The 134,379-nt window shown below is 35.4% G+C and overlaps 7 protein-coding genes across 7 annotated transcripts; 4 read left to right on the top strand and 3 right to left on the bottom strand.

Moving 5' to 3' along the window:
* Positions 1 to 5,101: 5,101 nt before the first annotated feature.
* LOC110461845 lies at positions 5,102 to 12,194 on the top strand. The gene is made up of 3 exons (XM_021515555.1): positions 5,102 to 5,225; positions 6,525 to 9,286; positions 10,787 to 12,194. The coding sequence occupies exons 1-2, from the start codon at positions 5,177 to 5,179 to the stop codon at positions 8,822 to 8,824; spliced, it is 2,349 nt and encodes a 782-aa protein (XP_021371230.1). The 5' UTR covers positions 5,102 to 5,176; the 3' UTR covers positions 8,825 to 9,286; positions 10,787 to 12,194.
* Positions 12,195 to 14,002: 1,808 nt separating this feature from the next.
* Positions 14,003 to 32,277, bottom strand: LOC110461690. The gene is made up of 6 exons (XM_021515298.1): positions 32,145 to 32,277; positions 30,435 to 30,557; positions 27,251 to 27,359; positions 25,339 to 25,434; positions 16,629 to 16,691; positions 14,003 to 14,806 (listed from the first exon to the last, which is right to left on the bottom strand). The coding sequence occupies exons 2-6, from the start codon at positions 30,533 to 30,535 to the stop codon at positions 14,705 to 14,707; spliced, it is 471 nt and encodes a 156-aa protein (XP_021370973.1). The 5' UTR covers positions 30,536 to 30,557; positions 32,145 to 32,277; the 3' UTR covers positions 14,003 to 14,704.
* A 194-nt stretch (positions 32,278 to 32,471) lies between these two features.
* LOC110461854 (rab5 GDP/GTP exchange factor-like) lies at positions 32,472 to 39,467 on the top strand. The gene is made up of 7 exons (XM_021515567.1): positions 32,472 to 32,596; positions 33,957 to 34,269; positions 34,764 to 34,888; positions 35,703 to 35,969; positions 36,746 to 36,973; positions 37,600 to 37,856; positions 38,279 to 39,467. Exons 2-7 carry the CDS (start codon positions 34,064 to 34,066, stop codon positions 38,846 to 38,848), a joined length of 1,653 nt encoding a protein of 550 aa, XP_021371242.1. The 5' UTR covers positions 32,472 to 32,596; positions 33,957 to 34,063; the 3' UTR covers positions 38,849 to 39,467.
* A 4,313-nt stretch (positions 39,468 to 43,780) lies between these two features.
* Positions 43,781 to 53,257, bottom strand: LOC110461859 (39S ribosomal protein L44, mitochondrial-like). The gene is made up of 10 exons (XM_021515579.1): positions 53,163 to 53,257; positions 52,317 to 52,437; positions 50,917 to 51,003; positions 50,160 to 50,278; positions 49,532 to 49,607; positions 48,793 to 48,877; positions 48,014 to 48,085; positions 45,757 to 45,905; positions 45,448 to 45,530; positions 43,781 to 44,366 (listed from the first exon to the last, which is right to left on the bottom strand). The coding sequence occupies exons 1-10, from the start codon at positions 53,242 to 53,244 to the stop codon at positions 44,191 to 44,193; spliced, it is 1,050 nt and encodes a 349-aa protein (XP_021371254.1). The 5' UTR covers positions 53,245 to 53,257; the 3' UTR covers positions 43,781 to 44,190.
* A 179-nt stretch (positions 53,258 to 53,436) lies between these two features.
* Positions 53,437 to 60,680, top strand: LOC110461865. Its single transcript, XM_021515589.1, has 3 exons — positions 53,437 to 53,538; positions 57,727 to 57,838; positions 60,039 to 60,680. Exons 1-3 carry the CDS (start codon positions 53,471 to 53,473, stop codon positions 60,201 to 60,203), a joined length of 345 nt encoding a protein of 114 aa, XP_021371264.1. The 5' UTR covers positions 53,437 to 53,470; the 3' UTR covers positions 60,204 to 60,680.
* Positions 60,681 to 63,262: 2,582 nt separating this feature from the next.
* On the top strand, positions 63,263 to 83,608 carry LOC110461873 (protein GUCD1-like). Its single transcript, XM_021515597.1, has 9 exons — positions 63,263 to 63,407; positions 66,791 to 66,914; positions 69,558 to 69,623; positions 73,402 to 73,501; positions 74,069 to 74,160; positions 76,098 to 76,197; positions 77,032 to 77,080; positions 77,613 to 77,687; positions 78,818 to 83,608. The coding sequence occupies exons 1-9, from the start codon at positions 63,386 to 63,388 to the stop codon at positions 78,904 to 78,906; spliced, it is 717 nt and encodes a 238-aa protein (XP_021371272.1). The 5' UTR covers positions 63,263 to 63,385; the 3' UTR covers positions 78,907 to 83,608.
* Positions 83,609 to 91,688: 8,080 nt separating this feature from the next.
* LOC110461701 (protein pelota-like) lies at positions 91,689 to 100,274 on the bottom strand. The gene is made up of 10 exons (XM_021515310.1): positions 100,087 to 100,274; positions 97,832 to 97,924; positions 97,364 to 97,514; positions 96,554 to 96,653; positions 95,648 to 95,811; positions 94,995 to 95,055; positions 94,254 to 94,294; positions 93,721 to 93,841; positions 92,712 to 92,832; positions 91,689 to 92,102 (listed from the first exon to the last, which is right to left on the bottom strand). The coding sequence occupies exons 1-10, from the start codon at positions 100,125 to 100,127 to the stop codon at positions 91,844 to 91,846; spliced, it is 1,152 nt and encodes a 383-aa protein (XP_021370985.1). The 5' UTR covers positions 100,128 to 100,274; the 3' UTR covers positions 91,689 to 91,843.
* Between the last annotated feature and the right edge of the window lie 34,105 nt (positions 100,275 to 134,379).

Raw genomic sequence — 134,379 nt, forward strand, 5'->3', positions numbered from 1 at the left:
ACAATATTGACATTGTTCAACTTGAATTAACGTTTATTGGCCTTTTTCCTCGTCTATGCATCGTCATAAATGAACACGGAAACAAACCCAGTACAGTCTAAATGAAATGAAAAAGTCATATATACAAGTGTTCAATGGCTTACTGAGTATTAACTGCATCCTTCTAAAATTGTAACAAGAAATATGGTATTATTGTGTATGAAAAAGACACATGTGGGACACGTGTACCTACACATTGATGCACTCAATGACGTGTTCTATTATGACGATGTAATCAGATGTTGGCATTTCTTTTTACGTCACAATTGAAAACAAGTAAAACCATTTTGCCGTCGGCAAGTGACACCATCTCAAGAACATGAATGTGTGTTACAAGCTTGCCTCGAATGTCTGGCAGGGATCTTCAAATTTGAGGAATATTTACGATAAAATAGTTTTCTTTTCGTTCCAGATATGGCCTGAATTTGTGTATACATTACCAAGTAAGTTTGCTGTAATTGCTGTTGCACTTGAATTGACTATCACCTGTTTTATAAAATTTGCGGTTAAGAGGTGGGAGAAAAAGAGTCAATTATATGCAGACAGACTGACAGGCAAACGGACATGCTTTATTTCCTCTTGTACACGTCATTTTGACGGTGTGAGATTTCCTTGTCTCACCCTAGGGTTGAGATGGGGGGATTCCCCTATTCATAACAATGGTATGGCGTCACTTCAACAATACAATGACGTCACGTCAACAACCCATCAACGTCACGTCAACCCTGAATTTAGCATGTGGCGTTAACATTACATGTTGTATTCGATACACAATAAGATGAACAGGGTAAGAAAAAAAGAATCATTTACCACCTTGTTGGTGAGATAGGGGAATCTCAACCCTCGGGGAAAGATTCTTAAGTTGCCAAACACTCGGCAAAGCCTCGTGTTTGGCATCTTAAGAATCCCCCCCTCGGGTTGAGATTCACCTATCGAGATTCTATTATTCCTATTGTGAGATTCGGATATTCTACCCTCGAGTGTAGAACTTGATGTCAGAACCTTGGCAAAGACTCAGTTCTGACCCAAATTCGACACCCTCGGGTATTATCCATGTTCCACATTCCTTCATCATTGACGCTATTAGTATTCCGTTTGCTGTCAAGGACTTAAATTAAATTGTGACTAATTACGGTGCTATTTAACACTTAATTGTGGTAATGATTGTATGACACCCAAAATTGATCATTTGTGTTTTTATTCGGTTGTGTAATGTGTATTGCTCATCGATTAACATTAGATAATGAGGTTTGGGAAATACCATATATGAAATACCATATATGAAATACAGGATGAAATGTATGTCAGTCGTGATACTATCAATAAAAAGCATACCTCGAGCATGTCATATGGACACACTGATCAGTCACTTTCTACATAAAAGCCTATCAAGTGTAAAATATAAACCAGATAATTGTTTTGAATAAAACGAATACGATTTACTTTGTCTATAGTACAGGAGAGCCAGCATAAAAACAAATATTGTTATTAAGCATATAAAAACCAGATTAACTAGCCATATTGACTTGAGAACAGCGGAACCAAAATGGCAATCCATATTGACATTAGCATATTAGAACCAGAATAATTAGCCATATTAACTTTGAGTATAGCACAAACAAAATGGCAAGACATGTTGAACGTTAGTTTATTAGAACCAGTATACTTAGCCGTGTAAACTTTGAGTAAAGAGAAAACGAAATGAGAAGCCATGTTGACATTTAGCATGTAAGAACCGGAATAACTAACTATATGGACTTTGAGTATAGCGGTACCAAAATGGCACAACATGTTGAACTTTAGCATATTAGAACCAGAGTGACTAGCCATTTTGTTCTTTGATAGTGGGATAACAATCACAATGACCAGTAACTGTGATATTGTTTTTACTAGATCAAAATGATAACGTCACACTTCAGAGTATTTCACTTTCACATTACCATCTATAACCAACCACGACTTCTTTGCCAAGAAGGAACAGTAATATAAAGGTTATACTCACATGGACGCTTGAAGGAAGGTGGGAAAGACGGCCAAGAACACCTGGGACGTGCACTGTTGAGAAGGAACCACACTTACTTGGTTCAGAGCTTGCTGTATTATTAAATAGAGAAGTCCTCTTAACGGACCCACGTAATATTACAGTCAGTCATAACAAGTAATAACAATACTGTAGACATAAGAATTTGTTAGATTTTCAGGGCAATCCGCCTTTTTTCAAGACAGGAACATGAACACTTACCTGTCACAACATATAACAAAGATAAATTGTCACTTTGAAATAATTATACGCCATAAACTGCATAAATGATAACATTTATTACTTATGAAATATGCTGCTTTTATCGCATATGCCCTCTTGTAATAGAAGGCTATTTTTTGTACAAATTCAATCCTTCGGTTACAAGCTATCAGAGGGTATATGTGATAATAGCAGCATATTTCATAAGTAATAACTGTTTTTAAATATTTTATCTTGCAGTACTTTAAAGAGTAAATATACTATATGTTGTAAACTATATGTATATAACATTTACAGTTTTTATCACTTTGATGTTTGATTTCCATTTATATGTCAGAAACTATCTCGTTAAAAATAATCATTCTTTCTAGTATCTTTCAGTGTTTAAAATATTCGTTGCTGTATATGATTTTTTGATTGATTGGTTGGTGTTTAGCACTTTGCTGACACTATAATTTACTAATTAGAACGTCACTTTGATTTGGAATATTGTATATTTATGTTTTAATATCCATTTATCAATTATTAGTTATCAGTTTTAGGGAGAATGTTAGTGTGTGTATTTATTTTAATAAAACACTTGATCATTATCAAAAATCTTATTGTTTCATTGATGTACACATCAATAACGATTACACAATAACCACACTGTGTACTTGTAACATGCGATGATTGATGCATTGAATTTGATACTTTATGCGAAGATATATATTTGATAATGTTAATGCGATGTTTTTTTATTCTTGAATTCAGTCTGTACATGTGTTCTGTAAATGTTCCTTTACGAGTATCATTAATCCTAATGACATTTACATCTCATATCATTAATTACAAACAGGTATGTAATGAATCAGCGAAAAGTTAAAATGTAATAACCCTGCGTTCACTTAATTAACGCTAAAATATGAGACATTATTTGATACATCAACGAAGACAAAATTCCACATTGTTTTCAACTGGTTTTGATTTAATAAGCTATGTTTGGAGCGCGATCAGATTGATATACTGGTATAATAAAATGTATAGGCATGATAATACTTTGCTGTTTAGAAACCCTGTCCCACTGCACTCTGCTTATTCGTATCTTCAGTAACCTCTGCTTTGGACATAACTGCAGCAAAATTTGATTAGGATACTCCGTTGTCCAAGTTGCTCAGGCGGTTAGAGCGAATCTATAACAATTCGCAAAGTGCAGGATTCGAATCCTGGTCTAGCACTAGTTTTTACATTAAGAATATTGTTATTGATTATGTTTTGTTTATTTCATCTATAGTATTTTTTCAAAAAAGTTCCGTTAGGTATGGTTTTCTTTTCAGAAACAAAATATCAAAACTGTAGTCATGCTGTAAAACGGTTTCTAATGCACACTTACAAGTGTACCGCTAGTACCAATAAGCAACTAACTTCATGCTTGATCTTAAGGAAATTAGGGCGTTTCTGAATATGAAATAGCATTTATACAACTAATGATGTATACATGTAACATTTATTGTAATATATGAATAAGATGAATGATAATTAACTAACTCTTGTAGCAAAAGCATTCATGGCGATCATTAAGAAAAACACCTGGAACTATAAAAGATGTTTTCAATAGATATGGCCAAATGAAAAGTCACAGATCTTTTAGCTAACGTTGTAATTTGAAGTACTGTTTGAGGAAGTGCTTTGTGTGTTGGATAATCACGATCATAATGATTAGATGTAGTTTTGCATCAAAAAATTACTAATACAACAAATTTCATGTGATATACAGTATGCCCACTTCAATTGACATGGATTATGATATATAAATCTATCATACAAAAGAATAACAATTCGTTACGGTTGTATATCCCATTTTAAAACAAGAAAATTGTCCTATCATGTAGTTGTTTAATACATAAATACAGTGACGTCTCATTAGTAACGGAAAACTGATTACATTTTACGTGTGTAAATGTTATTAATTAAGTTATATTAAATAATATGACCAGTTTCGAGCAGATTGAAAAAAAACACGAGTATCATGACTTCGATACAAAAAGAAAATTGCATGAACGTTAAAAACTATAAAAATAAAATAAAAATGAAGCAGTTCACAGGCAAACATATGAACATATATAGCAATAAATGAGGTATATTAAGATGTTATAAAAGGTAATTGAGACACGTTCTTACAAATAAAATGTATCGGTTGATCGCCTCATTTTTATGAGGGTGTCATTTTAATTGGTTTGATGTTAAACAATTGTACAACTGTAGTGCCATTAATGCTTATGTACATGTATGACCAGAAAGCATACCATATTATATCTTTTCATAATGTATTATAACTGTATTTACACTTCTAAAATCTTATTTGTATGAGTTCATTTATAATTTAGCAAATTGTTGAAATAAGGAATTAAACACTCATTGAAATTTTTTATTTCTTGTTGAGGTTTTTGTTTTTTTGGTTTTTTTAAAAAAATATTATCAAAATGCTTTCGATATCAGATTAAAAAAAAATACCGGCCTTTCAATGATGAATCAATGGTGTCAAATGTTGGTTAGTTTAAAACTGTCGTTCTTTCAGAATTAAATACCATTAAACACATTTCTTTGTGGGTACAAAAGATAAAGCTTGTGAAGATAATTTTTGATTATTCATGTTTGCATTTTGAATGAAATGAAGGTATCTTATTAGTCTGACAAAGGTCAGGAAAATCTGTTCGGATTTCACCTTGATTTACCTATATGAAATACCTGTGCTGGTGACAAGGTGACTCATCAACCTGCTTCATTAAGGTGCGTCGATTCATCAGCCGCACGATTGATAGCTTCAATAAAAACACTGCTCCCACCAGACCATTAACATTTCAATTTGATGTGTTCACACAGAAGCACGTATCACGGATCTGTAGAATACTCAGCATGGCAGCTGTGGTACTTTATCTCGTGTCTCTGCTTCTGTTCCAGCAAGGTGAGTCGTAATAAACCCTTTAATTCATTGATATAGGATATATACAATAGTAATTCAATCGCAGAAGATGACTTAATCTAAATCATTGTTTTATTTTAAATTTGTTTGGTATACAAAATGATAAAAATAAATTCATCATTGACTGTAAATTCTTTCACTGACAGCCTATTGATTCCTTATTTTGTTCTTACAATCGCTATTTGATTCAAATATGATATTGATTAATTGATTAATATATCACTTATAGATACTTTGTCTATTGGTATAGTCTTTAGTTAAAACAACTTGACTAATCCATTGTCAATGTCTTAAGGATTTACTACTCTGAGACTTAAGCACGTTCAAATTGTATTTTTTATCTAGTGTAACGGTTTTTTAAAATTTAACAAAGTATGATTCATTTAAAAAGCAAACATGAATCGAGAAATGTGTTAAAAAAAATAGATACCTGATATTTACATAACCTGTTATACAAGTTATAAAAATATGACCGATTTGATTGCCATGCGAATATCCCCACCAAAAATGAATATTTTTGCACTCTTTACAATGCTAAAAAGTAAACCCTTTTGACATTAAATTTATCACTGAAAGTGTCATTGTATCGCCATTTTTTAATGTAGCAAGTTAATGTTTGCTATGAAAGTTTAAAGTTCAATAATACATTATATGCAACAATGTGGAAAATTATTGATATTTCATTACCTATTTTGTTCAATTGAAGCTCTTTTGAGTTTTGCTCCGGCAAAAGATGAAAAATAACACAAAAAACTAAATGACTAAAAGAAACAAAATAAAACGGATCCCCTATTATGTTGGAGGATTTAGGAAGAGATACACAATTTCTTTTGACATATTCAATATTACGAAAGTTTAAAAGCAGAACCTTTTATAAAAATATTTGAATCTGACAAAAAAGTATTTTTCATTTAAAAAAAGGGGTAGTGTAAATATTAATAGCTTTTCCGAGATGAAAGTATGAGTTAAACAAAATATGCATTCATTCTTTGGAAGTAAATACTATTTTTTCAATCGTGCATACATTCATAGATTTCTGCTAACCCATTTGAAAGATATGTACTGCATACGATGGGAAAATCATTCTTTTTTATGAGAAGAGGGAGGATACATAAAGATACTTTGGTGGTGATATCAAAATATTATTATTATTTTGTGTTGAATGTGAAACAAATTACATTTTTAATCAAATAACACAAATAATTAGTAATGGTGAGTACTGTGTTTCACCACATTGATTTATGTTACTGTATAGATGATATAAATGTATTTCTGTTGTAGCTGTCTTATGTAATAGCATGGTACCACAGCATGACACCCGAAAATCTGGATGGAATCATGCCAATAGCATATCGAAAACGAGAGTATTGTCAGATTCCATGTTGTTTAAATCTACCAAAGAAAGCAAGAAGACATCAACGGTTCCAGTCTTTGCTGCTAATGATCTATGGAGTCTTCTGCTTGGTATGAAGGATAACTCACCTTCTGAAACAGAATCAAAATCAAAATCAAATCCAAGCGGCTTACATAGACTGCAAATTTTGACGAAATCCTCCTCATTTTTGCCCGGTTTAAGTTTTCTTAAAATTGAAAAGGAACCAGCAAAAAATTATAAAACAGTGAGAACTGAATTACAACCTAGTACATTTTCCAAGAAATCGTCGAAGCAAACAGCTATAAGGAAGCTTTCTCATGAAAGAGGAGAAATCGCTAAAACGAGCCCAACAGAAACAATGGGAACAAAAACGATTCGTATTAATGAGAATGAAATTGAGCAAGTGTTCAACAGTTTACAGGATCAAACAATTGCCCCTACCACTCTTCCTCCTTTGGAAAGGACGACAGGATATAACGCGCTCTTGCCAACAACTGTAGGTAGTTTACTGGGGTTGAATCTTCGATTGATGAACAGTATCAGTAAACAAACCGAAGCAGTGAAGGCAGAACCCAAATATGAAACGATAGATAAGATTAAAGCACAAGAGCCGGATATGCACGTAACAGATCAAGCGAACTATCATCCTAGTGAACCGGTGGAAATGAGGTCATTACCCGACGTTTCTGAACAACAAATTCAAAAACCTAACTTAGTTGTTAATATCAAACCAACATCGCAAATGAAACGTCATATAGATTCACAACATAAAGTTCAGACGAAATCCAATTCATTTCATCCGCACACAATTTCAAATAGTAGCACAGATTTTATAAAAGGAGATGTGAAAGCTTCTAAACAACCTGTTAAAGTTCATGACTTGCAAATGAATCATCCTGGCTCCTCAAATAATGGCGAGTTCATCATCAGACAGAGGACAGTTGACTTTATGGACCCGTATACCCTCGAACAACAATGGTTAAAGAAAGCTAACATGGAGTTGAAATCTAAATCAAAAGAATCATCCCTTCGTCTGAACAGTATTGAGCCTAGGACCACGCTTGATTTATTTGATATTCAGTCTGCTTACAAACACATGGATTTAAAAATAAGCACGAGTACCAGTATTCCGCTACCAATGAGTGTTAACGTCAAATCTAAAGAAGGGCAGGGCGGTCAAGGTCACGGTTGGCAAGGTTACGATGGACATGGTCATATTGGATCGCGTGTTACTTTAGAATCTCATCACAATAATAATCAACATGACCAACATCAAATATCTTTACATCCAGAAAGGAAATTTGTAGAGCGCAAGAATTTTAATATCAAACAAATACCACAATCATCAAACAATTATGTAGAACCTTTCGCGAATAAACTTGATGTTCATGCAAATCTTAAAAAGCATCCTCTGAGTGGACAGCACGCAGGAAATCGCGGACTGCCTTATAATATTATTAAAAGTGCACATAAATTTTCGCAGAGCTTGATTTCAGATAAAAATCAAGCTGGCTCTATCCTTCACTCTCGGATGCATACGTCGCCCACTGTAAGGCCACCAAAAGACTTGAGACCATATCATCAGCTATCGCCAGGTGGCATCAACTGGGACTTTTCTGAGACTCGTAGTACAGGTAAAGAACAACACAACGGTCGGCAAAGTAGACAACAGATCGATGGATCGACCACTGAAAGACCAACAACAGACTGGATGTCACCGAAACAACAGTTACCAGGGGGCAATACGTTGGAGCATTATGATAACCGTCAAACAGGTCACAGGACACAGGTCACAGGAAATCGCGGACTTCCTTATAATCTTATTAAAAGTGCACATGAATTTTCGCAGAGCTTGATTTCAGATAAAAATCAAGCTGGCTCTATCCTTCACTCTCGGATGCATACGTCGACCACTGTAAGGCCACCAAAAGATTTGAGACCATATCATCAGCTATCGCAGGTGGCATCAACTGGGACTTTTCTGAGACTCGTAGTACAGGTAAAGAACAACACAACGGTCGGCAAAGTAGACAACAGATCGATGGATCGACCACTGAAAGACCAACAACAGACTGGATGTCACCGAAACAACAGTTACCAGGGGGCAATACGTTGGAGCATTATCATAACCGTCAAACAGGTCACCAACAACAACACAATGGCCAGCACGGTGGTAAACACATGCAAGAAATGCAATGGAATGTAAAACAAATCAGTCAAAACCCACAAAACGATCAACAAAATGGAGACTATCCACATTTAGGACAACAAGATAATCCATATTCACCTTACGACTACACTCAGCAATTAGGTGAATTCACGACACAAAATAACAACAATGGTGGTGAGCAATATGGATACCAGAAACAACAATACCCGCAGAGTAACTTCAACGAGCAGTGGAATGAAGGTGAGAACCCGAACACGGCGTGGAATCAGAATCCGTCCTACGATGCAAATGCCGGTCAGTACTGGTCAGATGGTACGTACAATAATAATGGCGGGTGGGTCCAGCCTGATGTCAATTACCAGACGAATTTCGAACACACCACACAACCGACCTACGAGGGAGGTTTGTATAACACGCAAACATACCAAAAACAGCAGCCTCAGACCAATTTCCAAATGCCAGCAGGCTGGAACATTTACAGCAACGTGGAAACTCAAGGTAAAAACATGAAAATAACTTTTCTAACAAATATGTTTTACGAAACTTGGAACAGTTTTCCATCCAATGATACTTCCATATTCATGATCATGTTGTTATTTATTCAAAATAGTGGAGTTGAGCAGCAATAGTAAGCCTCTCCTTCAATAACACAACTATAGAATAAGTAAGGATTAATAGGCCAGTACATTGCTATCTTTGCTCAGGGCCCCCGTTCTTAGAGGCCAACTGTACAAAAAATACAACCAGGGCAAAGATAACGTGATTTGCTATTCCTTTCCGACATAATATGAGTTTTGGGAAAGAGGGTTTATTCAATATATGTCTTCGGAATTAGGTGGGTTTTCTCTTTCCTGTTGCATGCACATAGAAATACCAATTGTTCTTGTCAAAGTTATAGAGTGAAGTCAATGATCTCCTGTCAAATATCAAATAAATCTGACTCGTATAAGCGTATAATTAATTTAGTAATCGAATCTTTGTTCAAATATTCATGGTCATCCATGGAGTTCATGTTTCAATTATCAAACGATAATGCTCTCGGAATCAAATGTTCTGCCTCTTGGCCCAACATCAGGAACTGTGCAAATGCTTCTGGTCAGTTCTGACGTCTAGCTGGATATGGTCATTTGTGACGTCATCAACCTTCTAATGACATCGCTCATATTGAACGTCCTTAAATGCCCTTAGCTTACAACAGGACGTTAAGCGATATAAAACTTAACCAATGCTCATAGTGAGATGTACCGCAATAATGCTTAGTAAGAGAAGAGAATAGCAACAATGCTTGGTAAGACAAGTATGAACATTAAGCATCATTAGTGCAGTAAAATATCATTTTTATCAAAGTCAAGTAAATCACTATAAACAACTTGACTTATAATACGGTGTAAGAACGAACAAAAAAATCTCAACATCCCCATTGAAGTATATAACCCGAGGGTAGGTATAACCACTCACTGTTTAACCATTGTGTAATGAGGATGACAAGCTAGCTTTTGATTTTATTCTCAATGATGGATTATCCAATGAATTACTTTTTTTGTATAGCTTAAAGTACAAATTGAAGATTAACAACTATCGATCAACAAAACTTGATGTGGTAGAAAACATATTGAATACTGAGTCGATGGCCTTATAACGCCAAACTTAAGTTATACGTTAAAATCCTCTAACGTTACAATGCTGCAAATTTCGGTCAGACATCAAAATTCACATTAATTTCTTTTCATCAAATGGTAAAACAACAATATTTAAAAACGTAATAAGTGCTCTCCCAAAGACCTTATACTGTATTATATTATTACAAATATTTTTTCTAAGTATCCACTGTTGTCCATTTGTATCATACTCAGTTCCAATCCTTGCCATTATGAGCGGCTGCATTGTTATAGTTCTATTTAAAGTGACAATTTATTTTGATATTAAAACTTTTCAATGATTTTATAAAATAACGTAAAAAATGTAATTAATAATCTTATTATTTTGTTCCTTGTACAGATCAAGCAGAGCCACACGATCCATATTCATTGTCAGACTACGATGAGGATTCTGATGAAAGCAGATGATTTTAAATACCTGTGTCAGGATCTCTGAAAATAACAGGGTGGTTAAGCAGTCCCATAATGCCATCGCACCGGAAGTCTATTCTGCGCGGGTGCGTTGTTGTCAAACGTCGTTCCTCTCGTCGAGTAAGTAAACTAGAGCTTGGGCTCGACGAGAGAGTGACTCAAAGTTCACTCTGATTTCTTTCGTATTAACAAGGAACAGAAATTACAAGGAAAGAAGAAGGTTTGAAACAGCATGCATCAAAAAGCATAAAACACAGTGTAAACCAATTGCACTGACACGTGCTATTTTATTTCGTTCAATCATATGACAGGGGCATGTGCTTATTTTGCAACTGTCTATACCACAACACGTTTGTTGAAATAAAACAACGAAATTGCGCTATTCCTTCCCAGTACCAAGCTTAGTTCTTATTGAATAATGAACATCATTTTCGACGCCGAAAAGGGCGATACCTGCCAATAATGATAATTAACCGAGCTTAAGAAACAATGTCTTATTTCTTTCAAACATTGAATATCCATCCATCAAATTATGTTTGTCTCATCAAATCTTGCAATTAGCTAAAAATCTGATAATGATTTGATTTATTATTTTAATTTATGCAAAACATTTATTATGTATTGTTTTCCATTCAACAATAAAACGAAACAACATGAAATATTCATGTGCGGTTTATTTTAAATATCATAAGAATATAATGCCTCACCCAGAGAAAGAAAACCAGCTATCGATCATAACAATTGACTGAAATATGAATATTTAAACTGATATCATTAGATTGTGTCAATTACAATATAAAATGATCTTATGATATAGCGTTATATTATACAACGTTCCATGTGTTTTACTTTGACTAGTAATCATGATTGTTGTTTTAATTTATGCTATCGAGGACAATTGCGTTTTGACATTTGGATGTGTTGTTGTTGTATAGTTATTTGTGTATAAACATAATGAGGTACTTGTGGTGAGAAGTAAAAACGTACTTGTGTAGAAAAAATATATATTTCATATGTAATATAATTTATATAGCGAAATATACAGATCTTCTTATGTAGATGTATTTGTGCGTTTGTTGCCTGTTAACATTGATATTTCTTTAAAAATGAGGATATAAGAATGTTGTGCAGAGAAATATCAAGATCGTTGTGTAAAGATGCCAGTGTATTTGTGTATAGAGCTTTGTAAGGGTAGACAAAAATAGTTTGTGCGAGCGTGTATGTATGTGAGGGTATATATACGAGCGATATTTCATTACACATATCATTAAAATTCATTAAGTAAATAAACTGTAATGCTTACACTTTGTTAAAAAATAAAATTTATAAAAATTAAACAGTTATTGCGATTTTATTTAGACCTATATTGACTACTCTTGTTGAACCAGTTGGAACCGCATAGGGTGTCTTAAAGTTGATTAAATTTGTTTCATACTTGTGGTAGAATGTATACATTGTTCACAGTGATTGTGATTCTTTAATGTTAAAACCAGGAAATCAATGTTTGGTAACTGTTAACACATTATCGTTTATAATCCGGTCTCTTTACGGATGTTAATAACATTTGGGTCCTAAATTATATATGCGTCACAACTCCCATCTAAATTTATCGTTGACGCCGCCCTTTACCATCGACATGACTATCTTGGGAGGCATATTACTAAGCTGTATGATAATCCTGACTATTTCAATTTTCGGAAGGTGGACTTTCCCTTTCTTGATAGCAATAGCACTGCTGTCTCATCTGTCTTCCAAACAGTTTTGGTGTTTTCGTGTCGCAGTAAATGTGGCATTCATTGGATTGCTGGGGGTATGATGAATTTGATGATAGATGTCGAATGCTGACGGACAATATCACAGTGTGAACTGTGATATCTGTTCTTGTAATATCTCAGAGTGGAAACCAAAGACTTGTTTATGTTAGAATGATCTCACAGTACACTGCGTAACGTGCAAGGAGCGATAATCTGTTCTTAATTTGTCGCTTAAATTAATGGAAACATAAAAACAGATTTTTGGTTTAATGATTTAATGACACATTTAATGAGTATGTCATAACACATACAGACACAGCTTACACCAATCATTGCATAGTCATATACATTATAGACACAAGGCATAGCACCATTTAATTTCATTTTGTGATATATTGTTAGTGATGTATAAATATAAATATATAAATATAAATTTTTATTTTTAATCATAACCGTTTAAGATATCTGCTGAATTACTTCGATATGCCTGCCTTTTCTATATGAAACACTAACAGCATTGTAAAAATATATCGTAAAGGGTATTTTTGCAGACACTCCACAGGGACCTGGGAATTGGTTGCAGCTATATTGGAACCTTAACTGAGGTGTTTAGAGTACTTTTACACGGTATATACCATCAATTGGGGGTGTTATTGTTACCGAAAATTCATCTTAACCCCTAAAAAGTGTAAAATTACTCTGTATACCTCAATTTAGGTCCAAATATAGTTGTTACAAATTCTCAGGTCCCTGTGGTATTTTTTTCAGTTATGGAACATTTGAAAGGTACAGGAGAAAGCATGCATCGATGACCTTCACGAAATTGATATTGATAGGTAGCAGATGATGCTAGTTTACACATTCTAAGGGGAGATAATTCTAAATGTACATAAATTGCAGAAATATTGTAGAAGGTAGCACAAATCATTAAGTGATATTTACGTTACAGCATTTGAATGTATGGCGCTCACATATTCACACGTTCTCTTTTCCAGTTTTAAACATTTCAGTCATACAATGTTAAATACTTAATCATTCCCTTTTCCTGACAAAATATTTGAGACATTTACATGCAATGATACATCTTTGACTATAGCCAAATGATATTTTCCTTTTTCCCAGTCAAAATATTTGTGATATTTTCCTTTTTCACAGTCAAAATATTTGTGATATTTTCCTTTTTCACAGTCAAAATATTTGTGATATTTTCCTTTTTCACAGTCAAAATATTTGTGATATTTTCCTTTTTCACAGTCAAAATATTTGTGATATTTTCCTTTTTCACAGTCAAAATATTTGTGATATTTTCCTTTTTCACAGTCAAAATATTTGTGATATTTTCCTTTTTCACAGTCAAAATATTTGTGATATTTTCCTTTTTCACAGTCAAAATATTTGTGATATTTTCCTTGTTCCCAGTCAAAATATTTGTGATACTTTCCTTTTTCCCAGTCAAAATATTTGAGACATAATTTTGTCTGTATTCACGTACAATGTGACATCTTTAACTATAGACAAACAATACGTTCCCTATTCCCAGTCAAAATATTTGAGACATAATTTTGTCTGTGTTCACGTACAATGTGACATCTTTAACTATAGACAAACAATACGTTCCCTATTCCCAGTCAAAATATTTGAGACATATGTTGGCTTTGGAACAAACACACACTTTCTTTTCCTGTTATGACTATTTAAACAAACCTACGTACACAGTAATATCTTAACTAAGGACAATTATACATTTTCTTTTCAGTCATAACATAACACATTTACATACAATGCAGTTTCTTTGACTTTAGACAAACAATATATTCCCTTCTTCTAGTTTTATTTGACTGTGGACAAATACACATTCTCTTTTTCAGTCATGACATTTCAAATTTGAGTACAATGTAATGCATTTTGATAAAGATGAAACACGCTTCCCTATTCCCAGTCAACAAATTTGAGACACATTTACGTACAATATTTGATTATGGAAAATTATATATAAATTTCTTCTCCAGTCAGACCAGTAATTTATACCGACAATGTTATGACATCTGATTATTCCATAATATGACTGTAAACATGGTAAGATGGCGTCCCTCTTACTTGTCCTGTGATATGACGTCAGCAGACATGACCTCACGCAAAGCGTCCAGTCGGGCCCTGTTGTATTTAATGTCGTAGAATGGCATCCAGAACAAAACCTGAGCAGACGACAAAAATAACATTACTACAAATTAGTTCCAATGCAATGTCACTTTTATTAACTCATTCACCCATGAAGTTTCATAATGAACTATTCCAACCTTTGAATTGGAAGAGTTGAAATGTGTCTTTAGGGGTTAATGTGTTTTAATCATCATGGATCTGTCAGAATCACAGCAATGAGTATCGTGGTCAACTTTAAATGATTCAACGATGCATTTTATGCAAATCGACTGATTGTGACATTATGAATAGTTTTACCATTGAACGCTCACGTGGTCTTTTTGAAACTTATGACCTTGGAATACATATAAAGTATTTTAGTATAGATCAATGTCATTGAAGGCTATTAACATCTGCGTATCATTACGTACGACCTTATCATATATATATATATATACAAATGTATATATATATATTCATTTATTTATAGAATATGGATCCGGAAAATATAGGATGTTATAATGATGAAATAGCCAACACGCGGTTGGTCTATTTTTTTTAACTATATAACTACAAAAATTGATGGCCTAAAGATATACATCACCCACCTCTTTAATTTTGACAATAATGTTCCGAGCGCGTTACAGTTGATATACACCTGTACGGGTCTAATGCCCGGATGGCAGGTGATATATAAAACCTATTGCTTTGACGTATCGGTGTGTCTATCATCATAAAAGTCATCAATTATTGTTTTTTTTCTTTTATGTGAAAATGTTTTTCCATTCTTCATATCGTTAATAATGTGTTATTATAAGGAAGTATGTAACGGTGCACGAGTTCTTAAAACCAAATCGATTAATTTGTACTGATGACTTAAGTACCTACCGTATTGATCATATATATATATCATTAGCATTTTTCGTACATTAGTGTTCCATCATACGGTGGTCGTGTATATTATAAATCAGAGAGGTATCTTGAATTCAAGGGCTATGATATGATGCAGTGCATCGGTAAAACTTTCATATGGAACAACCAAACTTATCAATCTCTTGCAGTTTTATGCAGTAATTAAGTAAAACGCTAAAAATTGTATATTATAAGAATTTGCACAAGATGTGAACAATAGTATAGTAAAATCTTCTTCTGCAGACTCGGATGTACTAGAACTGAATACTATTCATTATTGGATGCTTATGACCCATTTTTAGGTGCTTTATCTAAATTGTCGATGTCATAACCCCTTGGGTCATCTATTCGCCCTTGTGGAAGAAAAAAGTTTATTATAGTTTACATAGAGAAATAACACTTTGGGGTATAATTTGTCGATTTTCAGCAGTAAATATTCAAACATGGTGAGAATAGATATGTTGAGATGGCAATTAGATGGCATGAGAAAACAATATCCAGGTTTGCCCATGAGTTGAATAGGTGGGGCCAAATTGGGGGAAATGACTCAAATTTAAAAATTCTTCTTCCTCAGACTCATACGTATTAACCATCGATGATGGATATATATAGGGACCGAACAGTTGGAAGTCAAATTTGGTCTAAACTGCTGTTGAAACAGACGGAGATGTACGTTAAACTCCTTAGTTATATGATTGATTTATCTTTTTTAATTAGAGGAGTGCTGGTGAACCTAATATTAATGATAACGAGTAACACGTGTATATTAAAAATAGTGCCACTACTCAAATGAGATAACTGTGGTCGTCAAGGTTACGGCAAGCTTACGGGACTACGACATCAACAAGCAGAGTATGCCGCCTTGTATCTTTTAAGACACAACCAATGTGTACCTCACTGCAATCCGATTCTTTTGACATTTTGCACTTGTTCAAGTCAATATGGTAAGATAGTGTGTATACTTACACAATTAAAAATGACTGCAAATGGAACTGACAATGGTAAAAAGCCACTGGAAAACGAGCGTGCCTGTTAGTTGAATAAAACAATAAATGTCTTTTTAATTTCAGTAACATTAATGCATGATTAACTATTCAATCAGATTTACAGATGAATGTCCTGAAATCACTTAAACTTTAAATTGCATTAGAAATATGACTCATCATCAATCAATCGAACCCATTAACGTCCTTAGAGAAAAGCCACTTACATTTAGGAATGATTAATAAAAGCTATTAACTATAAATCAAACGTAATGCGTTAATGATTGCCGATAATATCATGCACATATATATTCCCGAATATCTACAGCTTCAAGCAAGAAATCTACAAAAGAAACGTAGGTCCTCTTAAACAGTAGAATAGTATTATACAATGTAGACAAATGTAAACTTAAGGGTCAACATGAAGAGACAAAATAAACCACAGCGCCAACACAAAAGGAGAAAACAAAACCACAGCGCAAACACGACAGGACAAAACAAAACCACACCGCCAACATAAAAGGACAAAATAAACCACAGCGCCAACACAATAGGACAAAACAAAACCCCAGCGTCAACACAACACGAAAGGACAAATATGAACCACAACATCAAAACAACACAAAATGACAAAAGTAAACCACAGCATCAAAACAACACAAAATGACAAACGTGAACCACAGCATCAAAACAACACAAAATGACAAAAATAAACCACAGCGCCAACACAACACAAAATGACAAAAGTAAACCACAGCATCAAAACAACACATTATGACAAAAGTGAACCACAGCATCAAAACAACATATAATGACAAAAGTGAACCACAACATCAAAACAACACCAAATGACAAAAGTAAACCACAGCATCAAAACAACACATATTGACAAAAATAAACCACAGCATCAAACACAACACACAACAGCCGTCAAGATCACTGCGGTCGGAGTCAGAATTTTTGTTGTGTGTCCCAAAATCTCGTACTGTGACCTACGGAAACAGATGCTTTGGGAGGGTTTTGGCTACGTTGTGGAATAGCTTACCATCTGCTATTAGGAAGTCGAATAATCTGGCCAAGTTCAAGAGGGACATAAAAACTCACCTCTTCACGTCTGCATTTTAGAATCTTTGCAAAGACGTCATGTAAATACCACCCTTTTATTTGTTCAATTATGTGCACATTGCTTGTTAAATGTATGAAAGTGATTGCAAGCCTTTGTTGTTTGTTTTCACAATTATAACCATTACTATTATCCATATGTTGTAAAGCGCCTTAGAGTAATTTTACAAATTATATAGGGCGCTATATAAATGCTGTATATTATTATTATTATTATTAAAATGACAAAATTAAACCACAGCATCAAACACAACACAAAATGACAAAAGTGAACCTCACCATCAAAACAACACTTAATGACAAAAGTGAACCACATCATCAAAACAACACAAAATGACAAAAGTAAACCATAGCATCAAAACAACACAATATGACAAAAGTGAACCACAGCATCAAAACAACACATATTGACAAAAATAAACCACAGCATCAAAACAACACAAAATGACAAAAGTGAACCACAACATCAAAACAACACATATTGACAAAATTGAACCATATTGACAACACACAATGGCAAAATAGAAAAAACCCAGCGATAACACAAAAACACATAATTAAACCACGCCATCAAAAAACAAGGACAAAATGGGAGATCAAAGCCAATACAAACACAACAACAGGAACAGATGAGGCACTAAAACAAAACAGAATAACGCCATTATCCCAACGTCATTGGATGTGATACTAAATGCTTTGATAATGTAAAGGCTTTATTAAACGTCATCTGAAATCAAAGTCTTCAAGTGTATAAAGTCTTGGTCAGAGGCTTGGATGTTGTTAGTTTGAACAAATCATACATGATTTGCGCATCAAAAACACTTTAAAAACTATATTCAAACATATGGAATCCAGTATGAAAACGCCAGTCAAAATTAAGTATGCACTAAACAGGAAAAAAATGTATCGCATCAACGTGAAAACATTACAAAAACACAATTAAATCAATATTTAAATATGAAGAACGTACTTGAGCATACGCAACACTTTTGAAATTTCATCGCAAATACAACATGTAACCACAAATGCAAATTTTACCATAGCGTCACTACACCAGTACAATATATATCCTAGCGTCACTAAACCAGTACAATATATACTCTAGCGTCACTACACCAGTACAATATATACTCTAGCGTCCCTAAACCAGTACAATATATACCCTAGCGTCACTACCTAGCGTCACTAAACCAGTACAATATATACCCTAGCGTCACTAAACCAGTACAATATATACCATAGCGTCACATCGCAAATACAACATGTAACCACAAATGCAAATTTTACCATAGCGTCACTACACCAGTACAATATATATCCTAGCGTCACTAAACCAGTACAATATATCCTCTAGCGTCACTACACCAGTACAATATATACCCTCGCGTCACCACTCAAGTACAAAATATACCCTAGCGCCACCACTCAAGTACAATATGTACCCTAGCGTCACCTCTCAAGTACAAAATATACACTAGCGTCACCACTCAAGTACAAAATATACCCTCGCGTCACCTCTCAAGTACAATATATACCCTAGCGTCACTAAACCAGTACAATATATACTCTAGCGTCACTACACCAGTACAATATATCCCCTAGCGTCACAACTGAAGTACAAAATATACCATAGCGTAACTAAACCAGTACAATATATACCCTAGCGTCACTAGACCAGTACAAAATATACCCTAGCGTCACTACACCAGTACAATATATACCCTAGCGTCACTACACCAGTACAAAATATACCCTAGCGTCACTACACCAGTACAATATATACCCTAGCGTCACCTCTCAAATACAAAATATACCCTAGCGTCACAACTGAAGTACAAAATATACCATAGCGTCACTAAACCAGTACAATATATACCCTAGCGTCACTACACCAGTACAAAATATACCCTAGCGTCACTACACCAGTACAATATATACCCTAGCGTCACCACTCAAGTACAAAATATACCCTAACGTCACCACTCAAATACAAAATATACCCTAACGTCACTACACCAGTACGATATATACCCTAGCGTCACTAAACCAGTACAATATATCCCCTAGCGTCACTACACCAGTACAATATATACCATAGCGTCACCTCTCCAGTACAAAATATACCCTAGCGTCACCTCTCAAGTACAATATATACCCTAGCGTCACCTTTCAAGTACAAAATATACCCTAGCGTCATCACTCAAGTACAAAATATACCCTAACGTCACCACTCAAATACAAAATATACCCTAACGTCACTACACCAGTACAATATATACCCTAGCGTCACTAAACCAGTACAATATATACTCTAGCGTCTTTACACCAGTACAATATATACTCTAGCGTCACTACACCAGTACAATATATACTCTAGCGTATTTACACCAGTACAATATATACTCTAGCGTATTTACACCAGTACAATATATACTCTAGCGTCACTGCACCAGTACAATATATACTCTAGCGTCTTTACACCAGTACAATATATACTCTAGCGTCTTTACACCAGTACAATATATACTCTAGCGTATTTACACCAGTACAATATATACTCTAGCGTCACTAAACCAGTACAATATATACCATAGCGTCACCTCTCAAGTACAATATATACCCTAGCGTCACTACACCAGAACAATATATACCATAGCGTCACCTCTCAAGTACAAAATATACCCTAGCGTCACCTCTCAAGTACAATATATACCCTAGCGTCACCACTCAAGTACACTATTTACCCTAGCGTCACCTCTCAAGTACAATATATACCCTAGCGTCACTACACAAGAACAATATATACCATAGCGTCACCTCTCAAGTACAAAATATGCCCTAGCGTCACCTCTCAAGTACAATATATACCATAGCCTCACCACTCAAGTACAAAATATACCCTAGCGTCACCACTCAAGTACACTATTTACCCTAGCGTCACCTCTCAAGTACAATATATACCCTAGCGTCGCTACACCAGAACAATATATACCATAGCGTCACCTCTCAAGTACAAAATATACCCTAGTGTCACTACACCAGTACAATATATATCATAGCGTCGCTAAACCAGTGCAATATATACCCTAGCGTCACTAAACCAGTACAATATATCCCCTAGCGTCACTAAACCAGTACAATATATACCATAGCGTCACTACACCAGTACAATACATACCATAGCGTCACCTCTCAAGTACAATATATACCCTAGCGTCGCTACACCAGAACAATATATACCATAGCGTCACCTCTCAAGTACAATTTATACCATAGCGTCACCTCTCAAGTACAAAATATACCCTAGCGTCACTACACCAGTACAATATATACTATAGCGTCACCTCTCAAGTACAATATATACCATTGCGTCACTACACCAGTACAATATATACCATAGCGTCACCTATCCAGTACAATATATACCCTAGCGTCACCTCTCAAGAACAATATATACCCTAGCGTCACCTCTCAAGTACAATTTATACCATAGCGTCACCTCTCAAGTACAAAATATACCCTAGCGTCGCCTCTCAAGTACAATATATACCCTAGCGTCACCTCTCTAGTACAATATATACCCTAGCGTCACCTCTCAAGAACAAAATATACTCTAGCGTCACTTCTCAAGTACAATATATACCCTAGCGTCACCTCCCAAGTACAATATAGACCCTAGCGTCGCCTCTCAAGTACAATATATACCCTAGCGTCACCACTCAAGAACAAAATATACTCTAGCGTCACTTCTCAAGTACAATATATACCCTAGCGTCACCTCTCAAGTACAAAATATACCCTAGCGTCACTACACCAGTACAATATATATCATAGCGTCGCTAAACCAGTACAATATATACCCTAGCGTCACTAAACCAGTACAATATATCCCCTAGCGTCACTAAACCAGTACAATATATACCCTAGCGTCACCACTCAAGTACACTATATACCCTAGCGTCACCTCTCAAGTACAATATATACCCTAGCGTCACCTCTCAAGTACAAAATATACTCTAGCGTCACCTCTCAAGTACAATATATACCCTAGCGTCACTACAACAGTACAATATATATCCTAGCGTCACCTCTCAAGTACAAAATATATATCCTAGCGTCACCTCTCAAGTACAAAATATACCCTAGCGTCATCACTCAAGCACAAAATATACCCTAGCGTCACCACTCAAATACAAAATATACCCTAGCGTCACCTCTCAAGTACAATATATACCGTAGCGTCACCACTCAAGTACACTATATACCCTAGCGTCACCTCTCAACTACAAAATATACCCTAGCGTCACCTCTCAAGTATACTATATATATCCTAGCGTCACCTCTCAAGTTCAAAATATACCCTAGCGTGACCTCTCAAGTACAATATATACCATAGCTTTACCTCTCAAATACAAAATATACCCTAGCGTCACCTCTCAAGTACAATATATACCCTAGCGTCACTAAACCAGTACAATATATCCCCTAGCGTCACCTCTCAAGTACAATATATACCATAGCGTCACTACACCAGTACAAAATATACCATAGCGTCACTACACCAGTACAATATATACCATAGCGTCACATCTCAAGTACAATATTACCCTAGCGTCACCTCTCCAGTACAAAATATACCATAGCGTCCCCTCTCAAGTACAATGTTACCCTAGCGTCACCTCTCAAGTACAACATATACCCTAGCGTCACCTCTCAAGTACAACATATACCCTAGCGTCACCTCTCAAGTACAATTTATACCATAGCGTCACCTCTCAAGTACAAAATATACCCTAGCGTCACCACTCAAGTACACTATATACCGTAGCGTCACCTCTCAACTACAAAATATACCCTAGCGTCACCTCTCAAGTACAAAATATGCTCTAGCGTCACCTCTCAAGTACAAAATATACCATAGCGTCCCCTCTCCAGTACAATATTACCCTAGCGTCACCTCTCCAGTACAAAATATACCATAGCGTCCCCTCTCCAGTACAATATTACCCTAGCGTCACCTCTCCAGTACAAAATATACCCTAGCGTCACCTCTCAAGTACAACATATACCCTAGCGTCACCTCTCAAGTACAACATATACCCTAGCGTCACCTCTCAAGTACAAAATATGCTCTAGCGTCACCTCTCAAGTACAAAATATATCCTAGCGTCACCTCTCAAGTACAATATTACCCTAGCGTCCCCTCTCCAGTACAAAATATACCCTAGCGTCACCTTTCAAGTACAATATATACCATAGCGTCACCACTCAAGTACAAAATATACCCACCAGTACAATATATACCCTAGCGTCACCACTCAAGTACAAAATATACCCACCAGTACAATATATACCCTAGCGTCACCACTCAAGTACAATATATACCCTAGCGTCACCTTTCAAGTACAATATATACCCTAGCGTCACCTTTCAAGTACAATATATACCCTAGCGTCACCACTCAAGTACAATATATACCCTAGCGTCACTGAACCAGTACAATATATCCCCTAGCGTCACCTCTCAAGTACAAAATATACCATAGCGTCACCTCTCAAGTACAATGTTACCCTAGCGTCACCTCTCAAGTACAAAATATACCATAGCGTCACCTCTCCAGTACAAAATTACCCTAGCGTCACCTCTCCAGTACAAAATATACCCTAGCGTCACCTTTCAAGTACAATATATACCCTAGCGTCACCTCTCAAGTACAATATATAGCCTAGCGTCACTAAACCAGCACAATATATACCCTAGCTTCACTAAACCAGTACGATATATACCCTAGCGTCACCTCTCAAGTACAATATATACCCTAGCGTCACCTTTCAAGTACAATATATACCCTAGCGTCACCTCTCCAGTACAATATATACCCTAGCGTCACTAAACCAGTACAATATATACCTTAGCGTCACCACTCAAGTACACTATATATCCTAGCGTCACCTCTCAAGTACAATATTACCCTAGCGTCACCTCTCCAGTACAATATATACCCTAGCGTCACCTCTCAAGTACAATATATACCATAGCGTCACCTCTCCAGTACAAAATGAACTATAGCGTCAACACATAAAAGGATTTGATTAAGTCAGGTTCAAGTTTGTTCCAAAGATTGCCCAGACTAATTTCAAAGTACCTAACTGTTGTTGCCTGCATGACTGCCTCGGGAGACCGTTACAGACACCGATCAACCAAAGACATGCTGACGGTACAGGTTGATAAAGACTATGGCAAAGTGTTATGGTCACCATCATCGTCTTATTGGGAAGTATGCTAATTATTTGTATATTATAACAGCCGATGTTTAAGATGATGCTCGTTAGAGTGCCCTGTTTCGTTGTAACTACACCTGCTATCGATTTCAGGACGTGACGTGAACACATTACGTGCAGAATCTACCCATGCTTGCCGCATTTTTTTAATTTCCATGGGGGAAATTACGTGTGCTCAGAATTAAAAGCATAAACAATATGTGTATGTGTACACCCAAGGGAAAAATAATATTCTTAAATGGCATCTTTTGAGCTGTTCTTTCGAATGCTATCATCAGGGAAAAATAGGAATAGTTTAGCAAATTCGCCGGTTGAAAATGCACAATTTCAGGGTCCAAAATCGGAAGTGTCCCTCCTAAATAGGGAGGGTTGGCAAGAATATCTACCACGATGCATCATGGAAATTGCTGGGCTTGCGCTCTCTTACATGATGTTATCTGCACCCCTGGAATATGCTATAGCAAAGTCGAAGGTCCGCCGTAAGCTATATAGATGAGATAAAAATGACTAATCGCTGGTCTGGTACATGTCCTTTGATTATTACAAAGGAGCGACACCTGACTTCAAAGCTAGTCAATTTTACCGCACGCTGCCGCGCGATTCTTTTGTTGTACATCAAAGAATCAAACTAGTCTACTTGTGTGATGTTTACAGAGCCTTTGATTTCATGATGACATATTTCAGGGTTGCAGAAAACGTGAGTAAGCGTAACCCGTGGAATTTCGAGATGACCAAAACGCTTACACATGAGAAAACACTATACTAATGTAGCACATACCTGTTGAATCTTGATATAGTAATACAAGCAATTTTCAGACAATGAAATACAACGTTCTGTATTGCACATGTGCAATACGGAATGTTGTATTTACCTACTAGCCGGAACTACTTTTAATGGGAATCCCCTTGTCATGGCGAACTGACAAGTTCCCGGTATTTGCTAAAAATACCAAAGTTTATAAAATCTTTGTATCGATCTCTACCAAACACGGAAGGAATGCAACAAAGCGAGACCACACACTTATGTTTTTCTAACGAATCAGAAAGCACTCATTTATTGCGCGGACGTATATATTCACTCGGGAATATATTCGTCCGCGCAATATACTCGTGCTTTCTGATTCGTTAGAAAAACATAAGTGTGTTGTCTTGCATATATAGTACCACAAATTTATATAAGATATCCAAATAGATACGTAGTTTGTTTAATATACAAAAAAAAATAAAAAAATGTTACATTAAATTTAAGATGATACTCACGCAATCGGTTATATTTACACAATACATTACCTGTATTTTATTGCCCCTCATAGTAAATTCCATCACGTCTAACCAGTTTGCCCAGGTAAACGCAAATATTCTTACAAATCCTCTTTCCTCGTCCACCTAGAAAAGATATATAAAACAAAAATATAAATCATCGAAAGTTAAAGAAAGAGAAACGGACCGGGAGTAACATTCTTTCAAAATGTCACCCTGACAAAATGCTATCTGCTACACATCGAACCGGTTAGACAGAATTTCACTTTAGCTCATTCGATAGTGCGCAAGACTAGTAAACTAGTGATCTCGGATTCATGACTTTCACGAAAGAATGAAACCTACACCAACACTGTCATGAATCTGTTCAGGAGACGTCTTTTCAAGATGGCGGCAGTTACAGACAGCAGAAGGTAGGTGTCCATTTCAAACCTGAAAAGCTGTTGTTTCTAAACATGAGCTGAGCACGGTAAGTAGCACCGTTAACCGGGGAAAATGTAAAAATCACATTCCGCCCTTCAGTAACCATCAAATACTTCCAAATATACATTTCAACTTAGCCAAATCTTTTAAGAAAGTACGAGACCAATCCTTGACATACACAAACGTCTACGTTTGTTTTTCTCTTATTGTATAGGGTTTTAATTACCAATAGCTCATATGTTGTACACCACTCCCATAAGGGGTCTAGAATGATGAAGCAAATCATAAAAAATAACCATATAATGAGAAAGGGCAATATTTAAACGTCTCACTGGTAAAATCAACGCTTTGGCCAACTTTGTAGGGCGGAATGTGATTTTTGCACATTTCCAGGTTCATATTGTTACATGCTGTGCTCAGCTCATTTGTAATGGACAACTTCCTTCTGCTGTCTGTAACGGCCGCTATCTTGAAAAGATATCTTCTTAACAGATTCATGACAGTGACCCCAGGGGCGCATATATCTTTTTTTTCTATTTTCAGTTGAAAATTTCAAATTCTAAAAAGAAACACTCAGTCTCTTTCGTATATATGCATAATGAAGTTTGTCCTTTTTATTACAAACACAAACACATATGAACAGATTTCTAACAGTGGTTCTGCATGATACAAACTTTTTTTTTTTTTATGGAAAAAAAACGTGAGTGACAAGGAACTGTGTTGTACTTCATTCAAGGTACCGGGTACTATATGTATGGCACAAAAGACTTAGTCGTTTAACTATACCAATGTTGATCACGTGCATTGCCCTTACGTCACCGCTGTATTCTCTTATGACTTTGCCGACCCCGTATATCGCCCCTATATTGCGTTGTCCCTTTACTGTCCAATTACCTTGTTGACCCCGTATGTTGCCCGTGAATTTTCTAATGACCTGGTTGACCCCATGCGTCGCCCCTGTACTGTCAACTGACCTTGTTGACCACGTAAGTCGCCCATGTATTGTTAACTGACTTTGTTGACCACATAGGTCGCCCCGATACTGTAAACTGACCTTGTTGACCTGGTACTGTAACCACGTTAGTCGCCCCGATACTGTAAACTGACCTTGTTGACGCTGTACTGTAACCGACCTTGTTGACCCGGTATTGTTAACTGACCTTGTTGACCCCATAAGTCGCCCCGATACTGTAAACTGACCTTGTTGACCCGGTACTGTAAACTGACCTTGTTGACCCGGTACTGTAACCGACCTTGTTGACCCGGTACTGTAAACTGACTTTGTTGACCACGTAAGTCGCCCGGTAATGTTAACTGACCTTGTTGACCCGGTACTGTAAACTGACCTTGTTGACCGCGTAAGTCGCCCCGATACAGTAAACTGACCTTGCTGACCACGTAAGTCGCCCCGGTACTGTTAACTGCCCTTGTTGACCCGGTACTGTAACCGACCTTGTTGACCTGGTACTGTAAATTGACCCTGTTGACCACGTAAGTCGCCCCGATACTGTTAACTAACCTTGTTGACCACATAAGTCGCCCCGGTAATGTCACTCTCCATGAGATCAGGCACAGAATTGACGATGTCCTCGAGTAGCGAGTCTGCACCGACAGAGTCCGATCTCCATCTGAACAAAACAACACAATTTTATGACCACATGCACAGAAGTCATCAGCTCACAATACACTGTCCGTAGAAATAAGGCATGGTTCAAAATAGCTGGGAAAGTTGTTTTAATGAATTCGTATGTTAAGCAGGTGTATATGCTGAAGATAAATGAAGATATCTTTAAGTGTAATAGAGAATGAATGAATGACTTGTATTGCTTAGTCATTTATCCTCTTGAAATATAGAATTATCATTATACGGTGCTTTGTCGACGGGATAAAGCTAAAGTCGCCCTTAATTTCCCGTAAACGGCGCTTAAAAGCTAGACAGAAAAAGCGCAATTTTTTAGCTCCTTAAAAGGCACTTGTATGCATTTTCATATTTTTAAACGGTCCTCTTTTGCGGTGACAAAGCACCGGTTAGGAAAATAAAACGGCACTTTTTCACTTTGTCGCAAGAACAAAGCGCTGTTCAAAAATAAAAATAAACTTTTTATGCTTGATGATAAATTAAAGCGAAGAGCAAAAGTGGTCGTATTCATTCACAGAAGTAGGAAGGGCGATAACTCTTGCACATTTAATACAAGAAATATTTGTCTCTTTCGGAAAATTGAGAGGTTCTAAAAACAAGCTAAGTTTATGAAAGATTAGTATGCTTGATAGATGGATATATTTAGCAACCACATATATATATAGATATACAATCAAAACCACCCCGTCAGACTCAGACGTATGAAATCCGTGACGAAGTCAATGTTTTAATTATTGAAGCTACTAATGGTGACACTTCTATTGACGAGTTTAATGTTTGAATAACTCCTAATTATATATATCATTGACGTTTAACATAAGTTCACACATACTGGTTTGCGAAATCTTTACCGCTTTGGAGAGCCCGATTTGTAATCGAAAAACCTTATACATATGTTTTAGATTTCTTAGGAAGTTATAATCACTGATGAAATAAGGTTTAAAACTATTACTGACGGGAAAGAAACCAGTGCAAGTTATCGTTACTTTGAAAAAAAAATCCCGGCTTGTCTACCACCATCCCAATGCAACTGTTTTTACAAAACATACGAATATGTTATAACACTGATTATCATGCTAAACGAAACGCGTTGATATATTTATTTTCTCTATAACAATATGAAAGATATTATTCAGTTATTGCCCTTGTTCTGGATGATATACCATGTACACCTCACGGGTTAACAAATATTCATGTCAACACAGAACAAGGATAATAATTGTTTTATCATACCGAAAGGCAACCGATAAAATATACACTTCATCTTTATTTTATTAATTGTACTCTGAAATCCGCACGGGGATATCCTATGTAAAACACGTGAGTTTTTCCTGAATATAAAAGTTTCAGATCATATTCTCGGACATGTGGGTGATGGTCCATTCGCCAAAACCCCTTTCTTTTCAAATCACACGTTACCGCCATCAACAGATTAACACTTGAAGTAAAGTCGTTATTGTCAATGATGTATTCTTCAAACCATATTTGATACTGTAAATGTTCGACCGTATGAGAGGTGTCCCTTTTCGTCTTTTTGTGTATGCCAGCATAAAATTCCCACAGTCTCCGGTTCAGTGTTTTATTATCAAAGTTCTCAAACTATCTTCTACTTGTGTATCGAAGTACACTATACTTGTAATCTATATTGATGCACTTTATCATACACAGTATCAATACATTGTGTGACACATCAATCAATCAATCTAAATAAGTATCTATTAATTCATGTATATATTATACCTATAATGATATGGCACAAATTTACCAAGAGGTTGAATATTTGTACCGTGACATTGAAGTGAAAATAGGCAGGTACTGTGCGCTGGAGGCCTATGATACTTAAAAACCCATTTGAATTGAATTGAAAATATCAAAAGGAAAAAGAGGCAATATTTTAATTAATATTATAATTTACAGAAATAATTTCATACATTTCCATTGGTAACAAGAAATGCCCAGGAAACGTGAACGTATTTCTGTGTGGGAGTGTAGCCTGTTAGTCTGTTACTCACGTTTCTGTATGGGAGTGTAGTCTGTTACTTACGTTTCTGTGTGGGAGTGTAGTCTGTCACTCACGTATCTGTGTGGGAGTGTAGTCTGCTACTCACGTATCTGTATGGGAGTGTAGTCTGTTACTCACGTATCTGTGTGGGAGTGTATTCTGTTACTAACGTTTCTGTGTTGGAGTGTAATCTGTTACTTGTGTTTTTATGTGGGAGTGTAGTCTGTTACTCACGTTTCTGTGTGGGAGTGTAGTCTGTTACTCACGTATCTGTATGGGAGTGTAGTCTGTTACTCACGTTTCTTTGAGGAGGTGTATTCTGTTACTTGTGTTTTTATGTGGGAGTGTAGTCTGTTACTCACGTTTCTGTGTGGGAGTGTAGTCTGTTACTCACGTTTCTTTGAGGAGGTGTATTCTGTTACTTGTGTTTTTATGTGGGAGTGTAGTCTGTTACTCACGTTTCTGTATGGGAGTGTAGCCTGTTACTCACGTTTCTGTATGGGAGTGTAGTCTGCTACTCACGTTTATGTGTGGGAGTGTAGTCTGTTACTCACGTTTCTTTGAGGAGGTGTATTCTGTTACTTATGTTTCTGTATGGGAGTGTAGTTACTAACGTTTATGTGTGGGAGTGTAGTATGTTACTTACGTTTCTATGTGGGATTGTAGTCTGTTACTTACGTTTCCGTATGGGAGTGTAGCCTGTTACTCACGTTTCTGTATGGGAGTGTAGTCTGCTACTCACGTTTATGTGTGGGAGTGTAGTCTGTTACTTATGTTTCTGTATGGGAGTGTAGTCTGTTACTTACGCTTATGTGTGGGAGTGTAGTATGTTACTTACGTTTCTATGTGGGAGTGTAGTCTGTTACTTACGTTTCCGTATGGGAGTGTAGCCTGTTACTCACGTTTCTTTGAGGAGGTGTATTCTGTTACTTATGTTTCTGTATGGGAGTGTAGTCTGTTACTAACGTTTATGTGTGGGAGTGTAGTATGTTACTTACGTTTATGTGTGGGAGTGTAGTCTGTTACTCACGTTTCTGTATGGGAGTGTAGCCTGTTACTCACGTTTCTGTATGGGAGTGTAGCCTGTTACATCCCGGTAGCCACATGGCCGGGCGGAGGAAAGACTGGATGGGAGCCTGGATCAAGCTCGTTATACACACCATTTCGAACTTCACAGCATATCGCCTTAAATAGAAAAGATGTTGATTTCTTAATTGATAATCGTTTCTAAAGATATTAAAACAACTTCATAACATATGAAAGCAATGCAATATCTTATTGAAAGCAGTGAGTATTCATTATTTGATGAAATAACTTTGTGTTATTTAGTCAACGAAACTGCACGTTTACTGTATTTGTGATTTTGTGTATATTTATGTTATATTTGTGTTATGATTGAACCGAATGATTTTTTTATTTGAATATGCTAATAGCATTGTCAATATAATGTTATATACATAAGTCCGACGTGTTGGTAGTGTTGAAATATTAATGAATGCTATAAATTACTTTCTGACACGAACCTTGTAGTTTTGTACTGTTTCAAAAAGAGCTTGGTTTTGCACATATAGGTTGATAAAGATTAAACTATACAGTCAAACTTTAAACTTCAGTTGTATAAAACCACATTCACTTCTTTTCTATCAGCAATCTTGTGTTTAAACATGCTTGTTTATACCAGGCAAAAGATTCCCCCCCCCCCCCTTCTCCAACCAGTAACTCCAAAGATTGACAAATTCCTCCTCTCATCTGCTAAATTATTTGCCCCTATATCCTCATCCTGAATTAATTAAGATTAATTAAGATGATAACTCCGACATTGCAGATTTTACAATAATTCAAATATCATTTTTTTCGGGGAGATTTCAAATACCTTTGCTCCAACTGTTTTCAGAATTGTCAACATATCCTTTTTATACGTTACTCAAGAAAAGCTAAAAAAAGGGGGGGGGGGGCGAAAACACCTATACATCACACATTGTGGTAACTATTAACAAAACAGAATCACATGAGACTATCTATTTTCAACAACGATGTGACCTAGAAAACTGAAGATCAATAAACATAAGATCAATAAACTTCAGGTCAATAAACAAAAGTACCTATATTTAATTTAGATATTTTTTGTAAAAGAGAGAGAAAAAATATAAATCCCTTATAAAAAAATTGAATTACAGTTTTAATGACAAATAATGTCATAAAGTAAAACAATTATTTCATACAAAAAGTCTTGATGCGTTGAAATAATCGTTAAATCATGTATGTAAAAAATTGTGTATCCCTGACTTAATTAGTCCTGCTACTTTGATTAAGTATCTTTTCATCGATATAAAAGCAATTTTTTTTTTAAATAATCAATATTTTACTAAAACAATCAGAATAACCTAGAATTGGTCAATGAATGAATATTAATCAATCGATAATGTCCATTTTTAATTTATAACTATTCTACACTATGTGCACCTATCCAACTGACACACACTGTATATCATATTTAAAGGTCATTGGTTAATTTTCAGATTACGAAAGTATACGTCATTATTTCAGCTATATCAAGTGTAGAGTGCAATGATAATGACTCTCTTAGATATAAATACACGCATTGTTTAGGTTTTTAAATCTGCTAAATATTTCGAGAGGCATAGATATGGAACAGAATCAAAAGTAAAATAGATCTGACATTGCATGGTGTCCTGTAAATTGAGAATGTGTACGTTTACCTAATATATCTTATATGATATCAGACAAGAGTAATATTTCGAGTTTACCTACCACAAAAATATGTAACTAAAATTGGCTGTTCCTCTTGTTTTCAAAAACTTTCTTGTTAGCGAGATACATGCAAGAATTGTATGATTATTATTTAAACATATTGTAAACACGTGTTGAAATTGTCAACAAAGACACGCCCCCTTAAGTTCGAAAATAACGATAACAAATTTGTAAACATAAAAATATACAAACAAATGTCTTTATTTTCATGGATATCTAGCTGTTGACGATTTATTATGTTTATCGTACAAATGCTGTATTCTTGTCGAAATACGAAACTACCGCATCAGATAGCGACTGACTCCCGTCAAATTGTTATAATGACCTTGACCCTTAGAGTGTTGATTCATGTGACGAGAATACATCGCAGACTAACTCGGCTGACATCTGTCGACTGTTGCTGTAGGATCGATAATTAGTCAGCCACGAATCCTTTAAATCTCTCCGACAGTGTAAGTATTATCCACATACTCCGAAGACATTTGCATCATTCGTGTAAACTTCATTTTATTGTCGAAAAGTTGACTAGGTCGTTGCTGACTCAGACATCAGATGACAAAAAATATTCTGGAACAAACCTGCCCTGGTCAGAGACAGAGTACAAGAAATAATGTTAGCATGTTGAGAACTCTTTATTTGCGAGAAGTCCTTGTAAAACCGAAACACCAAAAATACCTTTCAAAATAGAGACAATATTAAAACTGGAACGAAAAGACGAAATGAAAAATTAATGATAGGAAATATAAAATCCCTGGCCTCAAAGTCAAATCGATGATTACAGTCAGTGATCTACCAAAACTGTAGACAGATATATGCAGACGCTTGGTGAATTACGTTAAAAAAAAGTGATATGTTTTCTACATTTCAATTGTAGTTTCAATGTCATATCATTTCATTGAACCAAATTCCAAGCGAGTTATATTAACTCATGTACAATTCACTGTAATGTGATATATCTGCCTAGCCTTTGCAACAGTTGGGATCTAAGGAGGCAGTACCCAAATCGGATCAGTACCCAAATCGATCAGTACCCAAATCGGATCACTGTTTGCAAAAACACTTATGAATAAATAAATGTGTCGACAAATCAGTTATAACAATTAATGATGTAGTCTTTGAATAGATAGCCATGCACCATTTTTTTTGTCTACAGATGATAAGTTTTTTAAGTTCAAATAGCACAAGAAAACGTAATTCAAACTCAAATGTCAGTGTTTTTATTACGTTTTTAAAAAATGGCGCGTGCGACAACTATGCATTCTGTTTTTGGACTATAGGAATACATTCACAGTATGGAAACACTTTTTGTCATATAAATTCTAAAGGTCATCATAATTTTTTTATTATGCTGACAAAAACATATTCATTTGAAGCATATAAGATACTGCAAAATTCAAGCCTTGATCCTATTTGGGTCCTGTCATTCGCAAAAACCGGAGACACTGATTGGTGACTTCAGAGCGTTCTATAAATATCTCAAGTGAGTCCCGGGTGCAAATTTCATTTGTAAGATTGATGTCATTGATGTTCTTTCTTTGATACAACCATAAATGAATATATAATTCCTCCTCAGATTTTTCATTGATTTAATAAAATGATGGTTTGGTGATCTGATATGGGTACTGTCACCTTATATTTTTAGCTTACAAAATGATTTAGTTATAGTGTCATTTTCTCTATCGGCACACCCAACAGTCACTGCATGTATCTATCTATAGGTAAACATAGTTGTGTTTTATAATTTTATGACAAAATATTGTCCAAATGATATGTTGTCTTTAAATGTTTTTTTATTTTCTGTTCTGTTTTCAGATCCACATGCATTTATATATGAGGGAAAACATTAGTGAATGTATCAACAATGCCCAGTGTGTGACTCTTCATTATTATAATTAACAACATCGCACCTGTCTAACAATATGAGTTCTTCACGCAAAACCAGCTCTAATAAGAAGATCCATATTGATAAGTCTGATCTTTTGTGTAAAAATGGCTGTGGTTTCTATGGTAACCCAGCATGGCAAGGATTTTGCTCGAAATGCTACAAGGAAGTCTACCAGACAGCGAAGCAGGCACAAGCCCAGCATGATACAATGAAACCACCCAAGGTTGAAAAGTCCAAAGGGTAAGAGAAATATTTTGGATAGACTTTCATAGATGAGAAATTCCCCTGAAGTGTAGACAATTTTAAAGTAAAACTTCGCATAGTTTATTTTTAACAAATGTATGATTTATATAAAATTAATAGCATCCAATTGAATCACTGAGTCCTTGTGTAGGCATTGGAAATATGGAAATTATTGTTTTTCAGTACATATTTTTTTCTTGATCAAAATAGTAATCTAATGACATTTATGCATCACATTGAAATGACAACCAACTATGAACTGGACATTTTGAATTCAAAGAAAATCCTTTCTATGCAATTTCAAATCAAGCTTTGAATAACATTGTTTCCAAAGTAGAGGTCACCAGAGGATGAGATGTGGGATTTCCACCTGAGGAGGAAGATTGCAATATTGTTGTTGTGAGTTAAATGCATTGTTGACATAATGTTAAGAGTTGTATCTATCTAAGGTAATTAATATAGGTGATTAGTCTTCCATCTTCACTTCTCAGGTCCGAGTTTGGTGGATTTAGTGTAATTCCTGCATCGTTTACCAAATTTGAAGAGAAGAAAACACAACACGCCAACAAGAGGTCACATACAGTGAAATCCATTTTTAAAAAGACACCATCAAAAGGTATGAAATACTCTCAACAAGCAATTTGTACAATTTACTGTAATCGTTTCTTCTGATTTAACAACAATTTATCATTGTACCATGTACTTATTTACATGCATGATAGTGATATTTGCCTTCCATTCTAATGGTGTATTGGTTTCTCTGGTCTCTTCAAGAACCCTTTTTCTGGAGGACTTGAAACTTTTAATCGTGTCAGTAGCAATTTCCTGAAGGAAAAAGAAATATCTTTATCAAAAAGATACTTTGATAACAGTGAATATCAATGATTCTTGGTTTGTGTATTTTCATACATTTATTACTCCCCAAAAGAATACAAACAATTTACACAATTTCACAAGTCCCGAAAACATCAACCTCGCTACTCCAGGGGTTATGCTTACCTTTGCTCTCTGCACCCCTAGAATATGTCATAGCAAAATTGAATGCACGCGGCTAGCTATTTGATTTGTCTCAGGTAAAAACCTGTCCAATCGCTAGGCTCATACCTGTCCTTTGAAGACTTCAGAGGAGCGACACCCAACTTCAAAGCAAGTCAATTTTACCGTTGCGCGACCAAGAGATTCTTTTTATGTGCATCAAAGGATCAAACTAATGTTCTAGTCTCATCCACAATGTGGCACACTCTGAGCCTTCAATTTTGTCATGACATATTTCAGGGGTGCAGAGAACGAAAGTGAGTGTAACCCCTGGAGTATTGAGGATGTGGAAACATGAGATTAAAAAATAATGTTCTCTTCAAAATGATATTTCATCACTGGTGAATATCAAAGATTGTTTGTTAATTTTTGTTCATTTATTACCTTTCCAACAGAATCTCAACAAGTTCCCCAACAGAGTAAATCGGGTACTCACGAGGTGAGACGGGTCTGTCTCGAGTCCCAACAAGTGGGAACCGAGTTTGCAGAATTTTTGAAGAAAATCCGAAAGAATGCTGCTGTAGATGTGTCGAAGCACATAAAGGCTGTAGTGGAGCGGGTACAGAACATGCCCGACACACCGGTGGACGAACTGGCCGAGTTTGTACAGGACTTCTATCAGACCCTGGGTGACCGTGTCAACAACAATCCAATATACAAGGGTCAGTAGTTAAAAAATAGCCACAAAATTAAATAAATCAACACATATAATAAGGAGTGTTTTAATATACAAAAAAAACAGGCAAATTTTTGCTTTAGTTTATCGACCAGTGAGAACCTGAATTATGATTTTTTTTTCTTTCTTTCTATTGTACAACAATTATAAAAAAAGTTATTTCAACTTATATTAATCACTCTTGTTGGCCCGGGTGGTAACCCACAGACAGTGTTTTAATGCGGGAATACCCGAGAAAATATGTGGTCGGGCAGGTGACCCCAAACCTTTTATGTTCCAGCGAAGAATCAAATCCCGGTCATCTTGGTGAAAGCCGAGTGTATTATCTACTGCGCCACTCGACTATCGAATTGAATATGCTTAACATCAAACCAATTACATATTATATCCAAGCACGAGTCAATTTGGTGTAAAAGCAATACACATACTGTACATGTTCTTGGTTCATAATCTTTTGCTATTTAATTAGGTAGTGCATTATTTCTGATTAACGGATCATTTCCAAAGAAATATAGACAGTAATTTTCAATTTATTGATTAAGTCGGAATTTTCTTCTTAAGTCAGAAACATCTATTTTGTACTAGATTTTATTTGCTATAATGTTTTTATCATCCATTCTGTTTTTTATAACTTATTAAGAAAAGGTTCAGTTTTTATAATACCATTGTGAAACCTACACGGATAGCATCATTTGTAACTGAATAGGTTTTTATAAACATCATAACTTGTTTGTTATTTATTTTGAAATTCAATTTTAACAGGGCATAGCAGTGAGACTATGGAGAAACTAATGGACTTTACGGAGAGGTATGTTATGGTTCGGTTGTATGCCTGTGTGTTCTCAGCGCCCGACACGGAGGATGAACAGAAGGATCTACAGATACAGGACAGAATCCGCAGTCTACACTGGATCACCGCCCAACAACTGGACACGATGATCAATGACCACGACACTGCTGTCCGACAGCTGGTGGACAAAGCTATCACAGGTAAGTTATATTCCGGCTTTTCGTATTGTAGAGTTATCTTGTGAGCAGGTATTGATTGTTACATCATTAGTTTGTGTGAGAAAATTATGTTTTCTCAAAAAATGTATGACATTACTCTCACAAACAAATGACGAAACGATCAAAACCTGCTCACAAGAGCAGATAACTCTGCAATACGAAAAGGCGGAATAGGTGGATGTCTCCCAGAACAGACACTTCTCTGAGACAGAGGTGTATAGCCCTTATGTGTCGATGTTGTTACTTTCTGTTGAAGAGCCGATCCTTGTCTTAAAATCAACTCACAATGGGCAAGATGTTTGATGCATTACGACTACTTAATAGACTGTCAGAATATCTGTGCTTGAAAAAGGTACCTGTTGAAATATACCTGCATCAAAATACCTTTCATGTCGAGTATTTTTACACATCATTATACATTATATTCAATGCATTCATCAAATTCCCACTTAACATATATATGTATGTAAATTGAGCCTGTTGGAAGTGCTGGTTGTGTTTGGTTTCGTTTAGATAATCTTCATTTGATTTTAAGTCTACTTCAACAGACTTTATAGCTACATGTCCATGATAGACAATGTTTAAAAATCTTTATTTGGTATTTATAGAGATCATCGACATGAATGCTAAGAAGTCTCCCCCGGACAAGTTGGTGTGTGTGGTGAACTGCTGTAAGAGTATATTCGAAGTGATAAAACAGTCCAAGTCAGGACCGGCTAATGCTGACGACTTCCTACCCGCTCTCATCTATGTGGTCCTGAAGGCAAACCCACCACTCCTACACTCCAACATACAGTACATCACTCGCTTTGCCAACCCCAGTCGTCTCATGAGTGGTGAGGCAGGCTACTACTTCACTAACCTGGTACGTGTACTGATCAGTCTGCTACAGTAAAACTTGTCTGTACTTTGACCTTATTGTCTTAGTAGACAGGACAATTTGCAGAATGTTTTCCCCATTTCTTGTTGAATATATTGTATTTTATAATACGACTCAAAGGCCTAATTTTTCTGAACTTGAAAAAGAAACTAAAGAAAATGCATATCCCACTTTTCAATGATATTTCTCCATGCTAAACAAGTTCAAATTCATTCACCCAATCTTAAGTAATCTGTTTTAAAAATTTACCACCACCTCCCATTTTCCGTTATCTTCCCTCACCCAGAATGCTTCATACAAAATATTTTTAAGGAATAGTCTTTTAAACAACCCCATAAAAATAAATTTGCAATGTTCAATTTTCCATTAATTACAAGCTAATAATATACCTTTTCATCTTTTACCAGTGTTGCGCTGTAGCATTTATTGAGAGCCTGGGTGCGGAATCACTAGCTTTAACTCAAGAACAGTTTGACCGGTACATGTCCGGAGAAGCTGTCCCACCACAAATTGGCAATGAGTACATGTGTGAGGGACTACGTCTGATGTACGAAAACCTGAAAACTCTGGCAGAGTTAAAACAGCGACAAGAGAAAGTCATGGCAGACACGCTTCAACTCCAGCAAGACATGCGAGAATTCAAGGAGAGTTTTAAACAGGAGATTAAAAATGTGTTGGACCGAACACCCCTTGTTATACGACCTGCCAAAACCAAGGTGGACATGGACGCTGATATCGGTGTGGAGTTACCCTCCCCTTTATTACCAGAACGAATCTCTGTGTCATCCGTTTCCACGTTACAGTGTACCAACACAGTCGAGGAGGGCTCAGACTCGGATTCAAGTGCCACAGAACCAATGGAGGCAACGGACAGTCAGACGAACAATCAGGGTTGTGACTCGGGACCAAACGCACCTGCTGAAAACAATACTCAAGCTGCGGACATATTACAACCACAATCTACATGTCCGAGCTGATTTAGTTGTGATATTGAAAGTGTGTGTAGTAGATGTATATAATTTCAAAGTTTCTTTATTACATAAACAATATTTGGTCAGAAGTATGCAAATCTCTACTTCTCAACTTAATACTCTATTGATTACGTTATCTTTAATGCGTTTTTCGAACTTTTTGATTTTTCATCAATTTTCCTAAATCAGTGAAGATTTCAGATTTGAATATTTATACAGAGAATGTGTTGTTTTTTGCTACACTTGTCTCTATTTATCTACAAATAGTGAAATGTGTACTCCTGATTTATCGTGAAAGATAATCATGAAGAAATTCTGTATGAAATTTTAATGCCTAGGATAATAGAATTCTATTAATATAATCTATTCATACATGTGAACACGTTTAATTCTACCACACTATCTTTTCTTTTCGTTATGTTGCCCTAGTTTGATGAATAATTAGATAAATACATTGTCAGGTCAATTAATTCGAATAATTTTGTTAACTGTAATGCTATACATAATATTACAATGTAAACACATGCACGTACATTACACTTGATTTGTGAGTTTTTTTTAAAATTGTTAAGTTATTTATTATCTCATTCACCCCTGACATTTCATAATGAACTACTCCAACCTTTGAATTTGAAGAGTTCAATGTGTCTTCACGGGTGAATGAGTTAATTGAAAATCTTGCTGTACAATTGTTTTTTGTTTCATGGAAAATACAATCTTATTTGTTATCATGATCTATTATAACAAGTTGGACATACCATAATTGTTTTGGATTTAGTTTTGTCCAGAGGTTCATTTTGTAACAGTTTTAATTTCAGTGTTGCATTTAAAAAGTATTTTAATTTCAAGTCAGCGCTACATTAAAATGTCCAATAATTTTATGTCGGTGTTGAATTTCAATAAGCCAATAATTTCTCGTCGGTATTGAATTTAAGCTCAAGATAACGTATGCAAGGAGAGAGCTTGCAACGGCTTGACCCGTTTCTCAATTTATTTTGTAATTTAAATGTTGAGCTTAAAAAAGAATCTGAAATATAAATTAAATTAATTAATGTACCTAATTTTCAAATACAAGTAAAGATTGAACAAAATAAAAGCCATAATAAGCACAGGGGCCGCGACACATGCATGTGGTAAAAGAAAAGGTAGATAACAGAACATACATTGTATACGATATGTTAGCCTATTCTCACATGTATATTAGATAGTGTACCTGGCCCCTGTGGTAAAAATAACCTAGAACTGAACAAATCCTGTTTTATTGTGTATATATGAATGTAGTGAACACATTTGAATTCCATTACCTCAACCAGATGGCAAAAACACCAGCAGCTTTAACAGTACAAATCTCCATGGACTATTTATGTAAAACACTATTATTTCATTTGACGATTGTTGTGAAAGAGTATTTTAATTAAATTTTCTATGTATGTCATTTGTTAGTTTGATACAATGTTGAGACTTCTAACATTCATCACATTTTAGGGATTATGTCCCTTTAATTGTTTGCTAATTTGATGGGATGGAGTGGTCGAGTTTACGCCTGCAATATTTTTAACATACAATTTCTTGTTGTAAATATAGGGAACAGAAATGTGAAGAAAAAGTGTTGATCATGAAACAAGATTACCTACATTTGTGTTACATATTAAAACTGCCTGAAATAAACATGCTGCCTCAAAACTTACTGGAGTCTTCAGCTCTAAAAGCTGTTAATAACTTAAAATTGCTGGAACAGAACATGATGCCTTAAATCTTATTTAAAACCTTTAGACCTGTTTAAATATAGCAACTATAGATGATTAATTTTAAGACCAATCTTTTACGACTAGAAGTACATGTATAACATATTACATGGCCAAACTTTGACTGAAATGATTTAAATTAATAATATTTATAAAATGCGTTAAGACTACCGATTTACTTAATTTTTCCTACTATTTCTTGGTATGTGCTTCTTTTTTTATCTGCTTAATTTTATTGTACACATTTTGATGTTTAATTTATTTTTAAGAAGTAGGTGGGAGGATGCAGAATTTTTGTAACCATATACTTGCCAACCCTCCCAATTTAGGCGGGACCCAAAAGAAAATTTTGAAAAGTTGGCATTGGCAAGAAAATGTGTTAAATAGAAGCTTCCTAAAGGTTTTTTTTTTGCTTCAATTTTGACATCATTATGGATATATCTTTTGAAGGTTTATTTCATTTTGAAACTGTCGCTGCGCAGGTAACAAAATCCATAAAGTGCTACCCTATAAGGGATTTTATTGGTGTACAAAGCCTGGTTATCATAACACAATAATTTATTATTGAACAAGGCTTTGATCTGGCCACTAGTCCATGTTATATTTGCCAGCAAGTGACTGTGTTACTGTGCAGATGTTGTTAGAGCAGCTTGTAGTGGGGTCCATGTCAACGTTTGCTGTGACGTGTTGTGACATACATTACATCACTTTATACTGTACATTACATCATTTTATACTGTACATGTACATCATTTTATACTGTACATGTACATCATTTTATACTGTACATGTACAGACAGAAGACCAGAGTACTGGGTTACTATCCTGTATAAATACTTTCTCTACCTGTAAACGGGTTTTTTTGGAGGAAATAATATCGGACCTGCAAAACTTACTATAAGTCTGGCCAATCCTAAACAAGGGCCTCAGAGAAAGTATTCAACCATCAGGTTATCCATCATTCAACAAGTGCTGCCCTCTTAATGCTAGCGCATCATTTTCATAACAATAGCATTTTGCTTAAAAAAATATCAGATTTAAAATCTTAGCAAAAATGTTCCCCACCATTTGGTATCAATTGGTTCCTAGCCAAAATTTGATTGAATCTTTGCAAAAGCTTTTGTGTGTGGAAAATAACTCTGTATATATAATGATATTTAAACATGAACTTCAAGCATTGTATCAATATTTTGATGTGTTGAAAATACAGATACAGTCCCACTTCATTACTATTAAATACAAAGTTATATATGAGTGCATGTTCAAAGTCAGTCCCAATAAACCCGAGATGACAAGTTTAGGTGTAATTTATATATTTTCCAGGAAAAACATGGAAATGCTTTTAATAAAATAAAACAAAACAAGACATTATCTACAGTTAGTTGATGTACACGATTTGATGACAAGAACATACTTTACATTGTAGTTAGTATTTCTTGGACCTTTTTAGGTCACCTGAGCTTTAGCTCAAGTGACCTATTGCTATCCGTTTTCGTCTGTCGTCGTCCGTCGTCCGTTAACATTTTACATTTCAAACTTAAAGTCAAGTTCTGCTGGGCCGATTGAACTGAAAGTTGGTAGGAATAATTGCCTCATGGTCCTGAATAAGTGTTGTTATTTTTCGGGTCGATCAGAAATCCAATATGGCCGCCACGGCCGCCATTTTGAAAACCTATTTCAAACTTAAAGTCAAGTTCTGCTGGACCGATTGAACTTAAAGTTTGTAGGAATGATCGACTCATGGTCCTGACAAAGTGTTGTTATTTTTCAGGTCAATCATAAATCCAATATGGCCGCCACGGCCACCATTTTGAAAACATATTTCAAACTTAAAGTCAAGTTCTGCTAGGCCGATTGAACTGAAACTTTGTAGGAATGATTGACTCATGGTCCTGACAAAGTGTTGTTATTTTTCAGGTCGATCAGAAATCCAATATGGCCACCACAGCTGCCATTTTGGTAAACTATTTCAAACTTAAAGTAAAGATCTACTTGGCCGATTGAACTGAAACTTTGTAGGAATGATCGAATCATGGTCCTGACAAAGTGTTGTTATTTTTCGGGTCAATCAGAAATACAATTTGGCTGCCATGGCCGCTATTTTGCTACTAAGTTCTAATAGGCCGATCTCACTTAAAATTGGTCTAGGAATGATCAGCTCATGGTCCTGACAAAGTTAAGTTAACATTATACTATTTTTTACTCAAATTGGTACATATTTCAACAACAAAAATAAATACTGTAGACTCAGGTGACCGTTTAGGCCCATGGGCCTCTTGTTTGGTTGATACAATTCAAATGAAAATACATGTACCTTATTTTTAATTATGTGTTGACAAAAATTATTTAAACAAAGTTTCCTCCAGGAGTGACTGTTGTATTATGTTTATCAAACTGTGCAAAGTTAATTTAATATAATATTTTATAAACAAATCTGAATGGATACTTCTGTTGAACTAACATCATTGCCATGTATTGGGCATTTTCAGTAGAAACACATGGAAGCCACTTTTAACAGCTTTGAGTGATAAATGTATATTGTCCAAGTATACATACATGTATAAAAGTTAGTGTATGATCACACCAAAGATTAATAAGTCAGTTGCTTAAAAGCATCTTTACAGTATCAAAATCCAGAGATATATTTAATAGTCAAACTTCAGGTACCTTTAATTATGTTGAAGTATAAGATTGACCTATTAAAACAAATGCAATATTAGATTTTACTGTATAATTTAAATATTCATGTAATAAATATTCTGACTTTTAATCATGTTGGAAATTAAGGAGAGACTGAGAATGTTCCTTTTTACGAGAAAACAGCTGAAAATATGTTATCATCCTCATCAAGAAATCCTTTTTCCAGCTGCTACTCATTTATGAATCAATGTTACGAAATAAAATCACTTCCTGAACATATATTTTATTGTTTTGAGTGAATTATGTTCAAACTTGTTTTTCAGTAAGTGATTTTGGTTTTAACCTCTCTGTGACAATCTATTTGAGTCATAGATTTAAGCTTTTATACATTATAATATTACGGTAATGATATTTTTCATAATGCAATGGAGCTATGCATAACTAATGAAAAGTGAAAGTAAGAGTTTATGTTCAAAGCTCATCTCCAAGAACGAGGGTTCTACACAATAGATGCACTACTACGAAAACAAATATAAAAGCAAGAAATTTAACATATTCGTTCATTATATATTTAATAATCAATCTCAACCATTTCAAAAAATCAACCAGTTTGCTGGCTAAATATTCCAGCACTGATAAATGCAACTTGTTTCTAAGAATGCCTTCTCTGTCAAGGGGAGGTAAACCTGTGTACTGGCATAACACATGACTGTACTACAGCAACTCCTGGCTTTAACTATGAAGTTTAAGGCAAGCTGACACCCTATTGAAAGGACATTCTCCAGAAACACCTTTCTGACACGAGGGAGAACAAGCCCTCTTTTGAAATTGTCAAATCACAAATCTTTCAGTAATATATTGTTCTTCCATTTTACGATCACATTCACACGTGTGGCTTGCAGAACCTCAGCAATATGTCAGTTTCAAAAGTGTAATCTTTGATTTATATATAATTATCTAACTTCAGGATCCAGATGATAAATTACTAAGGCTAGCGTTTTTCCTATCATAGTCTATTTGTAGTTTTTCTGCTGCCTCACGAAATTTTAATGGTGCTCTGTGGTCCTGAGTGTTCATATATTTTTTCAATGCATCTCGTGCCGCCATCTCCTCCGCTATGGATACAGTTTCCCCTGGAGCTACAAGATATAATGTGTTTGTGTATAAGTTAGGTGTGAATATATATCAAGCACAAATTACAGCAGAAATGGGCAACAGATCGTGTCAAATTTAAAGATACACTTGCAAAATTTATCAATTAAGTTGTGAAAATAATAATAACAATAATAATTTGAGGTTCTTATATACCGCTTGATCACAACCTAGTCCGTAGTTCATCTCAAAGCGGTTCACAAATTATTATCCGTGGTTATAGGGCCTTTGCAACCAGCCAATATCTTTCTCAACTCCCTGGGGAGCATACAGCCGGAGTTGCCATTTCGGCACTAACAGCTAGCATTCAACAATTCTAGCGCTGCCCAACCACAAACTCATTTACAGCTGATTAGACTGGAACAAGCAGAGTAAAGTATCTTGCTCAAAGATACAACAAGGCACCATGGTGTGACTCGAACATGCAACCCTTTGGTCACGAGCCCAGCGTTCTACCACTAGACTACCAAAATCACCCAGTAGTTTGTTTTGGTCAAGCCAGTAGAAGTAGAATGAGATATCACCATCAGAACCTCAGGTGTTTACAACTTTACCAGCCTGGGACTATACAAAAATTGTCAGCTAGTGAAAATGTTTAACATTTTACTCTAAAATTTTCGGTTGGACTGTTAGAATTTTTTAAAATCGGTCTGTGGGATTGTACTTTAAATCACAGGGACACATCCTGTATAATGTTTGATATAGACAAGTGGGTGTCACAGTACTTTAGATATACTTTGATGCCACCTTATATATATATATTATATCTTCTGTTATGTAGCATGTGGCACATCCCTGTGCTATAAATGTAAAATTATACACCCCTGGATCTGTGATTCAGAAACAAATTAATTCTTATAATAAATAGTATTACATTACATATACCAGTATTTACTATTAAAAAAATGAATATTTCTTCACAAGTAAGATTCTTTGATATACCAAACGACCAGTTGTACAATTATTTTAGGTATTGTTGTCTATTTGGCAATAGCGACAGCAGAAAAAATAATTTCAAGATAATGGCTGATTTCTAAACAGTTTGATATTAACATGAGTCCACTATACCTCGTCCTAAGAGTGTCCTGTCGCTATACAGCCCCACATGGTACACAGACATAACCGTAGATGCAGCTGACTTCCATATAAGCCTGAAACAAAAATAGTGTTATTTTAAAATACTGACTTGATTTTGAAAACTTTCATTCATCTATACCCTACAAAGGTATTGTTTGATCTTTTTAATCCTCTTTCCTGGCCTTGGATCACAAAAGAGGAAAGCTACATGTCATCATAATGATAATAATTTCTGAAAGTAGTTACGGGAAGGAAATCCTATTTAGCAGACATGGCATATACCTTTCTATACTTTTATACCTTGGTTCTGGAGGTGACAAGCCCATCTTCTTAAGTATGTTTGTCAGCACACCCATAGGGTTGATGACATCCCAGATCTCGTTGATATCCTCAGCCACAAGCTGAACAATGAAAAAATCCCTTACAAAAGCTTCAGCCCGAGCAACATCCTGAAAACAGACAGAAAATGGATATGTGTAGCATTATATAGAGACATTTACATGTCCATTGTACTGTAGAAAGTGGAATAATTTATTGAATTTTAAAGTAAATTTTAACAAAGCAATCCATAGTCCCCCACTGGTAATGATTTTTATATTTAACAAACAGGTAACAGTGTACTAATTCTTACACTCTGCACTCTGCCATCCCAAGATGTTCTTGTACACCTAATCTGGTTACTCCAGGTGAAATAGTATAGAGGATATGCCCCAGACAAACTTTTTCAAAAGTAAAGGTCAAAGGTCAAGTCATAGGTCACAGTGACCTAATTCTTGCGCTCTGCAATCCCAAGATGTCCTTGTACATCAAATTGGGTTACTCCAGGTGAAATAGTCTAGAAGATATGCCCCTGACAAACTTGGACGGACGGATTGCAAACCTTTAATCCCCTCCTGGAAACCGGTCGGGGACTAAAAACAACTCTTACTTTTAATGATAATGATAAAATAAGCTACAGTTCATTAAGTATACCTCATCCCCTTTGCCCCATCTCATTCCTCACAGAAGTGCTTTCGACATTTATTACAACACTGAAGTCTTGGTCCAGAAAAGTTCTTCATTAATTTCACCTGAGACTTCTTGTGTCCTTGACCTTCAGTGTACTGACCTGAGTGTCATGAACACATTATTAAGTCATGATGCATGCGAACTCCTATGAAGTTTCAAAATGACTTGAGTCTCGATAAGCATATGATCTTTGACCCCACGACTTTCACCTTTGGGATAGGAACCTGAGAGTGTTAAGCACCACAAACAGCACATGGTTTAGTCCTGTTACACACACCGGTCAAGTTTAAAACCAAATGTGGCCATCAGACTTACTAGCTAAGCATTTCGCATTTAACCCCCTACCTTTGGGATACAGACCTGGATGTTATAAAGGCTATTGAATTTTATGGCTTGTACATCTATAAAGTATAAAAATGTTGACCATTGACAAAGCTCTTACCAACAACCCAGGACGAGTTGCGCAATATCACCATGACCTCGCAATCGAAGTCCTGTAAGCTTGATCCACTGCCTAGAGACCTATTAAAGCAATGGCTTGAAGCACTGCTTCCTTTGATTAACTCAATCATGAACAAATCATTGGCTGAGTCAAAGGTTCCATTGTGTTTCAAGAAGGCACATGTTAGACCATTGTTGAAGAAGTCTGGCATGGACATGGAGGAGTTGAAGAACTACCGCCCAGTATCAAATCTGCCATTTCTGTTTAAGTTCTTGGAGAAGGCCAGCTGTTTAAAACCTAGGGGTAATACTTTGATAGTTCACTCAACACGGAGAAACAACTGAACACTATTGCCAAATCCTGTTACTACCAGATCAGGAACATCGGCTGTATTTGGCAGTTTATAACTGCAGATGCATGCAAGATTTTGGTGCATTTACTTGTTACCTCTCGGTTAGATTATGTACCCTGCTCTGTAGTATATCTGACAAACTTACTAGTCGTCTGCAGAGGGTCCAGAACACTGCAACACGTCTGGTTACTCATACTTGAAAGAGAGAGCACATCACACCTGTGCTATATTCATTGCACTGGTTATCTGTACGATACAGGTCGCAGTACAAACTTTTGGTGTACACATACAAGGCACTGAATGGAACAGCTCCCCAGTACCTACAAGAGCTTGTTACCCTGTATCAGCCATCATGATCACTGCGGTCGGAGTCATTGTTGTGTGTCCCAAAATCTTGTACTATTACCTATGGAAACCGGTGCTTTAAGAGGGTTTCGGCCATGTTGTGGAATAGCTTACCATCTGCTATTAGAAAGTCAAATACCCTGACCAAATTCAAGAGGGACATCAAACCTCTTTCACGTCTGCATTTTAAGCTCTTTGCAATGACGTCATGTAAATACATGTACTACCCTTTATTTATTCATTTATGAGCACATTGCGATGTAAATGTATATTATTATTATTATTATTAAATTATATCAGAAGTTATGGGCTGGACAACTGTTCAAGGCAAAGCGCTTGCATGCATATATGGCAAATAATGAGGACATGGATTTTTGTGTATAGTATGAGTAGCCTCCCTGGGCCCTTACCTGGCTTGCTGCTAGAGCTCCTATCACTGCCTTCATAGTAACACTGTAGTCCTCATCTGTAGGGGGATAGTCCTGGAATTGAAATAACAAATATACTGACGTTTGAAGTTTTTATTTCTTTTACAACAAGTATGAAGGAAGAAGATTTATCAACTTATATTAATTACTGATGTTGGTTCAGAAGAAAGCACATAGGGCAACTTATTGTGAGAAGAGTATGTAGAGAAAACCAACATCATCTGTGTGACATACTGTTATATTTATCTGCTTTAAGATGACATCGTAAATGCATGATAATGCTGATGGCTCAAAATATCGGAACAATCATTCGCTATCTATAGAATACTCTCTCTGACATTCGGCATGAGATTCATCAGTTTGGCATGAATAATAGATGCCAAGTTTGTTATGAACACCAAAAGTAATTGAAAACGTCTTTTGTCAGCTTTCAAAAACAGTTGTTTCCTTTGTCAAGCAAAAGGTTCAAAATATTTGTTTCAAGCAAAGAGTGTAAAATTTGCATTATTTAGCAAACTTAGCCTTTATTCTCTCTGACAGTTGTGTTATCAGGTTAGGTTAATGATAATGGCTCTAGTTATTAGACCCTAGGCTGGTTTACAGAGGAGCTTCATTATTCAGGAGTGTGACTTTTACTAATTTGAGATTTATGACACTAGTTTGAGATTTATGACACAACATTAGGCAGATTTTTATTTTTTTATTTTTCTAATTCAAAACATTTAAAAAAGTATTCATTTAATGAAGTTTAAAGCGCTTACCATTTTTAGGATGATGTCCTTCAGACCTAGCTGGCTGCCTACATAGGCGAACATTTCATCAGACGTGAGATAGTCGTGGACGGCACTGTAAACCAATACAATCACTTTAATACAGTAAACACTCATTGTCACAATCATGCTTCAAACACTGCCGCTAATGATTCAATAAAATGAAAAAAAAAATGAAAAAAAATGCTTTGTTAGAATTTTTGTGACATGTTAACATGCAGTAAAACCTCATTATACCGCCACCTTCTGTCCTCTGTGATTTTGGCAGTATAACGAGTTTGGCGTTATATCAGGTTTACAGTTTTAAACCCAAGTGTTCACACACCAACTGAACTTATACTTTCAAATAATAATAATTTACTTCAAAAACGTTATTTTTTTTCAAAATTGTAATTTAATATATCAAATTGTTGAGCATTCAGCTGATTACCTGGTCAGTCAGCAGTCACATGTAACAATAGAATGTACACATGTATGCAACATTCCTGTCATCGGGATATACCTGTACTCGACTCAAATTGGTGGTATTTAATGAGGTCAAAATAGTGTGATTTTAACCATTTGTTTTAGGAATATGATGGCAGATGGCGGTATGCAGGTTTGGCGTTACAACGGTATTGGCAGTTTAATGGGTGGCATTACAACGGGGTTTTACTGTATATTCAATATCTGTAATTGAAGCTGGACTGGTGAATTCAGGTTAAAGAGGAAATAAAATGAAAATAATTACCTGATGCCCTCCTCAAACATCTCTGGGTACGTTGCCCGCAGATAGGCTTTCACATAGCGGGATGCCAACTTCTCACCTGTAACACAGTAATTGTATCTGATTATTTCATGCTTAGGTGTAGCCCCAGAACTTAAATGCTTTCACTTAAATACATGTAAAAACTGTTAACCAAGATTCTGTAGTTAATTCACACTTTACATGTTTCGGCTAGCTAGCTAGCTAACAGAAGATATGACCTGGATAAAAACGATGGCACTGGATAGACAATGTAAATACTATACATTATATTTCCCCACACAAAATGTTCTGGCTAAATAAGAATCACAAAATTAAACCAACATGTGGGCCCAATTTTTCAATGCTTTTAGTTTTAATATCACCTAAACACATTCTTCCATTTTAGTTTAAATTAATAAAATTCAAAATTTAAAACTATAAAAAGATTTAATATGGTAAACAACAGTCAGGAAACACAGAACATTTCTAAATTTCAATTATTTCCTTAAAAGTAAATAAGCTTAAGATAAGCTGCTCACTTTTTATTCTTCGACAGAGAAACATCAATATAACGGACACTACTTTCTACAACTGTATCTCGCAGACAAATCATAAAAACAAACACCGTCACCTTGTTTTGCCAGCTGTTCATTGCTGTCTCTTGATACTGTATTATCATCATCATCATTCTCCTCACTGTAATCATCCAAAAGGATTTCTTTTGCCTTTTCGTCTTCTTCTTGATATGATCTGAGAGTAAACAAAAAAGTGCTTCTATCAGGTTCTGAATAACCATTGAAAACTAAATAGAGCCTTGCTAATATAAGTAATCATAAGCTGATTTTATTTTGCAAGTTCAATTGTTCACATAAAAAAAAAATAATCAAACACTAAATGCAATATAAATAAGCAACAACATGTGTGTGTACTATGGTAGAATCTATTCCGTCTTTGCGTATTGCAGAGTTATCTCCTCTTGTGAGCAGGTATTGATTGTTACGTTATTGTTTTGTGAGAGTAACGTCATCAATATTTGAGAAATCGACGTAATTTTCTCACACAAACCAATGACGTAACAATCAATACCTGCTCCCAAGAGAAGATAACTCTGCAATACGCAAAGACGGAATAAAGAGGGTGAGGAAATGTTGGGGAAATATTATAAACAAAATGATTATTCAAACATTTTTTAATCCCAAATTATATATGGGATCTGCATGGGCGTGTATTTTGCCCGATAATACATGGTTGAATATATTGATGTCCATGCATAAAAAACTCAAAGACTTTATTGATATTTACTGCTTGTCGCCATGCCTATTATTTTTACCTTTAAATTAAGTCACCGTTATTAAATTAGAAAAATTCACAATTAAATAGTACCTTACCTTAGAACCAGTGATGTTTTTAGTATTTCATCTTTAAAATCTTCACCTAATCTTTTACCAAATGCATACACCTCAGAATCGTAGTTCCTACAAAAAGAAAACTAATATAATTAGTATTCCCATATTGAATACAAATGTAATTTTAATGCGAGTAGACACAAGACAAAGTATTGCAAGGCAATCCATAATCCCCCACCAGTAATGATTTCTTTACTTTTCAATCTGTACACCTATCTCAGGGTATACATCACAGTGACATACATAAGTATAATGTCAAAGGTCAAACATATATAGGTCACAGTGATCTACTTTTGTACTTGACACTCTGCCAACCAACGATGTACTTGCACACCAAATCTAGTTCCTCCTGGTGAAATAGTATAGAATTTTGTGCCCCAGAAACTTTTTTTAAAAGGTTGTTTAATTTGAGGTCAAACCATAGTTCACAGTAACCCAATTTTTGTACTTGACACTCTGCTATCCCAAGATATACTTGCAGACCAAATCTGGTTAATCCTGGTGAAATATCAAAGAAATATACCCAGACAGACAGATGCTGAGGTCAAAGGTCAAAACCATAGGTCACAATGACCTGTAGCTACTTTTATACTCGACACTCTGCCCTCCAAAGACATTGTACTTAACTTGCATACATGTATTTGGTAAATCTAGTTACTAGTAAAAATAGTATAGAAGATTAGATACATGTATGCCCTGTAGAAACTCTTCGGATGGATGGAATTTGGGCATTTGGGTGAATATCTATAGTGAACTTGTGGGAGACCACAGAAAAGCTATTTCCCGTCGTCAATTTCACAACAAGGTAGATTTATTCTGTTAAGCTAGTTGAAAATGTTTTGATTATTGAAATTTTGAGAATCACAGAGTGAATATCTTTATTTTTAGGCCAGTTTATTTTGATTACATTCTTCAGCATTTACTATGATAGCTGCTCTAGACTTGTATCATGACCTGAGGTACTGGTCACATCAACACATCCTAATGCCATTCTCTTATTATCATTTCAAATTGTTTAACTCATAATATTGCTTCTTTTAAGATGGTTTGTTGATGTATGAACGGATCAAAATGCATTACATCCATTTGCAAAATAAACTACCACTCAACCAGAAATTTCTGCATAAGTTTGATGTAAAAAATGAAACCTCATTATAATATGTAGATTATCATAGTGGTTCTAATACATGTATAATGAAATTGGTTGTTTGGCTACAAATAATAATAATAATTTTACTTGTTTCGATAATAAAACTACCAGGTACTGAAAATGAATAATTGGGCTTTTGTTAGCTACAATAATTTCTAAATCACTTCCCTTCAGAAAGGTAGTTATATATATATGTATCAAAACCATGAAATTTAAAAAGGATCACACATACCATATTCCATATGCAGATGGATGCCTCTCGGGTTCTGGTCCTAAGGATTGTCGCTTATGGAATAACTCTGATAGGACAGGACGTCGTGATTTGTAAGTTTTTAAAGTTCTGGTACATGTATCTGCAAAATATATTTTGTGAATAATACAACGAAGTTTTTCATACCTTTCTTGTCTACCTTACTGTACTGCAAACTCTGCTTTGTCGTACTTTATTGTATCTCTGGAACAGCCTTAATATTATCATTTACATAACACCCAGCACTAGCCCTAATTTTACTTTCAAAACAAATCTATATAAGAGACGTTTTCTGTGGCCTAAACCTGTTGTATCTCGGTTTGTCGAGTCCATCTTGGAAAGTCTCCAGATTTCACAATTCAACCTCTTTACCTCATTCGGTAGCATTTGAACTCGAAAAGCATCTAGGTCATGTGTCATATCTCTAGCAGAGACATTGAAAAAATAATGACCTCCGTCACACCAGCTTTATGAATTGACAACTCAAATGTTCAAAATGTGACTTTGGTAAATGTCTGAAAATCTTTCAAATATCAACACTACTTTACTACTCAATTATTTGTGTAGGCTCCAAACATTCATTTTATAATTCTAAATCGCTATATACTTGCAACTTGACTTTAGAATTCTAATATCCATGAAACATGTTTCAGTTAACAGACTTTCATTAAGCTAACTAATCACCAGCCATTTGACAACAAAGGTCAAGACAGTCGTTCGGAAGCTGCCGATCATGTACTTCATTCATAAGTTATACACTAAGACGTCACAAATGCAAATAACTTTGAAGCACATTTTTGCCTGAAAGATGTTACGGTTAACAACTACCTTTTAGGAAAGCTGTAGGCCTATCAGTCAGGAACTTCGACTTTCTCATGAGATGTAAACGCATGCACATGCGAGTCGCCATGTTTGTATTTTTGATGAAAGGTTTAGTTTCGAAATGAATAAAATATTATGTGTTTAGGACGTTAACCTTCTCCGAATAAAGTCAAAAAGAAGCAAATTATTTTTAAATGTGAATAGGGTACTATTGGTGTTGGTTTATGAAGTGGTTGAAATATATCTTTAGCATTGCAGTTACGAAACTAAGAGCACAATCAAACTTCAAGGTCAAGGACAGCAGTGTCGGCAAGATGCGACTCACATGTGTATTAGGGTATTTCAAAAGATACAAAAGTGTTGGTGGACAGACATTTTCAGGGTAAAGTTATCATGTTTCAATACTCTTAATCAGTCCAGACAAACCCTCCTTCGTTTTCTTATTCGAATACTGTATAGGGCCTGTACGAGTACAGTATGATAATGCACTCAGTTTGCCCACGGGTGTTGTGTTTTTGTGACAGGAAAGAGCCTTCACCGGGGAACCCCAAAGTCGTCGGTTTAAATTTCCCAGGTCGATGCTAGAATGCAACCTTATCCTATGTACAATTGATATCTGCCATAATACCCCACCCCATTATTAGGAAATATGTGCTTTAAATTAACCGTTTTAAAAAATAATTTTCTAAATTGTGTTACCATCTTCTGATAATCAGGTTGGGGGAAAAACACCAACTTGCGTATAATACGCAAACTCTTGGAGTATGGATTTGTTACTAAAAATAACCCAAATCGCTTTAACAGTAACTTTTGCAAGATATTATTAATAATCGCATTAATTTACCACAAGGTAAATAATATTTTGCTAAAATATGTTCACTGAAAGTGAAAGCACGGAATTAGATTAGTTATCTAAGTCTGTGCTGAAAGCGTTGGCTACTTAGAAACTTGATATAACTTTACCGGATGTATTGCATCTATTTTTGGTACTTTCCCACATGCAAATAAAGTTTATTTTTGCATTTGTATTATGTTTATGACTGAATAAATGCGACTTGGACAACCAATTTGAAAAAGTTAAGATTAAAGTGATTTTGGCTATTTTTAGTAACAAATCCATACCCATATTGGTGTATAATAGGCGAGTTTCGTATTATACGCAAGTTAGTGGTTAAACCGTTTTCCCTGCCCATATTGGTGTATAATAGGCGAGTTTCGTATTATACGCAAGTTAGTGGTTAAACCGTTTTCCCTGACCTTATAACACCAATGTAAACCATAACTTTATCTTCGAATCTCTGGCAAGAAATTAACTGGATAACAATTTATCACATAATATGTACTGCGTTAATATCCAGTGAATATAACCCATGTCAATTTCATTTTTGCGTATAAACCCATGTAATATGACCTATCGGCCCTTTGATTGGATGTAAGTTTCAATGGTGACGTCATGCCTAGGACAAGTACATAACGTCACAGACTTATGCACTCAGGAGTCAAAATAGCGGCTTTTTACATTTCAAGGTTACAATTGACAACTGTCGTTTTACACGAATAAATGCCACAAATCTTCATTATGTGATAAAAAAGGATCTTGCACTTGTTTTCATTTCATAGGAAATTTATGAAACTTGTCCAAAAAAATCATTTTAGCTCGCAAGTCAAATTGAAAAGTTCTTAGACTCTTTTCATAAATCTCATATGAAATGGAAACTGATGTAAGATACTATATATATAACCAATTTGCCAGCAATAGCTTGAACATCACAACTCAGGATCACTGTACTGGTCTCCAAAAAACAGTTTTGAAAGTGCAAGAACAACTAACTTTTCTAATTCAATGAAGATTTTTTTTTTCAAAAAAACTAAAAGAAATATTGATAGGGTACAAAAAATGTTTGCTTTCACAATACCAGCAGCTCACCTCCATCAATTATGTTGGGACACTTAAGGATGCAGGCGGAACAAAACAAAGATGACCGTGTAATTTAAAATCAGAAATAACCATTAAAAACAATAAATTCAATATTGACAATTATTTAAAACATCAAGACATGCAAGCACACTAGATCATCCAACAAACACCAATACCAATTCTTTCAGACATTTTCCAAATATTTAAGAAAGTTTCACATCTTGCCTTAAAAGCACCACTTCATTGATGTTTTGGCTGGTTCACAACCTAGAGGCGTCAAAGATATATGCACAATTATAATATCCTTGATTTACCATTTGGAAATACAATAAAATCACTGTTCTTCTAAAGGCAATTTTTGTGACATATTTACCGCTAAGTCAGAAAAATCAATTCGGATTATCTCCCCTTAGCTTGGGTGTAGCTACTTTTTAAATGTGTTCGCCTCCAAACACCACAACAACCCATGGCCTGGTTCTAACTTCCTGTCACCACAGACTCCATTTGTTACAGGAAAGAGAGAAGTCTGCTTCCACAAGGGATTGAACCCTCTACCCCAAGTTTCCCAGTTGCCACATAATTTTACTGATTGAGATAAAGGGAAATCCTCTAGCTCAAAGCTAGCTGGCGACCATTAACATAGTCCTATGAACAATATAAATCTACCACATTTCTATTGTGGGATGATTTTTTTTTGACTCTCAACATATATTTGTTTGACTTTTATGCCTGGTACATGTCACCAAACTTAATTAGTCGACAGAGAATTATCTTTTTTCAAGGACCTGCATGATGAATTGATGAGTAATCTGCAAATGTGCCCAACATGAATCGGATGTTTAGTAGATGTGTTGATCATAGTAATTAAGCACACGTGAAATTCCCTAACACAAATCAAACAATGCAATCTGATAGCAGCTCTAGATTATGGGACAGCAGTAAATTAAGTTGGCCAGCTTTGAAATGGTGGTTTTTCTCTTTGTCAGGTCATTTTGCCTTAAATCCCCTTCAGCCCGGGTTGTTCCAGCCTCCAGGCTATGTTGTTTCAATTCACCATATTAATATTTTTAAGGATAAAACTTTTTAGATCAGTTTAGTTGTGCGTAGCTGACACAGTTTCAATCAAAGTTTTCCTAAGTATTCATTAGTCTTTTTTGTCATTAGACTCTTTAGATTCGTACATGTATGGTCGACTAGATCTGCACACCTGAAATTCTTCTGACAACACAATATTGTTAATGAGATATGAAAACAGTTATTTTTTTAATCAGTATTAATGAATCAAAAAATTATATTTACATTATTTAAGGTAAAACAAAATTGGGTGAGGTAAAACAACATCTGGTGACCTGGATTCAGGGGGAAATGACAGATTTGGTTGCAGGTGTAAAAAACATATACGGTAGTCATAAATAAGAAATATAATTTAAAAAAAATGAATACCAGAGTGTTCATGTATGTTGTCACAAATCTGAAGCTCCAATTTCGTGTTTAAACATTAACTGAACTACAGAGCTTAACATTAAAAATGAAATAACTCGAGTTAGTTTCAATATAATTTCAGGTGTGCATAAATAATTAATGCCATGAAAATACACAAAACCGTTGTTATTCTTGTGGCAGTTTGAGAGAGATTTGCTGCATAAGTACAGATAAGTAACGGTGATTTTTCTACCTCTTTTCCAAAAGGGCCTGTGCCTGTTGATTTGGGAAAATATCACCCACAAAAAGCATGATTTTAGGAAAATAAAATGATTTTACATCAATTCTGTAGAAAAAATAGCAGTGACCATTATAATGAGATGTTCAAAATTCCTTATACTTCAGTGTGGAGGCTGCCATTTAATCTATCTAAAAATCATATTTGTATTTTGTAAAAATTATCTTGTTATTTTATCAAAATACAATCCAAGGCAACATTCAGTCTCCACTGTATGTGTCAAATATTGCAATGGATTCCCAAAATGTCCTCCAGGCTCCAGTAAAAAACAACAACACTTTATTACCTTATAATGGCAAATAATTGTGTAAGCTATAAACTGTGAACAAGATTTATTCTCTGTAGAAGGAAGTTTATTAGTGTCACTTGTGTTTAACATGGTTTGGTAAGTACCTAGCTGTATTGGAGGGCTATCAAAATTAATTAAGTAATTACTTTAGAAATTTTGTCATGGTCAAAGTGGCAAGGGATAGCTAGGGTTATGATTAAGTCTCGGCACAACGGTGACTAAATAATGTCTATTTTGGTAGTTTTTCCTTGTGGTTGACACAGCTAATTTTTACATTACACTTTAGGATCATGATTTCTTTAGGATGCTCGGTAGTCTAGTGGTAGGATGCGCAAGTACGCCGGGCTCGTGACCGAAGGGTTGCGGGTTCGAGTCACAGCACAGCACTGTTGTATCTATAAACAACTCAGCTGTACATGACTACATGGTTGGGCAGTGCTAGAATTGTTGAATGCTAGCTGTGAGCACAGATAATAATTTGTGAACCGCTTTGAGACGACCTACTAATTAGGTTGTAAATTGTGATAAAGCGGTATATAAGATCCTCAAATTATTATTATTTTATTTCGCCTCTCTTGTAAACAATTGTGTAAGCTATACACTGAACAACATGCAGTTGATTATAATGTTGTCTCTATTGCAGGAAAAACAAGGTGTTACGGAGAGTCGAAAACACACACAAGGCAACAGCTGTGAAGAATCTTCTTCAGAATGCTAGAAATATAGAAATCCTTAACAAGCCATATCTTACCAAAGTAAGTTTGTGTGGAATTATGTCCACACAGGTACAAGTTTTCTATTGTTTGTACATTTGTATAGGGAAATCGGAATAAGATTCATCAGTTTGGTATGACTAATAAAGGCTACGTTAACGTTTCAATTGTTTTTAACACAAACATGAATTGAAACCTTTCTCCCAATTGCACTCTAAAAATAATACTTCAGGCTATCAGGAATGGGTAAACATATAGTATTAGAGTGCAATTGGGCGAAATGTCTATGATTTTTGACAGCTGACTTTACTGATTCGGCCCACTGTGGCTTAGTAAGTTGTTTTCAGCGGTTTAAAGTCAAGACATGCACACCGGTCATTTACACTCGTAGCTTGACAAAGGAAACAGATGTTTTCCGAAAGCTCGCCAAATAACTTTTCAATTCTTGTTTGTGTTAAAAACAAACTTAGCCTTTATACTTATATTTTGTCTATTTTCTTGATGTAAAACAGGACCCAGCTGACGCCCCTTTCTCATCTCCTCTAGGGGCTGGGGGCAGAGCACAGGCATTTGTTTCACTCAATAAAAATAGTCATGAGAAAAAAAAATCACACCCTACTCATAAAATATACAAATTTTACGAGTAGGGTGTAATTTTTTTTTCTTATGACTATTTTTATTGACAGAAACAAATGCCTGTGGGTCAAGAGTCCAGAAATTTGAAAAAATAAAATAAAAAAATCTTGTGCCAAAAAATAGTTCATTCATAAATAATTAAGTAGTCTCTGTATGTTTAACATGGTTTGGTTAGTACCTAGCTGGGAGATGGAAGGCTACCAAAATTGTGACATTTGTTCATGGTGAAATTGGCAAGGCATAGGGTTATGATATGATTAAGTCTCGAACACAACAGTGACTATCAGCATCTATTTTGGCATTTTTCCTTGTGGTTGACACAACTCTTACAGTACTCTTTAGTGACAGTGTTCAATTTGACAGATATGTTTATCCCCTTAAAAAGAATTGGGGGGGGGGGGGGGGGGGGGGGGATATATAGCTGTCACCCGATATGTCTGTCCGTCTATCTGTAGTGCTTATCCGGATAATAACTTGAGAAGGAATGATCATACTAAGTTCAAACATGGTGTGCTGGTTGCCCTACAGGAACAGGATGCAAATATAATTAAAGAACCTTATTGATTTTGTGTGTGGCTGTCAGAGGTCAAGTTCACCATGACAGCATCATTGCTGAAATATAATTCTGTTTGGTTGGAATTCAATTGTCCTAGTGGATGCAAAGAACCCTATTGATTTTGGGCGTGGTCCACCAACGGTCAAGGTCACCATTGCTAAAAATAGAATTTTGCTTTGTTGCGTTTGTCCTTATAACTTATGAATGAATTACCATACAAAGTTCAAATTTGGTGTGAGGGGTGCCCTTTTGATTAATAAGTCTATTAATTTTATGGGCAGGCCATCAGAGGTCAAGGTCAGGGTTTCTAAAAATATAATTTTAAATGATGAATTGAAAAACCAGTTTTTACCTTGATTTCACGCAGGTGAAATAATGTTTACCTTGATATCACAAAGGTGTGACAGTTCACTTCAAAGTAACATGGGTGAGACATTGTTTACAGAGGCACAGTAGTCTAGTGGTAGGACAACAGGCTTGTGACCGAAGGGTTGCAGGTTCGATACATGTCACAGCACTGTGTTGTCTACTCACCTGTAAATGAGTACATGGTTGGGCAGTGCTTGAATTGCTGAATGCTAGCTGTGAGCGACGAAATGGCAGCACCAGCTGTATGCTCCCCAGGGAGTTGAGAAAGATATCGGCTGGTTGCAAAGGCCCTATAACCACAGATAATAATTTGTGAACCGATTTGAGACAACCTGCAAACTAGGTTGTGATAAAGCGGTATATAAGAACCTCAAATTATTATTCCAATTATTTACTTTGATATCATACAGGTGCATGTGGGACAGGGTTTACCTTTATTTCACACAGGTGTGACAGTGTTTACTTTGATATCATACAGGTGCATGTGGGACAAGGTTTACCTTTATTTCACACAGGTGTGACAGGGTTTACTTTGATATCACACAGGTGTGACAATGTTTACTTTTATTTCACACAGGCTTTAAACCTAGATTTGTCATGAGATAATTCTGTTGTGAAAATAACCCCTGTATTCAGTAATTTTGGTTAAAAACTTATAAAATTATTGTCACTTCATTTCAGGAAGAAGAACATGGATCTGGAAGGATATTGAAAAAAGCAGGACTTAAGGAAGATTATGTGACAAAAATGAAGAAATTAAATGAAGAAAAATGGCTACAAAAGCGGCCCCATTATTCAATAGAAAGTCATCTAGAACAATTAAATGTGTTAAAAAAATGGGAATGATGTAAACAACGTATGTACAAAAACTAGGCTAGAAAAACACTAGCAAAAGTAGTGATGATAACTATCAGTACTGTAGACTGATAGTATAGCTTGACTCTGTAAGTATCAACGCTCACTGTATAAACAACTGTTGGATTGAGTTACTGCCAGTGATAGCTGTGAAGTTATTTCAGCACAGGAAATTGACATTACACAGGAAACAGAAGACCACCAAATCAGTAGTAAATGGCATGGGCTTGAGGTGAAGTCTTGCCCCAATCAAGTGTTGGTACATCTGAAACCTCAACTGTGTAGCACCAAAATTGCACAGATACAATGGACTTGTGGGTTGCAATACTTAATACATAATGGAGATTTAACATGTATTATGATAATTGAATTGTGTGAAATGAGATATTTGATATGTCTGAATGAAATCTGTGAGATATACATGGCTTTGCAATGAATGAAATGTGGAAATAAAATTTTATAAAAACCTCTAAGTGCTTATTTGTTAATACACTTTGATTTTGTTTGTCAGTGTATACTCATAATCCTGGCTTGTTTAGTTTGGGGTTAACATCCTCCAAACAGTCATATGGAGACACTGCCGCAAAGAAAGAGTAGGTACGGGAGAAGTTGAAAAAAGAAGCAATTCCAAATGTTGCAGTGGGGGCAGCAGATCAATTTTGGTTTCTTTATGTTCCTTAACCCTATGTAACTTTAATAAACTCTACTATACATTGATCTGGATAGGTCCATTATGGTCTATAGTGGTGAAAGGGTTAAGCAAACTAAACCATTTTGCCTTTAGACCGTTGAGATGGATATCAGCCATATTTGGTTGGAAGCATTGTAAGGAGGTCGGGAATTAAAATTATAAAAATGGAGGGGATTGAGGAGTGAGGCGATTGGGCCATATTGCTATTGCTTTGACTTCTCTGGAATTTACCATATTTGGTTGGAAGCATTCTTAGGAAATGGGAATTTGAAATTTTATTAATGGAGGGGATGACCCCTCCCCCACAATAGAGTTGAGGAGTGGGGGCTAAACAAGGGCAATTGGGCCATATTCCTTTTGAATCAAATGACTTCCCTGGAATTAAGGACTCCATCAGTCAGGATTCAAATCTACAAATAGAAAGGCTGACCCACTGATAGATGGGCAAAAAGGGCACTTTTGACACATTACTTCAAGCAACTTCTTCTCTGGAACTAAGACTTAAATAATCAAACCTATATGGTTTGAAGCATTCTCAGGTGGTGAGGATTCACAAATATACTAAAAATGAAAGGGTTGACTCAAATTGGCCATATTGGTTTAAGTGACTTCTCCATTTGATTTAAGAGAGATATATAGGCCAAATTTGCTTAGAAAAATACTCAGATAGTGGAGAATGTAACAATTCCAAGGCTAGCTCCTGAAGCTGAATGGTGGGATTAAAAATAAAAGGATTATAACCACTTATACCATATACATTAAAGTGCTTAGTATAAAGAGACAAATACGCATATGCTGCCAGGATGGCTCTGGGGTCTGGCCCCAGCCCTGGAGACTTGGACTAAATATAAAAATTTAGAGAAAAATACATTCATAATACGGTATTAGAATTGACCCTTAGTCACAACTTGGATTTAAATAATTTAGATTCCCAACACATAACCATGTATACAGTTGCTGTGTATAAAGACAAATACACATGCTACCTGGATGGATGCAAGGTTCACCCCTGTCCTTGGAGACTTATCCCCTGTGTCATAACTTTCAAAAAGAAAACAAAAATCACAATATTAAAATTGACTCTTGGGTCTGGCCATGCCTCGAGGTTCTTAAATCTGTTTCTGGATCAAAACTTGGAAACAGTTGAATTCCCCACCCTATTACCATTTGCTGTGCATGAGAGTTCAAATACAGATATGCTACAAGGATCATACCTAGGGCCTGCCCCCAGCCAAGGGACTTATTCTCTGTTCGAAACATGGAAGTGGTTCAGATCCCCATCATATAGCCATTTATACAATTTCTTAGCATGAAGAGTTTGGTTTGGTTTCGTATTGTTTAAAGTCCCATCAACAGCCATGGTCATTTAAGGACAATACACTTTGCAACAAGGTCTGGTCTCATACTTGGTGTCTTAAGCTTGGTCCCTTGCTTATAATTTGAAAATATTTTAAAATCCCTAACCCATATTGCCATATATGCAATTGCATACTAATGCCACGAACATTCCAAATGCAGATGTGCTGACAGGATTTGACTCGGGTTCTTCCCTATCCCAAGCAACTTAATTTCTGGGTCATAACAATTGGAAAAGGTTGAGATCCCGACCCTTGATCAGATATACAATTGCTGGACATGAAGAGGTGAACACAAGCATGCTACAAGAATTAGCCTAAGGGTCTGATCCCATCCTTAGGGACTTTATCCCTGGTATATAACAAATTTTGGAAACATTTGAGACCATTACCCAGTAACAATCTATACCACTGCCGAACATGACAAATTTGATACACATTAGTTACCAGGATTGGGCACTAGCCATATCCCTAATTTGTTCTGACTTTTTTGCATTACTCTATTTTACCATAATCGCTTAATATATCCGGCTAACACATTTTCTGTTCTAAGATGGCTGCCTATTGAAAAATGTTTTACTAACAATGAGGACCATGTGGTAGATTAGCCTTTGGCTAAACATGTCATCTTCGTTAAATAAAGTTTATTATTATTATTATTATTATTAAAATCGATGCAGCTCCTCTGGGCCTCTTGTTAATGTTAAGCTGACTTGGAACCCAATGAGATGGTTAGATGATCATGAGTCATTTTTTTTTATTTTTTTTTCTTCAAATTTTTCAGATGAATAAAATCATTTCAATATTAATTGATATTCTAAAATTACATAATAAAGCAGTTTATTTTAAATAATTACCAAGCCGGGGTTTTATGTAGATTTATTTCTCGGATTTATATCCATTTTATTTTTCATGAAATTTTGTCTTTGTGTTACCGTTGATTAATGGTGTGTAACCTTACTCATGGGAGTGTGTCATTAGAGTTGTCTCCCTGTGCCCGTTCCTGTTTACAAACTCGAGTGTCACTTTCTGCGAAGTTAGGGTGTTAGATTTTAGTGTTCTCATGTTTGTTATGTGGGATGTGGTAGTATGTAGATCAGTAGAAACACACCACACAACATTAAACGATGGAGGAAGCGAAAAAATACGGTAAGACAATGGAAACATGTTCAGAAAATGAATGTAGAAATACGTAGCTGATGTTTTAAAAAAATCATCTAGGAAGCCCAGGTCAATCCCTTATCTAGACCTAATGAAGGACTCACTTGGCTTTTAGTCGGAAAATGGCAAATTTTGAATTTCAATTTATATCCAAAAGTCAAAAAAGTACGTACGTTTTGTTGGGGACAACGTGTGGTTGAACATTTTTTGCCCATTTAACTTATTTCAATAATATTGTGGTGTGTTTTCAATGTCTGTATAACTGTTATACATTTTGAACACGTAGTGAAGTGACAGTGAGAAGGTGAACAGCAGTACTTTTGATAAAAAGACGTCCCAAAATGATGTCGAATGCCTTAAATCACAAGAATTACGTGCTAAAGCTGTGCATTCTGAATGTTTCATAATTATAACAAATAGCATGGAGTGACCATTGAGGTCCAGGAAAAATAGCTTAAATTAGAAATATATTAATTGCAAAATCGAACAACAATGTGCTTCTGCAACTTCTTTATTGTTCATAAGCAATGTCAAGTCTTAAATTTTACCTGGACAGTCCATTAACAATAACTTCTGTTACAATGACAACTTAAGTCATTCCAATGAATGACACCAGTTCTGTGCCAGTCTTTTTATAGCAGTCACACTGATATACTGTAATACTGTTATTTCTTGTGCTTTCCACAAGGCTCATGCAGATCTGTGACCAATGTGCAAAGGCCATTGATATTTCACTATAGCTGGTGGTGAATGTTCACCAATGAGAGGAAGACTGTATATATGTTAGTTCTGTCCTCGGGCCGGTACATACCAAAGTCCTTAAAAATGGGGGTTGCTAATTCCCTGCTAAACATTCAGCATTTACAGAAATGGTAACAACTGGTCAACCCAATTTTCAGTATAATATGACTGGCCAGAATACTATGCTTTTTGCTCCATCATAAGAGGCAAACACACCAATTCCTCGATCCTCAAGCTCCAGCCGACATACATACAAACATGCATTACACAGAAGGAGGCACATCCTTTAATGACCTTATATAATTAATAGCTGCTGACTATAAATAATTGGACCCTTAACTAAAACAAACCAAACAAATTGACTGGGCCTCGTATAACCCAACATAAACAAAACGTCAGATCATGATATTACAAAAGCACCTGCTATTTAGATTAATAAAGAAATCTTCAAAGAATGTAATTTACAAAATGATAATAGGGATATATGATACTTTTGAGCAATGCTTTAGGAAAAGTCAGACCAACTTCACCTCATGACAGTCACCTGCATAACAAAATCAAATTGAAATTATACCTTTCCATCTTTTTTTTTCATCTTTTTTTCTGATTCAATAATAACTTTATACTAAATAGACTTCAGGCATTTTTAGGGTTAAGTAAAATAGTGTGAAGTTGTAAATATAATTGACTTATTTTTGCCTCACAGATATAAACACAAATTTCACATTTGCTGCCAAAACAAATTTGTGGTATGCACTGCAAATACACAAACAATCAGAATGTAGAAGTGGAGCAATTGATTGAGCCCACACAGAAACCAGATATTGGACCTTAACAGGAAAAGAGACAAATGCAATGGCCAGACAGGAAATCGAACATGGGACATCAAAACTAAGTCAACCTGAGACCTCCATGCTATAGATGGAATGCTCTGATCAATTTAGCTACCTGATCACTGGCAGTCATTTGGCCCAGATCCACTTGACACATCTATCCTTTTTCTGAGCTTTTTCCCTGAAGACAACACTGTTTACAACCCAGGTTTGGATATATCCTCGCCAAACACATACACACTGTTTGGAACAAGGGTCTATCACTGAGATCACTCTAAGAAGGGAGGGAAAATGCAAAGGGACCAGATTATGAGATACCAGATTATGAGATACATATAACAGATTGTTAGATACCAGATTATGAGATACCAGAATGTGAGATACCAGATTATGAGATACCAGATTGTGAGATACCAGATTATGAGATACCAGAATGTGAGATACCAGATTGTGAGATACCAGATTATGAGATACCAGATTGTGAGATACCAGATTATGAGATACATGTAGCAGATTATGAGATACAAGATTATGAGATACCAGATTGTAAGATACCAGATTATGAGATACCAGATTGTGAGATACCAGATTATGAGATACCAGATTATGGGATACCAGATTGTAAGATACCAGATTATGAGATACCAGATTGTGAGATACCAGATTATGAGATACCAGAATGTGAGATACCAGATTATGAGATTCCAGAATGTGAGATACCAGATTGTTTGATACCAGATTCTGAGATACCAGCTTGTGAGATACCAGATTGTTTGATACCAGATTATGAGATACCAGATTATGAGATACCAGATTGTTTTATACCAGATTATGAGATACCAGATTATGAGATACCAGAATGTGAGATACCAGATTGTGAGATACCAGATTATGAGATACCAGAATGTGAGATACCAGATTAAAACCCAGAAGGATGCTTTGATTGCTTTATGGTATTTAACTACTCAATCATGGTGGCAGGCGATAGATGTATGTTGATCCTTTTACATGGAAATTCTTGTAGTAGCCTTAACCCTTTCACCACTGTAGACCATAATGGACTCGATCATCCAGATCAATGCATGGTAGAGTCTACTAAAGTTACATAGGGGTAAAAGGGTTCATCTTTATTCACATACTTCTAAGTCACCTTTCCAGTCTTCACATTTAAGGATGTATGTGATACTTTATTCTGACATGATATCTTTACTAGACCATAATGTATTCTATACTATTATTTTCCTTTAGAAAATAATGCAGCTCTTTCATTTTAAATTGTCAAGAGTTCGTACATCCTCGATACTCCAGGGGTTATATTCACTTACACTCTCTGCACCCCTGGAATATGTCATGATGAAATCGAAGGCTCTGTGTGCACGGCAGTTTGATCCTCATCAAAAGAATCTTTCAGCCACGTAACTGTAAAATTGACTGGCTTTGAAGTCAGGTGTTAATGGTAAAATTGACTGGCTTTGAAGTCTGGTGTTGTTCCTCTGTAATCTTCAAAAGACCGTTGGAACCAGCCTAGCAATTGGTAAGTTTCTTTTTTACCTGAGACCATTCAAATAGCTAGTCGCGTCCATTCAATTTAGCTACCGGGGTATGACATATTTCAGGGGTGCAGAGAGTGTAAGTGAGCGTAACCTCTGGAGTATCGAGGATGGAGTGAGCAATGAATAGACGAAGAAAGTTGCATGTTTCATACTACCATATAGAAAGCATAAATTAATAATACCATTAGCATAGAAAGTAAAGCAGTGAACACTGCCAAGTTACATGATGTATTTACTGTTTCAGAGGTAGGGATTAAGACCAAGGAGAGGGATGCAGACAGCCAGAGACAGGTCCAGCTTAAAGTGCCAACACACATGCAGTCTTATTCCTGGGACTGTGGACTGGCCTGTTGCTGTATGGTGCTCAGGTTTGTGTATTTGTTATAGCCCACTTAAATAGGGGAGACTTAAGGGTACATGTTGTCTTTGCATGGATGGATGCATGGATGTGTGCAAGTTCTGTCTATGATGTTTTCAGATTTTTCTTTTTCAAGTTGACAATATGTATACTTCATGTATTGTTGCATCTTGGAGCGAAGGAATGTTGCTCAAAAACAAGGTTACCTGGTAACAAATATTCCCTGCTCCACTGAACAACAAAGGAAATATGTTTCCAGGCCATAGCATCTTAACAATTTTCACACAACTGGTTCACAAAACTTTATCTTCTATTGTATTTATGGGGTTAAGGTTTGTTTCTCACCATAACTACACTGTAGGTCACAGTTAACTGAAACAAAATCTATTTTTGTGGACAATGTACAAAATTCTCAGTCCAGGTGACTGAAACGAAATTTCTTTTTCTTGTTAGTGTACAAAAAAATGCTTACCGGTACATGAACTCATGTAGCATCATTAGAAAGATGAAGTATTTTTCTTTACTAAATAAACTTATATGTTTGAATTTCATTGTTGTTGGTCTTAGATCAAGGTCACTGTTACTAAAATTAGAATTTAAATGACAGCTTTTCATAAAACTTCACAGACGTATTTGCCTTCAGCCTTCTTACAAGTTTGAGTATGATCGTTGTTGCTTCAAGGTCAAGGTCATTGTTACTGAAAATAGACGTTCATAGAAAATGGCATGTGATCATTCCTTAGGGTAAATGCAGATGTAATTTCGAACCTTACTGACACTTTCTCTCTAGTTTTCATTTGTATATCATTCACATCTAATCATTTTACTTCCAGAATATTTTATTAAAACATAACCCAAAAAGCTGCTGTATATCTACAATATTGTTTGCAGCAGTAATTCACTAATTTTCACCCCATTAAAATTTCTCTGCAAATTAACAGCTATATCACTTCACTTCTACTTCTAAATGGTACTGACCAACTTCAACAATTTTACTACTTTTAAACAAATTATACATAATTTGGTCATTTATGATATATGTGCTTTGTGTGTGTGGGGGGGGGGTTCCTGATGAGTCCATGTATTAGTTTCTGCAAATATCAACAAAGATTTTCTTTATAATAACAGCAAATTTCAATACCGAAAGGATTATATATATTTATATTTTTTTTAACTGTAAAAAGAAAAACATGATGAAAAAAAAAGAAAAGAAAATGGGAATAAATATATTATGAATATACAATATTTGATATAGCATCCTTGATAGCTAGACTAGGCCACTCTAAAGTGCTTTAATTTACAGTACATAAAGATACATCTAACACAATCAATACATATATGCAGGAGCTGCCTTATCAGGCGCTAATTACTAGTCCTATGCCACCTGGCTAATATCTCCCTATGTGTCGCTGTATGCCTGCGTGTGTGCTGGAGATGCATTGTAACAAGGATGCTGTATAGATAGAAGTGCTCTAACAACTTAATAGGGCAAAGTTTAAAGAGATTAATTTAACGCATTCACCCCTGAAGACACATTTGAACTCTTCCAATTCAAAGGATGGAATGGTTCATTATGAAATTTAAAGGGTGAATGAGTTAAGTACCACTTAATTTAATAGTGTTGATTCTGCCCATATAGTATATACTCCACTATAGGGGTAAAGTATTTTGATATCAGTAAAAATGTATGAAGCATCAGCCATCTGTTACATATCACTTGAACATAAACAACTATATGTAATGGAAGGCAACTGTGTTATCTATGAATTTGGTTTTGGTTGCTATTTATACCATAAAAATAACAGCTGGGCTGAATGGTTCAAAGCATGGTTAACTTAACAAACCACAGTGTTTTAACTTAAATTATCAAAATGCATGTTTTTGACCATCAGAGATTGTGCTCCTCACATGTTGATGATCACATTAATTCCTGACACATTTTCACTATAATTCACTAGTAATTATAAAGATATATGATATGGAAAATGCAAGTCAAAAATTTAAAGCTTACAGTGCGTCAAACACCTGGACCCTTACATTTGTATGTATATTTTGCCACCTGTCAACTTTAACTCATTCACCTCTGAAATTTCATAATGAACTATTCCAACCTTTAAACTGGAGGAGTTCAAATGTGTCCTCAAGGATGAATAAGTTAAAGTAAGTGTGTTAAGGTAGATAGTTCAAGTGCTCAGAATTGTATCTCCAAATAATAAGAGTAAAAATTGTTTCGCCTGTTCTGACTTTGAATTGCGGGCCCATTTACTGCAGCCAAGACCAACCCAAAAATATATTTAATTTCCTTTTTTCTTTTTCAAAAACATACATCTTGGCTCCACCATGGGGATTTGATCACCAGACAGCATGCTTATAAAGCAGGGAGCTTACTCACTGCTGTTAATGTGTCGGCCATGACATTTGTTGTGTTCACACTTTTCTGCTTTTTTTTTTTTTTTTTTTTTTTTTTTTTTTGAGAGTACGGTAATAGGACTCTCTACCTTAAGGTGTCTGTTTTCAGGTGATCCAGAATGAATTTTATATGTGACAAATGAAAAATTGTTTTAATCCTAGCTATTACATGAACTTTCGATCTGTATTTTACACTGGTGTTTTTTTTTGCTTTCTCCAAATAAAATACCACCATATTTTTCAGATATTTGAAAAAGGATGATCACAATGTGTATACATCGGACTTTGAGGAGCTGAATTGTGGAGAAAGGTTAGTGTATACGTATCTGTACTATTATATACTGATGTTATGATTTAGCACTTTGAGTTTTAGATTTAAATCTTTGTGAACCCAGAAAATGTCAAAATGTCTTTGAGCTTGTAGCAAGATCTTTTAATAATCTTACTTTTGATGTCGGATGTGTATCATTTTATTTACAGGGGGCAGAGTAGCGGGGCCTAGTAGGGGAAATAGAGGTTAACCTTTAAAATCTTTCTTCTACCATAGGGATGAAGGGATTTTATCCTTATTTAGTCTGGAGCATTCTTGGTCCAAGGGGACTCAATTTTGTATAAATAGTGTTTGTGGCCCCCCTGGGGGCAGAGGGGTGGGTCTGAATATGGGAAATAGAGGCAAAGCAATAAAGTCCTTCTACCATAAGGATTAAGGGATTTCATTCCAATTTGGTCTGAAGGATCCTTGGGCCAATGGTACTCAATTTTGTATAAAACAGTGGGTGTGGTCCCCAGGGCAGAGGGATGGGGTCCAATAGGGGAAATAGAGGTAACAAGTTTGAGATCCTTCTTCTACCATAGGGAATATGGGATTTTATCCCAATTTTGTCTCCATCAAGTTGTCTAGTAGTGCCTGTTGCTATTAGAGTGTATTCATTAAAACAAGATGGCCACCAGGTCACCATTTTGGATTTTGACATTTGAAGTTTGTTTTTGCAATATCTCCAGAAAAACTGGATGAATCTTTCTGAAATTTCATATGTATATACAGTACCTACCATGGAGTGCTATATATTTACCTCATATCAAGTACTTTAAACATATCCAGGTGAGTGATTCAGGCTCTCTGGGCCTCTTGTGTTTACTTTCCAGCAAAATGTGTGCATGAAATTGGCAGCATCTTGCTGCATGTAATATGTAATAGCCAATTGCCAAATCAAATATCCTGCTAATCGATCACCACACCTGACGTCCCCTAGACAGGAGCAACAGATATCTAGTCCCTGTGATTACAAGCCTGAAAATTTCATGTATCAGAGCATTTATTATTTGAGATCGTGATTATTAATGTAATATTATTGAAAATCAGATGTGCAGTCAAATCCGTTTCTGTAATAAGTTTAAACTCAATGTTTAACATGGGGTTAACTTATAAATGCCTTCCTTACAGATGCTATGGTAAGTTTAGGTATAGTACTGGTTATGTCCTCACAACAGCCTATTTCTAGTGAGATATCGCCAGTGGAGGCAACAGATAAAATTGAGTCTTGTCCAGATGGACATGGAAGACAACCCCACATTCTGAAGTGGTTTCCACACTTAAAAGTGGTCCCTTACAGTAACACCTGGGATACAGTAGGTCTGTTCCCTTACAGGAACACCTGGGATACAGGAGGTCTGTTCCCTTAGAGTAACACCTGGGATACAGGAGGTCTGTTCCCTTACAGTAACACCTGGGATACAGTAGGTCTGTTCCCTTACAGTAGCACCTGGGATACAGTAGGTCTGTTCTGTTTTCCAAAGCTGCAGAGCTGATCAAACGATTGTAGAACATGTTTGAGCCATTGATGAGACTCCGATAATTATCAAACCCCTTGCCGACTTTTTTAGTGCAGTCTGGCTGCAATCTTGCCCTCTGAGTCTAGGTTATGTTTCTCAGTTTGTTGTCACAGGATCAATTCTGATCTTGACAATGACCTTGAATACAAGTTGACCTTGATTTGACCTTACATTGTCACCTAATGAAAGGCTAGTTAAATAACCAGGCCTTGAAAACAAATCACTTTTGATAGCAAGAACCATAGTGGTATAACCATATAACCAATATTTGTGAAGTAATTAACGTTATCTTTCTTTGGAAATGGTATTAGACTATTACAACCAAATTTTAGACCTATTTCTAAGAGATGCAGGGATTTCATTAATACTCGTAGTCGGCCTGTACTTGTCGGTTTCAAACGATGATAATACACTCTATAGGTTACATGTTGGCCTGTTCAGTTTGAAAATGCTCAGTTGTGATATAAATTTGTTTTGACTTGGGTGGAGAACAGGAAATATTTGCTGAAAATTTACAGGAAGATTTTTTTCCTGGTGTGTAAATATGTATAAATACATATAGAGATTGTGATGTTATATATACGGTTCAGAAACACAACATAAGAACATTATCCTGTGTTGGTCCTGTGTTCTAGTAAAATTATTATCTAGTTTCCTTCCTCTCCCTATTCTTGTCATCTTCAATCAGCTTTACATTAGCAGCCATAGGCCAGACCGTAATACCCAACAATGTATGGAGTAGATAAGCAGGCTGTAATATTTCCACAACACTAGTTGTAGCCAGATAAAAGTTGTTATGCCCCTGCCATTGTATGGAGGGATATATAGTGTTACCCATACCTTTATCCTGTCCCCTTGGTCACACTCCAGCAACTTTATTCATAACAGATGTATATCAAACTTAATATAAAGGTCAAGTATAAAAATGGTGTGAGTGAGTCCATATTTAAGGGTTAGAAAGCTGAAGGTCAAGGGCGACACTGTTACTTTTAAGCTCACCTGTCCCAAGGGCAAGTAAACTTGTGTCATGGAGCGGTGTCTGTCGTCCATCAGTCATCCATCATCCGTCCGTCTCCCATCAACTTTTCCTTCTTCTGAAAAATGGACAGGCCTAGAGTCATAATATTTGTCTGAAAGCCTTCTTGGTAGGAGCTCGACAAAGATTGAGAACGAAATGACCTTGACCTACTTTCCAGGTCACAGAGGTCAAATGTGTCAAACACTTCAAACAACTTCTTCTGAAGAACTGAAAGGTACAGATTCTTCATATTTGGCTGGTAACTTCCTAGGTTAGATCCCGACAAAGTTTGAGAATTGAAATAAACTTGATTTACTTTCAAGGTCACTGGCGTCAAATATGTCAAACACTTTAAACAACTTCTTCTGAATATTCTTAATCAAAAGGCATATAATCATATTATTTGGCTGGTGGCTTCGTGGGATAGAGCTCACCAAAGTTTGAAGGTAAAAATGACCTCAACCCACTTTAAAGGTCGATGAGGTCAACAAAACGTTCAAACCATTTGTTCTGAAGAACCAAAAGGAATGGATGCATTGGCTGGTAGCTTCTTGGGATGGAGCCAACAAAGTTTGAGAAGAAAAATGACCTTGACCTTCTTACAAAGTCACAGGGACAAATATGTCAAACACTTCAAACAACTTCTGAAGAAGAACCAAAAAGCATAGAATCATATAATAATATTTGGCTGGTAGCTTCAACGGATGGAGCCGACAAAGTTTGCGAGCGAAAGATTTGTAGAACAGTATACTAGTTAACGAGAATGAGAATTGGATTCTGGTCAATTAGAAATGAGTTTAGTAAAATTGATAATGAAATTAACATCATCATTAAACATTACATTTACAAAACTAGATGTCTTGAAACCACACTTAACATTAATGAGAATTTTGCTATGACTGCTTAAATATTCAGGTGACCAATACAGGCCCTCTGGGCCTCTTGTTTTTCACCTGAGACCAATAAAATAACCATGCGCCTTCAATTTTGCTATGGCATATTCCAGGGGTGCAGAGAGTATAAGTAAGCGTAAGTGAACGTAACCCCTGGAGTATTGAGGATGATCACCAACATATTAAAAAGTCTTTTTTTTTCTCTTTCTGTTTCTTAAGAATTTCTCTAGACAAATAAATGGTGGCAGTATAACAAGGTTTTACTGTAATTGATATCTGTGTAGATGATATATACAGTTTTCACAAGAGGATTCAGATTAATAATGAAGTGTTTTCTGATACAGTATTTGGACCATAGATTTGGCGTACCTGCTTGAGAAGCATGACCTAAAAGTAAAGCTGACCACAGTGACCCTGGGAGTGGACCAAGAATATGCCAAAAAGGTATGCCTTAAGTTTTAAATTACTGGTAAAATGCATAATCAGCAGGCTATTCTTGCAATGTTCACTGAATGGAACAGCTCCCAAGTATTTACAGGTGCTTGTTACCCTGTATCAGCTGTCACGATCACTGTGGTCGGAGACCCAATTCTTGTTGTGTGTCCCAATATCATGTATTGTGACCTAGGGAAACCAGTGGCTGAGTGCATTGGAAGGGTTTCTGCCATGTTGTTGAGCTTACCATCTGCTACCAGGAAATTAAAAACTCTGGCTAAATTAAATAGGGTTATAAAGACCCACCTTTTTATATGGCGATAAATGTCTTATTACCTGATGTAAAATGATGATTTGTATGCCTTTTTATCTACTACATGTATATTTTTTAACTGTCACTGTAGGAATACTATTATTTGTGTGCTATAAAAGCACATTTTTGAGTAATTTTCAAATTATTTAGGGGGCTATACAAATGTTGTATATAATTATTATTATTTAAGATATATGTAATGAGCCTAAATTACAAACAAAAGTTCCATAAAAAAATATTATTTAAACTTGTGTGTCTTGTAGCCATTTTACAGGTCTCACTTTAGTCAGGATGAGAACAGGGTCGGCAAGATGTTTTCTGAGGCTGCCTCTAAGAATATTGAGGTGGAGAAATGGTTAGTACAAAATTGTTAAAATAACCTATTGTCTAGTTACTCAGTCTGTTGATTTTGAAAAATAAAGTCTTGAAATATTTTCCATCAGCAGGATTGCATCAGGTTAAAAATGTGTATCAAAATTAGTGAGTCATATGTATTGACATTTGTTTTGTAGGTTTCGATTCTCGATAGTTTGGCATGACCCTCGAACAGTGTTGTCTTACATTGAATTGAAAGACAAGTATTTGTAAATTTAAAAAAGAAGACACATAGGAATATTTTTAGAAAATGTTTAAGGAAATAATAATGTAACAAACAAACAAAAATGAGTATGATATTTCAGCGATTTCGCGGGTCAATAACGTGATCACAAAAATATGATACGTATAATAATATGACAAGCTTAAAAATGAGCCTTGAAAATAAACATCATAACTATAATGTCGTCAGGAAATAGCGAGTATGTGTATATGACTTACCCAAAAAAGAGGTATATACATCGAGAGTAATACAAGATTTTTAGGTCACCTGAGCTTTAGCTCATGTGACCTATTGCTATCCGTCTTCATCCGTCGTCGTTCATCGTCCGTCGTCCGTTAACATTTTACATTTTCAACTTAAGCTGAAATACTGGCAAAGGGATTTCATTAATATTTCATGGGAAGGTTACTGTCATCTCCCTGACCAAGTGTTGTTATTTTTCGGGTCGATCAGAAATCCAATATGGCCGCCACGGCCGCCATTTCGAAAAACTATTTCAAACTTAAAGTCAAGTTCTACTGGGTCAATTGAACTGAAACTTTGTAGGAATGATCGTCTCAGGGTCCTGACAAAGTGTTGTTATTTTTCAGGTCGATCAGAAATCCAATATGGCCGGCACAGTCGCCATTTTGAAAAAATTATTCAAACTTAAAGTCAAGTTCAACTGGGCCGATTGAACAGAAACTTTGTAGGAATGATCGACTCATGGTCCTGACAAAGTGTTGTTATTTTTGGGTCGATCAGAAATCCAATATGGGCGGCACAGTCGCCATTTTGAATAAATTATTCAAACTTAAAGTCAAGTTCAACTGGGCAGATTGAACAGAAACTTTGTAGGAATGAGCGACTCATGGTCCTGACAAAGTTTTGTTATTTTTCGGGTCGATCAGAAATTCAATATGGCCGCCACGGCCGCCCTTTTGAAAAAAGTATTTCAAACTTAAAAACAAGTTCTAATAGGCCGATTTAACTGAAACTCAGTCTAGGAATGATCAGCTCATGGTCCTGACAAACTTAAGTTAAAGTTATACTTAACTATTTTGAACTCAAATTGGTACATATTTCAACATAAAAATAAATACTGTAGGACTCAGGTGACCGTTTAGGCCCATGGGCCTCTTGTTGAAAATAGATTGTATCACGCACCTTATAGATTTGTTTAAGATTTGTTCAACAAAATACACTAACTTGTTGTTGCGCGATATGTTGTAATGGAGCGTATTCCTTTGACTGTTTGACACTTTATATGCCGTATGTCCCGTCTCTGTGCATACTTGCCAACCCTACCTATTAAGGAGATTCCCGTTTTTGGACCCTAAAAGTGAGCATTTTCTACCCGTGAATATAATAAACTATTCTGATTTCTAAGATCTGATGATTTCACCTAAAAGAACAACACAAACAATGCCATTTAAAAGTGTGTTTTTTCCCTAGAGTGTACATGAACACATTTTATTTATGTTTTTAATTCTGAGCACATGTAATCTCCCCCTAGAAATTTTAAAAAGTTGGCAACTATGTCTGTGCCAACATTTTGTTCCCTCACATGTCTAGACCATGAAAATATAATCTGTGATATATGATTTTTCCTATTTTGAGTTAAAATAACGAAAACGGGTAAATAACTTGCTATACGGAAACAGTGATATTTATTGATTTATTGTAACACTGATCCTGGTGTGATTTGTATACAGTTCAGTGCCTATGTCGGACATTGTGAACCATTTAGCCAAGGAGAACCTGCTCATATGTCTTGTGGACTGGAACTTCCTCGAATGTATCTGGTGTGACAAAGTAAGTACAGGCACAAAGCGTATGACCCCTGTGGGGCAGATGGTTCAGGGAAATATAAGTAAATCTTTAAAATCCTCTTCTTACAGTATGGGGAAAGCTATTTTGATTTTGAGCATCCTTGGTCCAAGCGGACTTAATATTATATAAATTGATTGTGGGCACACGCGCCTCTGGGGCAGAGAGAATGGGGCCCATATAATGGGAAATATTTCAAATATACATTAACTTCTAAAATACATTTTTAGCTAATTTGGTTTTGAGCATATTCAGTCCAAGGTGCTTTGTGCTATATAAACTGTTGGTGTGGGCCATCTGAGAGCAGAGACAAGGCCTTATAATGGGTGTAATGTAAATCTTTAAAATCTTACTTTCTTTATCATGGTTAAATGGATGTAAACCTAGTTTTGCCTTAAGTATCCTTGAGCTAAGGGTATGACTTCCCTTGTTGCAGAAGGGTGAGATCACATAGGGTAAAATTTAAGGAATAAATTTGTTTGATAGATAAAGATAATGAAATTTGACCTAATTTGATTTAGACCATTGTTTGGTTAATGGGACTAAACATATAGAAAAGGATGAGGAAAAGGTGAAAATAGAGGGGTGTACATGTATGCAGACTGATTGCAAATTTGTTGCTGTTATCAACTTATATTTCTGTATTCTTTTGATAGTCATGTATCATATTCATCATCTTTAAGATAAAAAAAAATAAAGACCAGGTGAACTGTTACGGACGCTTGGCATTTTGTTTCATTTAAATGTTAAATTAACTCTTTACAAATCCTCAGTATTTACTGGCTATTTAAAACACAAGTTTCAATACTTTACTTTTAGAGGCGACATTGTTTCTCCTGCTTCAAACGGTGCTGTGGAACATACCAAGGTAAATTTCCATATTGCTCGAAAAGTTTCAAGGGACCATACGTACTATCATCACTGCTTTGTCTGTCCGTCCATCCTTCTATCCTTCCATCACACTTTCATGTCATCATATTTTTTTATGGTTTACAAGATCCCACCAGGACCTGGTTGCTTAAAGCTTGTTCAGCTGAACTCATTCACCCCTGAAATTTCATACTGAACTATTCCAACTTTTGAATTGGAAGAGTTCAAATGAGTATTTAGGGGTGAATGAGTTAAAAGTTGTGTCAGTACCAATTCTGCTGTGTGCCTTTTGTATAAAAATGTAAATATACAAGTTTTAAATACTTTATCTTGCATTTGTGACAAAATATCAGTCCAGTTTAATATGATGTCAGTTAAAATTACAAATTTTTCTTCTTCTGATTAAGATGACTTTGAAAAAAAATGAATAGAAGTGTTGTAACTTTTCAAAAATATCAAAATTTTCACCTTTTAATAATCATATAATAATCTATATGCAATTTATATGAAAAGTGTTTTGTACTTTGCAGGACATTTCGTGGTTGTGTGCGGTTTTGATAGAAGAAAAAAACGTGTGTTCTATAAAAACCCTTCCTATGATGAAGGTGAGTACTACATTGATTTGTCATACATTTAAACTATGATAGTAAACATCTATTCATAAGTAAACATGTCAATACTGGTAGGGTGTCCTGTAATTGTTAGACCCCATTTGGTAATACCAAAGGAGACTATAGATTTGCACTCCGTACATAAGTTAGTCTGTCTGTGTGTTTGCTTCATCTGGGGCATATCTGATATTTATGCATCATGGCCATGGGATAGAAGAGTTTTAAAAAAGAAATCAGGGCTGCTATCGTTTATCCGGATCCATATGGTTGGACCAGTTGCACCAGAGTTGTTCGCTTATGAAATAAGGTCAGACCTAGTTATCTGATCCTGCTTTCAGGCGAGCCTTGACGAAGCATTTCAAGGCCTGCATACACATTTGCAGGTCCACCAGGATTTATACCCGAAAATGTAAAATTTCAAAACAGACATACCGGTTGTTCCGCACAAACGAACAGGCCCCAGATCTCAAGTCTGAATGTATATAGAGTTATGGGCCTTTGTTCGCCGTGCATCACTTGTCCTAGTTATGTTGAACAAATATCCTTTGAAGTAGGGAAAAAATTTGTGGAAGAACCTTGAGACACAGAGTCATGAAAATTGTCTCGTAGGTTGCTAAGAGAGAGGGCTATCAACTTTATTAAAAGGTAAGACATTGACCCACTTTCACAGTCACTTGTAAGAGACTAACTTGGCCTGAACTAATGAAGCTTGCTGGAAATGAGGGCTATCAATTTTGTTAAAATGAATGACATTGATCTACTTTCAAGTATCAAATGTTTTAAAAATAAAAGTGCGGAATTCCATTATACGGGCCTCCTGCCATGTAGTCCAATATACAAAGTGTCCACTGAATCAGACTACCACCTCACATAGCATTACAATCAGTCTTCTATGTTAAAAGTACTGTCCAGTATGATTTTGATTTTGTTTTATCTTCCTGCAATAGTAATCTTCGATAGGCTTTTACTAGCTGCCTATATTGTAATAAGAGAATGTTAATCACAAACCTTTTCACAAATGTATGAATTAACCATAACTGTAACTGTGATCTTATTGATTATAACAGAATGATGGTGCCTCCAGATAAATCAATAGATGTTTTAAACTTTGTTCTCCCTTACAGATGTGTGCTGTAGCAGAATGGACAGATTTGACAAAGCACGGAAAAGTAACGGAACTGATGAAGATACTCTTTTCATCTTCAGCTCCTAAAGAGACACTAGGTTGCTGTAGGATTGTGGTAAAGTCACAATCTTCATCTTTAGCTGCTGGAGAGACACCACATTACTGCAGTCTTGTGATTATGACATGTCCTTTTATCGTAACCCCTGAAAGAGACTGTGAATTTCTGCTGTTAGGTTGTGGTGAATTTACCATCTTCATCTTCAGCTGCTAAAAAGACACAGCATTACTGTCGGGTTGTAATGAAGGTATTAAGCACCTTAATTTTCTAGCTGTTAGGTTGTGATACTGTCAGATCTAGTACAACTCCACCTTTGTAGCCAGCAGACACTGCATAGAGGTCATCTGTGTGTAGAGGATTAGAGGTCACTTGTTTGCAGAGGTCACCTGTGTGTACAGCTAACCTATGTGTAAAGGTCACCTGTGTGTAGAGGTCACCTATGTGCAGAGGTCACTTGTGTGTAGAGGTAACTTTAGTGCAGAGGTCACATATGTGTCGAGGTCATTTGTGTACAGATGTCGCCTGTGTGTAGAGGTCATTTGTGTAGAGATGTTCTCTGTGTTTAGAGGTCATTTGTGTACAGATGTCAACTTTGTGTAGAGGTTACTTTTATGCAGAGGTCACCTGTGTGTAGAGGTCACCTATGTGCAGAGGTCATCTGTGTACAGAGGTCACCTGTGCTTCATTCTAGGTGGTGTTTTGAAAAACACCTTGAAATTAAAAACATTTTCTCTTGTGACCAGGTTGCCTTTATGTAATCACCTTTTAGAGATGGCCTACAAGGTAGTTAGTGAACTACAGATGTACTTGCTGTGTTGGATGGTGTCATACAGATCTGTACTTGGAGAAACTATATAAATATACTTGAATTGATGCTATGGGATCAATTAACATTTCACCACCACTGTGATCATGCAGGGATTACATTTTTAATTTAGCACAAGCTGTTCTTTGTATCAAGATTACCCGGTAATTATTTGTATTTATAAGACACATTTACAAAAGCAAAAAAATCTTAGCTATTTGCAAAATTATGACTCCTGTCCTGGGTTTTTTGTGTAATGATGTCTTTTTTAAAGGAAATATATGCTTTTTGCTTTTTCTCTGGAAATAAGGTTCAAATTTTACCAGTGAGTGTAATCTTGATACAACTGATGTTCATGAACAAGCTAGTTATCATAAAATTGAGTTTATTATTTATTGATCAACATGAGATTATTTTGTTACCTGAGTATATATAAGCTACAAATTGCTCAGTAATGTGGAGCGGTAATACAAGCGTTGCTTATAGCAATGTCGCACTGTTGTACACAGGGAGAGAAGTTATTGCTAACTTCACAATTGCATGTGATTTTTTGGTTAATGGTGAATTATGAAAGAACACGGTTGGAACCTCAGTAGTCTAGACGAAGTCTGATTGGTTAGAGTCCAGTCATCAGAAAAGTGGGATTTATTCTTATCAATCTTGACTCTCACCCATTAGAGTAAGGTTTCATGGCTGTGACCAATCACAATAGGAAGTTTCATGACTCTAACCAATCATAACAGGGGTTTCATGGCTGTGACCAATCATAGTAAGGGGGTTTCATGGCTGTGACCAATCATAGTAAGGGGGTTTCATGGCTGTGACCAATCATAGTAAGGGGTTTCATGGCTGTGACCAATCAAAGTAAGGGGGTTTCATGGCTGCGACCAATCATAGTAAGGGGTTTCATGGCTGTGACCAATCATAGTAAGGGGTTTCATGGCTTTATCCAGTCACTCTAGGTTTCATGCTCAATAATTTTACTCTAACCAGTCATAATTAGAGGTCTCATTACTTACCTTAATCAAACACAATCCTTAGAGGGTGTTTCTTTACTCTTACCAATCATATTAAGGAGATTTCTGGCTCTACTGACCAATCACAGTAGGGTGTTTTATGACTAACCAATCAGAATAGGATGTTTCTGACTCTTAACCAATCAGAATAGGTTTCTATCCCAAATGTCTTTGAGAATAATGCGAGATTATTCATCCAGAACTTCTATTTGGAAACCACAATCTCTAGACTACTGAGGTTCAATGGTGTGTTAATTGTGATAACTTTGTTGTTTTACAGGATTTGAAATAGTTAGTCATTTACAGTTATATTTGTGAATTATACATTTTTCTTGGTGTTCAAGTCTTAAGTTTGAGACAGAAAATGTTAATCTTTAATATGTGATTTCTTTGGTACAATGTTGGGTTGTCTAGTAACGCTTCACAACTCATTCACCCCTGTAGACACATTTGAACTCTTCCAATTCAATGGTTGGAATAGTTCATTACAAAATTTCAGGGGTCAATGAGTTAAATTAACCCTTTCACACTGTCGACCATAATGGACTCATCTAGATCAATCCAGACGATCTATTTGATGGTTAATATGTCTATTCTTCAGAAACAACTATCATTGATTGTTCGTTATCTTATACACACTTTATCATTAATAAGGTAAAATGTTTATGCTGCTTAATTGCCTAACTGATAATTTGATGGGTAATTTTGGTATGTTTTCGATGAAATAAGATTTGGTTACTTGGTTAATTATTTGATGTTGATGTTTATACATTTCCAGTATTACTGTAAAGAATCAAGCTTTATCCATGTATTAGCGACCTGTGAACTCATAATTCAAACTGGATATTTCAGAAGTTTTTGCAAAAGTTTAAAGACCGGGTACGAGTGTTCTTGTAGTCTGAGAGTGATCATTTTTAATTCCAATACATAAGAGATGTATTATTTTCAAGAACATCAACAAAAAACAAACTTCGCTATCAAAGAATCTTGAAACAGTTAAATTCTGGACTAGATTTTTGTTCAAGCCCGATTACCTAAAATGTGTTGTCATTAACAAAATTAAGAATTGAAATAGAAACAAACTAAGTACATGTATTAAATATATTTCATGTTGTTTAGTAGATCATTTTAAAGAGTTTTTTGTGTACATGCAGTTTCGGCGATAAGCTTAAAATATTTTTGAAAATATAGTAAGTGGAATAATTGTGTCAATATATCATTAAACCACCATGCTTCAAGTAACTTGGTCAGACTTCTTCAGAAAATGTGCAGTTGTATTACTGCAAGCTGGAAAGGAGCAACAGACTGTTCGTTTTGGAGACGGCACCACACTGCCCTGGTGTAACGTTTACACACTTTCCACGCTAATTCTAAAGTGCGAAAGTTGATCACTGTTCATTTTTTACCCATTAAGTTATGAAAAACTATAGCATAAAATCATGTCATATGTGAATTGAAAATTATTCGCATGCACAGAAATTTGAGTGTGTTGATTAAGTACAGTAATGTATGAGATGAGTCGGTCCATCAGTCCGTGTTGTGTGGTTATACCATGCTCGGTTGCAAACCTGACAGATTACATGACCCTCAGTACCTATCAAGAGTACCAATATAAAAATGTTTAAAGTATATGTTCTGTTAGTTAACAAGTTAATTAGTTAAAATCCACATAGCTGTCAAAATAGCTATTGTAATATCATAATATAAGTAAACAGCTGATGAACGTCCATTTGATAGTAGGAGAAATAGGTGTTAGTTATATCGACAATAGCATATAGTATGAGGCTATGATTATTATCAAGAATGGACTTAAGTTTAGGTGAATATGTGGTTGTACGAACCTGAGATATCGATATTGACCAGTACTATTTAGGTTATCTAAGATTTTTTAAAAGTGTCTACTTTTTTTTGTACAAGAGTAGTCACAGATTTTCTGTGTAGATCATATTCTTTAATCTTAAACTTCACAAAATATGTGGTACATATAAAATTTTGAAGTCCGAATGTAAATTTTGAATGTGATTTTAACATAACACTGTTTTTAGGTTTTCGTTGATGGATTTATCTGCTATATATTTGCTGAGTTGGATATGGTTTAACGTTTACTTTATTTTCTACTTTAAAAATGTCCTGTCTTTATTCCTTTAACTTTAAACTAGTCGCCCTACTGCCATATTTTTTTGTCATGAGTCAAAATGTTCAAACAAGGAGACGTTTAAGATTATTTTTGCTTTCCATGTATAGTGTTGTGACCCTATAATAACAGTAGTGTTGCAATTATTGCTTCATTAATCCGTACAATTTCTTTCCAGGTATATTTTTCAGTAAAAGAAATTCCACAGACTACCTGCTTGCACAGTTATCAGCTGTTTCTTTGTTGCTATATTTATCATTTCAGTCTTCTGTCAAACGGCCTAAACGCATAATATGCATGACATTTTATGAAACATATTATACATATATATATGATTCAAATTATTCACAAGTATGTATTTGATGCAAGAATACTGGATATTGTTATGTACATTCATATATTTGATTAAACTTGTATCAAATTGCTACCTTTTTCAATATTTCTCCTTTGATATGTACTGTACATGTCCTAAAATTGTATATATATATATATATAGACTGTCCATTCAACCTCTTGCTTAATAAATATCATGTATAACTAATTGAATTATATTGAAAATGTAACCGTTTATGATGTCATATTACTTGGGAATTGAATTTGCAAAAAGAATAATGACTGCTTTATATTTCATTTTTTGTGTCGCCTGCGAAAAGCTGGTGACACATAGGTATTGCTTTGTCGGCGGCATCGTCCGAACAGAGGTGTCGTGCGATAACTTGAGTTTCCTTGGGCCGATCAAACTCAAACTTTACGCAGTGCTTCCTTACCAAAAGTGCTTGCTTGGGATTGCTTTTCAGGTCCGAAGGTCAAAGGTCAAGGTCACTGTTACTATAAATAGAAACTTCACTAAAACTGTATACTGGACGGCTTCGATCTACCACTTGACCCACCGTGTATACCTCTGAAATGCCGTCTTACTCCAAATGTTATTGACAACACTAACTGTTTAACATCATAATCCACAAGTTTATTCATTTATTTATGGGAAACCATCCGACAAATCATACAAATTAAACTTGGAATTGAGACAATGAGTATCCATAGCAAGTTCCTTAAAACTCAAGAGTATTCTTCCCAGAATAACAGATTATATAACAAAATGATGCCATCCAAAAACATAATCTATGATTATTGCTTACTTTTAACATTATTTCTTGAAATGAAAAGTGTATCTATTTCTTCGTAATCTCCCAGCTTCCTGCGCAGGCAACACATCCACTTCCGTGGAATTCTTGTATTTGTGACTAAATAAATATCGGAATTGTGTTCATTTCCCCTTGTGAATAAACGCATTACTTCATGCCTTGCGAAAAAAGAAATATTGCTTTATGTTTCATTTTTAATTTGGAGTAAATAAATATTTAAATTTTGCAATAATTTCCCCTTGCGAATTAACGCATCACTAAATGCCTTGCGGAATATATACATGTAATTATTTTCAGTTATCCAGTAAACCAGGGATTGCTTTAGTGGGGAGAGTTCTTAATGAAAAAGGCTGTCTTTGTATCTGCACTTTCTAGCAATTTTACCCCCCCAAAACACGAACCTTTTACAGTAACAAGGTTTAATTCATCCCCACTACCTCAGTTTGGTGTGAAAAATGACAGTTCTAAAGAGCACTGAAATAACATTTGTTCTCAAAAACAAAAATGCCTTTTTAGGTCACCTGAGCTTTAGCTCAAGTGACCTATTGCTATCCGTTTTCGTCCGTCGTCGTCCGTCGTCCGTCGTCCGTTAACATTTTACATTTCAAACTTAAAGTCAAGTTCTGCTGGGCCGATTGAACTGAAAGTTGGTAGGAATGATCGCCTCATGGTCCTGACAAAGTGTTGTTATTTTTCGGGTCGATCAGAAATCCAATATGGCCGCCACGGCCGCCATTTTGAAAACCTATTTCAAACTTAAAGTCAAGTTCTGCTAGGCCGATTGAACTGAAACTTTGTAGGAATGATCAGCTCATGGTCCTGACAAAGTGTTGTTATTTTTTAGGTCAATCAGAAATCCAATATGGCCGCCACGGCCGCCATTTTGAAAACCTATTTCAAACTTAAAGTCAAGTTCTGCTGGACCGATTGAACTTAAAGTTTGTAGGAATGATAGACTCATGGTCCTGACAAAGTGTTGTTATTTTTCGGGTCGTTCAGAAATCCAATATGGCCGCCACGGCCGCCATTTTGAAAAACTATTTCAAACTTAAAGTCAAGTTCTGCTAGGCCGATTGAACTGAAACTTTGTAGGAATGATCAGCTCATGGTCCTGACAAAGTGTTGTTATTTTTCGGGTCAATCAGAAATACAATTTGGCTGCCATGGCCGCTATTTTGCTACTAAATTCTAATAGGCCGATCTCACTTAAAATTGGTCTAGGAATGATCAGCTCATGGTCCTGACAAAGTTAAGTTAACATTATACTATTTTTTACTCAAATTGGTACATATTTCAACAAAAAAAAAAAATACTGTAGACTCAGGTGACTGTTAAGGCCCATGGGCCTCTTGTTTAGTTATCCTAGTGTTCATGTTTTTTAAGAAAATGATTCGGCCTACACAAGTTCAATAATCTTTTCAAGTATGGAGTGGTATTCTACTTCTCATTAGACAATATCAGAGAGTAGGTATTTTCCAGTAACTTTGTAAGGGTTTTCCTTATCTTTAACATCGAGAGTAAAATGTGAAATGAAATAAAAATTCATTGCATTACTATAAGCTGGCACACTTATTTTTGTTCAGTTCTTACTCCTAGGAGAACATTCATATTTCATTAATTCAGGGTGGGGAGGCGTGTGGTTAAGGTGTCTTCCGTTTACGATCACCTATTATACTCTCTACCACTGTGTCGCGGCAGAGATGTATCTGCTACATGCTACTGGTTTTGTATGTCTCTGGTCGCGGGTTCGAGGCTTACTTGGTGAAGTCGCCAGGTACTGGCTGAAGGTCGGTGGTTTTTCTTCGGGTACTCAGGATTTTCTCCCAACAGCAAGACCTGGCAAGTCTTTAAATGACCGTAGCTGTTAATATGACTTAAAGCACAAACAAACCAAAACCAATCATTAATTCAGTAAAGGGTTTTTTCTGTCTTAAACTCATAACCAATTTTATTGATTAACTTTGTCTTTCTATTCTCTCCGTCTTGTAAGACATGCTTTTGGCTATTACTCTATAACTCAAAACAGAACATCGTTACCTAATATCAGTACATTTACCACTGGAAAACAAATAAATGTAAAAACAAAAATAACATTTGGAACAAAAAAAATCAATCTATAACTGTAATTAAAACTGTGCATATGACATGGGAAATGACATTTAGAACAGGTTTTTTTCAGAGTATGTTTTTTCAGGGAAAAGTTGTAAATGGGGAAATATATCCAATTCTGTTTCAGTCAGAGTGTATAATTATAACAAGTCAGCAAATTGAGTGAAGTATGATTTGTGGAAATCTGTTGATGGGAGTATTTATAGAGTAATTGCAAAAAAGTGCAAAACAGACTGTTGCAGCCAGTTTATGTACAAAACATAAGCAGATAAAGGAATATGTTAAACTTCGTGAGATATATATATCATACTCTCTTAGCTTCGGGTTGTCATATTTATGTCCACCATAGATCACATGTTATTTACTGTCAGTAGGATTGAATTCTGTTAAAGTGTAAACACATCAATTTGGGAAGATTACCAATACATTCATCAACAGGTGTTTTCCTGCATTTTAGCCCTGTGATTTTCACAAGGAAGATACAATAGAGAAATCAGTCTTCATCAATCTGTAATAGAGGAAGTATATTTCATTGTATTTTCTATGGTCAGGTATATTTATTTTGTTTACTTTTTTCTCCTATTCTTGAATATTGTAATGAGACACTGTTAATTATTGTAATGACACACTGTTAATTATTGTAATGACACACTGTTAATTATTGTAATGATACACTGTTAATTATTGTAATGACACACTGTTAATTATATAGAAACTAAGGTGAAGCAAATAGCCAGCACTTTGCTGAACATTAGAATATTGAATTTCAGTTGTATATGATATAAAGGTTTGTACTACATATGTATTGCTATACATTTTTTTATATATATATATATATATATTTGTATCATTGAAGTACAGAAGTTATTGAAATACTGAATGTAATATTAGATTTCTAGATAATTTCATTTTAGATTTAGATTTGATAAACATGCATCATTAGAAGTCAAATACACATATTAGAAGTACAATTTGTACAACCGTACACTAACTGAAAAATCGTTCTCATGTCATTTAACTTATTGCTAAACATTTAACACAATATTGATGATAATGTGACAAATCAATGTCGCATCTCATCACTATTATAGACGGGTACTGTTTACGGTAAACTTAATACCCCGTTATACTGCCACCATTTGTCCAGAGAAATTTTGTCATTATAAAGGGGTGTGGTGATAAATTGAGGGAAATGTATAATGGAATTCTTAAGACATTGAAAATTGTTGGCGGTAAATGAGGGGCGTTATATCAAGGTTTACTGTATTGATAATCAGGTGACCAATTTCTGCTCGAGAGACACCACTAGTCTCTTATATTTAAGAGACCACCATTTTGTTATCACCATGAACAAAGCAGTTTTACTATATTCCATAATAGGGACCTTCTCTGCTAAAAGAACAGTTTTTAGCCGTTTCTTCAGTGATCTCATAATACAGATTGGACTGTAATTGTGTTCAGGCCATAGCTAGAGTGAGGAAAAAGAAATATATAGTACAAATATAGGTTTTTTAACTTCTTAATTTATATGGTGCTTGTTGTATAGGATTAGTCATCATTTTCATGTAACATTATCTATAAAAGTGGAAATTTGCGTAGTCACTCTTAAAACTGAACATGGTTGGAAATTTTCACCCATGAGTAATGGGTTCTGATATTGATATGTTCTATATATCTATACCCCAAAAATGAATATTTGCATGTGGATATTTCATTTGGCTGCAATTTATTTGATGCGAAAGTCGTGAACATATCCACATTGCAAAAGTTTCCACTTTCACAGTAATTATTTTTCTTAATGAAATATTAAGTGGACAAGGCAAGACAACATGGGATTATATTTATGCCATCTTCTCATCTTCAAGCTCTTTTGATAGTATAATATTGAATATTTGTGAATTGGTACATGTCTATTATAAATCTTATCTTTCGTATATATATTTTGAATTGTAACATTTCTTTGCTATCTTTTATTTCTGCCAAAAGCTTCAGCATCAGGTTTCCTTTAATTAGTAAGTTATCAGAATTTGTATCGGAGATGTTGTAACAAAAATACTCAATTGGACTGGTCTTGGGAAGTCGGTGTTTTACTTTTATAGTCAGCTAATCCGCTTCACTGGTGTTAGTCAGTATTCCTTATGTAATTTCCTGCACGTCCTTAAAATTCCATGGGTGGCAATTGCTGAAGTTCTCTGCACCCCTTGAATATGTCCTGGCAGAATCCAAGGCACGCATTAGCTATACGATTGGTTTCAGGTAAAAAAAAATGATGAATTGCTTGGCTGTTACCAGTGATTTGAAGATTACAGAGGAGAAACCCCCAACTTCAGAACCTCAATGTTACCTGACATGCACATAGGTGTCAACCTCTGAAACCTCCAATGAGGGAGATCTCCTTCATTCCGCATTTCCAATAAGGGAGAAATTAAAGTGCGTGAAACGCAACTTAAATTGCTTCACTCAATTTATCTTTCCCTTTTTAAAATACGTAGCTCCAAAAAGCATTCATTTGATTCAGACACACCTGTCATGATTTATAACCCACCCTGCAGTAACTAGGAGATCATTTTACCACAGAATGTAGATTTTGAGTTTGTGGGAGTTTGGACTTGAATGAGGGAGTTTCGAGGGAGATTGGTAAATTTTGGTCAAAATCAAGGAGTCTCCTCCAAATGAGGGAGATTTGACAGCTTTCCATGCATGTGATTCTTTTGAGTAACATCCAAGGATCAAACTACCTGGTAGTCTACTTTTGTCATATACAAGTTGGCACATGCATACAGAGCCCTCAATTTCGTCACGATATTCCAGGGGTGCAGAGAACATATGAGAGCGTAATCCAATAAATTTTAAGGATGTCTCTTCCATTTACTTCTCATTCTAAAGTAAACAGAGATTTGCTGAAAACGAAGTTTTTAAGATACTGTTGATAGTGCAACAGAACCTGAAGAAAATGTTTAGAAATCTTATTCTTTGTTTTTTTTGGTATACATAATTATGCGGTTGGACACTTTAGATTTAACCATATGGTTATATTTTACTGTGAAGGAATGATGACCGGTAAACTTTATAAGCTATCAACAGTTAAACAGACATGTCAGTGCTCATATGGAAATGTATTTGAAATCAAAATATATTTTTCACTGATGAGTGCTCGAATAAAATCTTAAAAAAAAGATATAAATAAAATTTTAATTGATGTGTGCTCGGAAAAAATTCAAAGAAAGTTGCAAGGATTTTCAAGGTCATCATTGTTGGCATTTCTTCCAACCTTACTGGATACAAAAACTGAATATATGAAGGAGGTGTTTAGAATGACCCTGGGCTGACCTTGGTAGTAGATCATTTAGAGAGTGGTCCAGTTCATCGAGGTGTTGAGGCAGGGGTCACCAGTTTTAGCCTTGGTACAATATACTTCATATGTAAACTTACTTTGCTTGATTCTTGATTGCCTAATTTAACATCATTTTGTTGAAATAAGCTGAAAATTTGTGTCTGTTTATCTTGCATACTGGCATTATTGGTAATACTCCTAACATGAGCCCACGTCCGATGGGTTTGCAGAACTGATGTAAATTTGAATGCTAGTCTGCTGTACATAAATGTTTAAATAGTCACAATTTTCTTTTTATATGATGTTTCAAATGAGTCAATTTTGAAGTGATTTTAAATATTATACATGTCATTATGTACAATTTTACATCATTACTTATAACAAATAAATTGATACATTTCCTACAGTATAAAATGTGCCGAGTTGTATTTTTTCAGTATTGGCCAAGTTTTATCATCAATAATTGTGATTCTGGTCTTAATAGAGTATGATAAAACTCTCTCTGGTATAATGTAATGAGCAGGTGTAAGGTAGCTGAAGTGCCCATATCTTGATGACAATGGTACAACCTACGATTTCCTACGGTCGGACCAGAGCAATTAGTCCCTGTCTGCACATACACAATTCTTTGAACGCAAGGCAATGATTGGTTGTTGTTTAACAGCATGCGTAACAACATTAGATGAAACAGCCTTACCACAGTAAATGGTTCATGATCGAACTCAGCTTTCATCATTATACCACAATGAAGCTGGAGGGAGGGGTGTATTGGAATCATCGTGTCAGGCCGTAATATTTTGTCAAACTTATCTTAGAAATACTGGAGTGATTTCTCTCAAACCTAGCATACTACTTTCCTAAGATATGATGTTGTGCCCTTTCGCTCGTCATTAAATTTGGAATATCTTCTTAGAGTTATGCCCATTTGTGATGTTGTGCCCTTTTGCACGTCATCAAATTTGGACAAAAATTTTCAATAACTTTCGTCGAGAATATTAGTACTGAATAAGTTTTTTTATTGTACCCAAAGCGATGAAGTTGTGGGTAGAGGGTATACAGGAATCAGGTTGTCTGTCTGTCTGTCTGTAGACACACTGTTATTCGTACTACTCCTCCCAAAGCACTGCACTTATTTCAGTGATGCTTGGTACACAGAATCCTTACATATAGCAGATGTGATTAAAGTATATACATGTGATTGGAATAACCTCGTCAATTTATGCAGCTATGCCCCTTTGATGAAAAACATTGTTCATATTACTCCCACGAAAGTACTGCACAGGTTTGAATGATATTTGGTACAAATAATTTCTATATTGAGGGGATGTGATTAAACTATAAAGAATAGAGATACATCCCCTATTTATGGAGTTATGCCCCATCGTTGTAAAGAAATTGTTCACACTACTCCCTCTTAAGTACTTCATCAATTTGAAAGCTACTTGGTTTACAAAACCTATACATAGATGGTATGTGAATGCATTATATAGAATGAAGTTAACTCCCCTATTTACGGAGTTATGCCCCTTTGTTTCATAACATTGTTTGCATGTCACGTTCCAAGGTACTGCATCAATTTGTCTGATACTTCATACATGGACATCACTGCAAGTTGGGGATCAAGAAAAGAATATACCTGCTGTAACCCACTGCATGATCATAATAATATGAGAGCCCTTTTCAAAGTACTGCACTGATTTCAATGCTACTCGGTACACATAATGCTTACATAGAGGGGATGTGAATAAAGATTAGAGGAGTTGTGCCGGTTTGTTAAAACAAGAGGCCCAAGGGCCTTAGCGGTCACCTGAGTTATATCATAGGTACTGGTAGCTTTATTTTATTGTTTAGATGTGATGTGGAAATCAGCATGTAAACTAAGTGAAATACAATACTTGTCATGTCATCAATGCTACTCAGTACTCATAATGCTTACATAGAGGGGATGTGAATAAAGATTAGAGGAGATGTGCTGGTTTGTTAAAAAAAATGTTCATACTACTTCTCCCAAAGTACTGCACATATTTGAACGCTACTTGGTACACATAATGCTTATATTGCGGGGATGTGAATTAAGCATATAGACACTTACAAGGTGAATAATGTGGGAACCCCTCCAAAAGTACTTCATCAATTTCTCGATTGATACTTCATGCATAGACACACCTGCAGGTCGGGAATCATTGGGGAAATCATAGTTTTAGTCAATCTTTATGTCAATGAGAAAAACAAGTTATGTATTTTGTAGTAAAAGGGAACAATTTAAAAAAAGAATTGAAATGATTTAATAAATAATTGTTTTTATCATGCTACATATAAAATAGGCTCAGAAATTGAAACATTGAGTGTGTTTTAAATGCCAGCAAGAATGTTTGATTAAAATGCCAGCGAGGTGCACAGATCTTCCTTAAACAATACATTTCTTAATCCTCCTCTGAATCGTCGTCATCGTCCGCCATTGGAAATCTAAGTATCGCAGCAACTCCTGATAACTGGCCTAGCTGTTCTCCAGATACATGTAAACTAGAGAACATCCTCACCTCACCAGCAGTCTCTCGTACAGTGTCTACAATTTTCACATATCGTTTACGTTGCTTGATGTCTTGCGATCGGAACAGCTCGTCGGATATGAGCAAGACTTCGACAGCCTGATGCTCTGCAGCCTTTTCCACTTGTTTTACTCTGAATTAAAAACAATTGGTCGTTTTGAATATGAAGTTTGAACTATATTGGCCCAATTTATATTTGAGAAATTGCTCATGATATTCTGCTGATCAGAATCCATGGACACTATATCTTGGATTATACAAGTACAATGTACTTATATAGTGAGTATGCGAAGTAAATGTTAATATCTGATGAAATGAGAAACTTTGCAATCAAAATGTAACTTGAAAGATCAACTAAAAATTACCATCACCTCATTCTTTAATGTAAGTGAATTTTATTAATGAAGTCAATCGTGGAGGGGAGACTACTCCCTTGGTTGCTTCATCGTCTATATAGAAGGGAGACTACTATAGAAGGGAGACTACTATAGAAGGGAGACTACTCCAACTTTTACTCGGTCATACTTTTACCTCAACATAGTTTGGTACAAGAAGTATAGTAATCCTGTCCATCCATATTCAACAATACAACTAAGAAAAGAATAAGTTGCAACATAATCTGTAGTTGGATTGTATTTTACCATAGACAAAAGCTATAACCAGCAACTATAGAACTCGTAAGAAGGTACATATGTTACTAACAGTACAGTATAAGGAGGACCTGAAGATGGACTTTGCTTACCCGTAGAAGGCTCTGTTGGGGTCGTTCTGAAGCATTTGGTAAAAATCGTCCAAAGCTTTGATCTCTAAGGACGCCTTTGTGTCAGCTAGCCGGGCAGTTAAGGCAGGATCTTGTAAAACCTCTGGAAAAAACCACGTACATGGAAGTGTTGACTACTGAGGTAAACCTGTTGCTAACTACAATCTGCTTTGTAACGTTCTTTAAGATCACAAAAACTACTGTCTCACTGTCAGTAAATGTACATACACTAAAAATAGCATTTCTGATGTCAGGTTGGTTGTGTGATAAATAAAAATCTAATATATATCTGCAAAAAAAGTTTTGTTTTTATTTCCTACAAAGAACTTGAAGTGAAAAGATCAACAATGCAGATGTTAAAGTAGTCAGGGAAAGCCAGGATTTGTTTGATAATTAAGTAAATGTTATCTCAACACCCGAAACGACGTTACGCTGTGATGCCGTCAAAATTCTCACACTTAAGAAAACCCAGTGAAGGGATATCTCCCACACTGGACTCCTTAGAGGTTGGCAACCCTGCAGCTAGTTGGTCAAACAACTTAATCACTCGCCACTGCAGCACCACTTAGAGTGTAGAAACAACTTCTGTATCATGGTTTATGATGTCCATGACCTTTGACGAGAATTCTCCACTTAAAGAGTCACTGTACACTTTTTGGTCCCAATATAAAAAGGTTTCCTTTTCATCCTATGGTTTGTCATTCTGTATAGTTTCAAGGCCCTAGACTAGATGAAAACATGACCTACTTGGAGTCTAGAAATTATTTTCACACATAAGGTCACTGAGACCTTGATTTCTAACATTTTGACCCCAAAGTCAATACTTGACACCATCTAAACTTGGACAACCAGTGACTCCAAATCTTAATATTAAGACAAGAAACACAAAACTGTTTATACAAATTAAACTTATTCTCAGTAATATAAATTGGAACTTTTAAGATAAATCAGACTTTGAAATATTTTGGGGCAGATTTTCATGTGAACTTACCTTTGAGAGAATGTTTGAATCCTGAAGAGGAGTGGACAAGAACAAACTTTGATTTGTTGTCTAGCAACACTTTATTGTCCATTTTAACAGCTTGTGTAAACATGAACTCTGAGAACTGGTCCTGCAGAACATCGAAAAAAAAATAGACATAGAGAATTGATGTATTTCTGTATTGTAAAAATATTTTGACTTTCCTGATCTGCCAAAGTCTCTATTCTGTCTTTGCGTATTGCAGAGTTATCTTCTCTTGGGAGCAAAAATTGATGACGTTACTCTCACAAACAAGTGACGTAACAACCAATACCTGCTCCCAAGAGAAGATAACTCTGCAATACGCAAAGACAGAATATTTATTATCCAGTATATTTTGCAATAAAATGGACATAAAAAGAAGGTGTTCGTCACTTTATTGAGCAAATACTTTCACTTTTATCCTTTGCCAAAGTCTCCATTTTTTTTATCCATGAAAGGTTTGATTATGTTGGAATAAAAAAAAATTCGGTTATACACAAGTGACAGTGAACTAGTCTTACCTTTACAAATCCTGGACTTGCCACAAGAAAACATTTTACAACTGAAACATAGAAAATAATAAATATTAAAATGTAGAAATATTTTACAATCTTTAGAACTAGTAATATATTTACACTCATTTCATCTTTAATTCTATACTTTTTAACTACTTAAGGAATTATGAAGTATTTTATATACCATTGAGAGAAATTAAACTGGATTGTTTTAACAACTTCGCATCATTTTTAGAAATGATAAGAACATAGTTCTCATGCCATATATTTCCAAATTGAGAAAGAATTGATAAGAAATGGGTAACTTTGCAATTCAGTGATCAAACTCCTTATACTAACACAAAAAAATACTTTTGTTCCTTCACGCAATTTTTTTTTAGGTAAATTAAAAATACACTCTTGGTGTGGCCTTATTTAAGTATATATGCGTACCCCTAAAGATCCAGGTACAAAATAAACCTTCTGTAACTCGATGCTTATACATATCATACACATATCATGTGGCTTATGACACACCCTCCCAAGACTGGCGCGGAACGGGGGTTTCTCTTGTGTCTTTTATATAATAAAGCAAAAATTTATAAAAATGGTCAACTGATTTTCACATATGACTACAGGTCTTGAATGCGAATCAGGGTAACATATTTAAATAAGTTTAGCAGGAAAACTTTGACAACAGCTGACACTGCATCACTGTATAAGATCACAGGCACTTTATGTAAAGCGAGATGAATTATTAACACTTACTATCAAAATTGACGTGGCGTAGTATAGCTTGTATGATCTGATCGTAAAATCTTGCGAGGCCCTGTACAAAAACATAACAAAATTATGCATCCTAACAACAGATCAAAATGTAAGCTGTCATACATTTTTTACTGACTTCAACAGATGGGGTGTTGACTATGGGTATTTATTTACAGGCAAAAATTGTTAATCCAGCCACCACAAGTCAGTTTGTACAGCTCAACTTTTTCCAACAAAAAATGTGTTCCCATAAAACAGCTTTTTCACAATCCAGTCCATTTTTTAGGAGAACAAAGGGGGCTCAATTATCCACTCAGAACAATGGTGGATGAATTATTTACTGGAAAGAAATATGACTGAAATTCTTTTTTGGGAACAAAGGTGGCTGAATTATGTAATGGGAAACAAAAAAAAGGTGGCTGAATTATTAACTGAAAATGATGGAATAAAGCAATACTGTACAATAAATGGTTGTCCCATAGTCAGTAATAAGTGGCTTAGTGGGGGCATGATAGGCATGTTTCAAGACAGAAAATGATTTCTATTCACTATACCATGATATATTGAAACATGGCATATCATACCTCAGTATATATGATACCACAAAGCTTATGTAAGTTATAATGCCGAATATTACAACCCCCTGCCCATACCTTGTCGTGTTGTGAACACATTCCCTTGCGTTTGCGGGGTATACTGGTCTCTATTTTGGCACGAACAAGGGTCATATTTGCAGTAATTAGGCAGACATGAGCGAGTCCTTCCTGCATGACAACTGCGGCAAGGTCGGCGTGTGTGGTGGGATCACAAGCTGTTTCTGTAAGTAAAGACACACATATCGTCAAAACCATATCTTTCAAAAATTCAACTTTTTGATGGTTTTAAAATAAATGTCAAACCAAATTTTACTTTAAATATTTCTCTCAATTCATATCCTTTAGTGCCAATAGAATTTAGATAATAGATTGAGACTGAAAATTCTTCTCTACAATATAAAACCATTATAGTCTGACAGCAGTTACCTCCCTTCTGTGACAAATACAGCAACTACTAGAAAATGTTTCCTGTCTTCAGCTGGACATTTTTTTTATCATTGAAGACTAAACAAACTGTTCCCTACTCAGATCAGGTTTACCATTTTACTGCATTTAGCTTAATTTTATTTTCCTGTAATATATCAAAATCGAGTATTCTACCTATTTAATATGTGCACTATTTTTTGCCCGATTAAGCCCTTGAAAAATTGCAAAATTAGAGGGTACAGTGTTATCGGGTAAGCTAGTAAGGCTTCAAAAAAAAGTCAAGATGTCCGTCACTGATGTTTTAAGACAACGGTGATATATCTTATTATTGACAGAGGCGATAATTAGGTTGAGCCATGTTGTTAATATAAATTGTAGTCAAATTTCTTCATAAAGTGAACAGTTACTGATGATAAAAGTTGTCACTGGTAATATTCCGTCTTTGCGTATTGCAGAGTTATCTTCTCTTGAGAGCAGGTATTGATTGTTACATCATTTGTTTGAGAGAGTAACGTCATCAATTTTTGAGAAAACAACGTAATTTTCTCACACAAACCAATGACGNACTGTCCCATTCATGTTTACCCAAGGTAAACTTTCTGTTCAGCTCCAGGTCCAGTGTGTGGTAGGCACCCATCTACATAAAGTCAACATATAAACCAGTGTTTATATTTATTTCAAATACAGTTTACTTCATTGTTATGACTGGGATATCGTGAATAAGACATTTATCTCTTAGTTGAGTTTTGGCCGATCGGTAATGACTGTTAAGTACAATGTATGTAAACTGTTAAAGTAGATATGTAAACTGTTAAAATGGATATAAAAATGTGTCCTGTGTTATTTGCACATGCGCTGATGTGCAACAGCTACATGCATTTTAGTTCTTGTTCTGGCCATATAAAATATGCTTTATTTATGGTTTGCAGTGGGAAATTATTAGCTTTCATGCATTCCTAAAAAAAAAAGAAGGTAAAAATACAATTTTCTGTAAATTCTGCGACAGTGTAGTTTGCCAAACTTGACAGGGTAAAAGGTTGAATTGAATTTTTGAAATACTAAGCTATAACTTAATAATTGGTTTATGTGTAACTGTCATCAAACCTAACTTGTTTTTTATGGAACAGGTTGACTTCTACATACAGTATCCCACTTTCTAAAGTCAAGTTGTAACCCTCTGTCATTTTATTCTAACCAATTTCATTTGTTATATAGAACAACTTCAGTGGAAAAACATTTAACCTTGCTACAGATAATTGTCAATTTTCATAATTATACTCGCTTTACTGTAAATGTATGGTAACTAAATATCTTGACACAGCAGTTTTCTGTATGGTCAATGATTACCTTGACATACTGGTTCTCCTGTATGTTGCGCCCTCTGACGCGGAGCATACATCCCTGTGTGTCAAACTCGATGGCTTCTATATGGATACAGAGAGTGGTTCTAACTTTGTTTACGCTCACACTTCCGGTGGCCGACTCATTCTGAACTTTCCTGGAAACAGAACCAGACTGTCATTGAAATAGTGCAATAAAACATGTGTTTTTTTTACATCAAAGACTTAAAAAAAAAATGTTTTGATATTATAATCAAACACCATCAAATATGTAAATTGTCAATACAGTATGAAAGTTAAGTGCTACTTTTGGTAAACAGTATCATAAACCTGCTTTTGTTTTGTTGTTGTTTCGGTAATTTCATCTCGACTGCACATACAGCAGTTTCAATAAATATGCATCCACAGTTATCCTCGGGAAAGAGTTGATCTTCTTGAACTGTGTGTATAGGAGAGGATGAAATGGCTACAGTACCTGATGGTGGTTGATCTCAGTGAGTCGCCAATGGTTACCAGGTTGTAGGTGTGCCACATGTCCTCCGACTCCTCAGGAATCAGGGTCACACTCCTAAAATCATAAACACAAAAATATGATTATGACTAAATACAGGGTTGTAAACAGGCCTAGTTTAGCAATGAAGATTGAAATAGAATCTATCAAGAAACGGAATCAACCCGACTTCTTTTTAATCCCGATTAGGTTCATTTGGAAGCCTTAAATATTACAACAGTGAAATGAAAAATTAAAAATGAAATTGATGTTACAATCAGGAACTTACAAATTGTGTATTACACACTTTATTTTTCTACTGACTAGGTATAATAAAGAAAAGAAGACCATTTATTTTTGTTTAACCCTTTCACCTCTATGCAACTTTAGTAGACTCTACCATGCATTTATCTGGACGAGTCCATTATGGTCTACAGTGGTGAAAGGGTTAAGGTTATATAATAACAGTTAGGTTTTTAACAGGTTAGGATTTCATGTTTCTGGGGCAAGAGTTGTCTTAATATTTAATAACAATTCCTCTAAGATACCTTTTTTGGTAATTATTTAGTTGCAATTAATATGTATACATACAAAGGAAAGTTGATCAACTGTAGCTACATATATACCAGCCTCTATATATACAATTACATAAATTATAGCATTATAACATATTCTGTGGTATATAATATAGTTCATAGAGACTGCAGGTACATGTGCTTTTAGAGAACTGAAATTTACATTCTTGCTCAATCAGCCCGCATTTCAGTCATATTGTTCTGATTTTTAGTTCTATGTTAACTCGGGAACAAAGTTCAAATGATTATTCTAACTTTGAACATTCATAGTTCAAAAGTTGAAGTAGGTAATTTCACATTTTGTGTATGATCACTAACACACCGTGACAGTAGTGAGGATCGATTATAATCGAAAATCAATCGGTTTGCCCTTTCCGATTCCGTCTATTGATTACAAATTCTATAATCCATATAATCTGTTCATCATTGAAATCAAAGTATTTTAATGTCTTCAAGTTCCTTTTAAAGTATGCTTTGAAAGACATATATTATATATATACCATTTGATTGACGAAAATTATGCACAAATGTTGCTATATATCAATTCATTATAAAAGAACAAAACCTAATGTATAGTGTAGCACGTTAACTCTGTCTATTGATGTAATAGTAGAGTTCTCACGTTAGTTGGGTATTCCATCCCCAAAAATTATAAACCGATTATGCAATCGATCATAGATTGGTTTACAAACGCATTATCGATTTTGACTTTAAACCAATTGCCCATCACTACTTCACAGCCATGGCACACCAGTGGGGGTAACTCAACAAATTAAAAGGATGGTGTATATGTCTGCATCAAACAAAACACATGTCACCTTGGTAAAATACTAGCCGCTTCCTACTAACACGGTTAGGGAGAATTTCTCTTTATAGCTCATTTGGTAGAGCCTTAGACTAGGGTAAGCCACATAGGGACTCGGGATACATGACATAAATACTAAGCGATACTTGCAAAGGAATCACTATCACCACTGGATAACTTAGGAAGAGTTCTTTCCTTGAGGGGGAGTATGTAACCCTGGTAAAATACTAGCTGCTTCCTACCGACTCGGCTAGGGAGATTTTCTCGTTAGCTCGTTCGATCTAGAACGTCTGACTAGCGTGCAAGAGGGTCCCAGATTCGACTCCAGGCGAAGAAATTTAAAGAAAATAATGACCTCTATTACACACACAAGAAGAGACTGGACAGTACATTATATGAAAATATAAAAATCTGCTAATGTTACATATGTAATTTCGAGTAGAAATTATTAAAGAATAATCCGAAAGTAAAAAAAAAACAAGAGAAAAAATGGTCTCTGATGTAGTCTTGTCCTTCTCTCGAGGCCCAGAAGGTAAGAATTTAGAATGACCCCCTCCTTCACGACGTGAAAGTGGGGTCATTCCAATATCTTGACCCACAAGCGTCCGGAGCCGAGTATCTTGTACAAAAAAAAGGACCTGGGAATCAAGAAAGACGTGATCCGAAACTAGAAAATCAGTTATTTCTCGAGGAATCATTTAAGTGACACGAAAAGATAATGTATTTATCAATTATTTGTCCTTCCTAAATTAATAGATATTTAAGACGTAAATCTTCATAATTTTCGAAGGAACACACACGTCACAATCAATATGAAAACAACGGCGGGTACACATTAAAGCACGACATTTGACATTTACCCAGAACCGTTTTTGTCAATATCTCTGCTGATGAGCTTCATTTTGCGGTTTTTATCGCATTAATTATGTGATGTCATATTCGAAGTTCACAAATACACTAAACATGTTGATGTTTCACGTTTGACACATATGAGGCAACATCCTGCGAGCGAAAAGTACAAACACGTGCTATAACGTTGTAATCTATTGGTCCGATACAATAAAATTGACCAATGACATACCGCCTATGAAAATTGACGATTCAGGGGAGACAAACAACAGTAGACCAGTTAGGTTGCGTCATATGATTTATTATAATCACAGTCGGCAGCCATTATTGAATAATATATTGAAAAAAATATCAATATATATTATATACATGCAAAGAGATTTTTTTCTTTGAGTGAATATGAAAATCTTTGCAAAATCAAATACGAAATGTGATATTTTCATGAAAAACTTGTATGATTTTTTACGATTTTGCAATACTTAGAAACCTGGGATATGTACATAGTATACTTTCTTTTTCTGTGATGATTATTACTGTATTATTATTAATATATGTGATTCTCTCCCTTTACTTGTAATATAATATGTTATTGTTATTTTTACATGTGTTTGTCGCTATAATAGCTCTCAAGAGCTAATGTTCCTTGTTTACCTGTATGCGACGTTAAATAAAGTTTCTTGTATCTTGAGAACATAGATTTTTTGGTTTAAAACCGTTTGATTGTTTGGGACGAATGCTAAACTTTTAGAAAATCATGCACCTATATTTAAGACGTTTATTTCAGGATGACTCAATCATGGTTCTTTCGAGAAAGATGTTTGACTTATCATACAGGTTATGCCAGTGTCCACGTTTAAAAATCCTCATGGGGAGCCGGAAAACATGAGAACAATACTAAGCGGAACGTTTTCATTTGCCTAGTAGAAATATGAAAAAGACCAGAAAATATTAAATACCAATTTCATTTATATACTTTTCTTAGAGAGATATCCATGCAAGTGGATCCCGTCAGTACTTAATACCAGTTTTTCAAGGTGGTCGGATGGTGCAGTGGATAGCGCACTTGCCTTTCACCAAGGCGGCCGGGGTTCGATTCACCGAGGGAAGTGAAAAGGTATGGGGTAACCTGTCCGATCACGTGGGTTTTCTCCGGGTACTCTGGTTTCCTCTCACAATAAGACCCCCGCGCGCTAACACCCGGGCTAACAAGAGTGATTTAACAAGAATAATTCTCTATGGTTGCTTTATTATCCAGGTGAGCCATCTGGGCCTCTTGCGTTTTGTTTTAGTTCAATTTTTTATTTTACTAATTACTCTAATATTTCCCAAAAGCAATGTCTCAAACAAAGACAAAGACAAACTGTAACAAAATACCTATGTCTCACATTCGTGACATTTCGCCATCAAGACAAAAACTAAATAGACATACTTTTCCTGTTTTTTGTTTTGAATTGTGTGCAAGGAGAGTATGTCTTGTTGTGAAACATGTATACCAAATAACATAAATGTACACACGGGGGCATGCCCCACCCCCGGATTTTTTTTAGATATAAAAGCTCTGTCGTGCCATCTGGTGGCTTTTTAGATACATATTTTAGTGTTTTAATTTATTTTACAGACAACATTTTTTGGTTGATTCATCACTTTATTATTGGAAAGCATCGCAAAAATTAAAATGTATTTCAAATGCGAAAGACAGCTCTCCTTTTTTTCTCCGACAAAAAAGTGTCGATTGTTGGAATTACCCGAAAATATCCGTTGCGTCATATCTCTTTCCTGATGAATCTAAGTTAACTAGATATTTAACATGTCGGAGCCAATATAAACAGGTTAATTTCAGATTTTTTGCTGTTGTGTCCCCAAAACCCTTTTTATATCATCAACATTTCTCAGAACATAAGATGACGGTAGCTTCTATATCGATGTTTAGATATATGTATACATACATATCCAGTAGCCCTACTGAAGATAGGCCTAGGACTACTCTGAAAAACATACTTCATCAGTTCATGACAGGGACAAATGAAGGGCAGGCCTATATAATGTCACAGATTAGCAAAAGCTACATGTACGTGGCTTTTTCTGACTTTTGAGGCTTTGCCTTTTTCATATTACATTTGCAGGCGAAGTGAATGTAAAACTCAGATGGATCCTATACGCGCATGTATCCGCCCTAAAACCTATAACAATAATGCTAGTAACAAATCAATCTACAATTGTTATTTGGAAGAAAAAAAATACACAAAAAAAAACATCCATTCCGGAAAAACAACCCGCCTCCGTTGACTTAGTTGTATTTCATTACAATCATTTTAATTTTTTTAAATTGTTGACGTGTATGGAACTTGAACATGTGAGCTTTTTCCCATCTTTTAGACAGGATATCGATATCCACCTTCACTTTAGTAAGACGAATATCGGCCTCGCTTGTATTCCCGATATCACGGGTAACAACAGTCAAACTCAGGGGGGGAGAGGTGACCCAGCAATAAGATTTGGGTGTTGCCCAAAATTTTAAACTCAGAAGACTCAAAAAAACTAATAGATTATAATTGTCATGTCGGTTGTACATGTATACTACTTTCTGGCACCAAACAATATATAGAACTTCATTATTTCTGAGATTGTGACAATTATAATTTCCCAGCCGAGCAGAGCGAGGCGAATTCTTTTTTCGGAAGATGTAATACTAAACTTGTTCAAGCACTGGCAAGCGTAGAAAGCTAGAATTTATCGGACATTATTTCCATTGTCAAACTGATCAAATAAGGCATAGAATACTTTTCTGAGTTTGCGGTATTATTCTAGGTTATATTTTATAACATAGAGTATTCATATTTTATGATGGGGGAGCGGAGCGAGTGTTAACAAAAAATTCTCTGAAACAATGCATGGTAAAAATGTAGGTTTTTGGTTAAAATGTTGATGTTTGTGTCATGTGCATGTAGTTTAGGCGAGGATTTTGGCAATTCAAAATATTGATTTAGCTTGTCATAAAAAATAATTATGATTTGACTGTTTGTCTTTTATTGTGAATTTGTATGCATGCATATGTACAAGGGCAACACCTGTTAAAAAGGATATATATATACATGCCAGGCTTTTATGCTAACATTGGATATTATTCACCTGATAACGTGATGCTAAGGTGGATGCTTTACTGTCTTTGACAGTTTTGAAATTTACATTTTTTAACAGGTATAATAAAACACCCCTGGTGATCATGTGTACATGAAACCACAGGTGAAAATACTGGTTTATCTATTATGAAATGGACTCTACCTTTGAAATAACAAGTAACATATATACACTTTGTACCTAATTCCAACAGATGGTTTTATCCTCTCTCCATGAACAGGGTGATCACCACACCGTGACATTAGAACAATACAATTAGGTAGACAGTCCGTTGACCCTTCACTACTGACCTGACTGCAGACCCTACTAATATATAAATATATTGTTTAGAGTATAAGTAGTGGACTCCTTGTTTGGGTAACTGCACCCTTAGTTCACATGATGGTTGATATTAGAAGAAAATCCCATATGAAAAAGAGGAAAATCTTCAAAAACCTAAGTCCAGATTATTTTTGGACACAGAAAAAAGGGTGTTGCCCGGGCAACTAAGGGCAACACCCCTGGGTCCACCACTGAGACCATAGGTGGTGGGCATATATAAAACATAGGTAGTGGGCACGTCTATCAAAAAAAAAAAAAAAATGAATATATAAAACTTGAATATATAAAACTAGTTTTATATATTCAATTTTTTATTTTTTTTTGATAGACGTGCCCATCACCTATGCTGAGACTGATCAGAACTGTCTTCGGTCCGGCATTACTAGGCCCTAATACTAATAGCCGTACCGCGTTTTAGACTCGTCGATTCCTAAGTTAATGTCGCAAGAGGATGTTGTTTCATGTGAACCTACAGCTGCTTGGAAGATGTCATGTATCAACTTGTTCTTCGAAGATGATGCGGGTTTTTCGTTGGATTTGCAGCCATGCATGTTTCCGATGTTGACAAATTTAAAAATACTAATAATAAAATCGGCACCAGGTACCCTAGGTTGGAACTTCCAGATACGTAATGATTGTCGACTGTCGGTTATACAGTTAAATCACGGACTTAGATAACAATCTAATTCCGTGGTTAAATTTAATATATTTTTCAATTGAACCACACATCATTTAATCACTTTTCCGAACTACAAAATAAATAAATAAATAAATAAATAAAAATATAATAGTAAATTTGTATTTTTGATGTGCATGCAACTGCTTATTTGCTTACGTGGCAGCTACGCGCCTGAATACAGATACGTATACAACGTATGTTGTACTTTTTATTTCCACTACGGTTTAACTAAGACACTGGGACAAAGATGACAATGTCATCAAGGGTGCCGGAAAACAAATGTATAGGGGGCAGCAAGCTACCAAGTATACTTTACTAAGGTTCTGGCGCGTCAGGTGGGTATGTGTCAATTTCACACCAGGTGAGGTATTCCATCAGTACATGTACGATATCAAACTGAACAGTTAGGTATAATATGACCTATAGAACATCATATGTTGGAGCACTGCTTTTTTTTAGTCATGTGTGGAAATCTGTAAGTGACTAAGTATGTTATAAATATTACTACAAGAATAATAATCAATGAATTTGGCAATAATTTACATGCAGAAAAATATTGTGTGTGTCAACCAAATCGTAAATAGAATCAGAGTCTAGTAAAAGAACAGAAAGAGGGGCTGATACTCTATTAGATAAATACCTGCTATTTCATAAAGTGAAGGAATACAGAATGCACAGTACTATACATGAACTAGCGTTTTATGGAGAAAAAGTATGATGATGAAATGGATCGTCCGTGTATAGAGCGTTGGTAATTTTGGAGAGGGTTTCACATCACAAGTACAACTTGTAACGGGTTTATAAGGTAAGTCGTGGTGTGTGAGGTACATGGGTGCTCGTTTTCTGGAATATATGTGATATTTTTAGGTATCGAATATCACTGTACACCGAGCACCTATGTTAATCACACATCACGAAGAGCGTAAGACTTAACGCTATGAGAGAAAGGTCCCCAAACTCGTGATGGTTGATTATCATGTTTCTCTGACTCGAGTTAGAAATTGAAAATTTTCGATCTAGACTTAGATAAAGTGACTTAATACAATTTGAATATAAACCAACTCGAGTTACATAAACATGGCAATTGACCATCACGAGTTAGGGACCCTTTATATAACTGTACATTGACGTTAACAGCCTGTACCACTGTCCTTGCAGTATTCGAAGACATTGACCTTTATACAGTCACTGTTACCTTTATGTATACATACGTATGTTTGATTAATTTATTACTTGTAATCGATGTCTGTGATGGTGTTGTCGGCGATACTACCGCGGTAATGGACACCCCTTATCAAACAAACGTTGCTTTCTCTGTACACAATTAGCCGCTCGTTTACACGGAATGAAGGTAACATTTGTCAATGTTCAACAGCTGATTGTACATTTCAAATATTTCCTTTTTATCTCGACAGTCTGTAACTGTTTAGAGTCTAACACGGTTTACAGAGCAGTAACGATCCAGCTTCTGTAGCAGATCGCAGCCACCTATAGGTGTTAATTATACTTGGGTTCAACAGCCATCCGATTCACAGGTGAATGTTTCATATACAATGTGTTCCAGTCTGTCGGTACTATAGTTAGATCTACAGATGATTTTAATAATTAAGCATCTTCTCTGTAATCAACCTTTCATAGTCACGTGTAAATGACCGACGCTAACGATCGTCGTAGACTGTAACCGTGTATATATATAACAATACATTCAATTTTCTCCTTACAATTTGCGTTTAAACATTAACGAGTTAAATTTGAAAGAGGTTTGACAGGTAATTCAATTCAGTCATTTATTTGTTAGACACAGAAAAATATGACACATATTTTGAGATGAATTATAAAATATTGAAATGGCAGGTGTAAAATAAATTAAATAGCAGATTTAAAATCACCCTCGAAATTCCAGTGATAGCGCTGACTTTCGTTCAAAAGTGAGCGTAAAATAAGGTCAGGAGTAAAATTAGGTAAAAGGCACATGTAAAATAATTAAAGGTACCAGGCAGGTGTAAATGGCACATGTAACGTAACAAGTTAACCGCGTTAGACGTTGAACAACTTAATCGGGTTCTTTATGAAATATGTCGCTTTTTCACTTGTTTACATACAATATATTTCTATCAATAAATGTATCGGTATGATCATGTTGTACTGTGCTGACATGGTCCTTCTAACCAAAATAAGACTGAATATTGAAACATTTGAACCCTATCTTAAAGATAAAAGACTATGATCTAAAACCTTTTTACGAAAAATATAACTATAAACCTAAAGATATAAACACAGGTCGAGTGTTATGATCTTTATGGAAATAGATAGCCAACTTAATCCAATGAACATATGTGTTACAATTTTTAATTTAAAAAATTAATTATGCTAGCCATTTCCGACCGACTTTCCTCTGCGACGCTCTATGCAGACACCAAAGAGTCGAAATTCCAGAAAAAAACACAATGAAGGGTATTACATGGATACAAAATATCATTGGAAACATTGATATTTTTGTGTCCAATCAATTTTGACAACATTTCGCTATCTAATTGGTGAAGTTATGGACTTAAAACATGAAAACTACTTTTTTGCCATTTATTAATACACGCTATTGAACGTACACATTATTGACAACATGATTATTTATGTTAAATACATCTAAGTTATTACTTATCTATGTAATTTAATTATACGAATTATTTTCATCCCTTTTGGTCTATCGATGTATGGGCCATACGATTAAGACATGGAATTGAGTGCAATATTCGGGGATTCATGCACAGTCGTCATTCCTTTTTTCAGTCTATGCCTCGATTAAAGGAATCATTGTCGTTTTATATCGATATGTGATAATATTTCTAACGATAACACCCTTTAACAGACAATGGTAGGTTATGTGTACAAGGTATGTGGTAGAGATATCTTGTATACTACATTGCAAATGTTATATCTCTTATAAGATATATATATTATATAAACAAAGACATTTATATGAGATATCTTCTTTCTTTTAGGAAATATATATTATATAAAATATCTCATAAAATTCATATGTAATTTATAAACACATGAGACATATAAAGTATTACAATGTCTTTTATAATGTGATTAAAAGCTCTTGATCGGCATTGCTCATTTGTTTTACAGTCGGCAGGTCATAGTGGTGTTGTCTAGTGTAGCAAAACCATGGGATAACACACTGGATCCTATCTCAAGACTGAAATAAATATTCGTTGAATTAAATGTGGAGTATTCACTGGTGACTTTGATTGCAGTTTCTAAATCAAATCATCAACTGTCGCCAAGGGACTCGAGAACCGAACCACGAGAAATGACCCGCTTGGTAATTGACAGATTACTGTTTCGAATGTTGAAATAACGACGAGTCTTGCTTCTTCAAGGCGTGACGTCATATCCCGTGTAAATACGACATAAAAAGGTAGTCATTCGCTGAATTGTGACCTTTTTGTATACTGAATTTAATTAAACAAACTTATGCTTATTAGATATATCAGCATTGACATTCGACCCATGCTAGAAAAGGGAAGAATATTCTGAAAATAAAAGCTATCTTGATGCGATATTTGTTTTGTTTTTTATTTCAGTATGATTATATGGATATTCTGATAAACCTAATTCTCTTTAATTGTTTAGCAACAGGAGTTGCTGAAAGTAGTGCATTTTGTCGGTTTTTTTTAAATGTATATAAAACGAATAAAACACAAAAGCATGTTATGTTAGTTTTTTTATTTATTTCTGCATCATGATACAAATGTATTGCACGCAAATTGCACATTGATTGAGACAAACATTGAATATTATGAAAAATAATATCACAGCACTGATATGGCGGAAGTGGTAATTTTCATGGAATGAAGATCAGCTCGAATCATCCTAAATTTGTATAAATTATACAAATAAGAAATCAAACGAAAGATACATCATGGTGAAACCGTTACAATTCGCTGTTAATCGAGTCACGAAAACATCGAAACGTTAAAACCACTTTTACAGTAAGTGAGCCTCTCTCTTCAATATAAAACACACTAAGCTCTGAAAATTCCCCATACAAACATACGCATTTTTGCAATTAAACATCAATATGACATTGCACCGGATTATGTTCTTAATTAAACTAAGAACTGTGAGATAATAAAATTTTAAAAACATACATATTGTATAAAAAGACTTGAATTGAAACATTTAAACGATACAAATACTAGTACACTGTACATAAGGATTTCTTTAAACCGTTATGATTGACAAGGAGGATTACAGCACCATGAAGTGACATTCTTAAGTATTGGAATGAGCTGATTTAAGGTATGTAAATTGAAACGATAGCAAAAACTGTGTGAACATTTCCCTGATGCAACGTAATGGGGAGGATAAGCCGTTCAAATATATCCAATAGGAATGCAACCACTCTTCTTCCCATCACACAGAAATGTCTCAGGAGTGTCTGTCTATTCTAAAGTTACCGTACTGACACCATTGCAAGTCCTTAACTGCTCTGTAACCATGATCACCGTCAACAGAATCGTTTTCCAAATCGTGACATGCATTCACTTGTCTCCATATATATTTCTGTCCGTTATATAATTAGCGCCCATCAATATTCATTGTCCAGAAAGGTCATTGACCTTGATTAGTACTCTCGCGCTGTATCTGTCGTCTTGGAAACAAGCCATCTTGTAGGTGACGAAGTGACGGTATGTATATGTGATATTGTGTGTGATGACACACTTGTTGTATTCTGGTGTATCGTCTGCTCATAATATATAGTCAGTGTCCTGTTAATCCTTGTAAATATCGTCAGAATTCACAAAAGTAGAGACCGACATTTTTTCTGTTTTTGTTAGCGTCACCGGGGTATTCGTAATAACGAAATGTTAATAAAAACGTCCTCAAATCAAAACTCACATTTAAAATAACGATGATTAAATCCCATTATATGGTAATGAAACATGACGCTGTGACTGTTCTTGATGTTCCTCGGGACTTGGTAGCAATACACATTAGCACCTTGGACAGGAATGGACGGAAATGTTTGTCGCCAAATCTGTAAAGATAAAAGTGAAAATTAAAACGATTGTTTACAGACAAATAAACGACACACAGTTGTTGAAATAATAATAATAATAAAAAATGGTCATGATAAGCAATTTAAAATAAGTCATTTCATAAATGGTAATTAAGAACAATTTTGCAAAACAAAATGAAGCGATTTTCCGTGTGATATTGTTATGAGATGGGATGCTTACCTTATTTCGACTTCATTTTGGCTTGACGACTCTCAGCACAATTTTGAATTTATTTTGGAATTCCGTGACGACGTATTGGAACAGAAATTGGGAGAAGTCCACAACAAAATCTGAATTGACCTGTGAGTATTCTCTGTCCATTTCGTCTCCAATACGCCGCAATCTGTCTGCCACCTCCCTTATAGCCACCTCTTGTGGAAGAGTTGGTTTATCCTCTTCACTCTCCCCCTTCATTTTGAAAGCAGTATTTGTGGAATTTCAAACAAATCTTCTAAATGTCGATTAAAAAGAATAATAATTTATCATTCCAAGGCACTAAGCACGGCTAGAATGATTAAACTTCCACCTCCCGTGCAAGCAAATTTGCTTTTAATAGCAGCTTCAAGGCGCGTGTGTATTTTAAAGACTTCCCTACAATGGGGAGAGTATTTGATTGGCTGTTGTATCGGTAATTTCCATTTCACCTGATTTGGCCGTGTGCCTAACAAGGTTTTCGCTGGGTATATCATACATTGGCTATTGACCCTTTCTAGAGACTCTGACCAGCGACCGCATGCGCAGTGTTAAGCGGTGCCGAGAGCGTTTGGGAGTTGGCAGAGTGTTCAGAACACTGACTTACCGTCATAATAAATATATTTATAAATGGTCGATATATGTTTAAGTGTATAAAAATGTAGTAATTAATTAGGTAAATATCTTTCAGATGTATTCGTAAATCGTCATCAATAGCCATTATATGTGTATAATGTATGTTAGATTGGTTCAACCACATATAAAGACCAATATTTGTAAAAGCCTTATCGAGGGTTCCTATATTATAACATTAGGGACCCAGACCATTGTATGCTCGACTTTCTGTGGTATTTGTAAGCAGTAACGGCTTATTTTAGGAATATGGATTTCGGTCATCCCAACAATTGAATTATTAACACAAAAACTTGTCGATTTGTTGTGATAGAGGTATTCTACAGCATACAATGACATTCATTGAAATGAACATTAACACCTTAATTGATACGAGAGGTTAGTGACCGTTATAACTGATGCACCTTTGAATTTATTTTATTTTTGGAACAAGTATCCACAAATTCAAATCATAATGATATATATTGTTACGTTTGCTCTACTCTTTCTAGCTTCCTCCACAGAAGGGTTTTTATTTATTTGGTTCCTCAATTTATTTAACTTATATTATAAATATTATGTTATTTGACCAACGGTTAGATGATCCACAGAAAATGACTAAGCGGTTTTTATACCTCCTGTATTTGACTCCTACATGTGCTAAAAGCAAAAAAATGAACAAATAACTTATCGAAAATCAGTTTTTACCAGGAAATTTAAAGCTTATGATATGAACATAAACCTAATGTTTTTACATATTTGCGTATGTTAATGCACTAGAGCACAACTTTCACACATTGATATATAGGTAGCACCACATTCACAGATTGAACTAAGCTATTAAAAAATGAAAAATATTAAATTAAATGTCCAGTACATTAGCATTACATACCTATGTCCAGGCTATAGGTTATTGCCCCAGCTAGGTGTTAAAGTTACTACTTAGCTGACCACAGGTTCAGGGGGAGATAATCCGTGTATTGACAGAAGTCTACTTACAGACGCAATGTAATCCCCTAGAGTGTGTAATGTCGATGATTGTATAATTAAGTGTTTAAAGTAAATAGCGTACTTACACTGAATAGAAAAAGGTAATTAGCGTCGTACTCTTTAAATAAATGCATTACTTCCATTGAAGATACTATTTATGTTGTGAAAAAGTAAACAAGTGTTAAAAATAAACTTACAATATTTAGGGTGCATTATAACACGGAAACTGTGATAATAGAATTAGAACGTGAATGACACGCGACCGGGATCGCTAGTCCCTTAATATTTCCTTTTTATGTCTTAAAAGATTAGTAAATTTCTTTTTGTATAGCAATTTTAAAAGCATGTAATACTGCCATTTAACAATAAAGATATATTTAGGATATATCCGAAACTTGTTTAGGACCTAATGTGTAACCGTTCCCCTGTCTAAATTCTTTAAACTATTGTTGGAAAGAATAGATGAAATTTACTAAGCCAAATGTGTACCTGCAAACTGTAATTTACGGGGAATGTTTTCAAGTGAGGTTATCGATAAATTAAACAAAAATAACATTAATTAGGGATAATTACAGTTTATGACCTCTACTAAAGCATGCATGTGATGAAGTTAAATTTTGTCCTGAAATAAATATGTTCAAAAGAATTATCCTTGTAGCTTTAACATGGACAATTCAAGGACAATTATCAAGATTTAAAAAAACAAGCGCCGGATTAATGGCCGCGAATAAAGTAGCCACGACATTCTAAATTGGAATGCACCAGGGCCTTGTTAATGTTGATAGTTCCATCTCATTCAAAAACACAAACAAAGAACAACGAAACATCGATAATTCCCGGTGTTGTTTAAGTTGATAAACCTAACGATTTTTGTATTTATTTATTTTTTAATTCCGAAAAGAGAATGTTCATATCAAAATCACCTGAAACCATTAGTCGATACGTACAATAAAACAATAAGGAATAAATACCTTTATTAAATAATGCGCAGATAGATGAAGAAGAGAAGTAAGGTTTATAATTAACCGGACCGACTTCATTAGCAGGGACACAGTGACCCTAGTTACGCTGAGTACGTTCATCAGTGGCTACATTAGCGCTCTGACATGACTCAGTGACGAGTCAGAAATGGTTTAATTAATATTTGATCCCGAGATCTTCACGACCATAATGGTGATATAATGACACGTTACATATGTATATACAGTAATACCGTCGGTCAGTGGTCATCTATACGTACCGGTCTGAGGGGACTGACCGAGTGGCACGACCACTATTCAGTGTTGGTATTGGCTACATCACAAGTCCTCGCCAACGATGAGTTATTGATGAGGAGATTGGAAATAAATCGGGGAGGGATTCTCCTGTGCAAAGTAGCCGGTACCTAACGAACGAATACCGATGCATAATGGTGGTGGCGTAAGCATTGTTAAGCTGAACGACAAAACAATGCAAAAATTAACTTTTTTTGTGGGAATGTTAGAATTCATAACCTTATATAAATATGTTCCATATCTTTTAAAAAGATTATATGAAGCAAATTGTACAAAACAATACAATACAAAATAATGGTAAAATTTAATGATTTTGGGGAAAAAAATGTTTGTTTGAGTATATTAACCTTTAAGCTAACAAGACTTTACTATATCGAGTCCCGATATAATAAGAGTACATGAGCGATAACCACCCAAACTGTTGTGAAATAGGAATCGACCGAACTTAATTGACGATTTTTTCAAAATCATTACTTGTAACAGATGCTTGTGAAAACAAAAGTTGTTTTCATTTGAAGATCATTTCAATTATTACCCATGTGTGTTTAGTACGCGTTTTCTGTTTTAACTAAACGAAGGTCAACAACCGTCAAATCAAACCGTTGAGAATTCCAGTAAAGTGTGTGTTGATGTCAATGCCTTACACATTTCAACATGGTCTATGATATACCTGATTGCATCAGATATTTGTAATGCTATGTAAATAAATCATGCATTAATTGAAGTATGAACGTCATTGACTACGATCGTGACATAATACAATTAAGGGTGTAAAGCAATCGTTGTAGTCAATGGTAATGATGTTCTCTTCAACGCTGAGCGACGTTGTACATTGTGACGTTTATGTATGAAAACCTGTTTAAATAAGAATTCAAATAAGTTAATGTACGCACTTTAAAATTGCTACGTTTTCTTTTGAAACATCGATCTAATATGCTCAACACAAATGCGAATGGTATGAACCTTATTTATTATACAACCACGATTATTAAGAAGATCATATTATTTCTTTGCATTACCGACAGGATATTGCAGAACTCTAAAATTGCAAATACAAACCCTACTTTTTCCATATTTGATTCTTTACTTCAGATAGCTTATAAAACAACAAATTAATAAATAATTTAAAAAAAAATACTAAAAAACATAAGCAGTTTTAGAATTTTCGAATACTTTGTTTGATCCCATTTTATACAGGTTCATAGAAAAATCATGGTTCCGTTGTTTCACCCTGTATTATTTCTTTATTGATTTTAGAGTTTAATATTGCTTAGACATTTGGGGCATACAATTATTTCTATGCTATAAATATCTTCGGGAAATAATGACCTTTTTACTAAATAATTTATACTCTTGTCATAACCTGCTTTCGGTAAATGCAAACATTACCGCAAAATGAAAAAAAAGCTAATTACAACTGTATCCAGTTTTTCCTCTCCTTTATTATATGTTAACATAATCAGTTTAAATAGTCTTTGTAGTTCAATCATATATTTTACAATATGCAAGATAAATAAAGAAACCAGTATCAAAGACAAATGAAATAAATTCATTAATATTACATTTTCCATTATGATTTTACATGAAAATAAAAAACCAAAAATGATATATATATATATATATATTACTTAAATCGCAATCTTAATATATTACTGGGTCCTGATACAGATATATAGAACATATCCACAAAAAAGTATGCATTACCAAAAAAGTAATTATATTAATAAAAAGTCGACTCTCATAGAAATTGTAATAGGCATTCCGACGATTATGTTCACAATTACAATATGGACTATAGACAGTGCTCTATCTGAAAATGTCATTTTTTTTTAAGAAAACCATATTGATATCTGACCTTTGTATGCGCATTTATGTTTAATCTACGTTCCTCCAAAACGGTAGTAAATAGGCGAAGGCTATTGCACAGTTGCATACCAGGATAACTTTGTTATGATAGGATTTTTTCTAATTCCAATCATGCACAATCGTCCCATAGCCATCAATCATATTCAGATATTGGTAATTGGAATTATTTTGTTCTCATCAAATGCATATCTTTACCAATGTTGTTGTTGTTCACTACAGAGTAGTTAAATTAATCACCAGACGTATCATCAATGTTGGTAGTTCTGAAATAAACATTACTACTAAATCACTTTTTTTCAGGTCAGATGTTAGACAACCTGAGATTCAAAATTGCTGGAATTTCCAGACTGGACGAGAACGACTTCAACAGCAAGAGATAAGAAACATTAATATATAAAAATAATAACTTTTCGTATTTTCCTATTTAATTTCTCGAAACATTTTTTATACGAAGTTGATAATTATTATTTGTATTAAAATCAAATAAATCAAACCTAGTTGAACTTGACATAAAATAAAATGAGTCAGCGTTAGATTTGAAACAAAATCAGCAGATCTGTAAAAATAATTTTGTCGTTTCGGAAACTAATGTTATGATTGAGTGTCATTGTCTTGATACGACCCTATTGAAAATCACTGATATGAATTTCATTTTACGCAAACATACGATGTCACTGGCTCGCACGTCTTAATACATTTGTATTTGGAAGTACAGCAATGAGTTGTCGGCGGAGAGAGCACTGCATGGTGTAAACTACCTTTAGACTTGTGACTGTGTTTTTGGTGGAATGTTTGTTTTGATTTGAGATGACGTTAAGTATTGCTGGAGGCATTCCGATTGTACATAAGACTTAATCCCATTAACGGTCCATTGTTAAAGGTGAAAATGTGTTTATTAACCGATATGTTCCTTATCATAACACTAACGGTATACGTATTAGTTTTAATATCATAAACAGTCTATGTAAACGTTCAACAGTGCTATGAACCTCAAGAGGACAGTCAAGTGGTACTTGAGCATGTCTACTTAATTTATATTTATCATAATTCGTACTTGACTTCAAAAACATAACAGAAAACGTTAACAACTAGACGATTTGTAAATAAAGCCATCAGAATGTTTGCCTTCGAACAATTACTTCTAATTACGTACAGAATAAGTGTATAGAAAATATAATAAATTTTGTATATTCTCATTGAATCTGCTATGCAAAAACAATGATAGGAATTTTCAACTGAATAATTTGGTCAAATAAGAAAATAAGAAAATAATATTATTTGAAAAACACCTAATAAAACGCGTTTTAAGTTTACTGAAAATTCCCTTGTTTTGATATTGCACGTAAATAAAGATACTGCTGCACATGGATTTTAATGCATTTGACATATGTTCTCAGTGAAAATGAATGTTTTACTTTTTCCATGTAGAAAAATGTTTGTATCAAATTTTAGATATACATTGTAACTACAAAAATACTCGGGCAAGAGAAACTCATTTTCCCGGTAATGCGAGTCGAATTAATGAGCAATCCACCAAATAGTTTTGTGGATTATATACGTTCAGTTTAGCAATTAATCAAAGCTTTTCTTGGTTAAATAGCAGGACACCTGGTAATTAATCTTTTCGTGTGTATCATTTCTTGATTTCAATGTATACTTTCATAGTTCAGGCATTAATGAACACAATTTCTAGAGAAAGACATATGGTATAACTGAATGACTTTTTCTACATTAAAAATACTAAACGGTAATATTGCTTAGTTCTGACTAAAAGTAAAACAATATGTAGAACTCGATAGGTCAATACCGGACGAATGCAATGGAGCTCAGGTGTTTGAACTTATGGAGAAAAACAGTGTGCGGAAGGTGTGACAAGCCTTCGCGGATTACGAGGAATACCTTTGCCAGGGACAACGCTAATTTCATAATCAGTGAAGCTATAGTCTCATTGCGTAGAATCTATTGACCTTATGCGGAACAGAGCAGTGCAGAAATGTTATACCAGCATAGGTCAACGACACTAAAATGGGAATGATTTGTAGGCGACTGTTGAAATGACACAGAGCAATTAACACCGTGGCAGAATTACATTTCGTTATACATATTTATAGGTCTAATTTCAACATCAAGTGTAGTAAGGTGATATTATGCTGAAAGAAGAAGGATAATAAGTGTAATTGGCATTTCTCCATGTAAATTCCATACAGATAATAATAAATAGCGATCATATAGTTTACCTTGTGGGGTCATATAAACATTACATAACATACTTTGCTTGAGCTATTCGTCGAAGCAAAGATGCACGACTCTGTGAGCACGGATGATTGATCATATATGACGTCTGTTTCCGTCTTCTTTTTTTTCTTTCTTTTTCCTAGAAAGTGTACAAATGTAGAGGACGAAAAAATGCACCATTCAAATCGCACACAATCTGCTTATCGAAAGTATCGTGGTGCAGGTCGTACAATATTATTGACGTATGAGGTAAAAAAAAACACTTTTATATAATTATTATCATTATTTCGTAATTAATGCGTCTCTCTGGGTCTGTGTGTTTTTTTCTTCTCATAAAATATTATGATTTCGTTCAAGCAGCACATATTTCCGTTGTCAAAGTGATTACAAAGGATGTTCGTTAAAGTTTATGCAATAAACAACTTAATTGTTACAAAAAGCCTGATGAATCTAAGGTTAGTAAGTCTGGCACTGAAGATTCAGATATAACTGTCGACCTAAAATTTATTTATATACGTTACAGTAAAAATTGAACCTATTGCTTTGAAATGAATGTACCCACATATATTGTATGCGTCATCATTACTTCGCGGAAAATACTTTAAGTCCAGCCGCAATGCTCTGTCAGCTATTAGTTATTTTCAACGAGGCTTTATTCTGAGCACCATTTTCTCATCGTGAAAAGAAGTTGATGTTGCAAATAAATAAGAAAGAAAGTCGGAATGAAAATACAGAAGTGTCGACAATTATCACTCTTGAGCATAATTATTTCATATTTCATATTGTTGAAATCAAATTTTAAGTAAAAGCCTAAAACCAGCAAGACGTCTCATCTGCGAATCAACTGCTAAACAGTTCTTTTAATTTTATCAAAGCGTTTTGCTATGAAAAAATTAAAGTAGCGTTTTGTGAAATCAGTAAATGCTATGATAAATGCTTTGATAGAGTTTTGAATCAAGTTTACATATACGTTTCCCAGTATATAAAAGTGACTTCTTCAATAGTTTAAAGTGATTATGAACTGATAACAATCAAAGAAGTATAATTAAGAAAGTAATAATTATAATTGGGTTGACGTCAAGCAGGTTTCCTCAGGGGTCGATCCTCGGACCTTTGATGTTTTTGAAAAATGTGTTTTTATGGCATAGTTTACGATATACTAAATCATGAACAATAGGTTAAGTGATTTGCAAAAGACAATATATCATATACGATGTTTACATCCACATTACTTCTAATCAAAATAAAACAAGACGTACACAAAGTCTGGACAAAATTTTGAAAAATCTTGGTAAATTTTAACATCAAGACAATAGACAGGATGATGATGAATGAAAAAGGAATAGCTCACCCATTCCGTGCATAAGCGTCGCATGGTTTTATGAAAAAAACAGGAGTTGGGCAAAACACGCATATTACATAATTGAAAAGCATGTACAAGACATTGATCGTTATTCTTTACGACCATCTACTATCCATTTATTACATCCATCTTAAAATACGCCGATAGTCCGAGACAACATCCGTATATCATATATTAGAAAACTTAAGCACATTTATTTACAAGCTGTAATGATTAATTCAGTTTATACCACTAATTTTAAAAGAGTATACACAGGTAAAAAATGTAGGGCAAAATATGTACAAATGAAAGTTTTACATGGGGATCACTGAAAAAGTACGGGGAGAATAAGACCAGGTGTTCCGGAGGGTAAGCGTCTTCTGCTTCACCGATGACACCTGCCATGTTAATCTAGGTCAAATCCAAGTAATGTCCCGTCCTCAAAACGAGAACCGGGATAGTAACAGAGAGGCAACAAGTCACACATGATAAAAACATCGAGCCTCAGTCATTTCACACAAAGAAAATAATATTTCCCAAGGAGCACTTTCATCAACTTGACACATATCTTACAAGGAATCAATACCTTTAATATGCAGAATATCTATTTTCGTATTTTTGACACGAAGCCTGAAACATTGGCTTTAATTAATTGTCAATCAGACAAACTAATATTCATCAGCAGAACTATGGTAATGGAAATTTCCACAAACTATACGCCGTATCTATGTATAATAAGCGGTAGGCGTGCAATAGTTGATGCTGCCGCTGACAGATCAAACGAAGACAGGTGACAGTGAGACGCTTATAAACCTCAGTGAATGTCAACCTATGACATAGAATCGGTCGTTGACAGGGTAGACGGGGTCGCACTTAGAAGGTAATAACCGACTTACTAACATACTCAATGACTTACTGTACACCTGGGTCAGGTACTTGTCCTGAAATATATTACTATACTTCATAAGGGCCAGTTAGTTCGGACTACACTACAGTGAAACCTCGACATAATGCCTTAAATTTTACTTGCAACATCGCTTGCCGTAACATTTCTCTTTTCTCTCAACAATAGTTCTGTATGTCTTCGTACGTATATAAACCAGTATATGGCGATGGCTAGTCTGCTAAAACTGACCATATTCGCAATGTTCTTTTAAACACATATCTTTGCCAAAGTGTCAGTATATTTAGAACTTAATTTAAAACCATTTAGAAAATGCACTGATTATGAAGAAATAGGTAAATAGCATTGTAAAATCAACATTTTACCTGATCAGGAGCATTCTTTATGGATCCTACCAGTGCTATATTCATTGCATTATTTAACTCTTGGATACTGGCTGAAGTACAAAATTTTGATGTACAACGCACGTGCTAAATGGAAGAGCTCATCAGTACTTACAGAAGCTTTTTAGCCTTTATCAGCCGCTTAGATCGCTATAGTCGGAGACAGGATCCTGAGGATCCTTGGTATGAGTTACTAAACTTTTTACTGCGACCAATGAAAACCGGTCTTTCGGAAAGGTAGCAAGCACTTGCTGTAAGGCTTTATTTTCTGCAAATATAAAGTTGGGAATTAATGCAAAATTCATGAAGAATGCTAAAATTCACCTGTTAACGGATTCATCTTTGACTCTTCAGTGCTGACTTGTCGTAAATACCAAATTAAGATCAACGACCTGCGTGTCAATGATGAAGTGTAGATTTCTAGGCCTTTTACTTATATATTTGCTCCTTAAACTATTAACATTTATTATATACGTAATGCACTCTTAGATATTAATTTTATATTCTACAACATTTTTTTTTGTCTTAGCTCATGCAATGTTAGCATATATTCGGTCAAATTTTACAATTGGCCATATTGGTATATATGTATATTAGACACAATTTCTGAAATACAACATGAGAATTTATGCTTTGCATGACATTTTATTATCTCATTAATTTTATAATTACACATGTGACATAGTCTTGACTTTCCAAACCTGTGTTATGATAATGTTATCTGTGATATGTTACTATCCTAATATAATATATTAAAATGTTTTGTTCTCAAATTGAATAGATCGGTATGCAAATTTTGTCCTTGGTAATTATTATTTATATGTGTGCGAATGTAAACGAAAGCAGCAAACGGTTAGCAATTCAACCATCCATCTTTTGCGACCCGAGTCGGTATTGACATTGTTGACAATATTGTAATTTGTTAAGCCAGATTGACAAATTGTTTCTTTTGTAAACATAGCAACACAGCATCAATGATGGACGCCTGTAACCATTAATCTATTTCAAACTGCCACAATATTATGTAAAATTAGAGTCGTATATAGTTTTGTACGTCTATGGTAAAATAAAGGAATGATAATAAAATCTGACAATATTGTAATTTTTCAAACCACCAATCACAGACTGCCGTTGGTTGACCGTTTATCACGACGTGCGCACTGACATGTGTGGTCCAAAATAGTGACCGCCAGGCCGGACAAGGCGGTGAGCTAATGAGGACGGACGTGCGACAGATAGGGCACGACCATAAACACTGACCGTGGCGACAAGTCCATTATAACGGTTAACAAGGTAGGGCACGGGCACGACGTTGACCACTCAACGCACGTGTGAGTGTGAGGTCACAAACGGGGCATTTCGTCAATGGTAGAAGTATTTAGTGCTGAGTATTAGCGATCGTTTCTGAAGATGCTCCAAGGAATTGATCGGAGAGTCCTATCCTTTCCTGTCTTGTAAAAACGGTTAGTTTTCCTGCCAATATATGGACTATGAAAAACTGGCACTTCGTTCACGTATTTATTATTTGAAAGCATATATAAAACAATTCTTACGTTATCCATGTACAATTAGAAACCTATAACTTAAGTATGGATTTTACCGACACTGTCATATCTTACAAGGAGAAACCTGATTTGTGTCGGTATAGGAAGGATCCGATGTGCGAGGGTTTAAAAAGTTTTAAATAATTCTATCAATGTATCCCATTCGTTCGTGAATTGATCTTTTTGACCTCTCCTTTGTTGAGGGTCCCTAAGGAATGCAATAATAAGAGTAATTTCATTCCTATGTGATACCTGAAAATACTGGATAGATTTTGCTGTTGATTTTTCTTGAATTTAAAAAAAAGGGGGGAATAACCCTTGTGTCAGCCTCTAGACTGGTCAAGTGTTGCAGTCCCTGACCGCAGCAATAGCTGGTCCAGGTAAGTGATCCAGTGTATTCACACCTTTGACGTGTGGCGGTCAAGTTAAACCTGTAATTAATGAACACTTGGAGATACGCGTGGCTTTATCGCTCTCGCCGCCACAAATTACACGTTTACAAATAGCTCAAACATATGGCACATGGACTGACACCGGCAACAATTTTCTGCTTCCGTTCGCTCCGTTAAGGCCAATTATGTTGGTCAAATCCGATTTCTCCCCCTCTCCCCCTCCCATATTTTTAAGACAACACCTGATTAAACGCGGAAGATTCTCATACAAAGGTTAATTTTATAGTTTATAGATATTTTTTTTTGTATACATTAATTATAGCAAAAAGTATTAACGATTTGTTCTGAAGATGCACCACGAAATTGACCGGGGAGTCATATCCTGTCGTGTCTTGTAAAGACGGGTTCCGTTATTACTTTGCGTGATACTGTCATTAAAGTATCAATATGTTAGACTTTTTGATGGAATATGCGTATTTCAGTCAACAAAATCTTTCTTAATGGTCCATTAAAACAATACGTGACTGCACGAACACCTGTCCAGTATTTAATAATACATACAGGGTTTTATTCTGGTATCTTAATGTTACTCTTACTGAACTGAATGGATTGGTGGAAACTGCAGATTTGTCTAGTCGAATTCATGTTATGTTTCCGGCTTTATCGCTTTATTTCTCTCGTTTTTGTTAATGATGGAATTTTGTATATGGGTACAATATCGAGACAAATTTATAACGTCATGGCGTTGACGTTATTTTTCTTTGAGATAACGCGCTAGCGCACACCAGTCGCTTTTCTGTAGCAAAACAGTGTTCAAGTGTTGGTTTTGGCCGTCTTAATTACCTGAAATGTCGCCCATTCGCGACACGGTTACGCCACAGGGGCCTGATAATTTGTTACAGTTCTATTTGGACCTGAACAGGGGTGTTCAGAGAAATCAATCCTCGGTAAAAAAATGTCACCCACAATGACCGCGTAAACACCGAAAACGTGTGCAAATGCTCTGAAAACCTCAGCTTAGGTTTAGATATAGCTGTAACAAATCACCATGTCCCTGTGGTTTAAGTCGGTGTCTATACATACGTTAAAACCAGTCGTCTTATTTCCAGGAGCTGGCCCAAGCGTTGACTCAGCAAAATTTATAAAAAGTAATCTCAACTTTGACTTCCGTTATAGCAAACTGCACGTGAGTCAGTAAAGTTAAACTATACTATAAATATGTTTTCTATTTTCAAAGGAACAATGGTGTATCCAAGAACTGTAGTATTACGTACGGGGATTGCCGAAGAGACGTCGACTTTCAGCGCATCATTAGACCCCCTATTATCACTGAGATGGTTCAATAAATAATATTCGGTAATCATTGTATACCTATTACATATATAATTGTTTTATTGTCCGTTCGTCGACTAATCACCGATACGTTATTGCACGTGCGAGTACGTACACGGAGGACTGACCGCTACATACGACCACTGGTTCCGGTGAAGATATATATGCCTTTCAATATCTCCGTCGTAATCAAATCCAGTGTTATCTTGTCAAATCAGTGAAGTAATTGAAATCTCGGTCAGCTTAATGACAATATTTAAATATATAAGTAATTCAAATCTATTCAATGATTTTATATATAAAAAAAAAAATATAAAAAAATAGAGGCTATATAGAAACTGAATACATGAAATTTTAAGCGATAATGTAATTTAGGATTTATGACAAATATCATGTAAAATAATCAAATGTTTTCATCTTGTCAAGTTGACTATGCTTTTTAAGAAATGTGCCTATTTCATATATATACCCATTGTCCTATATGACAATGTCAGTAGATTGATGTGATATTATGAAGCTAGGGTCGCTTGCATCTGATGTTGATTCCCACTATAGGAGGGCGGGCCAATCTGTTGTTGCGGCGGTCATTATCGACAGGAGTCCAGCCAGAAATAGTCTCCCGTCACAACTCAACATCCTCACAGTAATTGGCAATTTGACTCGATTCCAAATAGTAAATTATGATGTGTGAGATTGGATGTACCCACTTTAACGAATTTTTGCAACTGATGAAGAACACTATACGTATATAAATAAGAAGTATTCCCTGACACTCCGGCGATATGAAATGATGACCTATTTCTTTTGGGTGCTACTGAGTCACATGACCGACAATACCCATAATAAACCAATTAACAAATACAAAGTATTATGATTGACGCAAACTAAGCTAATGGAAAACCTATCTGATAAAAAGTAGGTCACTGCTGTCAAACTGAATTAGTTATTCAAACTATTTTCAGTCAATTATTTCTCCTAAATATGAATAATAGTTTATATTTATTACATTTTTACAAGTTAAAAATCAGTGATCAATTTGAAAAATAAAATCAGAAATTCCTTTCTTCACTACAGTGGAGACATAATAAATTTTATAAATTCATATGTGATGATTAAGGTCCTTTATCGATTCTATATTGACAAATCAGAACTGTTCAAGTCACTGTTTTCAAAGCCGCGTTTTTTTTCTGTTGCAGCTGCAGATGAGGCGACGGTAATATAAGTTGTTGTTTTTGTACATTTTTGGTACATACACAAACCTATGAACATTACTACATGATTGATCACCATTTGTAAGTAATAGATACCAGCAGAAACACGTTTTCTATTCGTTACTTTTTTTTTCATTTGCAACGCCGTTAATATAACTGCACTGATCAACAAAGTGTGGGGTTTAACGTAATCTTGGGCGCCACATTCTTATGACGTCAATTAAGCTTCACAACAGCTGTGTGATGAAGGTCTACCGAAGTGCTAGCAAGACCTAATATATAACCAAGTGCAAATCATCGTAATGGAAAATTATTGACAGGTTTGTACGGAACTCTTTTTAAAGGAGATGCGTGTTAAAGTAAGGTAGCATACATCTTGAAATATATATGATTTACGTTATTACAAGATGCAACGCTATAAAATGAGTCTCCGAAACAACCGCAACTTATAATTCAAGGGAGATAAATCTTACACCGCCACTAAACACATTCCAGGAGAAGAAAAAGATGGGCCAAATAGATAAGACCGAGGTCTTCTTAAAATTATAACTCTGTGATCTGTGTTCATTTGAATATATTAGAATATTTTAGACCAGTATGGATTTTCACTTTATTTTTGGCCGCTAGCATCACCGACGAGTCTAGAAGGATGAAACAGCTGTATATATAGGGTGCAATATATAGGGTGCAATTATTTTTTTTTTTTACATACTGTATCTATTACAAAATTATAAATGTGCAATCACAAGTGTTTGTCTTGTGTTCATATTCAAATTCTACTTTTACAATACCGATAACGATAGTCATCGTCATACAATCATGGTTTTTTTTGTTTGAATTCCCGATATAAGACTTCGTGCTGTAACCCGCTATCACCTTTGCGTAATTTACAATCAAAATGTATTTAATCGTATATAAGTTTAATTGTGCAATGCGAATAAAGAGGCATCCGGGTCAAAAGTTAATTCCTGTCACCGATATCAGTAAAGCTCTGATAAAGTACTTTTGTTATCCAATGGTTTCTTAATCAATAGAAAATAAAAATATACTAGTATCAGCTCCCTTTTCAAGAGCTTATATACGTATTTAATGCATAATAAAAAACAACGTATAACAATGAAAATAAAACGTATACTGACTGTACAGTTAGTTTACGATGTTATTGACAGGACATAGAGACAAATGTAAACTTTCCTGCCTCCACTGAACCCAAATGTATGATGTCATATATTGACCGTAGGACGTTATGAGCATACGGATATACATATCCTGGTTTGAAATATGTATTGGTTGTTCTACTGCAAAACATTGACGATGAAATAAAATTTGAACTATAAACACGTCAGCGATCGATGTAAAGATAAAAAATTTGTTGAAGTTTCAAATTAAATTAAACATGGGTACCAGACTTTGCAGATTTATTCCACCGTATTGATAGGTCAAGGGAGATAACCCCATGTTAATTTTATCAAAAGCTTGAAGATGAAGATTACTGCCGGTTTGGTCTGGTTTTATAGGGGTTTTAACATCCTATTGATAGCTGAAGTAATTAAGGGCGAACAATGTAATAAAACACAATAGGTTGTATATAATATATACCTTTCACAGAACAGACATGCATGAGATGCCACCCAGTGGTGTAGAATAAATGTATGCTAAAAAAAATAAAGATTTTTTTCAATCATATATTTTTATTGATTTCTTTGTTTAGGACTAATATCAATCATAAAAATGGAAAGAAATTAAAAAAAATCTTCTTAAAAATTTTAGTCCGACGGAACATATTATACCGTGTTGTCCTCAGATAATCGTTTAAGGTTCGACAAGCCTCCTAAAAGATGAAATAATCACCCTAAATTTCATATTCCATATTCAGATACCCTTATTAAAAATCGGAATATATGTATTTACACAATCTACTTAAAATGTACATAACCAGGTTAACGGAGTCAATAATAAAGCATTAAGGCTGATGTCTTCATTAAAAATTAGCTCACTTGACTTATAACATGTCAATCTCTTTAGCGACCTAACTGAATGCCACGAAATGACATATTTTTCAAAGTTCATTTATATACATATGTACCTAGGTCATGCAGACCTTAATTTCCCTTAAACTACGTGAAGAGAGGCTTACTGGACTCACAAGTACATGATTGTTGCTATGGAAATATACAAAAATCATAGTGAAACAACATATTTTACTGGTATATATATATGTTAAAACCACAGACTTATGACCATTAAGTGTCCATTCTTAACATTTAATGTTTTTATAAAAAGCTTGACATGTTATAACCATTATATCACATTTCAGCTTCAATGTTCATAACTTGTCTAGCCCTTTTTTAACATCACAGAATGTTATTAGATGGCACCCCATCTAAAGTTCATTTATCGATTAAAGATACTTAACCATTGTTTTCTTATTTGTAATCTGTTGAAATACATTACTAGGTGATTTTACTATGATTTTAGTGGTTTCGCATGGCAACATCTATCTTTATTTGAGCTAGAAATTCCTCTCAACAGCTAGGAGAAGAGAAATAAAGCGCCGCATGACCTAGGCATATAAATAAACTTTGTGGGTCATTTCTTAGCACTCAGTTGGGTCCCAGAAGAGATTGACATGTTATAAATCCGGTGAGCTATTTCTATGACGACATCACCTTTAATGCCTTATTTTCGACTACGTTAACATGGCTATTATGTATTTTTAATAGCCAATTTACAAGTTCAATCAGGGGGTTGGAATTTTAGGTGACTTCAACATCTTTTAAGGGGCTTGTTGAACCTTAAGGGCTTTTCAGTCTTAGCATTAGCAAGTGAAACTTTTAGTTGTTAATACTCATATTAGCAGGTGTTCTCAGAACACGTGTGATTGCTTCTAGGGCCTGGTAGACATTTTTTTCCAGCTATGTAAGCCTACACTCCGAAAAATGATTCTGGAGGAAATAAAGGAAATAATGATAATAATAATAACACTAAATGATATTGACAATGTCAGTATCGGCCGTTCTATACCAGATTCTGAGATTTAATGGGAAGAAAAAGACTGATTTCGACTCTCCTGTTTACAGTCATCAGAAGACGTGAACAGTTATGCGCGCCAAAACCCATGCAGCTGTGCTAACTGCTATATGAAATGCGATTTTATCGTCGATTTGCTAATTCGTATCAACTTCGTAGATTGATAATGCGATAGACTATACCCAGTGTAACAGAGGATGATGTATATTTACATGAAATGAAGGCCACGCCTCGAATATCCTCATGTGATACTGATTTGGGGAGCTCGAGAATGTGTACTTTACCAACAGGTGTACTGAGGAGTGAGGGTACAACACGTTAATGACGGGGAGCACACATACCTGTTACGTAAAACTATAGTCTATCATGTGTGTGATAACGCTTAATGTTAAAAAAAAACCTTGAGATATATAACATAAATATTAAGGGGTAACGCACACACATGTATGTACATTTATTTACGGGTTGGAGATTTTCTTTACATTGAGGGTTGCCGTGGCGCACCCCTAAATGTAAAATAATTGATATAGCGCCATATCTTGCTAGACTAAGCTACTCTAAAGCGCTTTACAGTACATAGATATACAATTTATACAATCAATACAATTATCATATATATAAAACAGTACATTAATCAATAAAAAAATAAAGAAATTGCATGAGCTGACTTATCAAGCGCTCACTACCAGTCGTATGTCACCTGGCTAATATCCCCCTATGTGTGCATGCCTGCGTGTGTACTGGAGATGTATTGTGCTCCGTTTGTGGAGGGACCATGCTTCCAACGGCATCTTTTATAGTGCCACTTTACTCAAATGACACATCACATAATGACATATACCGCAACACCCACCCTAGATCATTTGGTATTCCACCTTGGTTGTTGGAGTTCTTATACCATATAGCGCCTTGTAAAAAATGTCTTTTTATTATTAGATATTAAGGGATACTGTACATTCTAAATGTATTTCTTTTTACACGACGGAGCATTTTTACATGAAGGGTTGCCACAGTGCACCTTTTAGTTTAAATTAAGTAAGCAGTAACACATTACACGGATAATTAATTTAACACGTAAAGCATTTCCTATCACGTTTTGAGCGTTAATGGTCGTCTACGTTTAAATGTGAACACGTTAGTTTGTCTCATATTGGACTTCAACGACCTTCATAAACAAATTTCGGGACTTTTTGTAAGGCATGATCGGGAACCGTCGGCACTTTCCGTCAACGAGAAAATACATTTTTTTCTTATTATTTTCTCGTTTTACGTAGCGGAAATGTGTACTCTCCCGTCAGTAACACCTGTTGGTATTTTTCTTGTTTACGGAAAATGCCGACAGTTCCCGTGTACACCGTACACATCTTATGTATGGTGCTTTGAGGGTATTCGTTAAAGTCCTTTAAATACTGGTAGATTTATCAAACCTGCTCAACGACCACCTTCTGTAAGAGATCACCTGTAGTAAGAGACAAAGTTTAATGTTCCCCGTTTAAGTGATTCCATTGTGATTTGAACTTTCATTAACAGACCAACTGCGTTAAGAGACCACTATTTAGACCTTTCGTTGAGGATATGCAAAACAATCAGTTAGAAGGAAGGAGACAACTTAAATATCCGGAGAAAAACTCACGTGGTCGGGCAGGTGACGTCATACTTGAACCCCAGCCGTCTTGGTGAAACATGAACGCACTATCCACTGCTCCATCCGACCACCCAATTTACATGTATACATAGGGTATACATAGGAAACTTGGTCAAAATGACAATCATACAGTAACGATCGTATTTGTCTGCTACTCTTCCAAAACATTTGCCAGTGTTGAAGACACGGTGAACTATGGCAACTGTTGAAGTCTAAGAGTTGTAAAAATAACACCATTGATATACTATTCTCACTTCTCCACTGAAGAATAGACAACAAGGATGATAATATAACTATTCACTATTGAGGATGCCATTGATACAGCCATACTTACATTTTACCCATTATGGTGACAGAAATTGGAATGTTTTCGTTGCTAGTGCGTTTATTCCTGGTGTAGAACTTATTCGAATTGCCGAACATCCTATCGTTAAGAATTATTTGGTGGCATGCTGTGGTATTTTCTCCCTCTCTGTTCAATAAATTCTCTATTTTCAAATGTGCTGTATAGTCACTTGCATCCTTCTTCCTCTTCACTTTTTGGTCCGTTTTCTCCGCATACGCCGACATGATTTTCTGAGGGTAGGATCCATCAATGGTAGATTCCATGTTGATGATATCTTCTTCCTCGTGATCTCCCACGTGATTTTCCTTTTCACTGAGACTGTCATGCATGACTTGAGGTCTCACAGTATTTTATACCGGGATTTTCGCCCAGTCAAACTTTCGCCCTTCGCCAATGATAGTTGTTTTCGCCCAGTGCTAATTTCTCCCTTTACATTTTATTACTATGAATATGATGCTGTTTATTTAAATTCGCCTAAATGATAAATTCGCCCTCGCCACGGAGAGCGAAAAGGCGAAAATCGAACTGCAGCGAAAATTTCGCGGTATACAGTACATCCTTTTAGCGTCTCAAAAAGCAGAAATCTTCATTCGTCCTTAGCTGTTTATTTAGTTTAAACATATTTTATTGCCAAAAAAATGCAAGAGGATTGGGCACAAGTTACATGAACATTATTAACGCCCTTTCCTTATAAGATAAATAATTGTATATACACATCATAAGATGGATTTCATAGTTTAAATCAATACATTTATCTATTATTGGGAGAGAGAGAGAGAGAGAGAGAGAGAGAGAGAGAGAGAGAGAGAGAGAGAGAGAGAGAGAGAGAGAGAATGTTACTTATTCATTGCAGTTTATAAATTATAATGTACATCTCAATATTCAACATATAATGCACACATTCATTCTTACTTTTATTTACAAATTATGGTATATTTTGAAATTTGGTCATGAAAATGGAACCATCCAGCACAGTCAGCGCAGTGATATCCTGGCACTATTCCATACTTTCAACTATTCAACAGTTCGTCACGTCCCGTGCTTTGTGTCTTTCTCCTTTTCATTCCATCCTTTCTCGAAAATTCGTTTCTACCGCACTGGCTGTAACTGAATGGCCCATCACATGCCTATATTACATACATTCCAGCACACGCACACTTCTTGCATTCACGCTCTCGTGCACTTAAAAGAAAGTTAAACATTACAGAGGATTACTAAAATAATAAGGAACACACAAGTGTACGTTATGCCATGTAATACGGACACAAGCTAAGAAATGAATATGAAAGATAATGAGGACTGTTGGAGAGGAGACAGAAGAACGTGACCAAATTTAAAACCTGCGAGTACTCGATACATACTGTTGGACATATATAAATACATTTTTATTTTCGTCACTCGAATAATCTTCATGGCCATACAATAATTTCTCTAAGCTTAGAGGTAAGTATTCATGAAGATTTCTAAACATTTCAACTCTTTGATCAGTATATATACTGCATGTAAAAAAGAAATGATGAGCATTTTCATTAGGATATCCACATGCACAAATAGGAGAGTTGATTAGGTTAACATTAAAGAGATCATCATTTAAAGGGCTGCATTTATGACGGAGTTTGGTTAGTAAAATATTTAACTTACGGTCACCGGCTAAATAAAAAACCAATGTGATAGCCCATCCCAAAATTTGAGATTTTCTTTATAGTCCTCTATTTGGGGACACAAAAACGATCAAAATGTATCTGCTGGACCAATTACAACATTTGAGCTCTTTATTTTCTCAACAATCTTTTATGTTTCCTAGCGCCTTGCTTGGCGATATTTCATGTTTTACCTTAGCGTTAAATGTTCGCCGAAGCATGGAAGGCAATGGGTTGGGAAATACAAAAGTCGTTAAAAGTGGCAGTTGCTATTCCCTGTTACACTTTCAGCATTTGGAGTACTGGTAACAACTGGTTAACCGTTGTCAGTATAGTGAGACCAGGTGGAATAGTGTGCTCAGTGTCTTCGGCATGATATTTCAGTGAGGTAACACTATAAAGTGGGCATCAGATCCGGGCTATAGTAAGGAGGCAAACACATCAGTATACTGCCTCCAGCACACAATACACATGTAGCGGCACTGGACTGGGTCGATCGTCGGCTACCAAATAGCTCAGGTGGTAGAGCATCCGTGTACAATTCGGAGGGTCCCGTGTTCGAACCCTGGTCTTGCCGTGCATTTTTCCTCTCCTGTTACATTTAGTGCCCAACTAAATATACCCATAGAATGTGGTATAGGGTCTCGTGTGTCTTGATGGTCGAAGACTTTGTTAAAGGAGGGAGGAATGTAGCGGAACTAGACTGGGTCAATCGTCGGCTACCAAATATCTCAGGTGGTAGAGCATCCGTCTAGAGTTCGAAGGGTCCCGGGTTCGAATCCCGGTCTAGCCATGCATTTTTCCTCTCCTGTTACACACATGGAGGCACGTCCTTAAATGACCTTAGCAGTTTAAAGGTTGTTGAACCCAATAAAACAAAAAAATCAAAATTATGGACAAATCTTTTCAGCAGCTGGTCAACTGAAGTCTGGCGGTTAAGATGGTGTTAGAAAGTGATTGGCTAATTATTTTGCCAGGGATGGTCCGAATATCTACAGTGTTAATGATCACCATGTGTAGAATAATACATTTTCTACAAATGGAATAATACGTCACAGTAATTAAGGTAGTATATATACTAACCTACTCTTTTGAAATTTTCCGGAGCATTACAAATTGCAAGAAATTGTCTTTGCGTTCGTTTTCTATCTGGAACCGGATTCGTATTCACTGCCGTTTTGTGTTTTGCTATTACTTATTCCAAAACGTGATAATATGATATTACATTTTTTAAACGTAATATATCATATATGATTTGTTATATCACAAATTTAAATACGTTATATCAAAAAACGATATTAACGATTCTCTATATCTATAACATGTTCACAACGCGTGCGCAGGATATTTGTATATTTTGTAGGAATATCTATATTGATCACACCAATCGCAGGTAGAAGATACCTGGGGTGTTAGAACAATAGATCTAACGTTAATATTGCCCATTGTTTCTCCAGGTATACACATACCGATATATTTATTGAGTCGATTGAGACACGTCAGCCCACGTGTGGCGGTGTTCGCGCGTGCTGTAATTGGACCCCTTACGCACTGGGATATACCAAAAGATACAGGCGGGGGGAACCAGCAACTAGCAAACAACGTGTGTACGTCGAGACTATGGAGAATGAGTACGTGGGCAAATCTGTCTCCTCCGGTATATTGGGAGAGTAGGGCTCTGCCTTCTCCCGAGCGACTAGACAGACAAGGACTCGCGGTGGATTACACAGTGTTAGACTGCAGATGTAAACATATTTTAGAGTTTAAACGATATGTTGTGAAGATGACTTGAGCAAGACATTTCAATTTTAGTAGTTTTGTAGTTGCTGCCTGTGACGTTATCGGGATCTGTATATATATATATATATCATTAGTGTATACTGCTTCCAGACATGTAAGTATGAGACTGTATATTGTTGTATAAATGTATGTTTTTTCAGTTATATACCGATTTGAAGAGGGGTTGGAGAGTTCATCTATTAATCCTTTCAAACATTATCCCGATACCACCCCTTACTTTCCATTATACCTTCCAAAAACAATGTCTTCTACTGGAAAGAGTATTGAACGAATTATGAACAAACATGTGTCTTTGATTATTTCAAATCTAAATACTTGTTCGTAAAAAAACAGCCACACAACCTGATGTAGGTACAGGTCTGTTTTTCCTGTGTATTGACGAGCGCGATGATAACCCCCATCTCTCCCAGCCCCCCTCCCCTTACTATCTGGTATACACATGGGGAGAGTTTATAGAGGAGGGGGAGCTGCCCCAGAATGTAATTATAGGTACAAAGTAACGCATGAATCATCGGTACAGCTAGGGAGATATGGTCGCTCTTCAGTTATGTGACCTCCCCTGCATACCCGCCCGTAATCAATACAAGTAAACCTTGTTATGTGTTTACATGCGGTGTTAATTTTAGGTCTCATCCCACAAAAAAATAAGCGCGATTTCGCAGAGTTTGGAGAGCTGTACTTGAAGTCTCATTAAAATAACTTCTTGTAGCATGCTACCGCTTTCGTAATAGTTACATATAGCACATTCTATTTTGGATAAGAATAACATAATTTTGAAATGATTTATAGGAAAAGCATACCGCATCAGATATTTCTGCTGATTTTTGAATAAGAAAATTGATTTATTTTGTGTTGTTCTTCGTATCAATTTAAACAGACCGGGTATTTTCTATGTGGTATGTATGACGGAGATAACACTATCTTTAAGACTTGATGTCGACAGCATATATATAGCTTTACTATAGTTACATATATAATCCTTGAGTTATCCTAAGTACCTAGAATCTCAGAGACCACACATCATCCCAATCTAATTTTAGTTGAGTAGAAAATTTCGTGCAAGACTTGAGTTCACAGCACCGACACAACAGCTCTAAACGTGCGTTTTATTTGATATATGAACGAACGTATTCAGTATTTATACTGTGAAAACCATTGCATTTATACTGTGAATACTATTGTCCAAGTTTTCATAACTTACGAATAAACATAACACCATCATATAATCTCAGTTATGACGTCACAAAGGTAACGTCATGATCATGACTAATAAAATCTATTACCTGTAACTGAGCGAGATCGAGTTATCTCAGACGAGGGCTAAGATTCTGTAACATAATCCCAACCGAGGTGTAAGCCGAGGTTGGGATGTTACAGAATCTTAGCCCGAGACTGAGATTANGGTGGCTGGATAGTGGGACAATTGCATTAGTGGTGGCTGGATAAAGAAACAACTGGACTAATGGTGGCTGGATAAAGAAACAACTGGACTAATGGTGGCTGGATAAAGAAACAACTGGACTAATGGTGGCTGGATAAAGAAACAATTGAACTAATTGTGACTGGTTAGTGTGACAATTGCATTAGTGGTGGCTGGATAAAGAAACAACTGGAGTAATGGTGGTTGGATAAAGAAACAACTGGACTAATGGTGGCTGGATAAAGAAACAACTGGCCTAATGGTGGCTGAATAAAGAAACAACTGGACTAATGGTGGNCGCATTAGTGGTGGTTGGATAAAGAAACAACTGGACTAATGGTGGCTGGATAGAGTGACAATTGCAGAAGTGTGGTGACTGGGTAGTGGGACAATCGCATTAGGGGTGGCTGGACAAAGAAACAACTGGACTAATGGAGGTTGGATAGTGTGACAATTGTATTAGTGGTGTCTGGATAAAGAAACAACTGGACTAATCATGGCTGGATAGTGTAACAATTGCATTAGTGGTGGCTGGATAAAGAAACAACTGGACTAATAGTGGCTGGATAGTGTGACAATTGCATTAGTGGTGGCTGGACAAAGAAACAACTGGACTAATGGTGGCTGGATAGTGTGACAATTGTATTAGTGGTGTCTGGATAAAGAAACAACTGGACTAATCATGGCTGGATAGTGTGACAATTGCATAAGTGATGGCTGGACAAAGAAACAACTGGACTAATGGTGGCTGGATAAAGAACAACAGTATTAGTGGTGGCTTGATAAACAAACAACTGGACTAATGGCGGCTGGATAAAGAACAACAGTGTTAGTGGTGACTGGATAAAGAAACAACTGGACTAATGGTGACTGGATAGTGTGACAATTGCAGAAGTGTGGTGACTGGGTAGTGGGACAATCGCATTAGTGGTGGCTGGA

This window comes from Mizuhopecten yessoensis, unplaced genomic scaffold (genome assembly GCF_002113885.1).
Source record: "Mizuhopecten yessoensis strain PY_sf001 unplaced genomic scaffold, ASM211388v2 scaffold1407, whole genome shotgun sequence".
NCBI classification, from domain to species: domain Eukaryota; kingdom Metazoa; phylum Mollusca; class Bivalvia; order Pectinida; family Pectinidae; genus Mizuhopecten; species Mizuhopecten yessoensis.

What these genes read in the sequence shown, in the direction of transcription:
- LOC110461859 (XM_021515579.1), bottom strand. Translation starts at nt 53,244, where the DNA reads ATGGCGACTCGCATGTGCATGCGTTTACATCTCATGAGAAAGTCGAAG. An exon ending in CCATCTGCATATGGAATATG is followed by an intron (nt 51,004 to 52,316) that starts GTATGTGTGATC and finishes TTCTTTTTGTAG; the next exon opens with GAACTACGATTCTGAGGTGT. An exon ending in TGAACAGCTGGCAAAACAAG is followed by an intron (nt 49,608 to 50,159) that starts GTGACGGTGTTT and finishes ACTGTGTTACAG; the next exon opens with GTGAGAAGTTGGCATCCCGC.
- LOC110461873 (XM_021515597.1), top strand. Translation starts at nt 63,386, where the DNA reads ATGGAGGAAGCGAAAAAATACG. An exon ending in TGTTGCTGTATGGTGCTCAG is followed by an intron (nt 66,915 to 69,557) that starts GTTTGTGTATTT and finishes CATATTTTTCAG; the next exon opens with ATATTTGAAAAAGGATGATC. An exon ending in AAACCCTTCCTATGATGAAG is followed by an intron (nt 77,688 to 78,817) that starts GTGAGTACTACA and finishes TCTCCCTTACAG; the next exon opens with ATGTGTGCTGTAGCAGAATG.
- LOC110461854 (XM_021515567.1), top strand. Translation starts at nt 34,064, where the DNA reads ATGAGTTCTTCACGCAAAACCAGCTCTAATAAGAAGATCCATATTGAT. An exon ending in AAGGTTGAAAAGTCCAAAGG is followed by an intron (nt 34,270 to 34,763) that starts GTAAGAGAAATA and finishes TTCACTTCTCAG; the next exon opens with GTCCGAGTTTGGTGGATTTA. An exon ending in TAAAAAGACACCATCAAAAG is followed by an intron (nt 34,889 to 35,702) that starts GTATGAAATACT and finishes CCTTTCCAACAG; the next exon opens with AATCTCAACAAGTTCCCCAA.
- LOC110461865 (XM_021515589.1), top strand. Translation starts at nt 53,471, where the DNA reads ATGCGACTCACATGTGTATTAGGGTATTTCAAAAGATACAAAAGTGTT. An exon ending in GGTGGACAGACATTTTCAGG is followed by an intron (nt 53,539 to 57,726) that starts GTAAAGTTATCA and finishes TCTCTATTGCAG; the next exon opens with GAAAAACAAGGTGTTACGGA. An exon ending in ACAAGCCATATCTTACCAAA is followed by an intron (nt 57,839 to 60,038) that starts GTAAGTTTGTGT and finishes ACTTCATTTCAG; the next exon opens with GAAGAAGAACATGGATCTGG.
- LOC110461690 (XM_021515298.1), bottom strand. Translation starts at nt 30,535, where the DNA reads ATGGTGTGTATAACGAGCTTGATCCAGGCTCCCATCCAGTCTTTCCTC. An exon ending in CTACACTCCCATACAGAAAC is followed by an intron (nt 27,360 to 30,434) that starts GTGAGTAACAGG and finishes TGTTTTGTTCAG; the next exon opens with ATGGAGATCGGACTCTGTCG. An exon ending in TGAGGGGCAATAAAATACAG is followed by an intron (nt 16,692 to 25,338) that starts GTAATGTATTGT and finishes TTCAACTAACAG; the next exon opens with GCACGCTCGTTTTCCAGTGG.
- LOC110461845 (XM_021515555.1), top strand. Translation starts at nt 5,177, where the DNA reads ATGGCAGCTGTGGTACTTTATCTCGTGTCTCTGCTTCTGTTCCAGCAA. An exon ending in TCTGCTTCTGTTCCAGCAAG is followed by an intron (nt 5,226 to 6,524) that starts GTGAGTCGTAAT and finishes TTTCTGTTGTAG; the next exon opens with CTGTCTTATGTAATAGCATG.